This window comes from Sipha flava, unplaced genomic scaffold, assembly GCF_003268045.1.
Source record: "Sipha flava isolate LNK unplaced genomic scaffold, YSA_version1 36_pilon_pilon, whole genome shotgun sequence".
Lineage (NCBI taxonomy): Eukaryota > Metazoa > Arthropoda > Insecta > Hemiptera > Aphididae > Sipha > Sipha flava.
The window spans coordinates 3863853-3970934 of NW_020273076.1; the positions used below are offsets into that span (position 1 = coordinate 3863853).

At 31.1% G+C, this 107082-nt stretch overlaps 1 protein-coding gene across 2 annotated transcripts; it reads left to right on the top strand.

Annotated features, from left to right (window-relative positions):
- Positions 1-3131: 3131 nt before the first annotated feature.
- On the top strand, positions 3132-100553 carry LOC112687878. Of its 2 annotated transcripts, XM_025560844.1 has the most exons (8): positions 3132-3599; positions 44950-45087; positions 49464-50311; positions 54568-54709; positions 94543-94655; positions 97777-97990; positions 98583-98790; positions 100109-100553. In XM_025560844.1, the coding sequence occupies exons 1-8, from the start codon at positions 3336-3338 to the stop codon at positions 100249-100251; spliced, it is 2070 nt and encodes a 689-aa protein (XP_025416629.1). In that variant the 5' UTR covers positions 3132-3335; the 3' UTR covers positions 100252-100553. The 2 variants fall into 2 exon arrangements, with proteins under 2 accessions (XP_025416629.1, XP_025416630.1); XM_025560845.1 differs by lacking the exon at positions 3132-3599 and having other exon boundaries at positions 44956-45087; positions 49471-50311.
- Positions 100554-107082: the final 6529 nt, after the last annotated feature.

Here is a 107082-nt window from a genome sequence, read left to right on the forward strand (position 1 = left end):
CCTTAGACATTAGGTAGAACCATATCGGACGTAGGTACTTAAAATATTTAAATAATTAGACGTAAGAAAGACTTCGTAAAAATCGACATGCGCAACGAATTATGGCAGGAACTCACTTTACTAGCCCTCCCTTTTTTCATTCCTAGATCCGCTCTTGGTTAGAATCCCTACGGACCATACCCTAAATGGCCACCTTGTAATACGGTGTCCATTTGCCCAAGTTTTCAGGATACACTTACTCCGCTTATTGACTCGACGTTCATTATTTGGTCGTGAAGCCCGCGCGCCTCACATCGCCACCATCTCTGAGAGTCAATTTTTACTACTCTCGGACAGAGCTTGTATACTCATATGTCTCAAATGTCTCATTACTGTTTTACATCTATTTTACGTGCATTTACTATGTATTTTTATTCAATATTTTATGTATAGGCTTAACGATAAACCACAGATATTTTATTTTTTATTTAAGCACCTTTCTAACTAACAAACTATATCAAACACAGGTACATCACCGACCTTAACAGTAAAAGTATTTATTGTTCTACGGTATGTTTCGGTCGACTACATTGATTATCACGCAGTATAATTGTATTGTGCTGCTATGGTATGTTTTTGACTACCCAAGAATAATGTTTTCAATTTTCAAAATCGTTTGTTGTGAAATATATTTGTATTTTTATTCGTATCGTTTATCGTATTGTTTGGTCATATTATAGAAAAATAATAAAAATAATGTTTATTATTTATTATACACAAACATTAATATACAGATTTTGTGTTTTATATCATTAGGATATGTATTTATATGTTTCCCCAAAACTTTTAAAATATTTCATTTATTAATTTACAGGATTTATGGTCTATTATTATTATTTATTTTTGTGTATACAATTTATGTCATAGGTACAGGAAAAAAAAATTAAATTCAAATCAAACACGTTTTTCAACATAAATAAAATGGATTTAAATTTGAAACTAACGTAATATTTATGTTACCATTACTATTTATTAAATATTAACCATTATAATATAAAATTGTAAAAAGTTTACAATTATTGTACAAAAACTAAATGTTTTTAAGAATTATATATGTGTAATTACATAAATAATTCATTTTATTTTTGTAAATATTGTTAACATAATTTTTAATTTGTATATATTACTAAAACACAGTAATTATTTTAGATTGTTAAAACCATGCATAATATTTTGTGTATTCCTTCATGAAAATAAAAATATGCCCTTTTTGCATTTATTTGTTTAGAAGTATGCTGTAGTAATATTCTGAACGTTTAGCCAAGAGTGACTGATTATAATTCGATTATACATCGTAATTCGTTGTAAGTAGAAATATTTATTTTTATGTTATTCCAAGTTTTTCAGGGCTGTTGACATAGGTGTTGTTTGTCGAATTTACGCGCTACAATGAAATTAAATAATAAAGAAAATTAACCTTTAATACTTATGTAAATATTTTATATATAATATAAATATATATTTTTAAATATCACATTTAATAACCACGCAGAAATATTTAAAATAACATTTAGATTTATAAGTTAAAAAACAATTATAAAATAGCTATGAGTAATAAGTAGAATATTTTTTTTTCGTCTATATTTAGTAATCATATTATTCATAAGATACATTTTACACTGAAAACTGATATGAATTTGATAGAAAAAACAAGTTATTTCTAATTTCAATTAAATTTTTTTTATTGTTACATTTTGTGTCAGAAACGTGAAATAATTAATTTCGCTACGGAAATTTTAAGTTGAATTCGTTGTACAAATACTATTTTGAAATCTGCCAACACGGACAGCAATATTGTTAATAAAAATAAATTATTTATAAGTTTTATCGGTGAAATTTCAAAACGATACCACCGTTAATCACTTCGGTGGTCATGACGAATAAACATTAGACAGAATTCATGGTTTTTTCTTTCTGTTAGGTGATTATTTTTGCCAGTATCATAGTGTTCCGTGTTCAGTGTTATGTCGAAAGTTTTACTCGGGTATAAACTTCATGATGTTCGTAGTACCTAGACAACGAGACACAATTTTTAAAAGTCGAATTTTGTTGTATATTGATTTTATAATCGATTGTAGACAGTGGTAAGATTATATTTTTTGGTGAAAATTGAAGATTAATGGAAATTTAGACACATCATGAAGTAGTATCTATTAAACGGCAGTTCAATACGATACATAATATTTATTTATTTGGATAAACGGCTGGTAGGATCAAATACAGATTTATAACATAGTTAACAGAATTTCGTAAAACAAAAATAGTTCGGGAGTGCGATACAATCGTATAGGTGTGGTTATTATAATACGTTTTAAAAACATTCGCATCACTAACTCGCCCGGACCGCGGTCGTTTTTTATTGAAAACGTCATATTTTGATTATTCGTACATGCACGATCTATGAACGATGTACGAAAACGAAAACAGTTTTTAAGTGTGTTGTTGACAATGAAATTCGTGCGGGCAAAATGGCGTAGGACATTGGGCACCGGAAAAACGGAACGTTCGTGATTTATTGACGGTAAAACCAAGTGCTATCCTGATGCACTTGAATCGACGTAAATCTTGCGGTATCGTGGGCGTATGCGATTTTATTATTTCTTCGAACGCCATAAAACGTTTGTAGCCGGCGGTGCGTGCGCACACGAATAAACAAATATCGCGCAGGAAAATCACCGACTGCAGTTTCGAGAAGTAGCGTTTCGTCGTCGGCACAACTATTTTTAACCATTTCCGAGGACGTCTGGGGAACCGCCGAACAACGTTTCATTCGGAACTCGGTCGATTCACGGTGGTGTTGGACGATAAATAATATACTTTACTCGTACGACGATACGGTGCACAATACGCGTTGCGTTAAATTACACGAGTAATAATAATAATAATAATAATAATAATGATCGACCCGCCATCGACGACCCTAATAATGGGGGGGAAAGGAAAAACAAGAAATGGAGTTCCTACGGCGACGGCACAGCGTGCACCCTTAATCTTGGCCCGCCAGTGATTTGAATAAAACATTGTTGTCGGCGACGGATTGCGCGGGAAACGGGTCCGTGGCGGCGGTGCCGTGGCAAAGAACGTCTAGTGCTGGTCGGGTGCGCGCGGGGCTCGCGTTCCGATCGGCGGTAGCGGCGCAGGCCGCCAACCTAACCGTCGACTAGTCGATTCGCTCGCGGTCGGCAACCGTCGTAGTTGCTGCCGCCGCCGCCGCCGCTGCCGCCGCCGCCGTCGTCATCGACACTGTCAGTGATAACGGCCGAACGCGATAACGGTCGCTCGTCTCATTTGAGGTTATGTTATGTTTTGGGAGAAAGATTTTCGCGACTTCCAAACGCAATCTCGACGTTTTGGTTTCCGGCGCCGCCGCGGCCCGAAATCCGGTCATCGCACCGTGGTGCCGTTTCGCGTTGTGCGCCGTCCGCCGCCGACAAATGGATACGCTGCAAGACCGACCGCTGTTCGCCGTGATTGGGTGCACGGGCACGGGCAAGACGAAGCTCGGCGTGAGGCTGGCCAAGGAGTTGGACGGCGAAGTCGTGTCGGCCGATTCCATTCAGGTGAGGAGCACCCGACACATCTAACGCTTTGCTGCCACCGTGGCGGATGGTCCGAGGATCAGACGTCGTGGTCTCACTTCGGATCCCGGACCGATCGACGTCGGTTCCGGTGCTGGGACAACGGGAGACACGAGGTCGCGGTTTAGAAATGTTTTCCCATTTCCCTCCCCCGTCGGAACACCGGCAAACATTTTAGTCGCGAAAACACTACCGCCGCCGCCGCCGCCGCCCGCGCGCGCACAGAAATTTTGCTCGCGTCGCGCCACCTTTTGCAGTGAACGCCGCCGGACGCACTACGTATAATCGATAACCGTTGCACACGCAAATAACTGATAAATTCGCTGTGGCGATAACCGAGTTTAACGACGTTTGACGAGTTGGAACCGCAGCGAGTAGCGGCCCACACGACGAGTCGGGTTTTCATCCGATTTTGACGGGATCCCGGACGAATTACGACTTTGAGCTAGTGGGGTACCGCGTGTGAACCCCCTGTTTATCGCCGAATCGCGTGTCTCCGGTATTTGAGAGAAGTGTCCCGACCGAAAACGCAGATCCGAAATTTTGCACACTCCGAAACGCTTATCACAAATGCATCGTTTCCTTTTTTTCCTCCGACCTTTACCAAAGCACCTGTTGCGTATTATACACATAATTTTGCATGAAATAAAAATTGAATGTTTCGTCACTACTCGTAAGTGAGGTAGGGATTTTAATGCAAATGCATTTTTTTTCTCGATGTTCCAACACATAGGTCCGTAAGCGAAAATGCGTTTCGAGTGGTATTGATTAATTTAATGTAATTTTTGTATTTTGTTCTCTTTTATTAACTTAAAATGCATTTTTGGTGTATATTTTGCCGTTTTTGGGTGATTGATCTTGCGTTTTGTTGTCTGTCCGCTCAAAACTTGCATGTTAAGTCACTTAAGTATTACGTGTTGAATGTAATCTACTAAATTGATAAACCAACACGAGCATATCACCCAGTGTACCTACTTTATCAAAAGTATAACAAAATTAAAATGGTCAAAAGAAATCGTTCTAATTACGAAAGTCTAAAAACATTTTTAACAGTAATTTATGAAGTAAATTATATTAAAATTAAATAAAATAAAAATATTAAACAAATAGGTACTTATTTATTAATATTATGTTAAATAAATACAATTAAATATGTTCGGTAACATGATTTTTATAATATCGTTTCTACACTATAATAAATACATTTTTTAACACATCTTGAAAGTGCATTTTTTATGATTTTTGCTATTTTTGCTATTTTTTAGAGTATATAATCTCAGCCTTACTCATTCGTTTCACAACTTGTATTAAAGATTCAATATCAGTGCTGTTCACATGTTGTATAAAATAATTCAAATACTTGAAAAAATGTTTATGAAATGTATTGCAATGGAAAATCATCGTTTAAACGTTATTGAACTAAAACATACGATAAGTATCTAGCATACAGAGTGATCCAAAAATCTTTGCTCACAGACTTAACTTGCATCTTTACACATCAGTTATTGTTTTTACAAATAAACAATTATGATTTTTTTTTAATGCTTGGAAATAAAAAAAAAAAAGCAGTGATCAGACTTGGGTTGCGAGCAGACTTTCGAGCCACTCTGTATAATCGCAAAAATACCCATAAAAAATACCATCATAAAAATTGATGATAACTGATACACAGTTATATGCCAAACATAATATTATATACGTTTACGCCCATATCATATACGTATCTTAATTAAACGTAATCAAAGATTACATTGACATTTTATCATAAATCAAATTATTAGCCGGACCCAACTTACCTTTTTTTTCCCCCGGGACTCAAATTTCCGCTTTCAAAAAGTACCCAACTCATCGCGGACCCCAATTACCTAGCTCCTAATTTATGATTACCAATTAATTTTTCTATTAAGTCGTAACTTAAAACATTTTATAAGTTAATTCATAGTTAATATTGAAACGAATAATAGTTAGCAGTTAACAATTCGTATATATTTTGCATTTAATAATGAAAATACGGTGTTGATACGATTTGCTGATATGAAGTTGAAATTCATTGGAAAGTGTAACGTGTTACGTCACAGACATTCTTTCTATAACAAGCGAACAGTTAATAAAATATTTTATTTTTGAACTATTCGATAACGAATCAAATTATGCACAGTAAAATGCAGACAATAATTTCATCACTGATGGTTTCAAGTTTATAAGATCATAACTTCAACCTTAATCCTGGTTTGAATGTGCCAAAATATGTTGTCTCAGCAGTTTATTATATCAGTCTCTTTGTGGTAGAAATATTAATCTTTTAGAATAATTTCATATTCCAATGGACTTGTTAGGTTTTAATCATAACAAGAGTGGTAAACATTATTTGGTCTTATTCCTGGCCAGGTCTATATATTGTTAATATTGTTTTTAGTTTTGCCTTATCTCGTATAAATCCTTCACAGTTTTGTTACAAAACAATTGTATTTTTCATTTGATTTTAAAGAGGATAATCTAAGCGTTATTATATGTAGTTTACTATAATTACTGTTAATAATAACTAGTTTACTGAACAGTTTCTTTGGTTTATATGCATTTTAGATATTTAATTTATTGTTTCTCTGTAGGAAAAGTCACTTGATTTGTCAATGATAACAATTATTGTAGTAAACTGTACTTTTTAGTTGAGCTTTACCAAGGTTGTACAGACGTTTTTAAATGTTGGTGCGGGTGTCTCGAAAATCTTAATCAGGACTTCGATCTGTCTCGGAATTATTGGTAATTACCTTCGTTTCCTCTTTATTTCTTTTTTGTTTTATATAAATAGATTTATATTAATTAGGTAATATGGTTATTATTATTATTCTCATTTATATTATTTATCGGTTTTTTTTCATGCTACTGACCTATTTGTAAATTATATCCAATCGTATTTTCTTAAATTAATACAATGATAATGTATTTATATTTTGCACATAAAACTGTAAGTCCAAATTTATTTTTAAAAGAATAATAATTAGTCTCGGTTTTTTTAATTGGTTTGTTTACTTTAGCTTTACCTGTATATACAATATTCAGAACAGATTTGTTAATAATACCCATATCAAGATTCTATTTTTATATGAATTTATTTTTAAATATTTGTTTATCTATTTGTATTAATAAAAACTAATGTGTTTCCCGTCAATTGTTATTGGACCATTCGACCATTTAAGTTTTCAGAATATTATTGAATTGTTACTCCAATTCACATATACCAGTCACATCATAATTATAAGTTATAATTATATCTTAAATTAGTAAATAACACTAAGTTAATTATATCTTAAAGTTATTTACTAATTTAAGGGATTAAAATGATAAAAATATTTATAAAATCTTAAAAATATGCCCGAGAAAATAACTACATCTTCAGCTGTTTACCGCATACTAATGAAATTGTAGCTGAATTGTAGCATGATATTTAATGTTTTAAAATCATTTTACCAAAGATAAAAATGATTATGTAATGCCACGTTAGTAGAATATTGGATTTAATGGGCGGAAATAACTATTATTTTAGAATTAGTTATCTACTATTTTATATTGACATTCCGAAGTAATTAAAGTATAATATGAATATAAATTCTAATATCCTTAAACCATTTGTAATATATTTCTTTAAATTATTAATAGTTAAACATCATCTTACCATTGATTGTAAATACTAATTGCTAATAAAACAGTATTTATAACCAATAGTACAACCAAAGAATGATAAATTAAAATAATATAGTGTTACTATTTACTTCTCAGTTGTTTGAATAAATTAACTTAAAGATCTAAACCTATTCTATGATTTTTTATGACTTTAAAAAATAGTTTACGAATTATATTAGTTATAATTAAAGAATAAATATTCTATGCCATTATTTTACCTATCTAATAATACAAAACAAATCATTATAAGTAACTTTATTCATTAAAAAAAAAAAAACCTATATTGAAAATAAATAAAAGCTTTTTAAATTTGTTTGGGTGGGTATATTTTGTAATAAAGAGATAACATATGATCTTGACTGAAACATTGTTCAAAGTTTTACTTTTTATCTTTTATATTTACTGCTACAAATTATACAATGTAACATCTGATATATGTGGTATGCACACATGAATACTCCATAGTGTATGAATTATCTAATTATAATTATTTATTAAATATTTATGTTAGCCTTGAAAGATAGATAATTTTTTTTCATCTCGAAAGCCGAATGTTCATTTGAATGTGTCGTACGTTCATGATTCACCTAACGTTCATATCTGGTTTGTAAATCATATATCTTATTTTACACTTATACTTCTTGTTTTTTCAGCCATAAATATTGTAATAGGTTTGGCATTTTTTTAAAATTTAGTGATTATTTTTGATTGAATATGATTAACGGTGATTATTTTTCAACAGTTAAAAATAAAATGCAAATCCGATTAATGTTCATTAAAATTTCTGCGCATACTTATAATTTTTTATTTCATTATATATATTTTTCGAGCTGGACAATTTTTACAACCAAAATTATTATAGAAGGCATGGTGCCAATGGTAAAGCAGTGTGGTTTTTTTTTTAATTTTAACTATAATTCAGCAGTGGGTACCAACCACGTCTGTAGTCGATTATTCGGGAGGGGAACGGCTTGTTCGTTTGAATGTATCCATATGCGCAATATTTGTTCTTTGTGATTGCGGTGACCATATGACAAAGTGTAACACCGTACATACACACACACACACACACACACACAATGACACATCACATGTTTGGCAGTTAAAACGTATACGTTATTTATTCATAATTAGCAGTTTGTAAATCACTATATGTACTACATGTATGTGCACGAAAAGAGTCCACACGTTGGGCGTTTGCGAGTGGAGGCAAAAATAGAGCTCTACTAAACCCGTCGAGAGATCTTGGAAACTTTTGGACTTCCGACTAAAAAAGGAAATTTGTGTCATTATTTAATTTTTGTTTGAGTGTAATCGTTCTCGGGAATTGAACAGACGACCGTTCCAGTTCATCAGATATGATAGAAAAACCGAAAAAAACCTACTCTTTATCAATTTATTTACTTTGCAAATACTTCTACCGTACGGGACGTAGTTTTTGGTAATTATGCACTTCGAAACCGACTAAGCGATGATTTACCACGTGTGATATATAACATCATGCGTTATACATTGAATTGTACAGATTTACAGACATAACAGTAATAATGAACACGACCTTCTTGCCACATTTTGAATGAAATTGCTCAATGACGTGAAAACGAGAAATTCTTGTTTTCTTTTATTCTACAATATTGCTACGTACTCCAAGCAACCAAAGAGATGCCGGTATACTTACGATTCATTAACCTTATGACAGCATACGGTATAAACTTTCAACGATTTACATAATTGTTTAACTATATATCAATATTTTATTAATCACACCTATGTTGTTTGTACTATACTGCTTTTGTTAGGAAATCGTTCCATCTTCACGTTGTATAAAGAATTGTATAATGTTATATAGGTGTATTATTGTTGATATTCTAAAAAAGGTGGTTCAATCTAGTGTGGTTCGTTCGATTTTGTAAGGTTGACGCTTATTGTTGAAGCGATTTTACAACATTACGTTTTATAACCCGGTTAGTTATTTATTTTCCATTAGAGGGGAGGGGGTGGATCTAATCTATTTTACTCTTGTATTGCAACGTTGGTGTCATTTAAACTACCAACATGATGATGACGTCATGTTTTTATGAACTCTTTTCGTTCTCATTCATATCTCAATTGTTCTGCTGATGTTGATACTTATTTCATATTTTTATGTATTAAATGTTAATTGAATTGTATTTTATTACATTAAATGGAGTGAGTTAAAGGTAAAAACTAATGAAATGTTATTTTAATTTTTCGAATTCTCTTACTATAAAATTATAATATTACGCTTAATATGCTTAGTTTTGTAAATTTAATTTAAATGTATAAACGAGTCTTATATTCCTAAAATTATCTTTTATTTTGTAATAGCAAATATTAACTTACAGTGTGATTCATAAAATTAATAACAGAATGAAGTATTTTATATCCAAACATTTATTTATTGTTTTCTATAAAACTAAATTAATATATGATAATCAAATAATAAAATAAAATGTTCCGAGTTTGTTTATACTATTATCAATTCATTTATGAAAACTGAATATTAAACTAATTTTACAGATATTTGTAAGTATCGATTAAGAAATATAATTAATTTTTAAATAAAAGCATCGATTATAAAATGTTCTATTATCAATGCTAAAAGTTATAAATGCAAATTATTTGTGTACTGTCTAGTGATTTGTTAATTAAATAAAAACAATTATTATTAAATATATTAAGCTTAATAATGTATTGGGTGTGTTGAGAATAACGATTAAATAATATCAAAAATGTCTTCACAATGTATAAAAATAACTATTACCAAAAATTAATACTTAAATCGCCAATGCAATGCGGTATGCCATGAATATTATTAACACTCGTTTAATACGTTTAACAGTGCGACATGCAACTGTCTAAAAAAATTTACCTACGTACACTTTAACGGTACACTCGACTAGTCGACCCTTCACATTCCATTATGATTTCGTGGTTTTCGCATAATCATAAGGTTGTTAAAATTTTTACCACTTACTATAATATTGCGTATAGCTGTTAAACAAACGAACTGGATTAATTACAATCATCGATTCGGTTCGAGTGGCGCCACAGAAAAGATTACTGTTTCGACTTATTTACATAATATGTTATAAATGTTTTTTATTCGCGAAACCCAATTATTTTTTATTTATTAGCAATACAACAATCGCGGCGTTCCCCACGAAAAATCTGCGTTCCTATTCTTCCACGAAATTTACCACGCTCCGTACGATCCCTCGTGATTTATTTGTTGAAAAAATAATAGTCCTTACGCGTGTAGAAAAAAAAAATACCTACAAACCCGAGAAATATCGCCTGCCGGTTTTCGGTGTTTCTATTGAGAGTCTGAACACTGGGAAACCGGTTTTTTCGCCCGTTGTTATAACGAGGGCTCCATTTCTTTATTGTGTATAATATATATTTTAAAGATAAGCCCCGAGTACAAAACATTGTGTTGGATGCTGCTGTACGTTTATTAATAATGTTTCCAGAACTTTTCTCGTTCTTTTTAAATTTTTATTTCCATCTGTACGTCTTGTGCTATAGCAATACAATCGTGTCCTGCGCGTACAATATATCGCACTATTGGTGCAAGAGGGCCGTATATCAAAAATATTAAATTGTTCAGGAGAGTATTTCTAATGTTTGATAATTTATAGTAGTTTGTAATTTTCTGCTAAATATCAATACGACTAACTGGACCAATAATGTTCTTATAATATTGTTATCAACAAGTATAATTAAAAGGCCCCATTTCGTATTACGGTTTTATTGTTTTCAGCTACATCTCGATCTGTCTCAGTGCATTAAGTTTATTTGTATAACTGACGATTTAAAAATATAATTAGTGTTTATAAATGCTATTATCTGTTCAACGGAGTACAATAATCATTCGTTTGAGTTTTTTTGGAGACTAGTAAATAAAATTCTATTGCATTTTGAGCGTCGATCAAATTTTATCACGAATAAGTCATCGTTAATTTAAGATTTTGATTAATTTTAACGATCCTTATTTTTTTCGTTTTCCGTTATAGAACTGTTATCTTTCCGTTAAACTCTGCCTGAAAAATAAATAATTGTAAGTTTTATTTTAAACGCGCTTTTTATTATTACTTAAACTGTTCGTTGACAATTTTACGTGTGGGTAATTATATTAAAATTAAAATTATCAATTTTTGTAACCGTTAATCATAATTATTTTTACCTATATAGAATATATTACATAAAGGTTCTTATGATTACGATATTGAATTTGATGTTGAAGGTCAATTTAATATAGATGTTAATTAAAAATGTATATTAGATAATAATAACGTATACTTTTTTTAATTTTAATTTGGTGGTATATTTTATAACATTTAATTCCATTGTTGGTAACTGGAAAGGGAGAGTTGAATAAGATATTGTAATTCGGTCATAAATATAGTAATACGAATTGATAGAATCTAATTTGAACAAAGTAAACGGGTCAATGATTATTGTTATCGGCCATCAATAATACCTTATAGTTTAGGATTTATAGTTCTCATTCATTTGTAAATTTATATAACCTAGTGCAGGGATAAACATTATTTTATTATAGTGGGCTAAATCTAAGATACACTTAGGGCCGTTACACACGTGCGATATTTCGGGTGGCACGTAATTCCGCATAAAAGTTGTTGCGGCTTTGTCAGTTTTGAGGAGAAATAATTATAGTAATAATATTAAACAAAACAAATTGTTAAAAATAAATTGTACAGAAAAATGTATTTTTTCAATTTTGTCGTAAATAATATTGTAGTTGTTACGCATAAATATTAAATATATAGATATGCATTATTGTTGGCATAAAATAAAATAATTTAAAAATAGTCAAATTGGTCGAAATTAATAATTAAAATAAGTAGTAAATTAAAAATCACAATAATAATGCGATTGCGACACGTAAGTACAGAACAGGTATTGAACAGGAAACCGATAAGTACATTGATTTAACATATGTACTCTGTAGCTAACTCGGATAAGCTAAAGTTTGGGGAAAAACCAAAATAATAATGTTATAATATGACTTACTCGTATACGTAATATTAATGTCAACCATTTTTACGTTTAAAATAATTTTTACAATACAATCGGTAACAACAAAAATCAGTTTTGTGCGGAATCGTTAATCGCCGGATATTTCATCGAACGATTTGTTCGTACGAAAATATCATCGTCGGATAATCGAAATTACACGTTTATAAATAGAGCTGATCAGATGATCACGATAAGATAATCGTTCGACGCCTCCGTCGGATGCACTTTAACTGATAAGAATATCGTACGACTAAAATATTTCAATCAAATCGCATAAAAATAAACTGATTAGAACACATGAACGATAATTATTATCGTTCGATAAACCGAAAAAATACAAATTCAGTACCATGCATAATCCTATGAACGTAACCGCTCTGGCGGATCGAATTCACCATCGCCAAAAATTTGTGACGATTAATTAAACATATAGATGGACTTATAGGTGAAGTCTAATCAAGAGTCCTTCTTTGGGATATATGTTTGGATCATTATTCAGATAGAAATTTGAAGAGAGCAGCTGCTTGGTGCTTAGGAATAATTGTAGAATATTTTTAGAGATATATATTTATTTTTTAAAAAAATTAAAAAAGATTATCATTATCACAGTATTTGTAGACGGATGTCTTTTCCATAGTAGAATTATAAATATCTAAATCGTTCAGTATCGTACAATAAATAAATCCTACGATAAATTATCGCTAGTGTGTGTACGGCTCATAGGGATCGCAGGTTATAATTATTTAGAGGAATAGAGGGTAATGCCATTGAAGAGTATATAAGATTTTATAAACATGTAAACAATGTGTAAACAATAACTGAGAACACTCAATATCTTTGTGTAGACACCTGAAATTTGAATTTTGATTTTTTGTTGGTTTTTATGACATAAAAATGTGTATTTTTACAAGTTTTTAATTTTTTTAATTAAGACACGCGCATGCGCAGTATTACTTTTTTTCTTAAAGGCAACCATCTATTTAACCACTAATTATTTTTCGCCTATTTTTTTAATGAATTTTGGTAGTTAAACAAACTTTTCAATTCCAAAATTAACCAAGTTACAGCAATTTAACCAAAAAACTGTAAAATGCGCCCGATTTTAAATTTTTTTAATTGTAACTCTGAAAATAATATAATAATCAATAAATAAATAAACTTGTAACTTGAATAAAAATTAAACATATTATTAATTATTGATAAATTCCAATTAAATTTCATTAGATCCATTAAATGTCAAGAAATAAACAACATGCCCGCTTATTTACGTTTTTTCTATTATAAGTTATAATACATACTTAAATTAAAGTGAAAATTATGCAGTAGATAAAATTATAATAAACGTGTAAATATCACTTTAATAAATAAGAGTGAAAATATCAAGCCTTCACAATTCTAAAATAATTATTTTCAGAGTGACAATGAAAAAAATTTAAAATCGTGCGCATTTTACAGTATTTTGGTTAAATTACTTGGTCAATTTTGGAATTAGAAAGTTGGTTTAACTACCAAAATTCATTACAAAAATAGGCGAAAAATAATTAGTGGTTAAAATAGGTGGTTGCCGTATAAGAAAAAAAGTTAAACTGCGCATGCGCGTGTCTGTCTATTTAAGTTAAAAAATTTAAAAACTCGTAAAAATAAACATTTTTATGTCGTATAAACCAAAAAAAAAAATCTAAATTCAAATTTCAGGTCTCTACGCAAAGATATTGAGTGTTCTCAGTTAGCGTTTACACACTGTACTTATTTTTTATTTTTATAATTCAAAATTTGTTTTATTGTGATACGAGTAATGATAAGTTTGGAATCGATTGTATTTTTAAAATTTTTAAATTTGCTTCAAACTTTGTTGTTCCAATCAACAGTTTCCCTTGTAAATTTTCGTCACTTTAGTTTGTTCTGTACTTAGTTTTGACGTATTTCGTTTTTGAAAACTTCTGTTCACATAAATAAGTGGAGCTAAATATGAAAATAATTTTACGTGCACATTATTTTAGATTTGGAATTACTAATATTGACAAATTATTTGTTAACTTGGTGGCCCAGTTTTTTAAAAGCTCGGCAGGTCGGAAGTCACCCGCGGGCTGTAGGTTGGAGACTTAGAGTATAAAATGTGTAAGATACTTTTTAATTATATATTTTCATATATATCATATTAGTGATTTCGGATTCAGTTGTGCCTATGGATAGAATCTTGTGTTCTGGCATTGACTAATAATGTGCTACTATGGTAAGACCTTGGTTTTAAGACTTGACTAATAACATAACTCGGTCTTAGTCATTAAAGTTATATTTATAATGCACTCTTTTAAGATGATTAGAGATTATTTGTGTATAAACCGCGATTGTTTATAGTAATTCAGATAGTACGGTTTAAATCGATGTATATATGTATAATACACACAATCATAACACGTCTATAATAACTAGTCGATATTTTGTTAAATAGTGTTAAATCCAATTAAAATATCAGTTGATTTTAGTTACGAAAAAAGTATAACCGACCATTAGTTAAGTTACAGTTTTGATAATAATTTTATAAAGTTGAATAGATTTTCTTATATTATACCTATATATGGTTTAATATATTTGTATTTTTATATATTTTCAAGATTAAGTATTTAATTTAATTGTACCTTTTGTTATGTTTTTGGAAAATAAATGTTTTGAAAGTAGCATTATTAATGTTATTATTTTTGATGGATCTTAAAACTATTTCAAAAGAGTATCATAAAAATGTATAACCACTTAAAAAACTGTAGCTTTTAGTAAGAAAAGTCGGACAGGTTAATATATAATCCTGTTCGAACATTTTTTGGGGCTATTTCAAAATATTTTGAATTCCAACTTTTAAGGTAATTTCGATTTACAAGTTCATAATTTATGTACCTAGTGTAATTATTTAAAATATTTTACTTTGCGTTTCCTTTTGTGTTTCTCTCTTTTATCTTATGTGTTATTAATAATATGATTATTTAGTAAGTACTTACATTTTTATTTCACATTAAATTTTCGTTCAGTTTCATATTTTGTATAAATCATATACATTGGTACTCAAAATTGAGTATAAGTAATTTTTAAATAACACAGAAAACAATATTTATGTATGTACGAGTATATCCATATATATATACAAATCAATCAAATATAATAGTTTCTGTTCCTATTAAAATTATTTAAATTGTATGTATAATTTAAATGTAGCATTTCTTATAGTTGGTAAGATTTTTTCTAGAAATTTTACCGAAAATTGTTGAAAGAAAAATTAATTAGACAAAAAAATGTTGAAGATTTTCTTTTAATTGCTATTTAATCCAGATAGATTATTTAAAAATATATTATTTTTTTTTCTTTTTGAACTGATGACTACTCAATTAATGGACTATTTATGTGCCATGTATATATGAAAAAAATGTTAATTAAAAATGTTGTTAATAGTTTCAAGGAAGATTGATATTAATGAAATGACTTATTTTAACTGTTTAAATGGAATTTATTTAATCCTTGTTGATATGCTATTGATACTTTAGTATTTATTTACAAATATATTATAAACAAAAATCAAATCCCATTTTAAGTTTAGGAACTGCAATATTTCTTATTGTACTTTTAGATATACACTTTATTTTTATAGTGACATATATACGCTTAATTTATTTTCAAAAGTTTTCACTTATTATAGAATATCTGGTCAATACTTAGTCTGCCAACATTATTGTTTAAAGAATACCTGAAAGTTTGGCCCGAACCCGTTATAAGTTTAGATCAAAAAAGAAAAATTAATTTATATTTAATATAGAATCTATGATATGTATTTCATTTGCAAAAGCCATATTTCAGATTATCTTTCATTATAATTAAATGTTTACGTTTAAATTATTTTCACTTGTGATTTTTATTTTATTATAATTAAAATAAAAGTTTATTCTAAAGTTAGAACTTCTGGATGTCTTCTTATGTTGTATTTCCACTTGCATTCACTCTTAGTTTCATATCATTACATAATATAGGTACCACACTTCGGAAATTTACTTTTGAATTATTCTGTAAAGGTGTTCGAACAGTGTTGTGGTCTTATTCCATAAACTGTCCACCTTATAACTTAGGAGTGTGAAAAAAGAATTCCGATCGATGTCATCGGGTCTTTCTTTTTCAAATAATGTATACAGTAAATTATTATTTTCATGTTTATTGTATTTCGGTAAGTGAAAGTTGTGTGCAAAAAATTGTAAATATAATTTATGATGAATGTGTGGTTTTGGTAGCAGACTAAATAATTATTATTATTTCGGATATTCGCGATCGATATATGATGGTTGTGAACTATAGGTACTCGAAATACACATCCGAATTGTGTAGGTATGTTGATCTGTTAAACGCATTTTTTTTTTTTGTTGCGAATCCAAGTGTTTTTTTTTTTTGTCTATTATCTAAGTCTCGGCGATTAGAGTATGGCGCCAGTTAAAATATAAAGGAGTGTCCTTCGAAAAATGTTCGTACGTATAACGTATATCTTACGGCCCGCGATATATGTAAAAATAACGGTGAACTCGAAAAGTGAATAAAACGATACTGTTGTTCTGTTATTATTATTATTATTTTCCCTGTCGTGTGTGTTATCCGCTGGTAGTATACATTTTTCCACTTATTCGCGTGTCTTATAAACTCGAACCGTGATCTTGGTTGTTGTACATCGAAAACGGCCACCTGCAAGTGAAAACGTATTTATTATTCTCTACGGAACCGGCCCCCGGTACGTATTGTACATCGTAGACCTTGGCCCTACGCGCACAGACGCGTTTCTCCTCTCCCACTTATGTTCGCCTTTTTGATTTTTCAGTTTTCGCCCTTTTCGTTGTGTTTTCAATTCATATACAGGTCGTCTCGTAAACGTCAAGGCCAACAACAACGTGCGCATTTACGACCGTTCTTAAAGAGAAGAAGAATTGTAGCCGTCAGCCGCGAACTGTGAATCTCTTTTTTCCTGTAATACGCTGCATATAATTTGTGATTATACGTCAAACCAACATGTTTTCATTAAAGATTGTTTACCACAATTGTATTCGTTTTTTAACAAATCAATTGTAATAAGCTCTCTAGAAATTAGATATTTCATCGATGACGAAAAATATTCGATTTCTTTTTTTAATATTTCGCTGTTATTCATTAAATTTAATTGTTTATTGTTATAGTTGTTTTTATTTGGAAAATTACATTTCTACTAAGAATTCAAATTTGGCCTTTTTTCTTGTTCTTCAAACCAATAGAATATAATTATTTTTAATTTTTGAGTAAATTAAAAAAGTTAGCATACTAAGTTTTTGTGTCGAGTTCTATCAACTTATTTCTGTAAATTTTGGTTACAACGAAATAATTATGAGAAATACCATCGGTAACAAAATATTATTTCATGTGGTAACCTTCTGTTTTTAGTTGATTTACAATTTTAATTAAAGTATATTGTAATGTTTAACTCATAGGTAATAACGAGGGTAATACTGTAAACTAGAAACTTATAAATATATTTATTAAAAAAAATTACTTATCTATCAGTTCTTCTTCTTTTAGTTTAATCTACTGTACATGTTATTTCCGTTATCACAATTATACAACATAACTACAAGCTAATTCTTCCAATCATGAATTTATTTCACCAATCATTCATTCCTATCCTTTTTATATCTTCTTCGATCATATATATCCACCTTCTCCTTGGACGTCCTCGTGGCCTCATCACTGTCGGTTTCCAAGACATTACTGCTTTGTTATATCTTGTCAGATACGAGGTTGAATTTAGTGAAATCGTTTTGGATTTTGTTCTTATTGAGAAATGAGGTATTATATAATGGAAAATACATAAATTACTTTTGTACATTTTGTAATAAATTATTTATTAAGTAAAAAAAAAAAAACATTTGCCTATAATTTTATAGACTTTTTCTTTTTTTTGTAGAATTTTGTAGACAAAATCTTATTCATATTAATAATGTAAAAAAAATACTTGGTAATGATAAAATTAATAGTGTGACATAATGATTAGTACATTATTAGAACAGTAGTGCTTAAATAGTATTTTTTTGTAAATTATAATGTTCTCATCAGTACTTGTTACTTCGCATATAAAATGTCGACTATTCGACCATTATAAAAAACAGTATTTTGAATTTTAACTGTAATAATTCGTGTAAATATATTATAATTATGAATTACATATCCTTTTTATAAATACACAAATATTGGATTTAATAAACTATTATTTAAGTTGTTAAAATAATATATACAATCATTAATTGTGTACATTTTAATGTCAGAAAACTGAAGTTTGAATAATGTAGTATGTATTTTATATTGTTTTATTTTTATTTTTACATTACCTAGTCTAGCCATAATAATAATTTAAAACAAAACTTGCTTATATATACTTCCTTTATTTTATATATTTTTTTAGTAAGTGTAAATATTTAAATATCTTATTCGTTGGACATTGTTAGGTATAATATTCCATTATATTCAACTTTAATATGCATTTGTCTAATAGTCAAATGTTATTTCATATTTATTTTATCTAATCAAGTATCCGAAGTTAAAATTCTTCAAATGTACTATACTTATATTTATTATATATTATAAATTATATTTATAATATATAATATATTTAATATAATATATTTATAAATTATATTTATTTATTATATACCTGCTATTTTAGTATTTTGTTTCATACAAACAATTTATTTACCTTCACTTATTTAAAATTGTATCAAAACAAATGCTTAGAAATTATTTTTCAATTTTTATTTGTATAATTCGAAGAAAGGTACATTCTGAATAATTCAGATTTATGTTTTAATTTTAAAGAGTTTTATTGTTTTCATAATTTTTATATTTATTTTGTTTATGCGTTGGTTACGTACGTCAGTGGAGTAGCCCTTAGAAGGGTTGTTTTTTTTTCAAAAGAGCCATGGACGTTTGACTGTTGGTTTAATACTATTTAGTTTTGTGCATTTATTATATGGTTTTCGGGAATATTTTGGTTGGAAAATTTGAAAACAGACTGGGAATACAATACTCACAGGGGAGATCTCGAGAAGGCACTCATCATCTTCCTCAAATCTAGGCTTAAGTTCAGATTTTCCATATGGTACGCAAAATCTAAAAAAGAATTTGTAGAACACCTATGGATGAACGCTAGAAATAGATAGAAATCCGAAGTAAGCATCTGATCAAGGAACCATATATAATAATCCCTGGTTGGGATTGTACAGGGGCTAAAAGGTTAACGCTCAATCTAATAAGAACGGGACAAGAACGATAAAACTATTATCATCAAAAATAGGGCATGGCGGACTCCTCACTTTATGAATGTGGAGAAATTAAAACAATTAAACACAGTTGAAAAGTGTATCAGTACGAAGTTTAAAGAAGGATTTGCAAAATTACACTAGAGTGGACTAGCAGCAATAAAATGGCTTGAAGAACTTGCTATACGTTTGTGATTTCGTATATTATTATAACTAATATTACCTATTTACCTATATTTTATTTTATTTTATTACTTGTTAATCAGTTGTCTATTTATATTATTTATTTATTTGTTTGATTTTACCAATTTTATTAATATTTTCTCATGTTAACTAGTCGAATATGTCATATGCATAAAAAAAAAATTATATAATATATATTAAGTAGCTGGAAACTCAAAAATCATTAAAAAATTAAAAAAATAGTTGTACCAATTATTTGTTCAACTCTCTTGATCATTACGTTTATTTAAAAATTTTGGAATAGGATAAACAATGTATTAATTTGTCAGGCACTACTTTTTAAGGTAATAAATCTATTTTTACATTTATTTTAATTAACTAAATGTTTGTGCATTCATATACATTTTATAACTTTTTTAGGTAACGTTTTTAAAATAACATCTAGTACAAACATTTTTTTAAAAATTCTTTTTAGTCCTAACGTTTTTTAATAATTTTGCTGTCAATTTATCTACGTTTACTTGCTTAGATATGAATCGTAAATGAAACTCCATGATAGATTTTTTTTAAAAATTCGTGACTTACGTTCTTTAAATTGTAAGTTTGGAAACATTTTTTTATAAATGTTCAAATTATTTTTTTTTTAATTAAATTTTGTTTGGGAGTAGGTACCTACTTTTATTATTTCATCGCTATTAACATAATTTAACAGAAATTCAATACGAATATATAAAAATGTTATTGAAAAATCCTATGACTAACACTTGAATTAAATCGACTAAGGAAAAGAAAATCTCTTATTATGTACCTATTTTAGGATAAACACACACACACACATATAATATACATGTGTAGTTAATATGTACTTATTTGTATCTTTTAAATATATGATGTTTGTGTTTGTGTGCTCGTTGTGTGTTAGCATGCGTGCGTATTAAACTGCTAATAAACTGTTTCACTTTTCTTCAAGTTCAATAATAACTCTTATATGCATGTATTAAATGGTTCCCAAAACGTATAGAAATATGTCATTGAGAACAATTATTCAAGAATTGTCCGTTACCCTTCAACTAGGCATTATTAAATGTCTTTTGTTAGCCGGAAGTTAGTCGAAATTTAATATTGAGGGGATATACACTTAAACAACTGTAATGCTGATTTAAATTATGATATTGTTTTCTGTTTAAAACCAGTTAGTATAATACGAAATATATATACAGTCAGTGACCGATATTAGCCTTGTATAGTTTAGCGTAAAAGGTTACACACGATTATACCTGTATACGCGGGGCTGCTGTATGTAAATTGGAATTTTTCCTATTTGCCTACACAACGTTTGTACGTTTGACTTCGAAAATCATTTTCTATCGAATCGCGTTCAAACATAGCTCCGAAAAACAATTTCAGCCTTGTACTCCATTGGTTTATTTTGATTTTTTAGAATAAATTTTTTTTTCACAAACTCAAACGTACGTGGTGACATGTGTGGAACATTCCATTATTTCATACCAAATTTGGTCGAATATCTAATTTAGAAACCCCGCGTGGACTACTTTTCACCCGCGAGCACCAGTAATGCATTACCTTTTCCATGTAATAACGGTGACGGTGCAGCGCTTAACTAAATTATTGCAGTCACAGTGTGGCGGCGGACCTGCCAGTAAAAATATTTCATATCATCGTAACACATATTTTCGTTAATCACTGACTGATTAAAAAAAATAATATATTTAAGTGAACGTGTGTATATTATGAGCATGTGTGTGAAAGTGACTGTTGCCTAAATTATTTGACGGGTACAATGTATTTAACTTCATAATACTGTATAATGTTTGTTAAACACACACATATATTTATTCAAGAGTTTTTTAACATTTTTTACGCGGGTAAAACGACGTAAATGTTTGTTGATTTTTGTTTAAATATTATTTTTGTTTTGATGGGAGTTTTTAAAAATGTTTTCCATTCAAATAATGAATTATTTTATGCCTCGGATAAAACAATAGATTTTTTTAAATTTCTTCTTAATTAATTTGTCAAATTTAATGTTAATCATATTTTACAACTAATCGAACTGTATTTTTTTCCCAAAAAAAAAAAAAAAAAAATCATAATAATTCAACGTAGTACTTATTTGTATATTAAAAGTAGATGTATTGAATAAGATAAGTATAAATAAAAAAAAAAAAACCTTCCGATTATGTGTTGTTGAATATAAAATAATAAACATTCAAGTCAGATGAGATAATAAAATAAGTTTTTAAGTTAATTATTCAGTTAACCATTGACGAACAAAAAGACGAAATTGAATGCATTTTTTAAATCATTAAAAATGTTTCTACCAAAACGAATCACACGAAAAGACAAAAACCGAAAACAGTAATTAATTCAAATGTTTTAAACATTTTTTATTAAGATCGTTAACGGAGAGATATGAGACCAGCTGTACCAACACTGTAGCAATGTGTGTCGGTAAAACTTATTATCTGTTCTATACAGAAGTAAGGATCAATGTGGTACTAATTATGTAAAACCAAGATCGTTTGCCAATGGTTGTTTCGTTCGAGTAAGATTCGGTTAATACGGTTTGAAAAAAATGTCATTAAAATATATGTACCGTCTCGCGTACACATATAACAGAGAGGGGAATAACGACTTGGAAATAATTTCCATAGTGCGGCAGCGGAGCAGGTGAATAACCTCGTGGGGCCAAAAAATATATATCACACGTTATATGCACTACTAATGTGCGTTGTATACTCGCATGCGGGGTTCTCTTTGCTTTACCAGTGTCTCCGAAACGTTTGAGATTTAATTTTCGATGGTTTTTTCGTCCTATTCGATATGACGGTAATACAGCAAAAAAAAAAAAAAAATCATTTGGCCCGATACCGACGCCGAATATTTTTGAAATCGGTAACGACGGTAATGGTTCGTAAGTAGATATGCGCGCGCGAAACACGGGCCAACCGTTGACCGTGATCTTTGGAACGAGCGCTCGGGTCCTTTACCGCCGAACGACGATTGTATAGTTGCGATTTGCATACGCACGCTCGCTGTGTGGGGGATAAGTTTACACATTATACTTTCATAATGTACGATACCAAAAAACATAGATACGATAATAAAATAAGAAATCTACTTTTTTTATTTTCTTCTTTTATTCCACCGACCCAAAACGATACCACTTCAATGGACCGCGGTCGAAACACAAGAAAAAAAAAATTAATAATAATAAAAAAATCGTTTACCCACCAAACCGTATACGAAACGTGTGTAAGCGAGTGTATTTGATTTTTCCATTTTTTGTCCCTCCTCGTTTGCTCGTTACGTTTTTAAACCGTCCGGACTGGCCTGAACGCCGCTTTCTTCATAAAATGCATAAAATGTAATCCTTCGTAATCCTTCGTGCCACGCGTACTGCGCACTTACGGGGGTGTTAAATTTATTGGATTCGCATGGACACGTTTTAAGTGTACGTCTCTTGCGTTGCGCGTTGACCTTGAGCATCGTGTACGAAAGTATATAATAGTCCACTACTAGCGTATTTTTACAAATTTGTGCGAATAAATTCCATGTTTCGTATATACACATCTTCCTTTCCTCGATTTATTTTTTATTTTTACACATTACGCGTGACCCGTTATTCGGACTTCGTTCAACGTATAAATAAACGTTCGATTGCCACTGACTGAAGTTAGTTTTTATTACAAAAATTATCATTTTGGCTAAACGGATTGTATTTTGTCGAGTGGTTTCATGCGAGTAACACTTCGTATGTTGTCCGTGAAAATTACGATTATTTGCTTTGCGTTTGAATTTATATTTACATTATAGTTTTTCGAGATTTCATCGAGAAATGTTGCATACAAATGCTGTCATTATATTTATACGAATGTTATTACATTTTTCTAATATTTGTACCTATAAAGTTATTACGTTGTAGGATTAGAATATTTTTAAAACGTATCTTTTGAACGTCTTGAACAATTAATTTTTTAATTAAATAAAAATTATCATATAACAGCATTTCAATTGTTATTTAATTTTATTGTTTTATAATTAGATAAAATTATTCTTGACTTATAAAAAATACAATTTCAGTTATTTTTAGTATTACGTGTTGTTTAAGACTAAAGTTTACAAATATTATGTAAAGAATAAATTATATTTACATTTATTTAATTTATACATTATTCCATGAATCCAATGGTTACCAAAATCAAATAATGAAAAAAAAATTTTTAGCCTACATTTCCTAAAATATTTGCCATTAATCCAATTATACATTCCATTATTATTTTAAGTGATTGTAGTATTTCATAAAACAGTAGTAGGAACTATTATAATATTTGATTGAATGCTTTGAAATTTCTATTAATTAATTCTATTCAAGTTAATATTTTATATATAAAAAAAAAATAGTCATTTTTTCGGTTCATTATTAATAAATGTATTTCAATTTTGTATTTAAAATTTTTGATTGATCTAAAATATGTAACAAATATTTTCCTTCAGAGGAAACCGAATTGAACACAATATATTCGTTTGAACATGCTCTTTTTGTATGCTTTATTGTTCTCTTTATCACATATTGTTTTGATGCTTACCATACTGTTTTATTTTTGTCAATTTGAATTTGCATTTAATTAGTCAATATTAATTATTAGTTATGTATATTTGTATACTCATAATTCATAAACTATATACATAGAAACGAGGAAGCATGTTTGCAGTGTTTTTTTTTACTAATTTATCTAACTTGTACTAGGTTATCTTATGATAATATTTATGAATATGAAAAACAATCGAATTTAATGTTAAGTTATACATTTTTATTCTCAGTTTGAATTTTCTTAACGTAACATTAATTGATTGTCTACCAGTCAGTATTATTCAAAATATATTGAAAAAATCATTTACCTTTATACTGTCGAATAAGTCACCAATAAATTAAACGCACTGCATACAAAAACTTGCTCAGCCTATAAATTATGTTTCATGTTTGTATCTTTACTTTTTCGTTCTCGGCCTTGTATTTTAGTTTTAAACGCGTATGGTTGTAAAACATTTTCTTATGACGTGGAAAAATTTCAAAAATTCTCAGAAAAATCTTTTTACAAATACTACATCAGTGGCTATTGATTTTAAAGTTGACCAAGCTAGACATTTTTTTATTACATGCGCACGAATTTGATCCAATCGATCAACGAATTCTCTGTAAAACTTTAACAATACCTAAATCAATAAAATAATATGTTAATTAGACTTTAGTAATTAGTTTATATAACATTATCTATGTTACTTAATAATTATAGATATTTAATAAAAGGAAAAAAACTGTTATGGAAGTTAATCCTTAAAGAAGATTTATAAATTATATTTTAGTAAATAACGGCCAAAAAAAGTTAATTACTACTTTATAAGAATAATATTTTTTAAAAATTACTTTTATTACCCAAGTGACTAATAAAATCAAATTATTGATTTCACTAGTGTTAAATATTTTAATTTATTTTAATTTTATTTTTGGTTAAGACAAAACGCCGACTTGTGTCACATAATTTAGGTTTATAATGATTATTGTTCTGGTTTGATTCTTCCGGTATCAGTATACATAATTTTGAAATAATATTTATTTTACGTCATAAATATGAGGGTATTAACAAGTTCGCGTCACTGTGGTGTGCGGTCGTAAAAAACCAATTTTACGACTTTCAAGTTGATTTGAAACAATCGAGTTCTGTCTTTGCCGTCTTATCCTAATTGCTTACAATGGTGTAAATGTTTTCATTCACACGCAGAGTAGTTTTCATTAATATTCGATTTATTTTTTATGTTACACGTATTTAAAGTTTCAATAAACCATATTTATATTTACTGTTGTTCCACAGAATCTTATTATATTTATAGAGATATTTTGATTTTAATGATATGGTTTAATTTTTAAATATATATACAATAATTTATTTTTATTTATTGTTCAAATTACAAACTATTAATTACTATTATTGGTATTTTTTAACACATTTGTAATGAAAAATCTGGTGCTCGATTTAATTATAACAATATTAATATAATATTTATATGAATGGATATAAATAACTGATAAATAACTTATTAATTGTTAGAGTTAAACCCTAAATTAAAATAAATAAAAAAGTTTATTTAAGTGTATTAAAATAATAAGTGCAGCATAAATGATATATTTAAAACGGGTTTCTAAATCGAAATCTATACTCCTATAGTTGTTGGAAAGGAAGAACCAAATGGTTGGATTATAGATAAGATTTAAACGAAATGCTGCCCGTGCCATTATTGTTCTATGAGTGTTAAAAATATGTTTGAAATACAGACTTAATCTAATCTTTGTACTAATGTAAAGGATTTTTAAACTATTATTTAATACACTTAATTATAGATCAAAATGTTACGTGATATCGTGACTGCTTATATAATTATAATTTTAATGAATAATAATATTATCTCGTTTGTATTTTATGATCGTTAATTATAATTTCAAATTATGTCCTGGACTTAAAACGGATGGTTAAATATTTTAAGAGAACAAGTCCTATCATTATGTTATGTTTTGTCTTACCATGTATACATAAGCATAACATACTAAGATGTACTTTTCGTAGAATCAATTTATTTAGACTCAATGGTTAATATTGAAAGTCATTTGACTATTTTTAAATTGTATGGTCAAAATGCGTTGTATTTTTAATTTTAATTTCTAGATGAAGTAGAAATAATTAAAATGATAAACCCTTCAAAGTGCAACGTTTTATCACAGAAAGTATTTTTTGTATGTATAGTTGTATCAATCAGATAATAGGTAATTTCATTCAATTTTTGTCTTAAAAGTTATAACCGAATATTCTTTTAAGAATTAAAAATTAAATTGGTTAAGAAATTATAATAATTATAATACATGTGTTGTTCTCTCAAGGAATTGATGTAGGCAATTCGTATGCAGTCCTGCGTGGAAGTCGAAATGCTAATGAATTACGACGCATATCAACGTATTAAAGTATCTTTTGGCTGTTTTAATAACAGGCATAATTTTAATAATAATTTTTATCATTTTTAATATTGTTACTAATAATTATGTTCATAAATTAAATTATTTACTTTTTTTGTATTTAAGTCTTTGAACTTGGTTTATTTTAGGATATAAATTAATTTTAAGAATTTAATACAATTTTAAAGTTTTTTTGTTCGAATTTATTTCATATTTCAACTTGTAAAACTAAAAAATTTCGAGGGTATCTTATGTCAGATTAAATTTTTTTTATCCTTTCTTGTGTTGTTATAATTTATTAATTTTACATATATATATATATTACAGTCTTTGTTTGAGAATTATATTTTGATGATTTTAAGGTAGGCGTATTTTGAGTGTTTCCGACGATTTATTTAAAAGGTTTTGCTACTTTTAGTGTGAAATAATTGTGTTTTTTGGTTGTACTCCAATTGGCTAAGAATGATTCATATCTTTTACAACCGTCAGTTTTTTCCTGTAGATTATCTGATATTTTTCGGATTTTCGTCGGTATAATGACCATTAAGTAATTTCTGGTTTTGTGAGCAATTTATTTTGAAAAGTATGAGGAAGTCATAAAAAGTTTCTAGTCAAATATATGACCTTTCGGCATGGCCCCTAGAGGAAACCATATCGACAGCGGGCGCCGGTTTATGATGTGAATCAATGGACCTCTTCCGGTCTAATCGGTGTACAATGTGTCAAACCGTCGTGACTCATGAATTGTGAATATGTATGAGAACCGTTGGTATCTCTTGATTTTGTAATAAACAATTTATTTTTTATCTTATCGCAACCAATGAGCATATTCTGTTTTAGATACCCCCGATTAGTCGGTCCAGTTGTAAAGAAATAATTCCAATAAATCAAGACAATCTTATTTTAACAGAGAAGATTTTATTTGCCGATAGCGGTTTTTCGTCACATGTGTTTTCATCAATTCTTATATTATTGATGACTACCCCGTAACTGGTTTTATCCCATTACCGCAGTTCAGTTCACCCATCCAATTATACAAATACGTATGAATAATATTTTAAAATTATTATAATGATGGTAATTAAGTGTACACATTCGCGAACAAAACGTCTGGACCCTACTACTTATCTTTAGAGCAATGACGTGTAAAGTAGGATGTTGATGGTTGTGGTTAAAGGACTGTTATCCATTAAAATAGTTCAGTTTTACAGTCATATGTATGTGCCCATTCATGATAGATTTATTGGCGGGAATTCGGTGCCAGAAAATGGCTTAAATCCAATGCGATATGTGTGACCGAGAATTAATTTAGGCGTTTCCCACTGGGGACCTAAGAGTTTATTTTGGATTGAGATAACACTACGGACAAATTATTGTTAGATGCGTTTCAGATGTTACATTAAAATAAATGTACACAGCTATTCTATTACTTAATTTTAAGTGGTGAGCCACCATACATTCGATTACATCAACATTAAAATAATTTATTCCAACAATATACTCAATGTACGTTAATTAATTAAACATTATGCAAATCTACTTATTAATAAACTGCAGTTTAGTAATAATTCCGGTGTACCTGTATAATCATAGTTCTTATTCGTAGATAATTAATAAAAAATGGTGGTAACTTAATAAAAAATATACAATTATAAAAATCACCTTTACTTATTCTTTGTTTGCCATCAATTGATTTATTATTTCTATATCTTTGAAAAATTACTAATTAATAAATAATTATATGGTTCTATTGATCACGTTTATTTTTTGGAAGTTATATGTTAGTTTAATCGAACAATAAAATAATTGTACATCAAAGAGTGATCAATTTTTTTCAATATAGGTACCTATTCCTTCATCTATTTTTTCCTATTAGGTTGCAATGTTTTTTGATTTTGTGAATTATCTTATGATGATTTTTTAATTCGAAATTATTCACAATACACAAATTATAATACCCTATACCATACATTTATTCCTTTACGAGTATTAACCATTTACAAAGGTTTAATTTTATTATTTTATTAAATATTTCATACCGTTCAGTTTTGCACATAATATGGATTATTTGGGTTAAAATTTAAACCACTCGGCTAATTTAATATTAAGAGAACCTCAAAATATAGTAAAATGTAGTACAATGGGTTCCAATTATGAGTACTTGTAAGCCAGAAAACCCAGTGACATTGAACTAATATGAGATTGTTAGAACATAAGATGTCCCCGTACTTGTGGTGAGTTTTAACCACTACCGGATTCTGGATTCGAGCTACATAATAAAAAAACCCATGCTTTATTCAGTTGGGGCAAATTTTGAAATATTCAATGCTTTTTGACAATAAACGAACACCTGGACTATATCTGGATCATCCACGAGTAATTATTTGAAAGGAGTTCCCCGAGGTATTATCAATAGCTTTTGTAAAACGACAGAAAAATGTCCATTGATCAAAAAAGAACCTTATTTCGTTCGATTTAACATTTTGAGATCATGGATCTAAACGATTCGTACATAATCCATTTCCTTGTTATTGGAATTCAGTTCAATTTTACTTAATATAAACGTTAGTTAAAAGAACATTCAGTTGATCGTTAAAATTTGTGTTCTGTTATGACTGAAATCGAAATGTATCATATAATGTATGTATATGTGTTTTTATTTACGCGTTTCTCAGTGCGGAATCATTATAATTAATTTTTTTTATAACTATTGGATCTTGATAACATTTATATTTCGACTAGATTTCCCTAAAAATAATAATCGAATAGATGTATAATATTTTCTTTGCATTCTTTATATTTTCGGTTGCCTTATAAATGCGTATGGTTCCGCGATAGTGTGTACGTCTTAAACGCGTAGTGTGTTAAATAGCTTTTCGATCAAACGATTTATATATTATTATTATCTACGTAAGTATATGAATTAAAAAGCTTAACTGATATTTCACAAATAGTTTTCAATGCATATATTTTTAAACACCTTACAAAATTTATGGCCATAAAAAAATATTATTTAACATATATGCCGAGTTATAAGCTTAAAATTTTTGTTTTCGTTTAAGTTTATTTGCCTAGATAAGTAACTCAAGTTATGGCTAATTTAAAAACTACTGAACAAAGAAATCCATCAAATCGCGTTTATTTATTTAAATATTTACGTTGCTTATTTACTTTGCTTTTACGAATAAACAAATTACATGTTATGAATGTTAAACTTTTAACGGGACACATATTTTAGAATGATCAAAATTTAAATTTAAATGGAATAGAATTCTTATAACGGAAAAAAATATATATGGCATGCCGACGTCTGAAGTTCTCGGTGGTTTGTTTTTCTGATTAGTAGATGGTTTATTTGTTGTATGCGTTGTATATATGTAACTCTATCGGCTTTCTTCTTGATTGATTTTTAATTTATGCGTTTGTGTATAAAAATATAATCTATTGTACAAAGGTTTAAATACCAAGTAGAAAATCCCTACTAGAAAATAATAATATTTGAAGTCATAGTTTCTCAGATTTTGGTTAAATAAAATTCGTATTGTTGATAGTAATTGCATTAGTGAAATCCGGTAGGGAAATAACATCGTTTGTGACTACAATAATTTAAGTTTATTCGTTTCTATGTATGTTCAAAACTTTTTGAAAAGTGTTCCTTCATTTTTATTTAAAATATGATACATTTGAATCGATAATCTTAATTCTTATTAAACCGATTAGTTTCGTATAGCATACATTTTTCTTATACCGATATAATAAGAAAAAATCGTTACATTTATTATTGCTTTTCGGCGAGAATAGAGTTATTTTTAATTGGAGATCATCAGGATTCAAAGTTGATTTCCGGTATCTTTCACAAGGATCATCGCACCAAAATTTGGGAACATTATTTCGGTCAAAAGCTCTCGTAGCGATTCGCTCGTGGGGCTGCGAACTTTGTGTTTTCCTGGTCATATCGATTTTGTTATTGGTTCGTTGCCGGCGCGTCGATCATACGTTTGTGGAATTCTGAGATGCGCAGTAACGCGTTGTGCCGCTAAATGAGAATGTACTAAAGTAGACATTACTATGTACGTACCGTGCGCCGCGTACACGGTGGCCACGAAAAGGGCTTCGACCGCTTATGGGTACACGTAATAACACGTCCGGTTAATGACCTTGGTCAACAGTGCGCGAGATATGTTTCAAGGACACGCTTTTTGGTTACCCCTGCGAGCGGTGGTCATTTGAATAAAAATAAAAATCGATGATAACAAAACAAGAATGGAGTGGCGATAAAAATAAACTGGGCCGCGGCGACCGGTCACCGCCGCCCGCGCGAAATGACGTCAAGAGGTGCGCGCGCGCCCGTTCGCCGTCGGTGCAGGAGAAGGATCGACGAGGACGAGGATCATCGTGAGGAGGAAGGAGGGGAGTGATATTCGTGCGCGCAAAAATTGAATGGAACTACAATGTACGCTTCGGCGGGCGCGAGTCCGGCGTGTACCGATGCTGGTCCGCAAGCCGGGACCGGTTGTGGCTGGGCTGCCGGCTGCGGCGTGACCCGTCGTGTCCGACGACATTGCCAAAAAAAAAAAAAAACCGCCGATAGCGGTGCGGCGTGCGGTGGGCGGGCGTCCGTACGGACTCGTCGCATTCCTGAACGGCCGATCCAGTTATCGCAGCAGCCGCCGCCGTCCGGGACCCCCTCCCCCGCGCCGTTCCGTTTCGCTACTCTCGGCCACCGCTCGCGTTCGAAATCGAACGGGAGGAAACAAAAAACAAATTCGTCTATAAATCATGCCGCCGCCGTCTTGGTGCGCGCGAACAATGGAAGTCACGAGAAATTTGCGTTCGGACGAGACGACAATTTACTTTGCGGTCGTCGACTGCGGCGCGCGCGTTTTATTATGCCGATGAGCCGTTATGGTATTTATTTATTTTTTTTGTTTTTCGCCAACCGATGCACGTACGCATGCGATGTGTGTATACGTTGTGCTTTAAGAACCGTAGTGAACGCCTGTTCCGGGCGAACGTCGCGGTCGGATGGATTCCACTATCGGTTTTTCAGAAAAAATTCCGTTTGCGCGAGAGCTGTTCACGTCGTACACGAGACGACCGCGTTTTGCCGTCGAAGACATTGGAAACTGTGCCGAATGCGTTTAACGATTCGACGACGATTCTGTGCAATGCGATAAATTACAGTTCAAACGTCGCTACAGTGGATGCGATATTGTGTAATAAATTAATTTTCTGAGAACGGTTATCTCGTCATCGGTTACCACGTTAACAACTTGGTAACGATATTTTTTGTTTTTATCGTGACGACAGTTCGGACCGCGTTACAGTTTGATCCAATCTGATGTTGCTAATTTTTTTTTTTTTCACGTTTTATGAATTATTGTGGTCAAAAATATTTTATATGAGCAGGGCCGGTCCAAGCAAAAATAGTGCTCTATAGGCAAAATCAGATTTTGCCGCCTCTAAAAAAATATTGAGCTCTTATTTTAACTTAGCCCCTCCTCCTAATTCTTATGTGACATATCTACATAAAAAAAAGTTTAATTTTTTTTATTTTGTGTATAAATTTATGTGTAAAAAGACTTATTTTTAATTTATTTCTACAACTATTACTAATCCATCACTATCGCGAATATCGGAAATCGCGGAAGTGATTGTGTGGTTATTTATATTTTTCGAATAATTGAAACGCCCAGCGTAGATCGTAATATAAAGTTAGTACCGTAGCAACCAAACATTATACCCGGGGTGAAACTTCAAATTGCGCTCTTATGTATTTTTTATTTAAAAATATTATGCTTATTAGATATTATTTTCAATGATTGCTTTAATTAATATGAAGGATGTTAAAGATTTTATAAACAAAATATACGACATTGACCATTGTAATTTTTAATATTAAATGCAAGATTTTAATTTTGCGCTCTCACAGGAATTGCGCCAGAAGCGTAGGGATCTTTCGTCACCCTTCTGCTACGGCCAGTTCGCGGGTTTCAATCGGTTTCGTATAAAGTAATATAATAACTTTAGACAATATTATTTTATTATATAGGTAAGTGGTTTTCATTAATGAATCAATTTAAATATTTTTCTTATAAAACACCGATAGAACTAAAAAAAAATTACGATTCAATTTTGAAAATGCTGCCCCTACTAAAGTGCCGCTCTAGGCAGGTGTCTAGCTCGCCTATATCTTGAGCCGGCCCTGTAGATGTGTAGTTCAACATATTTAAATGTATAGAAAATATAATCTTTTGTCAATAAAAAATAACGATGTATTCAAAAAGTCAATTTTTTTCGAATTCACTTGAATATCATTACGTTATTAGTATATTGTCTACCAACAGTATCAACTAGATATTCAACAAGAAAACCCCGTATTTTTATAATTCGAAGACACGTTCAACTACGGGAGCTAAGTATATCATTTCGACTTCGTTCAGAATAGTTCATCGTATGTTATAGTCAATAATGATGTTTGATGAAGTTTGGGGTTAGCACTAGTCATTTCACTAACCATATAGTAAATAAAGTAGAACAATTAATTCATACCAAGTGCAGAGCATAAATATTTCTAAGTAATAGTAATAATTGTATAATACAAAACTTTCGAGTTAAGATAATGTTTGGTGACTATTACTGTTTATATTGTGCACAATATGTATTTTGGAATAATACTATTTTGTACTGAGATGAGTACCTCAGAATTTAACTCTTTATATAATTTTTCTGTCCACTTTATTTCTTAGATCTGTGTTAATTGTTCAATGAAGAACAGGTCAAAAATAGCGATGTCAAGGTAATATTTCATTATTTACCGATAATATACAACTATAGTGTACTAGTATTACTATTTTAATCATTGTTGATCAATTTTTTTTTAACTGTTATTAATGGTAATACCTAATATTTTAGTATTTAATTAACTATGGAATAAAAAAAAATTTGATATTATTTTAGTATTTTGTTATTTTGGTTTAAACACGAATGAAAATGAATGATTTCATTGCATTTGTTTGTTGTTTTGTCGATAAAATAATAAATCTTATTATTTATCGATGATTTTTAAGTTTTTTTTTTTAAATAATATAATTCAATTTTATAGCGTATATAGCGTATCATATGCTATTACAAGTTTTAACAGTTTTACAAATCTTACAATATATAATGTTGTGTTAGTTTTGCCGAATTGTAATTGGTTAGATACGAGTATATATAGATAATATAATGAGAAAACAATAAAGGATATCGGATATAATAACAAATAAAATTGCTATAGATTACACACTATCGGACTATACGAATTTTTAAAGTTTATAAACCAAATTATTCGAAAGCGCTGAAAAGACAATGAAACAAATTGCTCGGAAATATTGAACCGTTCAACTGATTGCAACCATACCCGTGTGAATTATTGTTCTATTGAATGCCGTTGTAGACAAATCGTGACTGTGTGCAGCGAAACGTGTTGCAACATTTTCAGCTGAATAAGTTGTTAATAAAACGTAGTGTACACATAAACATTAATACTACTTATGTAATGTTTGATAAGTGTGGGAGATACATATTTTGCGTCGCCACGGTGGACAAAAATTAATTTCTATTATTTTCATTTTTCCTTGTATACTTAACAATTATTAGGTACATATTTATCGTAAATTTTTTTTTTCATGTAATTATTTTTATCGTACCAAATGTAGTGGAAATTATAATTTATTGTAATTAGCTAATTAGTGTAGTGTGTATGTTTAAAAAAAAGTTCAGTTGTATTTAGCAATTTTTAATGAACCATTATGATTTAATTATTTTTAAAACAGAATTTAAGCTTTTTTTATATATATTTATTTATAATAAAATAATGTGACGTTTATTATACTGAATGTGAGTTGTTTAATATATTTTTTTTCTTCTGTAAATCCCTGTTAGTTTTTTAAGTTTGTATGGTATATTTCTATTTCCAAAAATGTATTTTATTAAAACTTATTAGATCCTCTATGTTGTGACATCGTCCAACGAAATTGTTTCCCACATTATTATGCTGAGGCTAATATTCAGATGTTACTATTATAACGATTATTATATCGTTATAATGTTGGACTGTTGTTTTTTATTTTTATTTTTAAAAATTCTCGTGAAAAAACTGATTGAAGTCCACCTTTATTGAATCAACATTTTTGTACTTAGTCTCCTTATTATGGGTGTTCTCATCATATATTAGTAGTGAATGTAAAATTGGTTAATTTCATTTTTTTTGTATAATTTAAAAAAATGTCATATTCACTCAATAAAATATCATATATAGTAAATATACACGTAGTAATTAGAGTTTGTGTCATTTTAATGTAATAATGCTGTTAGAACTGTCTATAACTTTTTTTTATAACTATTCATATTTTTCAGTATACGTGGATACTAGACAGTTTAACAATTTACTTTTGCATGAGAAAATAGTGTAGTGGACTTCGAAAATTGTGTTCATTCGTTGGCGACTGCGACACACTGTCTCAAAACCCAACAATTTGATTTCGGCTGATGGTAAAAAGATATTATTTTCTATAAATTATTAGACTGTGCAGCTAATTGTAAAAGTCAAAAAAAATACTTCTACGCAAATAGTCTTTTGTCAATATGTATGTGTATGTAAAATAAAAACGTAAGTGACAATCGCCAATCGTCTTCGTATAACTGTTAAAATTTCTTTTTGGATAATTGAGTCATTATATAATAGTTATAATAATAATAATATTGCGAGATACTTATAATTATATATTATATATACTGTATAGTTTGCATTTTTATGATTGCTCGGTAGTGGGATATATTTAAACTTTAAGTTCATAATAATATATTATAACAAATATTTAAATTTTTAGCACAAAAAAAAAAATGGCATTACCAAACCTTTCATGTTCTACCAGGGGAATGCGGTGCGGGATATGGCGCATTTATATAGGTATCCTCTAAACCGATGTGTGTGTGTGTTACTTTTATAGTTATATGTATGTGCGTATAAATATTTAGAGCCATATTATACGTAATATGTATGGTGAATACGTAGTCTGCCATACTAGATCACTAGACTAGAAATAATACGCGTACGAGAAGTGAGAAGTATGAAAACTTGGCACGGGCTAATATAAATTTTGTTTTAATGTTATGGTCGTGCGCGTTCACACTAAGTATAATATCGCAACAGTAGTGTATACTTGCTATATATATTTGTATACACAAATCAAGTGGTATTTTGGTCACCAGCGTCAGTTGCAGTTTGCGTTTTACCTGTTTACTAGTGCTCTGCACAGTCCGTTATTTTAAAGACCAAACCGGACTTCAAATTTTACCAGAGGACCGAAGTCCGACCAGATCACACTTAAACGTTAATCAAAGACCGAAATTGGATCGACGGCTTCATATTTTTTTTAGACCGGATCGGACCAGTAATTAAATAACATTTAATTAAGTAGACCGTGGGCCGGACTGTCGGTCTGATGTTAAAACATTTTGGACTGTTTACGGACCGGTCGGAAGGTTCAGTCTGTATTAGCCCAGACCGTACCACATGATGCGTTTAATATTACACTGAACCGGACTACCCGACTTTATAAGTAATCTAAATTTGTAGGTTTTTTTCGTTTTATTTGTTTACATAACAATATCTGTATTTAGATTTTAAGTTCCATGAATGGGATCGGATTGATTTTCATTTTTTTTTTTTTTTTTAAACCGGACCGGACTGAACATAATGCATTTGATCTGAGGACTGGACTGACGATTCAATAGCTTTTGTATGTTAGGACCGTACTAGACTGGATCTTGCAGAGCACTACTGTTTACCCACAGTTTTAGTTTAGAATATACCACGATCCACCCTGACGCGGACCGCGCGCGACCGTTATCATGACGGCCGTCGGCGACCATTTTTCCAATCAACCACTGGACAGCGGTCGGTACCGTCATCGCGACACCCGATTTCCGATCCATCGTACGAGGGGAATTTAGAACGGTGGGACATGCACCGCCATTGAGTCTGTGTATATGTCATGGACCAAGGCTGTATCTGGTGGAGGGTCCTGGGTGTCTGGACCCCCCCCCCCCGAAATTTTTTCAATATTTTACGAATGTTTAAAATACTTTTTTATTTTTAATACCAACATAAATATTTTCAGTCAAAAATGACTTAAGCTCCAATTAATCATTGACTGCTTTTAATTTTATATCATATCATATGAAAATATGATATTAATTTTAATAAAAAAAGATTAAATCTCTTTCTGTTTATCTTTGACCAAATATCAAAAGTTAAAATCTAAATTTAATAAAATTACAATATACATGTTTTGGACTCCTCCCTAAAAAAATTTCTAGATACGGCTTTGTCACGGACCGTCCACCAGAAACCATTATTTCTGTCTATTACGTTTTGATTGTATTAATTCGCGTGACTCGCGCAAGTACCCATATTTATAACCATAGTAAATACACCGTTATAGCCTCAGAAATCATGGATATTTGATTCATTCATCGTACTACGTTGGATCGTGCGTTCCCCATCAGACGCGCCCCCTGACACCCCATGTACGATTTTCGCGTTGGGCACGCCTTACGCATCGTATATAAATAAATGTACAATGTCATAACATATTATGCCTGATGTTTTTACATACATGAGAGTGTTTCAGTAAAATGAAAAAATTTGAAATAACTCTCAAGGCGGTAAAAAAAAAATAAAAATATTTATATAATATTTTCATTCAAAACGGAACCCACATTATATGTCATTAAGAGTCTAAGAGCTAAAAAAAAATGTCATGTCTCATAATTAATGTCCTCAAAATGTTATTTATTTGTGTGGATACATTTCAAAAATGGAAGCGTGCCCCAACCGATACAAGTTTTTGACAAATTCGGGATCGTCAGTTTTCTTTCCCGCTATTTTTAGTAAACTATAGCCGCAATTGGTCTTATGGTTTAAGCTCATGCAGCACAATTTGAATTTTGAAGATGTTGCATTGAAGAGCCATGCATTGTAGCCTTCGATTTCGGGAATGTGAATGTACTAATGAACATTATCTTACGGATATTAATTTTTAGATATGATATATTTTTAATCTTCCTACTCTAAATGGCATTCTCAATAGTAAAATCCTTTAACTATAATTATTTTTTATAGCCTTTTGAGAGTTATTTCAAATTTTCTTATTCTTTTGGAATAGTATATAAGTTGAGTGTCTAGTGTATATTAATTAAGTCTTCTGATTTAGTATCGATATCTTATATGACTGTGTGTACATATTTTTGTGTTCTTTTATTTTCATCTTTGTAAGTTGTAGTAGTTACGAAACAAAGGGTTTCCATGGGTTTTGAAACGCAGTGCACAGCGCTTAATTAATTACAAGAGCGATGACGAGCAGCGGTGTTAGATGCGTGTGCGTTTTATTACTTGTGGTGGCATATTTTATGTATATTTTAAATACATTAATTAGTATTTGGACGGGTTACTCTCTACACGTATTGCGGTGGCATTCGTTAAAATGTCTGGTCATTTGTACTTGTCGTTTAAAATCTATATTGCACGAACGGGATTAGTTTTAATCTTAACGGACGCGAAACGTTTATCTTTGTTATATTACATCAAGTTTGATATTTCAGTAAAGCAATAAAAAAAATAAAAATAAAAAAAAAAACTTAAATCCCAGTAATTGGTTGCCAATTTTTTTCCTTCAAATCCTCAAAATATATGTGCTTTTTTACTATAATAGTTTAATTTCAAATATTTATTTAGATTTATGATATAATATATGGTATGTACACGAAAATATGTCATTAATCTATCATTAATAAATAGTTATAGCGAATGCGAATAGTGATGTGCTATTTATACTGAACGGGGTTAACACACATTTTACCAAGTGATCCGTTTTTAATTAGGTTATTAATGTGGTATCGTGTCAAAATATATTTTCTTTCTTTTTTTCTTTTTATAAACGTTTTCATATGTACTGCACGGTTATAATTGATTAGTAGTTAAAAGCCTTTTAATGGAGTATACGATTAATTTATATGTTAATTATAATTGTATTATTATATTATAGCTGAAACCACCCAATGAAGCCTTTGTAATTGAATTTAATCTTTTAGACACGGGTATAACAGCATGTAGCGTTGTATAAAATTTAATTGAAAATCCGTCACACTGGTATTTTTATACTGTACACTGGTAAAGCGTAATAACTGATGTTGAAGTTCATATTTTTAAATTCTGATTTTATATTAAAATATTTTTCCATGAACATAAATGTTATTGTATAAAAAAAAAATCTTGGATTTAAAAATATTTATTTTAGCCCTAGAATTATTTAAATGTTCACCAGTATAAATTGATTTATCAATTAAAAATCATGACTGGCGTACAATGGTTAATTAGAAATATGTTCTGACTTTCCATTGTAAAATCCTGTGTAAATATCCATGTATTCTTTTTTTAGATTTGGAATTAAAGAAATATTGGTAAAACATTGATAAAATTGTTTTGTGGGTTAGCATTTTTTAACGTGGTAAAATTTCTATAAAAATCAAAAACCTATTCAATTTTGTGGTATATATAAAATATATGTATATGCATGTATAGAAGATTGTAATTCAAATTAATTTTATCATTCCTATTGTGTATTCATTCCTTATGTATGTGTATAAATTTACATAAAAAATACATTTAAAACATACTTAACGATTGTTCATGTTATTATGTCAACTTAGGCTTCTCAGAATGTATCCAATATGGAGAAAAGCCCGACTTTCCACCATTTAATACAAAAACCGATACATATCTAAAATGTCTGACCTAATTTGTTTTCATTTTGTTTAGATATTGACGTGTTGTATTATCGGTACATGGCATTTGATCACACGCCTTAGAAATAATTTTACAGAAAATAATTAAAATGTTGTCTTGTTCGAATATTCTGTGTGGTGCTATCAATTATTGATTAACTTGCTGTTCAGAAAATAGTCTTCTATACATGTGTTCCGTTTAAATATAACTTACATGGGGAAAACACTAATATTTAACTCCGTATCTGCTAGTATACACTATTAGATTAATTTCGCAAAATCGAGTACGTTCAAACTTTGCGGCTAAAGAACTAGGCAGCATACTTGCATTCGTATACTTATCAATTACGTTATTACAAGCCGTATATATTTTTATTTTCGTATAAAAATTGTTTGGATCGTTAGTCTTAAAATTGACGCCATTTTTTCAGGTGCGAGTTAACGATATTTTTTGAGATATTTTATAACTAGAGCTGATTAGCGAATTTTTTTATTACTATCCTAATAATCGCTATTGTATTGTAATACATGAGTCCAAGGGTCCAATAAAAATTACTCGTTGAAGACGATTTGTCAGTAAAAATAAAATGTACCCACAACTGGCAATACATATATTCTGCCGTCGATGAGTTGTGTCTGTTGCTAGTGACCGTACTAATTACTTACGGTGACCTTAACCCTCATCGTCATGTACAACGACGAATCTGCTATAGTCGCTGTAAGAAAAAATCAATGCCGCCGCCGTCTCCGACCGATAGTTCTTTTATTTGTTTCTTTTCTTCCTTCATTTTTTTTTTTACCGGTTGTAAATAATAAAAAATACAAACAGATGGTGGCGTTTCGTGGCATTCCCCTTCCACCAATCCTTATCCTCCTGGCAATAACGAGACCGACCTAGATCAAGGCGAAACGTATGGCGTTCCTTCGAATTTATTTCATAGACTCCCGCGCGCCACAGCATCAACACTCGTTAACGTCTCGCGCACCGTAATACTCCAGTATGCGACTGGTAAAATTACATTATTACAAGCGCGTTCTTATCTTTTCCTGCGAGACTTGTTTTTTACACTTTGTTGCTGTGTGAAATGCATTTTCTAGAGCACGTTCCGTTTTTAAATATAATATACGGCAACTGTTTAACCAATAAAAAACCGTGTTACCGAAGTGTTGCATACACTCGACTTTCAAAGAGTTAATATTTAAAATAAATTTAGCTGCATGTTTAATATTATTTTGTCCTGATATTTGTGTGTATGTGCGCGCGCGTATTTAAATCGTTCCGAGTATAATTTGTTTTCAATTTACGACTTACTGCAGTTAGTTTCGTTTAATATAATATGTTGTAAACGTTGAACGTGTGCACTATTCGACTCCGTATGTCGATGTGTACTGCTTGATAATACGCGTTTCCATTTCTGTAAACTGTAAAAGTTGAATGTATCGCGAAACGCAGAAACATTTATTAAATTATGCGTGCGTAACAGAATCATATACGGTGATGATTACGCGAGGGTTCCTTGTTATTATAACTAATTAATGATAAAACATTTAATCAGTTGCGCTATGTAAATGTGTTGCGTTTCACAAACTCACGTTCATAAATTAGTCGCTTAAAATATTTATTTGACTTATAGGTTGAATAAATTATATTTATGTTTCGAAACCGCACAAGTCGTATCACAACTTAAGTACTGAGTATTAAGTACGTATGTATATAGTCATACATCATACGTACATACAGTCGTAACGGACACTATCTCAGTACTTGATACATTTTCATTAGTCTTAATTTTCCCCGAATATTTCATATACTTATGCACTTGGTACAAAAATTGAAAATTAATTTCTTTTATTATAATCTTGAAAGACATTGTTCTTTTTTTAATTTTATATTGTTAATCCTATATGCTTGAATAATAATAAGGCCTAAAATAATCTCACGCAGTCGATTATTGGATTTTTTCAACCTTTTCAGAGCTTTTTTAAGTATCATTGTACATTAACATCTTGTATACAATCGTACACAGCAATATATATTATTCTTTGATTTGATAAACGTCTCGCGTAAATCATCTGCATTACTGATAGTAATTTAATAAACAGTCTTATAATAATTTAGATCGTATAAAGATATGGATTCCCTTTAGGAATTTCCAAGTATAACAGTCCAATACTACGATGTACAACAAACTATATTCTACATGGTTATCCAGTGTGTACTCGTAATATTATATTTTTTATAGCTTGCGTGCCAACCTATTATTGTCCCATTATTTTTTTTAACGTACTGCTATGTACTGTACAAAAAGATTTTATTAAATGTATTTAATATGTTGTTTTTAATTCGTGTTCAATAATTAAAATAGAATGTATGACATATTTTTATATTTTTATTATTACTTGAATAATATTTTTTATTTTTGTAGTCTATAAAAATTTATTGGTACATCACAAGTATGTGTTGTTAATAACCATCGGTATTTCAATTGATACTGATATCTCTTTAATCGGTAGAAATTGATATATTCTATGTTAAAAAAAAATCACACTAAATCATGAACCGTTTTTCACGATCTGAAAATAATTAAAAATAAGATTTTGAAAATTATAAATACAACTTCAAACATAACCGATTTAGTAACTGATCTTTCTGATGTTTTTAAGTACAGATAATATTATTTGTAACCCTATATTCTCTACATCAATCTATATTTTCAACGTTTATGTAGTGTTAATATATGTTCTAAATATTATCCTGTCTATCAATTCAAACTATTTATACACATCGTGGGAAACTATTTTAAATAAGTAAAATATTTTACGTATTTCATGTGGGCGTCAGCGGAAAAATTGTGCTTCCTAACCATTAGAAACCGTCGGCTTGATGAAATTCGATTTTATACACATACAACGCGTATTATATTCTGATATATAAACGTATATACATGTTTTTATGTATTTAAAAGTAGAAAATGCTATTAAACACGATTTTATAAAACTTTATTTTACATTTTTTTAAATTTTTTTTTTAAATTTTATTAAATTTTTATTTATTTAATATACTTATAATAGATATTAATGTAATATAATATAACAATATGCGCTTAATTAGGCTCAATATTTATTGTGTTTAAATTTAAATACAAGTTAATTAAGATAGTAATTTGTTACTAATATACAATTAAAGTAAATAACTATGCAATACAATATGATATAATTCAATGATTAATTATACAATACAATAAATTACTGTATTTAATAGTAATTTTAACATAGCTAAATAGTCATAAAAAATAAACAAAATTATCTATTAAATTACTTAAATTATCATTATATTTTGTGGAGCAAATTTACTGTGGTTTCGGCGATAGGTATGATATATAAAATTAATGTATTGCACATGTATTAATTGAGAGAACATTTTGGAGTATTCGACTTAGTATTTTAGGACAATCACTTTGTCAATTTAATAATTTATGTAACCAAGATTAAATTCAATTATTAGATTACATTAAATCTTTTGCTTTTAAGTTTCAATATCAAAATGAACTAATTGATCAAGAGAAAAATGTATTTTAACTTGAATGTAAGTACTGAAGAAACCGGTTTTGAAGTTGTTCTATTTTGTTAATCAAACCTATTTGATGATTTTAAATAACTGAACCAAATTCAAGATTAGAGCGAACAAGGGAAAATATTATATTTTAAAAAAGATATATTTTTAAATGAATTACAATTTTGTCTTATAAATCCAAGTATATAAGTAGCTTTGTTACAGGTTGTAGTTATGATTTGGTTAAAAGATAAATCATTTGATAACCATATACCTAAATCTTTTAGTATACCTTTGATTCTAAATTATTTTATATTGATATTTTAATTTTGAATAACTTCGAGAAAAGGAAATTTGTTAGCATTTCTCAGTATTTATAACTAAACTATTATTTGAACACCATAAACTAAATGTGTTTAAATCTATTAGTAATTTAATACAATTTTCAACTGAATAAATAGGCATATATAATTTTACATCATCAGCAAACATTAATAATTTACAATACCTAAAAATATTTTCAACATAATTTATAAACAACTGAAACCAGTACAGGAATAGACTCTTTGTCTAATTTTTACAACTATGAAATGACAATTTGAATGGATAGAGTGTATGTATTACTTTGTAGCTAAAATCTATTGAATTTAGAACGAAAATACTTATGAAATCGAAGTGAGAAGTTATTGTTTGATTTATATTTTTACAGCCTTAAGTATTATACATTTATTCGTTTATTTTATCAGTCGAGTAAATAGTTTTTTACAAACCTGTGGAAATGTTATGTGTGGCATTGATGATTATTCTAAGCGTATTTTTATTTCTCACGTATATATATATATATAAACACATGCATTAATAATGAATGACCCGTTAGTGTATAGAAGTTTAGTCGACGTTAAAAAAATGTTTACTTGATGAACACGACGGAAGGAGTAAATAATAATAGTTGCCGTGTGCGGTTTAAACAAATACCGAAGATTTACTTACCATGGGGTAAACAAAACAAAACGGCAATATGGGTGGTACGGATGGGGATGTTTAAAATTTTTGTCACCTCCTAACCTACCTCACAGTTGGATGAACGGAGATAGGTAGCAGAGTGCAGTCGGTAAATATCACGGCGTAACTCAAGCAATGGCCAACTGTAACGCAACAAGTCTGCGGTGGCGGTGGCCGCCGTCTATACGCCGACAGCCAGACACCGCACACAAACGCACGTTTACGCGCACGCACATAATGTCTTCCCCAGACGGATCAATATAGTATTATGCGCATATCACCCTCCTTCCATCAGCCCGTTTTCATTGCTGCATTGTATTTTTCTGCATTGCTACAACCTAACTCAAACCTTCCCTGTATCGTCTGTCCATCTTTTTTTTTTTTTGTTTTTTAACGCTTGGGGTGTTTTTATTTCTTACGACCATTGTTACTACTGTTGAGTTTTTACGCGCGTGCGTATTCGTACATAAGACCTTGTTTTCGCACGACTTACTACTGGACGTACTTTGTCCGTACGCAATATAGTATAGCCGCATAGACGCGTTTATTTTCAGGAAATTTAATATATATATATATATATATACTATATATAATGTACCGATGTTGCGACGGAAGGGTGAAAAAATAAACGAATCGCGGTAGAAACGTTATTGCGTATTGCTGATAGGTTGACGTGTTTGCTTGCAGGTATATAAAGGCTTGGACGTGGCCACCAACAAGGCGACAGAGGAAGAGACCGATGGAGTTCCGCACCACATGATGGGTACCGTGGACTTAGGCGTCGAATGCAACGTACACGGGTACAGAGACGAAGCTTTAAAAATCGTATCCTTTTCGTATGCATGATTCTTGTTCGTAACTGGTGGAACCGAAAAAAAAAGACGTCTGGGTCTTTGGCCCCCCCCACTGATTAAGAACCTCTTGTTCTTGGTCAAAAATCAGTTTTCTAATGAAGTTCTTTTGTTAGACACGCTTTACGGTGATAATAATTGTATACTGTTTTTTTTTCACATTTTTCACCAACGTAAGTATAACATGCTACTAACATTATTATGTGTTTCATTAGAAACGTTTTTGTTCTTTCTAATTGAGTAACGCAGCGGCTTTAGATAGGGGGTTCCGAAGTAGCATATGTAACAGTTGAAGTTCTGAACAGTGAAATAATGGAAGTGCTACTGACGCAGTGCGGTGGTAGTATTTCCTGAGGCGACATTAAGTGGCGGCGAAAAGAATGAAAGTGGGTTCAAGTCTTACCATGAAAAGGTAGAATAAATTTGTTAAAACGGTTGAATCAGTATTTAAACTTTTAATGGCCCCTTTAATTTTCAACATCAAGTGTAAATAATATTTCTTTTCCTATGTAATTATTTTAAATCGATTGTTGTAATTACATTTTGTCACGTATATATTTTGTTTTTTTCCCCCATAATATTTACGTGTTGTATTTCATGGTACTGACTTACTAATTAAGTATGGATGTATTTGAAAAATGTTATTCTTGGAACTCCATAACGTAGAAATGTATCTGAATATCGTTTTGTGTACTTATTGTTAACTGTTTTGTATATTGTAAATTACTTATTTCTAAACCTATACACGATGTATGATTTATTTCATTAAATATGAACATCGTATAATGATTATAATTTATCATAAACATTTTTTTTTTATAAATAAGAATTTATAATGTTTTTGTTACGTTATATTCTTGTTGTGTTTAAATTCGATGAATTTAAATTTACTGTTTTTACTGAATTTTTTTAAATTTACTGTAAAGTAAAATAGACAAAAAGTTTGTCGAATAATTTATTTAATTCAATGGTTATAATTAATGTGTAACTTCAATCGCTATTAGAATAAACATAATCTGATGTGAAATTGACAATGTTCATCACTTTTTATATTTTACGACAGGATGGTCCAACTCGCGGGCCACGGGCCGCATGCGGCCCTCGATGCCTTTTTTTTTGGCCTCCCAAAGTTAAATTAATTTTTTATTTTATTAATTAATAATTAAAGTCACAATAATATTTTAACAAAATCCGTGATATGATCGTATAAATTTTACATTTTATATTTATAGTTTATGGCAATGCTATAAAACGTAAGAATATGACGGGAGTTCCCGTCATAAGATTTTAATATACATGAAAAATTACTTCAAATAAAATCATTAATTACTGGAAAAAGGGTATAGATATATTTGATTAATTGAAAAATGATTTTAGACTTTGGTTCGTTTAACAAATGCACTGGTATAATTACTGATGGTACGCCAGCTATGATTGGCATGCAACTGGTATAGTAGGAAATTTAAAGCAAATAGGGCTAAAATGTTTCTTTATTCATTGGATTATTCACCAAGAAGCGCTTTGTGGCAAGTTTGTTAAAATTAATAAAACTATGAAAAAAGTAATAAGCATTGTTAATTATATTCGTGGTGGTAATAAAGCTCAAAGACATTTATTAGATTTTTAGAAGAAATGGAGAGTGAGTATGGTGATTATTCCGTTACACTGTGAAGTAAGATGGCTGAGTGCAGGAAATTGTTTGACATTTTTTTTTGCATTGATAAGTGAAATTTTTGAATTTCTTAAATCTAAAAATATTGGACAATAGTTTTTTGAAGACTTACAAAGTATTTAATTCGTGAAGTCTCTTGCTTTTTTTACTGATATGACATCTCATTTAAATATTTTAAATTTAAAACTGCAAGGAAGAGGACAAAATATATGTCAACTGTATAGTAATATTGAATGTTTTCGGAAAAAATTAGAAATATTTAAAAACGCATTAGAAAACAATGACATTACATATTTTCCGTCATGTCAAGAAATTAAAAAAATTGAAAATCAATCGATTTGCTTTATTGAATTTAAAAAAAATGATCAAAGAACTACCTAATAATATAATTTAATTCACGATTTAAAGATTTTAATGTATTGAAACCTAAATTTGAATTATTTAACAACCCAATGACAGTTGATATCTTGAAACAACCTTCCGATTTTCAAATGGAGATATGTGATTTACAAGCAGACTGTTTTCTTCAATCAAAATTAAATTTGCCTCCTGAAGAGTTTTGGAAACGGTGTTCGGAAGAAAAATTCCCAGCATTACGAAATTTTTCTCTTGAAATTTTGTCATTATTTGGAAGTACGTATATTGGTGAATCGGCCTTTTCTATGATGAATTTAATAAAGTCCAAATCAAGAAATCGTTTCCTAAATTCTCTTTAGAATCGTGCATTAAGTTAGCCACCACAGTGTGTTCAATTGATTTCGAAAACTTGGCTAATGAAAAACAATGTCAATCATCACATTAATTAATTAACTAATTCTAAATTCTAATTAATTTTAATTGTAAATAACTTACACTATAATGTAATTGTGTGCGCATAATACAAAATTATAAAATAAAATATAAATAGACAAAATATAATTTTTTTTTTCTGGCGGCCCCCGGTGTGTTTAAGAAAGTGTAAATTGGCCCGCGAACCACAAAAGGTTGGACCACCTTGTTTTACGAAATACCGTGATTTGAACTAAACTTTGACTACAAAAAAGACCTTTTTTTCTTTTTTACATTTTTATTCTAAACATTGAATTGGATAGTGAGGGATTTTAAAATATTAATTGATAAAATTATCATTTATCGAATGATAATTAACGAGCGAAAGAAAACATAAAAATTACTTTTTTTATTATTTTTTTATTTGCTGTGAGACTAGAAAAAGAAAATACCGAGTGATTTCATAAAGATGTTTTTTTTTTTTTAAATTCCTAAGGTTATTGTAGTGTATAATATAAATCTTTCGATTGTTGCAAGTCCAAAAGTATTATACAAGTATCGTACTTAAGATGACTCGAACGTTCTTCCGGTGGTCGTTTCGTTTCCGGCAACCATAACATACAACTCATGTACATTCATGTCCAAGTTGCCTTCACACATCATTAAATGAACCATATGGGGTTTGGTTCTTTGCTCTAAGGGTTTCTAAAATATTTTACCGTAAACAAAGTCAACGTTGAGTCAAAGCTAATGTTGACGTGCATTTAGATAAACTTTTTTTATTATAATTTTTAATAATAAAGTATAAATTATCCGGAAAAAAATTTCCTATGTAGAATAACTATGTACTACAATATAATAAAAATTATATTATAATTTTTGTAATTAACTTAATTTATGCACATAATTTTCATTTAATTTTGTTTAAAATGTATTAACTTACGCAATAGCCCATGTGTAGCAATCACTGTTTTATTTAATTGCGATTAAAGTTTCATTATTGTCATAAGCAATTGAATTTCATAATATATTATTATAATAGATGACATGTTTCATGTTATAAGTTACTCTTGTGTTTTATTAATTTATCAATTTATTTTCGCTTATAATTTGGTATGAAGTCTATTTAATGGAATATTATTATTATTTTTTGATAAACTAATTTAATATCCTAAAACTTTTTAATTAGTCAAAAATAATTATCATATAGGTACCTACAAAATAATAATAATGTATTCAGCAATTAAATGTTTCATTCATTATGTTATTATAACTATTTTTACTAATTAAATTAATAGTGTAAACTATAATTTGTTTTATAAATAACTGCATAAAATATAAATTAAAACCTTTCGTGGGTTAATTTTCGTTTAATTTTTGCGTACAAAAAATGAATACTGTTCAGCTTGCTAACATTCTTTAACGCATTTATTCCATTGGTTTCCAAGCGTTTATGATGTTTTTATTTCTATAACTCAGCCATTTAATCGAAATAACCATTTGATAAATAAACGTAAAACCGCTTGTGAATGAATTGGGCTCGTGAACTATTGACCGCTGTTGTATAGGAGAACAATTCTCAAATTGTTTTCCGCGAAACCTTAGAGTTCCGCAAACACGTTTAAATTAATTCAAATCTAGTTGATATTACTCTTGACATTGTTGAATAACTTATAGTATTAATAATGTTAATATAAACAAGTAAACATTGCAAAAAGCAGATCATTAGTACATTATTTTTATGAATTGTGGTTTAAGATTGGAATTCCTGGCTTCTTGGACTCCGTGGATTTTTAATAGGATCTTATGGGCGCTGCGAGGATAATTTTTTTTTTAAGAAACTTTGTTACAGGGGAAATGGTTTCTGCGCATGAACTCAAAACACTACGAAATGTCCTTAACTCTCTCAGATACAAGACATTTACTCGAGGGGCAAAATACCGGTTCTGGTGGGCGGCACGTCGTATTACATCGAGTCGATCATCTACAACTACCTGGTACGGAAAACGACTGAAGACGTGGAAGACGACGACGATGATGACTGTGGCGGCGGCGTGGGACCGGAAGCGCCGGACAACGATGACCTAACCGTCGACTTGTCCGCGAAGGCTTTTCAAGAGTACGCCATGTTCCGGAACGTCAACGACGTGCCGACGGCGGACACTGTGGACGGGGCCGGTCGCATGTACGCGGACACGTTGGCCGAAGCGGTCCGGTTCGTGCGGACAATGGCGGCTGTCGGACGGTTGCCGTTCAAACGGTATCGGAACACGTTCGTCGCCGCGGACGACGAACGCCGAGCCGAGTGGCCATCCACGGTGGTCGACTGCGAGACGGCCGCGGTGTTCGCGCACGGCGTCCGCGTGTTGGACGCCGTGGCCGGGGCGTTGCGACGCGAGCCGCGGACGCCGTCGGTGGACGAGTATTGCGGCGACGGCGGCTACGAGGTGTCGGTCGCGGACGTGGTGACCGGCCACCGCGAGCGGTACGCACGCGCCCACGTCATGTCCAGGCTGGACGCTGTGTTGGCGGCTGCTGGACGCGCGCCAGCCGTAGAACCGGCCGTCACGGAAGCTTTGTGCCGGACGTGCGCTGAGCTGGAGAAACGGACGCAGCGGTTGGCTCTGGCCCTGTTGGTGGACAACGAGCGGACGGCCTGTAGCCTGCTGTCTCCCAACGCGCTCAAGGTGCACGCCTCGTACTTCGACCCGTTGGCGGCCAAGGAGCTTCACCCACACAACGTCCGTAAGGTTTTTAGGTTCGTATGCACGCGCGTCTGTTTTTTGTGCACTATGTCCGAAGTACTCTGGCGTAGGAAAATCCTGCCTTGCCGTGTAACCGTGACCTGGTTTCCTATCCGTTGTCAAATAGTATTCTCTCAGTAAAATATCTTTTCTATATAGATTTAAAACTTCAAGTTTTTTCGCCACCAACCATCAGGTTCAGAACATTTTTCATCCGACAATAATTTAAGTTTGTAAATAATGGCATTGCCAGTTGAGTGTTACTTGAATGTTATAATGTTCGATTATTGCACTTTTATCAAATTTACATTTGTATACAAATCAAATGCTTCGTGGGTTATTTGATGTTTTCCTTTGTCACAAATTGTTATGGGTTTGAGAAAAGTTACTTCCTAATCACCGGTAATAATTATAATTTTGGATGTTATCACGTTCATCACCTGTTGGAAATCAGCTCTTTAGGACCGTACTGACTATTTTTTTGGTTTTCATTTAATTGATCATTTAAAAAGTTAAAAGTTGTATAGTTAAATCGTGTAATGGTAAATCTTTAAATAAATCAAAGTTTGTTGAATTGAAAAAAGTCTCAAGACGAGTTATAGATATCCAAATTTATCATTTGTGTTTTAAAATAACAAGTTTTTAGTACATTTGTAATTAGGGGATCTTTTTATGTGAAAAAATTAACTACCCATGTCCTGTTATTTATACATCCCAAGCGTACGAATTCGTTTGTATTAAATGTGCATTTGGTTATAAATCATTTAGTAGAAACTGTGTGTTCATTTATTTACTTGTACAATATCCAGCTATGTTATTTAATATTTATCTCCCCTTGCTTGGTATTTCGACACTACACTTTTTAAATTAACAATATAAGATATTTTATCAGTACGAGTATTATACCCTCGAGAAATATCGTTGAGTTTTTACCTATGCGTTTTTGAAATTGTAGAAGTGTTCTTTATTAATATTAAAAAAAAAAAAAAAACAAGTTATAAGAACTTTTTTTTAACTATTCAAAAAAGGGTTGATTCAAGAAGATTTATACAGGTTTTAAATGCTCTTTTTTCTACCCCATATAAAACAATACGGGCTTTCGATATTTTCAAAAATATGTAATAACTATTTGTTTATATTTATTTGTTTTAAATTGAATTTTTCGAGCAAAGATTCGTCGCTGGTTTTTAAAGGGAAAAATGCAGTCGTAGAACATGTGTGATACGATCGACAAACCGAAAGTTAGAATTGTATTATTCAGATTCATAACTCTCGCAGTAGACCATCACGGTCTAACGTTCTTCTGAGAACAAAACCGTATAGTTAAGAAATATTTTTACGATTGTGCAAAATGGATGAGACGTGAAACATCGTCTGCACTTATCCATATACGCAGCTGCGTCTGTGTATACGTTTACACTTACGCACAAACGTAGCGTAACTCATAAAATATATATTATATATGTGTACGCATTATATGTATTATGAATTTATCGTATAATACGTCGTAAAATCTTAACAGTGTTTATGTTGTACAACGTCCCGACAACGGATGGAAAAAGGAATTTACTATACCGAGTGATAAAAAAAAAAAAATCATTGCGAAATTTTATCATCGACCCGAAAATCGTTTGAAAGTACTCGCCGATAATATGTAACGTTTAAACTGCGCTAATTGAGTAAAAAACATTGGAGAAAGCGTCTGTCCTTTTAATGTCACAGAGGATAACAACTGTAAAATGTAAATTGTAAAATAACAAGTTTTTGTTTGTTTTGCATTTTGATTCGCGATTGTTTTTTTAAATTATACTTACCTATAACTATGAAAAAACATTCGTATCTATTACTTTTACTGTGATTTCGGTATTCCAATGAAAATTTGTTAGTATAATGAAATAATATATAAAATTTATATAAACAATAATCGATCCTGATAAATTTATAAATTATTATAATTTAATAATATTGTAGAACAGGGTGATGTTCATTCGAAATTGAGATATTACATTTTTAGTATAATTACTTGTCATTTTATCGTGTTATTTTTCCATTGTTTGAGTTTATTTATTCGTTAAACACTGCTTATAACCTATCATTCGTTTTGATAGAACAATAGCTACGGAGTTCGATATTTTCGTTGAAGGAAATAACGTCCTATGATGTTTATTCTCGAAAGATAAATATTCGACGACTACGAGTCGGTCTTATTACAAATTTTGAACGAGGGTATGCAATGAATTCGACGAATAACATGGCCAACGTCAGTTCTTCATCCATCAGCCATTACGGAATTGTAGTAATATATGAATCCGCGTCCTTACCTCTCAATTACGTGTAGAACGGTCGTAAAACAATATTTCTGTTGTATTCTGTTTAGCCTCCTCGTCGTCGTCGTCGTCGTGCCGGCAGCCATGTCGTAATTTTTCCGTTGCGCTCTAACGATGCCGACAAAGTGTTTGGTTCCCCTAAATTATCGTTTATTTTGCTTGAAAAAAGTTTACACTGCTTTTTGTGTACCCCTCTGGTTCTCCTCCGTCCCTCGTCGTTGTATTGTTAACGGTTCGCAGTGTGCCGTCGCAATGTTGTCGACCGCAACGATTGTTTCAAACTTTGCATGCAACTTGAAAACGAAACGACACAAGTTCACAAATATCACCACCCCCGGTTAAACGAAGTACGAAGGGTATGTGGTGATCAGTAATAGTTTTCAAATATTCAACGTGAAACTGTTACGTTGTTAGGTTGTTTTACTCGTATGTTTTTACCCGTATACGAGTACGTTTATGTTCGAAACGACTGTATCAACTCACTCGACTGTGTATTATTTTCGGTTCCTTAACCTTAAACGGAAAACAGTAACCCGGTGCTGTATGATTTATGGTTCGTAAAACAAAAACCGATGTTCAAATAAAAGCAATTATAATTATAAAACTGTTAAAAATTATAATGCAACAATAGGTGCAATAAAAAATCGTATTTATTGAATGTTTTAGGTTTACAGGTGTGTGGATAACCTTTCATAAAAATCACCTGTTTACACAGTTAACAATTTTCCCATCGGAATATTTATCTTTTTTTTTTTTTTTCGTGCACTCGTTATTTGTTTTATATTTTGTAAGCCAACAACCTAAAAAAAAAACCTGTTTACTTGTATTATATTCTACTGGAGATCGTACCGAATTTCGTGGGATACGTAATACTCAATTTGTAACTAAAATATGTCTAATTGATCGATTGAAAAAAAGTAACATAATCGTAATAATAATTATTTGTTTGACGAGTAGTTCTGTCTATTCGACGTGTATTTGAATGTAACACTATTTTCCTGCTATCTTGTCGTTTGGTTAGTAATTAGTAAGATGATTAGGTGTGATCACATATAAATTCTTTCATGGTAAACAATCGAACAATCGACAGAGATAGTGAGTTTTTGTGTCTTGCCTTAAATATTTATCATGTGAGTTTTAAAATGTTTTATATCGATTGGTCGAATTTTTGGATTCATATTTTTTACTGTAGAAGAAAATTCTTGTACATCTCATATAAAACACACTACATAATTACTATACATTATTATACTTATCAAGTTGGGTAACATCTAATTATTTTTTGAAAATGTATTTCGAGTAATTTAATATTACTATTAATTTATTAATATTACGGAGCTGAAAGACGTGCTATATTATTCTTATAAGTATACGTTATTATACACGTTATTCATAAGCATTGTTTATTATCCTAACTTAACCTGACTTCTAAATTGATATGCACAGCTGTTTGAGTTTCTATTTTATATCTTAGAATTTGGGTAAAATAAAAAAGTTATTCAGAATACTACACAAATAATCATAAATTACCTGCACAATTTATGTGAATACTGTAAATACTCTGTAAAGCCAATGACCACAGCCGCCGAGGCATTTATTTTCAATAAAAAAAAAAATTGTGTATATATTAGTGTATGAATCATTTTCATAGTTACAAATGTAGGTATGTTAAAATGTTTAATGTTGCTTTTTCTATAAACATTTTTTTAGTAAGCTTGAATGTAAATAAAGTATTAACTAATTGTATACTTTAGGATAATATTGTTCTGTACTTCAGAAATCTAAAATTCCTTAAATATTCCTATTTTGTTTTTCGTCTTTTTAGTTGGAATGGAAATGAGAAAATAATTGAAATCAACTAATTCAACTAATTGCATTCACTTTTGATTGATCATAATTGTTTTCGAAATTGCCTCCTGATTTTTACTTTTATGTTATTATAGGACCATACAGATCTACCTGATGCGAGGCAAACAGAAAAGTAAATTTTTCCAAGAACAAAGAATTCAAGTGAATGGGTCTGATGTACCTGTGGTGACTCTGCGGTTTAAAGAAGTACATATGATGTGGCTTACCTGTGATGTGGTAAGTCGAATAATTTAAATAAAGTAATATAATTAGAATCCTTTTCAACAAAATTTAAATTATGTAAGATCACCAACCATTAACTCTATGCTTTTTTGGGATTCATAATTTTTCAATGAAATTTTGTCCTTTTCATTTGAATTACTGCCTAACATATATTTTATCATGTAAATCTAAATATAGTGTTAAATTAAATATTCTTAAACTGAATAATTTTAAGTAATTTTGAAACCGAAAAGATCTGCTATCAGGGAATTCATATTTAGTTCCCATCCACAAATTATATATTTATCAAATAAAACGGGATTTAATGTTATGTTTATAATATTAATCATGATTAAGGATAGGGTCTACATTCTACTCACTAAACACAATTTCATAATTAATTTATTACAACATGAAAGTCAATCTGAATGAAAATATGATAATGCACAACACTTTATCGTCAAAATTGACTTTAATGTTTACCACCTAGCAGGATCATCTGCATATCCGTTTTTAGTCTAATCGAAAACTATTAGTGAATTATAAAACGTTTATTTTCCATTCAAAAAGTTTAACATTAATCAAAATGTTATAGAAACTAAAATCGTAGATATTTACTAACCTAATTAATATTAAATATTTTTACAATGATATCGAAATATTCATTTCGTATTTATTATTTAATGGAGAGATCAATTTTGACATTTAGTATTACGTATTAGGAAAATAGTGTATGCACCTGAATTCGGTAGGGAATATATGTTTATATTTCTTGTTTCTTTGTATTTTTTTAAACTGTATATATATGTATGAATATAAATTACGTCGGTCGATATGGTGATCATGGTGCAAAAAAGAACAAATATTGATGGTGATAATTTAAATATGTAAATAAATGATGTAAACCAAAAAAAGAAAAATTATTAAAACGAAAAATGTACTTATTACAAAAATTAAATGTATTATAGCGCGTGCGTATATGTTATATATGTATATTAAATTATGCGTGCGACAAGTGATGCCGTTTTAACCGCGTAGAATGTATTTTTAATATAGGATTTGGGAATTATTACACGTAACCTAGACACAGAATAGTCAATAGAAAATCAGCCCGTATCTTTTAAACGAAGTGATGTATTTACATTTCGGGTTGGGTCATCCTCTGCTGTGTATTATATTATAATATAGTTTCCGTTTGTCCTTGTGGAATGTGTGACGCGTTCGAGATGTCTATTAAGATAAAAATTCATAATATTATTGAAATTATATTATTTGTCGTCTTGCATGCAATTTGTTAAGTTTGAACTCTCATTTATTGTTGTGGTTGGTGTGTACACGAAGGAGGGGGAAATAAAAAACATTTCTTCATTGTTGGATCGAAAGTAAAAGTTTTCGAAAAATAATTGAAAGACGTTATTTATTATGTTAGTATATGCAGAATGTGTGGTTGATCCGATAGTAATCCGAAGAATGTTGTGATTTTCAACAGTTTTACCAAAGTTTCAACAACGTTACAACGTGGACGGATGCCTCTAATCCAGCTCCTCTCCGCCGCGGCCTTTTACTCTCGAGTTTTGTGGAAACACTCGTTTTTCTACGGCGGCAATCATTCATTTTCTTCTTCCGTAAACAACTTCGTAAAAGTCGCATAACACCTTGGGCGAAGAAATATAAATTGGATAAAACTAAAACATTTTCTTCTACCCACGATCATTATTTGGGTAATACTCGTTCCGGAGGAATAAAAGCGTCGTTAGAAGTTAGAAAATCGCGTGCGTTTTCTTTTTTCGCCTCCTCGTGTTTCCCGCCAACCGTTGTTATGACGTTGCGTTTTTATTCACGTTCTTCTTCTGTACACATCGGTGTAGTGCGCGTTGTTTTGATTATTATTTTTGTTGTTTTCTCTCTCTCTCTCTCTCTCTCTCTCTCTTATTCTTTGTTATTCCATATCGGCAACGAATTTTCTGCAACAAAGGAACGGAAACGTTGTGGCGACGGACGAGTGTGTGTCATAACGGTCGGTGGGGCGCGCGCGATTCGGTAGATATGATGACCGGCCTTGACGCTGGCCGAAATATATAAAATCGCCGAACCGACGCCCTTGTATTGGCGCGCGTCCGTGCGCGCGCGCAACGACCAGGAGAACGGATCAAGGACACGACATTGGTTTTTGGTCTTTGGTCCTTAACACACTTCTCCAGCGTTCGTTAGTTGTTGTTCTTTATTTATTTATTGTTGTTTCGTCCGTTGTCTTCTCGTCTCAATCGCCTTGGACAGTTTTCCCGCCGAAAACGACCAGAACTTATCTCGTTGCGATGATCGTCTCATGCTCGGCGCCGACGCCGGAACAAAACGGTCGTTTCCCTTTCTTTTACCACTTTCGTTTTCGATCGTCGTCGGGGCCCCCACGCGGCATACATGTGTGTGTGCGGGTATTTTCATGTAATACAACGCGACCCATCATGTGCGTTATTTTTTTACGGCCGCCGTCTGCAGTGTGTGTTGGACTATGTTAATTTATGCACACATCATTATTGTCGCGTTACTTTGTACGACGACGATTATCATGAACTGATGTCGCACGCAGAATTTATTTTTATGTTATTAAATATCGCTCGCGAAAACCGTGTCGTCCTTATACTACGACCGTTCTCTTCGGTGTCGTTCGCGAAACGATCGCGCTAAGCCCGTCCGATGATGATTTCAATGACACAATTATTGACCGCAGCCGTTGTATGCTCTTATCGTTCCGGTTTTTTCCCCCGTTCTGCGTTTGTATTGTGCCGTAGGTACGCATAAACCGAACAACAATAAATAACTGTAATGCTCGCGAAAAGAAAATTAACTTTTGTTTTAATTATCGTTTGACTAAAACTAACTGGTTGTTATATCAATATTTTATAATTAAACTCGTGCGCATATTTTATCTATTAACATTTCCTCGTAATAACAATAGCGATTCATTTCTTGACACTTGAATGAAATCAATCTTACACGCAAATTGGTTTTCTTAAGTAATTCCTTGTTAAAAATTTAATTTTCTTAAATATCATCTTTATAATATCGATATAGTTCATTTCTTTTACTACATAAAATTCTAATCTGTGTTCATTCTATTTTCCGCTCGCGCGTATATATTTCATTTGTAGTTTTCTACTTCATTCATAAAACAAACTGGTAGTATACGAGACATACATTTAATAGTTTATAACAATAAGCCCAGTGGGATGTTAGACGATTTTAATTGGCATGGTGTTGCAATAACTACTAACCGGAAATAACAATGAAATTATAAAAACTATTTTTTTTTCTACACGATTAATATGAGTGTATATGTATTATTTTATATATTTTTATACAAAAGAGTTGAACAATTGCAGGTTAATAAACTGTATTTACGTATTTTTTTTTTAATTAAATGCTACTGTTTTACAATACATAATGGATTTTATAAAAATTAATCAATTAATTACTTAAATCGAAACGTAGTTTTTAATATCAAAGAATTATCGAACTTGTATACCTCTATTCGTTCATTAAACAAGTTAATACTAATTTTGTAATAAAACATTAATTATACGCTACGTCACAGTGCATAATACCGCGACCATTATTAGTTTCAGAATACCATACACAAATCGTGTAGAATATTTGGCGGCAATTTTCTTTTGTTTAGCTGAAACCGGTTTTTTACATCAATTTGATTAAATATAGTTAAGAGCGCGTAACACTCGCGTATTTTCCGTTAAAATACATGTTCCAGTAGAATAGCTCTCATTTGGGTTACAGTAGTCGTACAATTATCAAATTTTGCAAACATAAGTATGACAATATTATTCGTGTTTTTACGTTGGTTTTTTTCGATAGCTATAATACATTCATTTTTATTACCTGTGTAAGAAGTTAGGTTTTTGCAATATTTTTTGCATCATATAAACTGACTGAGTTGACTTATCGGTTATATCCAACATACTAACACAGATAATATTGTCATCTTTATTTAGGTAAAGTTTAGTTTCTTTACGTTCATTGTAAATTAAATGAGAGCTGTTCTCCTAATACATGTTTTTGATTCATATTTACAATCGTCTAGTGCTGCTCTCGTGGTTGCAGCGGCAGCATTCTAAAACCGTACATACTCCCCACGCCGCGCACAGTACCGCACCGATTGTCGAAACCGGTTATTAATTATCCCAGTCATTTAGGCAAACGATTTATAAATACCCAAATTATATTATTAAATTTTAGAAACTTGTAGAATATGACTGTACCTACTTTTAAGGTCCCCACATACTGCCGCGGTGGCGGTGGCGTTAAATTTGTACACACGTATTGTAATGGAGTCCGCACATGCTGGCGGTAATTCGGCCGCGGTAAAATATCGCCGCTGCGATATTTATAAAAACCGCAGCATGCTTGATTTTACCGCCACCGTTCAGCGGTATTTTCAATTGACTTATCAAATATACGCTAATAGTATCTATACTATTTAATATATATGGTGTATATTAGCAGGCCTGGCTCTAAGGGTAGGTGACATAGGCCCACGCCTAGGGCGGCATTTTTCCTGGACAATTTTTATGTATGAAAAAAAAATATTTGATAAAATATTTACACGTAAGGGGCGGCAAAAACTAAATTTCGCCTATGTTTGGTTAAACACTTGAGCCGGGCTTGTATATTAGTCTAAACTTGGATTATTTTCTAGAAACTATTCAAGTTATAGTAGTATAGTATAGTTTAATATATTATTTAACTTAATTAAAAATAATTCATATAAAAATAATCAATACAATAATATATATATATATTGAATATGATATGTAAAATAGTAGAAGTATTTATATAGTACTTACTGACGTACTATATAAATAAATCTTCAATTTATCAATGACATAGGAATTTAATTTAATTAACTAACTATACAGTTATTGTATGTAATATATAAATATATTATGTTTATACTGGATAAAAATCGCTACCGCCACCGCGTGTGGGGACCTTTATGTGGAAACGCATAATATTTTTAGATTATTGACAATACGTTACTATGAAATACTAAACAAATATAATAATTGAAAAATCTATTTTAAAATAATATTAATAATTGTTATGGTATACATATAATTTATAATATAATATTCCTGCAATTCATATACAATTTGTAACCATATAATCTCTTTATACCATGGTAAATATCATGTTTCATTTGCCATTTGCATTCAACTAGTTGTACTACACTGTTGAATACTGTTCATAAGTGTTTTCCGCAATAATTTTTAAAAGAATATTGTACTATTTCTTTTCTCTGTGCGGTTTTAATTACCATTTACAATGTTTCCGTTTAAAAAAGTTCGTAGTGTTTTAAAATGTAAACGGGAACGTAAGCATATTATAAGAACAAAAAAATTAAATGCGTTTTTACAAAAGGCTGATTTTTACATGATAAAATTTTTTAGGTTATTAGTCTATAAATGCAAATCAAGCTATAGGTTAGGTTATTGGATATAGGTATTGTATAAAATGTGTTATGCCTATGTATATTTAAGTATAAAATATTGTATTCATAATAAACAATTAAAAAAATATTAATTACTATTTACTATAAATAGAAATACCTATTATACCTATATTATAATATATTATTATCAATTATAATTTATCACATTAATTTAGTTAAGTAAAGTTGATCGTAAATTATCGATATTAATCGTTTATTTAATTGTGATATATTTATTTTTATAGGTATTATATTTGAATAAGTATTAATTAGCTCTACTAATAGTAGCTCTACTGTGAGCTTCCCTTTTTACCGTCCCATCACTGTCATTCCTCCAACAAATTTACTCATTGTAAATATAATAGTATGGATTGTAAATATTCAATAAACGATATTTTATTAAAAAAAAAAAAATGTATTAATTCAATAAATACAAATCAAGCTATGTTATAATACAGTTTCTATGTTCAATATATTGGTACATAATATGTACCTAAATATATTATACTTAGGTAAGCAGTGGCTAACATTATAACCGTTAGGTCATAGGTACGCGCGGGTATTAAAAATATGACGGCCGCATTTACACGTATAAATTTTATAATGACGCGAAACGTTTAAGACGAAAGTTCATTAAATAGTGTACGGCCGCACGGCGCTCTCGGTTTTCCGAACGAGCACGCATCGCACCGGCTGCGAGTAGTGGGCGTGACTTAAACGCCGCGCGCTTGCGGATCGCTAAAACACTTAACAGTGCATTCTCTTAGCCGTTGTATACGTTTCACTTTTGGTATCACGTCCTCTTAAGTTGTTGAGATTTTTTTCTGCGATCACCAATCACACAAGTGTCTATTATCCGCTGCTAATAGTTTATTGATAACGTCTTAATTTGTATTGCACGTCCATTTTCGGTAGTAAATTGTTTTTTTCTAATACAGAACTATGCTAATTATTTATCCTTAAATTAATTTATATTACGAATGCAACAGCAATACGTACGCGCACTCGGTGCTAAATGTTATCATATGAACGAGCATAATGTTGAATTTAACATTGTCGGGGTAAATGATTGCGCGGCTTACATTAAAAACCTTCTGAGATCTATTTTTATAATTTAACATGAATAGTTTGATGGTTGTTAGATCCTCGCACGCGTTATTATTTTAATTGTGAAAAACAATTCTGAAACCACCTTACAGTTTGAATTAATAAATAATAATAAATCTTTAATATCCTTTTATGGAAAGTGCATTTTTTTGTTTTTTTATATCATTATTTATTGTAGGTTATTTTTTTTTTTTGTTTATTTCCGTCCAAAGGACTATTTTTGTGAGCTTGTTTTATTGATGTTCTTTATACTCGCATTACCTTGTTATAAAAACTGGTTAAATAGTTTCGTAGTAATTTCGTAGATAAACTAAAATTTAACTGGTTATATAGGCGACGATATCATAATAATAAAATAAATAGATAAATGTTAACAAAACGAGTTGGGCCTTAAAACACAAAAACTACTTGTCTTTTTATTCTGACAACTGTATTTCATAAAGCTTTTATATAATTCGGTAAATAAAGTTTTATAAAGTTTTTTAGATAAACAAAACTAGTAACACGTAGTCCCTGGTCGATGTTAATGTGTTGAAAGCTAAACGCAATATTTTGGTTTGAAAAAAGGACTCTTTATCAAAAGTTTATATATGCATAAAATATAAACTTTTGATAAAGAGTTCTTTCAAAATAAATATTGTTAAATTATAAACGATGTATCAAAACTAAATCCTACGTATAATTATTTAATTAAAACTATTATTTTTTTTTATAGGTTTGTCTAGAAAAAAATAATTTGGGATTTCATGTTTTGTAATTATGTGTTTTAATCTCGGGTACACAATTACACTATAGCTTTTTTTTCATTAATGGATGCTATTCGTTTATCACATCCTTCACCTTACTCGTTAATCTCTACGATATGTAATCTGTAATATTACTATATTCTTGTCTAGAGGTTTCTCTCTGTCAATTTTTCTATTTGCCCCACGCACATTTCAAACAACAATATGTATAAGATATTATATATGTTATTCGTTCCATAGGTATTTCTTTCATATCTAAACCGTCATTTTCTTAATTTATTTATGCTGGAGTAACTCCCACTTGTATTCTATACTCTGTTCCTATAATTCATTTTTCACTTTATCCTGTATTATCTTCTTGCTCTTTATGGTCTCTTTGTTAAGTATTATGATAATGCTATTATTCCTCATCTATTTTTTTTTTTTATACTTATTAAAGAAGTTACATGTTAATTATTGTGTAACAAATATAACGCGTATCTTTATATTATACATATATATATGTTTTATTTTTAAAGGTTAAAATCCTCTTCGTATGCATTAATTTTAATGTTTTTTTAATTTTGTACTTCAGAAAATGAATTTGTGAAGAAGTTTTTTTTTTTTTTTTTTTGATAAAATATTAAAATGTATGAAAACCATTGACAACGTATTATTATATAGAAACAAGTAAACATGTAAAAATCAAATAAATTAAATATATATTTACGACTACAATTTATACATTTAAAGTCCTGGTGGTTATGCACTTACTCGTTAGTCAACACTCATCGAATGTTTTATTTCCTAATTTCGTAATCGTTTTAAAATTTAATTAGACATTGAACTTCTTCGGGATTATATTCATAATCAGTGAGCCACATGTTAATAACGTTGGTTCGGATTTCAAAAAAAATCCACACTGACGGCCGAGTACCATCACAGTAGGCTAATAAAAATGTAAATTTCCAGTCAACTATGCGCGGGAAATGATTGCGTGGTACACGACGGGCCCGTCGATGAAACGAACTATACTAGTGTTTACCATTTGACATTTTGAACGGCGTGTGAAAGTTCTCTTTCCTTCGTCAAGCAATATAATGCATTACACACTTCCACGTGTATTTAAGCTTAAGTATATTTATACGCATATTGTCGTTGTTGTAATTTGATACTTGTTAGGTGGGTGAGTTGGACACATGGTGTCACAGTATGTAATGAGTGGTATATGGATTCAATTGATGTCCCATAGTTGTATTCCTGTATTTTTATGATTATAATACATGTCACACACTATTGCGTTTTTATCATTGCGTACAGTATATATTGTTTGTATTGTGTGCAGAAGACGTCCGTTTTGTTAAAATTGTAGCTCACGCGTATTAGTGAATAGTTTCTGATATTTACTTCATAGAAAATCACCGATGGACTTTGTACATTTAGTATCGGGAGGACATCGAGTTCCTGGTCAAACGTGTCCGCAGTAAAGACAGTTAAAATCTTAAGATTTCGTACGAAATTTAACTTAATTTTCTAACCACTATTTAGAACAAACCTACAGTGTTTTAATTTTTTGTTTTAATCACGGGGAAAAACTATTCATGATTTATATTTTTACTAGCTATTATAATCATCATAAGTTACTAAAGATAATGCCTTGTCACTGAAGCCACTCCTCTTTGTTTGAACTGTACATTATACATTGAAGCAAAATACGCACAGTTAACGCATGAGTTCTTGGTTAAATTCAAGATATTGTTTCCTCTTGGTTTTTTTCCAGCTATTTCTCCTTCTACGATATTGGTTATAAAGTTAATTGTGTTGGATGGTGTGTCCGATTAACATTATTTTCCTCGATTCAATCATCATCACCAGCTTTCTTTTTTTTCGATGTCTATAACTCTAATGCTTCCAGTTTGCTTCTGTCTTTCATGTCAATTGTCCATGTTACCATATGTCAGCACATTCCAGACAAATGTCTTAACGAATAATATATTTTTAATATATTCACCACCACTATTTCACATGCATTTACGTCATAATATAATAATAGATTGATCGACAATAATTTACTGTATAAATAACCTTGATAAATGTTTATAATATAAAACTTAAATTGTATAAAAATATTAAGCATTATTTTTTTTTCTAAATTTGTTAAAAATTTTCGGGGTGGGAGTTGAACACACCCCAAAGACACGCTGCTGCTAAGGTATTTGCGAGTTTTTGAATGCTCATTACACCAATGGGATTTACAATAATCACCGATAACACTCGCACGACGTTTCTAGAACGCGCGTACACCGTGTATACCTATTTCTAGACGTTGTTAAAAGTATGTCTACAAGACAAGTGGTTAACATCGAACGGGATGGGGAGGAGGTGGTTATTAAAGTCTGTTTCAAAAGCTCGACTAATAACGTCAATAATAATAAACGGAGTCGTGACAAGGACGCCGCGCGCACGTTACCGTTTTGTCAAGGTCCGTCTGTCGACAAGGCAGAGGCCGAGGAGGGTGCCGTCTCGGAAATGGGTTTCGCGCACTCCGGCGGGGACAAGAGGAAGGGCGCGCATAACGCAGCGTCGTAGACCAGACGGAATATTTATTTGTGTTTTTTACGTTTTTAATAATAACACGAAACGTTGGTGGGCAGCGGTAGCAGCAGTGGCAGCAGCAGCAGCGCAGTGTCACGTACGGAGGGGTCGAGGGGTACTACGACGACGTCCACGTGCTGAGCCCACGCTTTTGGCGACCGTCCCGCGGTAATGCGGATCGCGGCCACGGCGGTTGCGGTTCCGGGCTGGCCGGCGGAGAGGCGAAGGGCAGACGAAACCCGCCGTCGCCACTTCGCCACGGCTCACGTCTTGATGTTAATAATCGTCCCTGCCGCCGCTGAAGCCGTGTCGCGCATTCCACCACGGGTACCCGGAAATAGTTTACGCCTGCCCGACCCCCCCCCCCCCCCCCCCCGGTTGTCCCGCCTGTACGGATATTTTAATACCGCACGTATTTTACCGCTCGGCGTCTCCGCATGGCACGTTTAGGGATCGTAACTCGTACTTCGTCGTACGCGAAAATCGACACGACTATCATCCACGTACCGTACGATGTATCAAGAATATATTCGTAGACAATTTCACGATATCGATATCGGCGCAGAGTCCCTGTATCGATAAGTGGGCAGCGAAATCATCGGTTATCCTGTCGGACTCCGATGAAGTTGTCGTTTTGCGGCGCGTATGGTGTACAATTATTTCAGGACACTGACCGCGAGATGTGTGCGACCCAGCGACAGTTACGTTTACGTTGAGCCGTGATTCCTGTTTGTGGATATTTAGGGTGTTTTTGTGCGAAATGCCCCTCCCCCTCCCCCGATTCATATCGAATTATTTCGTTTATTTGAATTGTGATTTATGCAACGTTATTATTTTCATTTTTATAAAAATATTCACTTTTCAAATTCTGTTATTATACTAGTAATTAATTAGGAATCATTTTTAAAGTTCTTAATAGAGCAGATAGATCGATTTGTGTTGGGTATTTGGTAAAATGTTCTGGAACGTTATCTTTTCGTGCATTACGAAGTGTAAAATTTCACTTTATAGTACTATGTACAATTGAGCTGTTTATATAAGTGTATTACAGAATGTAGTATACGCAATAATCTAAAATGTATTTTAATAACTTATTAATTATTATGTAAGCTAACTTTATAGTTGGTTAGTAAAATGTTAAAATGTTATGAAAATTATTGTATTGAAATCAATAATGATTGTAATATATTCAACTGTTCGTGTATATAACTATTAGGTTACTCTAAAAAATGCTTTACTTTAAAATTATACTTATATTACAACAATAATGATTCATATACTGAGTCTAAAATCGAAATGAAAGATGTGAAAAAACTTCAATTCCCCATCTCCGAGGAATGTAGGTTTATAAGTGTATGCAACACAGAGATTCCAAAAATATGAATTTCTGAAATTGTGTGATCAGATGTCTTTTAAATAGTATACTCGAATCCTTACATCGATATTGTTACTGCGTGGTATAAATTGACATTTGACCGGAACACATAAAATTCGATTGTGAAATCTAACAATTTATTTAATTCGATACTGTCTCATATCAATTGGTTCATTTTTTTAATAACTCTAAACTATTTCTCTTTATCTATGGATTCTATTCTAATTTCAATTAACACGTCTTTTCATTAAATCAGAGTCCATTAAAACGCATTTATATTAAAAATAATTCAATAGAGATAATAACAACGTAAATTTTTCTCATGATTTTGAAATATTTAGCACATGCAATATTATATGTTATAATTGTGGTGATTAAGATTGAATCTGGCAACCTGTGATCATTTAATCGAAACGGTTCGATTACTTCAATAATTTAAGAATGATATTTATTCAGATTACCGAGTCTTTTAAACATAAACTATACCGTAGGTACAAAAATATTAATAGAACAGTTGAGTTATAGAAAACACTTGATAATTTTAATAATATTGGCCGCCTAATTTTAAAGTACTCGTCTTCTTTATCACCGTTATTTGCATATAGTTAATCATTAACACATATAATTTTACAGATTGAACAAACCTTGAGAGTCATTATTTTCAAAGAATAATACTATAAATTTTTTTTATATTTTAAATCTGGTTGATCCTGTGAGTATTATATTTTCAGACGCGAGTTTTTTTTTTTTTTTTCGTAAATAAAATCTTTCTTCGAAATCAATTTCAATTAGTTTTTATAAATCAATATGTTTATATAGTGATATAAATAACTATGAGAAATATTGTGCATTTGATGATATTTTAAATAGTACCGAATGATGAGTCATAGTAAATATTGTTTGTCTATGTTCTCGCGTATTTCTGCATTCCAAGAATATGTTTTCAAACGTATATTCATTCTATTGAATAATCAAAAACTTTTGTTTTGCTTGTTTATAGTTTAGAAACAAACTGTCCTGGGACTCAATCATATTCGTTCAACATTACTCTATTTATTCGTATATTCGAAACAGAACATTCGTTACGGGAAATAATGTTTCTTTGAAAAAATAATATGCAAGTGAAACTGCTGAAATTGTGCATATACTTCTGTTCGAAATACATTAAAACCCTATCCGGAAAGACATAAAAAAATGAAAATAGGGATGGAAATGTTATAACTTTATTTTTAAATATATGTTTTTAACGACCTCTTATACATGTAAGTAAGGATCCATATATATACATATACATATATTCATTTATAAATACTGAAGTTATACTCAGACCTTCTTGTTAAGACGTCTTTATTATTAAAAACTAGTCAAACTATATTCTCCTAAATTCATACTATTAGGCCTTGAAAGTTTTTTTCATGTTTCTTATGTAATGTTTCATTACTTATTTCTCATATTATGTAATTGATTTTTATATTATTATTATTGCGTTTTAATTCTAATCAATGTTTTTAAGCACATTATTACGTAAAACTGTATTTTTTATTGGTTAGTAATGTCAATTGTCAATGTATAAAAATCCTATTTAATAATTTTATATATATATATTAATCATCAAAGACATGGTACATTTTTTTGTACACGCTGTTTTGAATTTCAAAAAAAAAAAAATATATATAATGTTTTATAGTATTAGAATGTGGTATTGGAAAATGTATATATTACAATGTACTCGTATTTCGTACTTTTATATTAGTATACTCAAATTAAATGTATTATTAACTATCAACATTTTTACACGAATGAACATGTATTACTTTTTGAATTTAAAAAATTAAATATTGCCCGTTTAGATACTATTTTACACTAATTATCTAAATTTTTCATCACTAATAATATATTGAAAGGTATTTTTCGGTATTTGATCGTCACTAACGACTACGTAGTAAGTACAACTGTACAATTGTTATTTCAGCATTGGCTATTTATTCGAGTACTTAGGAAATTACAACTATCGTAATTATTGCGAAAATCATGTTCGATAAACTAATATAAAATAATTACTGTGTTGCACTATAGACAATTTGTGTATAAAACAACATGAAAAAAATTGTAACTATTATTTTGATTACATTAAACGTAAAAAAAAAAATTAACAATTATACATTGAACGGGACTGAATGTGATATGCAAACGTTTTTTTTTTTTTAATTTTTATAATTGTTATTAACACATTGTGTCAAACATTTTGTTGAGTGTGACCAATAAACATATAAAAATAAATATATATGTATATCAAGTACTGTGTACCTCCCAGTTTTATCTTTTTCATTGTTTAATTACTAAGTTTGTATTATAATATTTTATTAATATTATATATTGATTATAGTTAAAACCTATCATAAGTTGTACTTACAATCTTGATTTAATTGCATATTCGAACCCATTGAGTTTAAACTACATTGTCGGTTTTAAATCTTTTAACGGTATATATCTTTCTAACGTTTTTGGATGAGCTGTTGTCTATGAACCATGTATTTATTGTGTACGTAAGCATTAATGATAAAATATAAACCTAATTAAAAAGGTGGCCATAGTCCAAGATCTACTTCCGTTTTAGTTATTAATTTTTATTATATTTACTGTTCATAATATAACTTGTGCAAGTTAATTAACGTGCCAAAGACAATATGATTAATTAAGATTGTAATAAAAGCATGCACCTTATTTATCTTGAAGTTTCTGTCGGATCTTTCCTTAAAACTTGACCAATCCGCTTAATTTTCCGAATTCCAAAATTATGCTATATATGATAAGATACATCCTACGATCAATATATAATCTTTATTTTCGTGTTGTGCAGCTTTGTACACATTTTTATTGATTTTTTTGTAAAAGTCATTTGGATCAAAATTGGACGTTTACTATATTTTTATTTTACCAATGACCAGAATACGATTCACATCGAGAAAATGTAAAATTTTTAAAAATTATATGTTCGTTATTATTATGATCGAATTACTTTAATTATTATTATTATTATTACTTTTTTTTTTTATAATTTTATCAGTTTGAATTTTTTCTTATTAAATTTTGACGTATTGTAAATCAATTATTTTTGTGGCTTTAACATCCATATTAATTATTAAATAATAGTTTTTTTTTCACCATCAACCAATTAAAATAAAGACTGAATTATTATCGATTAGCAATGATGTTATAAGTTAAATACTGTTTTAATATAAAAAGTGCCAATTAATTATCATGACTAGGTACAACATTATGCTTATTACTGGTACATAAAAAAATCAGCTGGATCGATAAAAGTGAATTATTTTCAGAATCCTTCTTTCGAAGTGTTTGTATTTTGTACAACTGTAGACGATCACGTCACTAGGATTTAACATATTTAATGTTAATATTAAAAAATACGTGTATTTTTTTTACGTATTACCTTCGTAATAATTTATGAGTATTTCTGTCGGTATTATAGGTACTTCAATATTAATTTTTTACCCGCTTAACAAATATACGTGATGATACAGCGCATACATTAAGTTATGCTATTTGATAGTCGATATTTTTCGAATTAACAGTGATGGTAGAATAAAAATAATCATGTAGAATGTGCGCATACGAATAGGTAAATAAAGACTACGTAAAAACATTTTAAAATGTCGTAAATTCATCATCTTCATACGTAAAATGTGTGTGACCTATACCAGTGGTTTTCAACCTTATTCGGATCGCGACGCCCCATTTTTTATTTATTTTTTTTGTAATACGACCCCTTCAAAAAAAAAAAAAAAAAGTTGTTTTATTTATCAAAATTTGATTTGATTACCGATAAAATATTTACATGATAAACAATTTTGATATATTTACTCTTAAAAATTTTACAAAATAAATAATTTACTTTGTTTTTTTTCTAAATAACACGGAAAAATCATGTCGTCCATTATGTTTGATGACCCCAAACCTATGATTCGCTATCCCCAGGTTGAAAACCACTGGCCTACACAACGGAGTTTTACGTAGTAGTGTTTATCGCAAGGCTCGAATCGTGGTGGTAAACTTTGTGCGCGCGCGAAACGGCGAAGCTGAGCGTTCCGTTACGGTTCAATTTAGATCGACATTCCAGATAGTGAAGCCAATATCAGCCGTGTGTGTAAAGTTATTCGAAACGAAAATACTCTGTAAGTATATCGCACACAAATGTATACGTATACACTTCCCCTACAACTTTCAAACCTGTTCTCGGCACCGTTGTCAACCGGTTTCTCCTGTGAACCCCATCGGCACGCGGCGGTATACACACGCGTACGCGCATTAATGTATATTATTCATTATTATGTGAATCTTACGTATACTATTCATCGTACGGTTTTGATTTCTCGGCTTCATAAACGGTCGATAATTGTCATCGTTCGCCTCGAGAAGTACGAAAAATCTTAGGTGGTAAATCGTGCGCGCTAGTGCATTTCCTCGGCGAGCCCAATCCGAACGGTAAGACGCGTTTTCCCGTTTATTTTGTGTTAGAAGGAAATTAAAAAATAAAATTATATCTCATTTTTTATTCGTACGATTTGCGTGCGCTTGATTTGGATATATTTTCGTACGATAGGAGTACAGGGTGTTACACTAACGTTTACCGTTTTTCAGCGGTAATGAATAACGATATGACCCCCCTCCACTTTTCAAAACAGCTACGTTTCGTCGAACATTCTGTATATTATCAGACGTAATGACGTGCATTATATACGTATCGGTTTATAAACGTATATCGATGTGGATTCAAGAGCTTTATGAATATTGTTATCCACGGTGTACAATATCCAATAGAAGAAAGCGTTGCTGCTGTGCATTATCATCCTTAGTCATTGTCACGCATTGTCGACCTGTGTGTGTGTGAGCGCTTGCCAATTTAAATTGAAGTTTTTGAATTCGATTAAAAATATCGACCTTCAGGATGTAAAAATAAGTGTCATTTGCTCAGTGCTACAGTTAATATCTCGGTTGTTAAATCGCCGCGATTTTCCGTGAAAAAATATGTATGTGCCAACTAACCAAATTTCTGAACATCTAAATGATTTTTAATTAGTTGTTGCAAAAAAAAAAAAACCAGTCTTAAAACGTATTTCGCGTAATAATATACTTAACCTTACAAACATTTAAAATGCAAAACGTCCTCACTGTCGTTGTGTACTAATAATAATTTGGAAACAAATTTTTTTTAAACTTTTAAGAATTTATCAAATGAATATGAGTGCACATTACGATTTATATATATGAAATGTCTATAATTTATGTGTATATGTTCATTTAAAATTATTTGATTCATTTTGATGCTTAAATTATTACTATTATTAAACGAATATTCAGCAATCCATTAAATAACTTGTAGATATTTATGTTGATGAGTCGCGTTGAAATAATTTTTAATGATAAAATGATGAATAATTTTATTTGGCGTAGCAAAAAAACTTCATTCCTGTGGTTTAAGGTCAATGTTACTTTTGAGTATTAATTTTCATGGTTAGATTTCGTTGGGATCAAGGAAAGCAGTTTTGTGAGATTTAAATTTGTATAAATTAATAACTTACCTACTTAGAAACATGGGAAATACAAATTAATGGTTTGAAATTTATATCAAATATAAATTCGTATATTTTGAATATGAATACGTTTTGTAAACTACGATTTCTTTTGTACTGGATTATACGATTTACGAGGATTACTATGTATTTTCCATAGAATTAATTACGTAACAAATTTCGAATTTTTAACGCATTATGATTATACTATTATTGCTCGTAGCAATTGTAGTTTTTAAAGCAATGAAAATATTCCGCTAGGGTGTTTTGTTTTGTTATTCTGATGTATTTTTATAGTATTTATATTGACATGAACTGACCGGCACAACTCCATATAGAATGTCTTAAACTAACGGACAATTGCCCGTGTCAAATATTAAAGGGGTGATGGGTACCCCCTATGATATTGAACTAATCTGTCGTGTATTTTAATTTTTATAACGTTCAGTAACAAATTTAAGATGTATTAATAATAAATTTCTAATTTAAATATAAGTTGTAGTGTATCGTAGTGATTATATTGGGGCGGTCGCCCCTAGTAAAACATTTAGTTAGTTAATGGAAAGTTGATACCGGCCTATAAATAACAATTTCTTATGCTATAAATTGTTATTAGGTTTAGTAAACTAGAGCAGATACTATTTGTCCAGTTATTAGTCACGTGTAGAAATAAAAGCGTTCTATTAAATACAAATAGAGAGACATTATCAATTTTTTAAGGGTAGGTGGGTAACAAAAATGCATATTCGTCTCCTTGCAAATAATCCTGCTGCCACGCCACTCAAAAAATTTTTTTTTTGATGTGACATCATAGTGTGTCATGTGCACTTAGTTTTATATTGTTCCGCAAGACACGTTGTATTCCTATTACAAAACGCATCATTCTATGGCTTTGAACTGTGACGTGGCAGTTGTAAGCGTCCGTTCGGGGGCGGAAGGGATCTCTAAAGCAGTCAAATAATGCAGGATGTATATATATATATATATGTATAACAACAATGTAAACGATGTGCAGATATAGTTAACGGAGGGCTTATATTAAGGTTTTGAGTTTAAACTCCTCGCACTAACGCTTTGTAATGTATGATGTGTGTGCGTTTTCTAACCGAATAAAAAACATAAGCATGTTTTCATGGGTACGTACGTAAGTCAACATTAAAACGTGTAAACAGTAGTCTGAGAAATAGTCTTTCCACATGCTAGTATGTATATTGCAAGTATAACATTCTTATTTTTTTTTCATAAATTTTCGCGGAGGGGTGAGGTGACGATGTACGCTTTGCATATTCCACGTTTGGCATAGTCCGAGCGGTTCATATAAAATCCTATGCGCGTTTTCGTCTCCCTCTGCAAATACGTAGGAAATACGAAATAGAACAATAATTATTATAGTATACCCGCATGTATATTAGTGACAATCATATTTAAAAATAATGCGATTGTTTCTCATTCATGTATCTAATTTTGACAGCAATGAGAAATTAATCTCTGCGTGTTTCACCAGCCAGTTACCACCGTCGCCCAGTTTTATCAGTCGAATCGTTAACGATTTTGTTAGATTATGTGCGATTTTTAATGGGGGAAGTGGGGGCGTTTTATTAGGTTACTCGGTTATATGCAGTTCGCGCGCGACCACGCTATCTAGTCCAGCCGAAGGCCAAAGGTCATTAATGGTTAGTCAACGGCTGTCGGGTGGCGAGTCGCGCCTTGTATACCTATATACAGATTTGCGAACGTGCGTTTTAAAATATGAAAAAAAAATGAAACCAAATGTATGTTGAAAAGCTGCTCGCTACTACCGTAGCGAATATTATTACACTCTGTACAATTTACAGGTGCAATGGCGGTAGTAGCGGCACACATTAAGACGAACATGTTTCTTTATTTGAAATTGATTTCCATGCACAGCCGATTGAAAACAAACATAATTCAATAGCAGAGCAACGGCGGTGGCTTATACGTGAGATTAAGTACGATTTGGCACCGTGCGCGTTTTTTTGTTAACGATGTAACGTGACAACTCGGTGTGCGCGGACTCGAGTGCCACATGGTCTGGTGAAAGAGTAAAAATAACAACACGGTCGTGTACAACAACATAATATTATCCGCAACGGTTCCACGAACTTTGTACGCAGGAAATTAACGACGTCTCATAGAACGTGTCCAAGGGAAATTTGAAAAACATTAAACTACCATCTCTCTCTCTCTTTCACTCGCTCGAGTTTACTCACGTTTCGAAATCATCTATTTATAAAATTCCTGTAAAACGGTCTGTTGTTGCATCAACGATTTCGGAAAGGTTACGATTCATGTGGGAATAAGCGTTCAAGATCATGTATATGTATATATATCAAATCTTTTTTCCATATTGGCACCGGTCGTCAGGTACAGAAGAGTTAATTAAAGCCGGTTAAAGGGTTCCTCATTCCCTTGGTAGTAATAATTATATTCAGCACTGTAGAGCTATGCCGGCGTCCTATCCTAAGTGTTATCTTCCAAGTGTTTAGCTAAGAAATGCTTAAGAATTTCTGTTTGCTCTGTGCATGTGACGAAATGCAATCGAATAGATCAATGCTCGAAAAAAATTATACACATAAATTGGACTCACTTATATAATAGGTAAAATATGTTCTAGTCGGTGTTAATGTGTTTTATTTTTCTTATAACTTAATGAGTTGGATGCATATAAAGAAACTAGGATCTAGAAATTAAACACAGTTAACTTGCGATGTAACGAAAATCTCGATATAACGGATGAAATTGTCGTTCCCTAGAAAATTTCATAATATAACGATTTGTAATTCGCAATGTAACGAATTTTTACAATTTTGGAGCTTAATATTAATCTTTGGATGCCTCCGTCTTCATGTTAATTACAATCAGCAGAGACATGATATCGACTACAGTGCATTTTTTGACATTTTAAATTTGGACAAGTAATTGCTAGGACTATTTACCAGATTACTGTTATTTAAAAAAAAAAAATATATATACGTAATTAAATAATGATTCATGAATGTATGTATTAATTTTTACTAACTACGTATAACTATGCATTTATATACCTATTTATTTTCTGATATATATTTACACGTATAAAATATAATAAATATATGAAAATATGTATTATTGAATGAAAATTAATATGTATTTGTAGTGTGTTGATTTAAATTTCGTTAAAACAAATTTTGTTTAATAACATGATACTACGAATTTTCGGTATACCGAACTTTTTCCTCGGTCCCTTGAAGTTCGTTATGTCGGAAGTTGACTATATACTGAGATAAAAGTGAAACTATTTTTAATCCTTATGAAAATATTTTTCAAAAAGCCATTCAACATACTGAAATTCAAATGTTCCATAAGTTTCATTTAGTCAATGTTTATCAATGTAAAATCTAGTTATTGTTCAATAATGTCAAATTTCTGAACAACTGAAATTATAACTTCTGCAGATTTTTTGTTCGGTTTTCACAATTATTATTGTCTTATTTAGACTTATAACTAGAGACCGGATTTATATACGCTTTAAACCTTAGAAATAAGATGTTTCTATGCTCTATAATTTCATCAAAATATTCCTTTATATGCAGAAATATTCTTTTATGAAAAAAAATATTCTTTTTCATAAAAATGTTTTAAATACTGAAAAAACAAATAATAATAGTAGTTTATAAAATGTAGGAAATTTTCGGCTTTTTAATTTACCAAGGCATACACTAAAACCTGATACTTAATACACTATTATTTAGTAGTAATAGTACACTTAAGACTTAACAATAATTAGAATGTTTAATGAATTTGTAAAGATTATTTGATATCTGTATTCTGTAACCCGTGATATCAGTATATCACAGATAGAGACGTTAGCGTAGTCTACGTATATGCGCAGAAGCATAGGACAATGAAGTGTGTGGATCACGATAAGTGCTACGTAGAACGCGGGAACTATTACCATGGTTCGTCTATAAAAATAAGATAAGAGAATATATATAGAGAATAATAATTTTTAATTGACTTTTTTATCAATGTTAAGTTCTTATCAATATTCCTTTTGTGAAGATAAATAATATATTATAATAAAAAAAAATTTGGGATTTTTTTTATAAACCATTAGATTTTTATAAAATATTCAAATTAAACCCCAATATACCAATATATTCTTAAAACATGTTTTTTACAGAAAATATTCTTTAACCTCAAAATATTCTTTTTTATGCTCTAAAAACTTTTGTATATCAGTTCATAGGTAAATGAATCGTACAGAAAACTTATCCAAATAGAGCTGCATACTCTCAATAAAAATATGTAAAAACATAAAAATCCGGTCTATACTTATAACAAATTTGAAAACATTTTTGACCCATTTTTAACATAAATTTATCATTTTCTCATTTATTGAGAATTATTGTCAATTCGTACCTCGTGGCAGGGAAAAATTATTTATCAACGATTCTTAGGAATCAGCCGTTATTGACAGTCGCTTTTTTCCAATAATTTGTAACAATGTTATATTTATTTTTGGAATACATGATTTTAGAGTATTCCTATTATTTTTTTTCCAACCAAAAGTAAACTAAAAATGACTAAACGTGTTGTAAACATGTGCAATAGTCGTTTCATAGTATAATGGTACGTAAAGAATAATTATTCTCAACATTTGGTATTAAATACAAATTAAGTGCACTAATATGTTTTGCATTTATAGTTTAATTTTCTCATTAACGGGTTTTATATATAATATGTTAGTTAATTGCTTTGAAATCAAAATCTTGTGTTCAACTAACCACCACCGTCGACACCGATGTTTGTGGTGCGTCCGTTTCATTTTCAATTTAAAACCAATTATCAACGATATAAAACTTGTACTGTAATATATAGATACAGCAGTGGATATAATTTATACTGTATCTGCGGATTTTCTCGTTAATAACGTGATTTGACTTGTTTATTTCGTAATTTTGATCGATAAATAGAACATTTCATATATATATATTATATTCGCTATAATATGATAAAGAAATTCCTAGGTTTAAACAGGTAAGAGGCTAAATGTATGTATAAAATTGTCTCCAAAAGTTCTAATACCAGACGACGACGTGTTGTCGTTGACTTATCGAGTGAGGTCATACACGTCCTTAGACTCTCCTTCGGGATTTCGATGCGGTTACCGGATAAATGAAGGACTCTTTTTTGATGACTGTGATCAGTACCATATTTATTCACTATGCACATTAAAAGAAACATGACTTGCTCATTATTTCCTAAACCGTTCGATATCCTGTGAATGTGATTTGCCATATAGACGAGACTATAACGCGTACTTTAATTGAAAATCACGAAATGGTTACAATAAGTCTCGATAAAAATGAGATATGGATGGATATTTATTTTTTTTTTTTTTTTGATCACCAAATATTTTGCAACGACAACGTAATAAAACAAATACTTATGGCCATCACTCCTGTCTCTTGACGCTTCGCGCGAATTCATCGGAAGTAATCGCGCAGTGTTTAATAATGGCAAAATAATTAGACGATGGCGGTTGTGCGAGGACAGTGTTAATCGCGTTACTCGAAAACCGAATTATCGTCATCAAAGGCGCCATCTTTCGCAACACTGACATCATCATTATCGTTGTTAGTTTTTTATACTTATATTATGCACTTGTTCACTCACTTCACTGCCGTTCAGAGAGTAGGTACGAATAATAATAATAATAATATTAGTCATAACTTTTAAAAAAATTAAATAAAAAATTCGTTCTGCGATTTATTTCCAAGGAACGACGTATGTGTAATATTTTATATGCTTATATTATTTGTACGTATGTACTTACTGTTAAAACATGACCGACCCATGTGCGCACACGTACGAATATAAAGTTTACATGTTATAATTACTTTCTTAATCATCACTAAACGAGTCTGATGTACTCAAAAAACGTACGTGTAGCGTATACACATTATAATATAATACATATTATGTGTTTTTTTATTTTTATTTTTTATTTTTTCCTGACAAAATTATCGGGGTTCTTAACACTTTTTAGGTATGTAGATTTGAATTTTGAACGTTTGTATATCAGTTATCATTGATCACAGAGCCGTAACCCGTGGGGGGGGGGACAAGTCCTGGTCTAGTAAAATGTAAAGGGAGTCTCTTTAAAGTTCAGTTTTGAAATATGAATAAATTTAAGTAAACAAAATTAACTTGAATTTATATTTAAACGATATTATACAGGATTCATTTTCAGTTATTCTATTTTCTAAATAGTTATAACTGTAATTTATTATGGTTATTTTCGGAGTGCGAGAATGACAATGATTTTATACAAATTTACGTAGAAATTCACCATCGCAAGTATCGACGCGACAACATACAAGTTCTTACTTTCTATGGCTGTTTATAAATTACCTAGGAATAAATAAATACAATTTAATTTAATAGTTAATTAAATAAATTACATTTTAATTAAACGTGGTCTCCTTTATTACATTATTGAGAACTTAATTATTATTTTATTTAACTTATTAAAAATGTAATTCATTGTATCGATGTATTTAAATTACTATGATTGATAAATGTTTAGAAAACTATATTTACCAACATTTTGAAATTTAGTGTGTATTTATTTATCATAATCGTATGTTACTGTAATGATTGAAGGACCCCTGAATTAATTTGTCCCAGATCCTAAGAATCCTTCGAACAGCTTTGATTGGTCAATTAGTAAAATTATCAGGCTTAATTTATTATGTTGTATATATTTACAACAGATAATATATAGTATATAGGGATACCTATCAATAACTCTTGATCTTCGATAAATAATTTAATACATGTAGATGAACGTAGTAAAACTGGAAACGGAGTTTATTCGTTTGGTACGTTTTTCTTAACAATGTTTATGTTTGTAGTGTAGTTGTTAATTATATAAAATATATTATTATCACTGGACGTCTACGGTTATTATTAATTGATTATTAAATTATACATTATAAGACATTTCTTGTCTGCACGGTATTTTCCGCAATTATTCGTTTCTTACACTTTATACGAGTTCGAAAAAAGAAAAAATTACGTTCAAGAGACACGGGCATTCGTAGAGTTTACGATTTATTCGTTACATTTCCTCTAGGACTTACAGATGGCGAATTTTTTAACTCGGCACTGTGCATTTTCGCAAACTGTTCAGTTTCGAATTAGATCCCTTAGGAGAATTGTCATTGTCTAAACGTTTTCACGACGGAAGAAATCATATTCTAAATCAAAGTGACATTGGAATTATTTGTCGAAAATAAAATATACATCGTGTGACGACGTCGCAGAGAATCGCGTCCGGCAACAAAAACGTGTTCAACAGTATCGAAATTGAGAAGAACTTTGCAGTGACCGATATGGTAATAAATGCTGGTGAATTATATTATTATTCGAGCAATTAAATTTCGTTATATTTTCACCGGTCTGACGAACCGCTCACGTAGCTTAACACTATACAAGAGTTAGTGCCGGCCCTAGAAGGCGATCGCACCGGGTTCCGCGCTTGTATGGGGCCCTACAAATGATGTATTACGAATATCACTTTATCTATAAATAGTCCCAGTACGCGAATCGCAATCTTTATAGTCGCGTGTGGTTTTCTCAGGAAACGAGTTGTTATTGACTAAAATTAAGACGGTACCAATTACTTGAAGTGTTGTGCGAGCATAAAATTGTTTATTGTTGACGACCGTTTAAAATATAGTTCTAGTATATATTTAGTTATATAATAACATGAACATAGATTTCTACAAACAATTAATAAATTAGTATATTTCCCTGCTAAATTCTGCTCCGGGCCCCGAAAATCGTCTAACCAACATTGACAAGACTTGAACAGTATATATACTCACGTTGATATTTTTCGTTTTTAATCTATTGAATTCATATAAGTCAGTATTAAATCGGTATATTATATTTAAAATGTAAAAAAAAAAAATAAAAAAAAAAATAAATAAATATTAATTAAGCAAATATTAACAAGCCAAAAAAGTGTCATTATTGTACCATTTGCTATCTATAACTTTCTCTAGTTTTTGCTCTATTCTATCACATTTAGTTTTGTTGATATTAGGAATGTGCCATATGTTTTCATAAAATAATATATAATAATTTATTATAGCCTTGTGCAGAGTTATTATGTTTAACACATGTTTTTTGTGTTGATAATAATTTTTAAATAATTTAGGGTTATTGTTAAAACTATGGGATATGTATTATACATCTAAGAACTTAGCAATCAGGATATAGTAAATGTTAAAAAAATATTAAACTATTTTAAAAATGTTAAGCTACGATGAGGGGTGTAGCTTGGTAAGGAAAACGGGGATGCACGGAGGCGTACATTTTTAGAGGATGTAACTTTTGTAGTATATGTTAACATCTATTATATACTACTAGTTCAATATTTTTAATTTTTGTAATTATAATGTATTTAAATCTCAATAAGTATGATTGTATGCTAATTATAAGAAAAAATTGTAGGGAAGAGTATTTATTTAATTCTTTGTTTATGATAGGGCGTAATTTTAACATTTCTCCGGTTGTAAAAATTCCTAGTTTTGCCTCTGGTTAAGAGTTATTACTAAGTAATTATACACAACACATGAAACACGAGTGACAAACTGTTAATATTTATACAATAATCACAATAACTGATTAAGTGATAGACGAAGACGATCGTTTTGACCGTGTAGCCACGATACCGTATAAGAATACCATAAGCTATATTGATATACTTTAGTATACCGTATTACCACAGAATAGATAGAATATTAGGTAATTGAAATTATGTTATTAGCAATCGTGCATTGTACAATATTATTGATATGGAATTTATCGGACATCGCTAGTTAGTATGTACGCTGTGCTTCGGTGCTTCATAAGATTACTGCTTGATAATCATAGATTGGGAATTACTCGTTTTTAAACTTTTTTAAAACGCGCTCAAAAAAATTTAATAAAAACATGATAATTTTAAAAGAAATAACCGACAAAAACCGTTTTAACAAAATAAAACATAACAACTGTCGCCTTGTGTTTTATATTTTTGTCAAATAAATGTGGGTGGTTTTGATTGATAAGTTCTATAGAATATTGATGATAAGGCGAGCAGAATATTTGTATCGAAAACAGTTGAGTGAAAATAAAATAATAACCGGCGTAGTGTGAAGGCGTCACAGTGACCTAAAACTCATTTGTTCAGTACGTTTTTATTAGTACGTATTTGAACATTTTTTAATTTTTTTTTTTTTTTTTTATAACGTCACCTTTTGTTTACTTTGGGGTATAAACTATTGCTTAAGTATTTCAAACTCAGCGATAAGCCTACCCTCCGGCGTCTCAAGCGCGGCCGTCCACATGATGCCCTTTCTCAACACCAATAAAACATAAAAAAAAAAAAAAAACACCTTGTTCAACTATTTATTATTATGTCATATTTGTAACTTGTTTATTTATCTATGTAAATTACTGTATTTTTTGTATTTATAATTTGCTTATAACAATTATTGCATGTTAAAAATGTCTTTATATCAATAAATTAGATGACCTTGATGTCAGTAACACTTTATTAATAATAATAAAAAAAAAAAAAAAAGTATAAACCGGGTATCGTCGAGATATTGTCTTTGTTTAACCGTGTTAAACTTGCGTACGGGCGTCGTATACCTGTGCAGTACCTGCGCATTGTGTTACACAGCTTTCATTCATCTCCGTCCGCTTTGCAGGCGGGGAGTAACTCCACTGCGATCACAAACTACGTATACTATGCACGCTTGCTTGCAAACGCGCACAATGTATATTCCTTACATGGTTTGGTTCCATTATCAGACGCGTTACACAGCCTACGCCCGGTGCAGCAACACAACGGTACACCGCTGTCGCCGTGTTTCGACCATACAAGTCTAACAACTCGTTCACGATTGCTGCCGCCTCCGCACCCCTTCGCGATCGATGGCGCCGAGAACTGCAGTATTCTGCTCATCTTGCGGTTTTGTTCGCTACGTAACGTTCTCGCTCGATCCGTTACGTATGCGCATGGACACGTGCTGTTGCGCTACCGGTCGTACAGAAATTGTCACGCGTGCGCGTGTCTTCTTAATCCGCAGTCTCTATAATTTAACGATTGGTTTGCGACCATTTCCTCGATTCTCTTTCGTCGATCTTTAATCCTTGGTGGTACGAATTAGATTCTTAGTCTTCCATAACTTGGCTATGTTTTAAATCATCGTAATAATTTCATAACAAGCACTTATTACTAATGATGTTATACGTACGGTTTGTGCACTAAATGTTGCTTATTCTCCTCGTACCCAATGCCACAACGACGGTGTCGGTCGTAGTTGTAAAAACGTAAGGGTCTACTATAGACTCTATAGTAACGGAGCGTCGGCGAGTCGCATGAATAACGCATGCATTGTTGTGCAGCGTGTACTCTCTGCTGGCCATCATATGTGGATTTATATGGGGGAGACTAAGGGGTTTTAGCCTCTTTTTACTTTGAACGTGTTATACATTACGTAAATATGTAATAAATACTTGTTAATAATGTTTAGTCGTGATATAGAAAATCGGTACATTTATAATTAAATGGTAAAACTAAAACATTTTATGCCAAGTAATTGTAGGGCAGTGGTTAAGGAATCGTTAGGAGATTGTCCCTTGATTGATGCGAAGAAAAGGAAGACGCGTTAATGGAAAATCTCGGGCTGTTACTTATCCGACTACATCGTCATCAACGTGCTTGGCGCAAATATTCAATTCGTCCAGCGTATGAGTGTGTACTTGAAATCTAGTTTGACAACAGGTGATTCGCGGGGGCGATTTCCGGTGCTCCGGACGATGACGGCGGCGGAGAAGAACTTATAATATTCTATATATAGTGTATTGTACATACACTCACACATATATTAAAACCATGTGTATACTGGTTATTGTGGTACAGGAGAATGGCGACGGTAGGCCCCCACGCGACCGGAAACTCGCGAAGGCGCCGTTGCACTTTCGATACATTACTATCATCATCTCCTTGCGCCTGACCGTAAATATGTGTACGCGCGGGCATGCCGGTGTTACCGCGCCGTGACCACGGTTATTAACCCGTTCGGAAAGCATCGTCGCCGCATTTAATATGTATATTGTAAATCGTATTTTCCATTCATCATTGTATAACAATATAGAATACGCGGAAGACGTTCTTCCTGCGCGCACTTCCCACGCAAAAAAAAAAATCATGTATAATATTATAATATAGGCCATCTGATCGTCGTTGCCCACCGTCGCACTGCGATAAGTTCCCATGCACTACGGCGGAGACGATTGATCGTTGTTGTGTTATGTCGCTCATCACATCAGGTCGTTTTCATTTACATGTTAATGTACGATGACCACTCGTCCGCGCGTTTCTCCTTTTCACGACACCGTGATTGCATGTGTTATACGCAGGGACGGTGCTAAGGTAGGACAAGTGGAACATTTGTCCAGGGCCTCGCGCATTGAGAATATTATCCAGGCCTCGCGTTGCTCATACACGAGAGGATTTTATCACAGATTTGGTCTGCGGCGGACTAAATCCTCTAAAACGTTCTACCGTATGTGGTGATCAGCGGATCTGTTGCAAATGCAAATTTACTGTTTGTGTTTTCTCCGTAACCGATAAGAAAAACTTACATCGAATAACTGTTCGCCGTCGCCTGCCGCAGCTCCCGTTGTTTATACAAAATAATTATAAATAGAATTCTTGTATGTATGAATTTTGTTATTATTTTATCTAATTTTTTTTTTCACTTGGCAAATAAACGATCAGAAACTAGCAAATCATTTTTCACTGAATAACAACCGGCAACAGCAGTTAGGCACTCAGGCGTTAGCAACAATTTTTATCATTATTTGAAATACAAATTTTAATTATTTTATCTTGTTTATCTAGGAGTTAGTCTATCGCACACCAAAAGGGCAAAATTATGTTAGTCAACTAAAAACGATTTGTTTTATATATACGCATATCAGTTAGTCAAGTCAAAACAAGAAAATTAAAACTTTAAACATTAGGGTGGTCCTTATGAATTAAAGTTGACATTTTTGTCGGGATGACCCTGAATATTTTTAAGAATATTGTATTATAAACTTATGCAAGAAAAATACAAACATCGCGGACTTCAATATTTTTGTAGGTTATTAAATAAAATTCTTCTTTATACAAAATATTTTTAAGCTTTACATTGCTTTCACCATCCATTGTGCATTATGAAAGACACCTAGAATTCGAATAGAATTACCATAATAAGATTTACCACCCAGAAATGTAATTGATAAATTTAATAATTCGTTGTAATCTTCTCTTGGTTTATTTTCGGTTATTCTTGCATTATAATATTTAATAATATCTTCTGTTACATAATTTAATTTTAACGTTACATATTTATCCTCAATATCGGGTTTTATATTCTGAAGCTTAGTCTGAGATAAATTTTGCTGACATTTTTTTTTAAATTAAGTTATGCGTATTAGGGCCAGTAGATTGATTTTTATAAAATATACTTCTAAAAATTATTTCAAATATATGATGTCTACAAGGCAAATAGAGAAGTTCCTTTTCAAACTTTTGTTTTAAAAGAACACACGCTCCTTGCAATCTTCTCATATTTCAAGATGTCGTATCACAACAAATATCTCTACAATTTTCAATATGACTGCACTCTATTAATGTATTATAAACAGCTACAGTTTGGTCTTTACCCATTCCTGATTTTATAAAAGACATAACAACTGTTCACTTCTATCGAAACTGATTACTATAGGAAGTTTGACGACATTTTCCATCGAAGTGAATCATAACTTTACCAATGTCTTTTTTTCGGAAATTTTTAGGTAGTTTTTTTTTACGTTTTCTGCCCTTAAATATTTACAACAACGATAAATTGATGACCCATTTATTACTCAATATCAGTAATATCAACTTGTGCCGAAAGAAGTTTTTCTAAACTTACCTCAAAACGTACTTGTGAAATAAATTAAGCCAAGAGTAACTTTCAGATTGCACTTATATTTACTCAACAAGAAATATCTAACAACATTGACTATCAAAATCTTTTGGAAACTTTCGGTTTAAAAAAATTAAGAACATTTTTTTCATAATTACTCCTATGATAAAGATTGAAATAATTTTGATTTAGGACCTCGTAATAGTGTATTGTCCTGGATCTCGCAGACCCTGGAGTCGTCCCTGGTTATACGGTATGTTGTGAAGTTTTTGTTCCCTCCAAAAGCTCTTACCGTTGCATTTCAACAAAAATAAGTCTCTAAAAAAGAAAAAAATATATATATTTCCTTTTCTGCTCTATTAAATACCAACATGATTTTCGTGTTTTCGAAAACGGTGCATGTGTGTCACAAAAATAATCATATAGTGATATTCATACGGAAAACAAAGTTCATGAAATATAATAAAAATTCTCAACAATACAATTTGAGCTTTCATCGTGCGTTCTAAGTGCTAATAAATTGATTATAATAATACTTATTGTTTTTGATATTTATAATAGTTGTATATAACTGATAATGTATATTTTATAGAATATCCGACTTGTTTGTACAGTGTGTTTCAAACTGATTCATCTGATTTCATAAAATTATATTTCTTGCAAAATTTAAATAATCAGGTTAGAACAAGTTTTACTAATTAGTCAATTACATTAAGTTTTATGTATAATATTTACAAATGATCGATGTATCGATTATATTAAGTTTAAGGTATAATATTTAAAATGAAAATGATACGATAGGAAAACTGTTCTACTTCTTCACCCTTCACAAAAAACAGATGTGCAAAACTCAAGCCTTCTTTCCATCACGCTGTCATGGAGAGCCTGCAACAACTGCATTTTATGCGGTTTATATCTCAGGCGTCTCCGCAAAACACACCAAACTGGAACTTGTCTGAGGAATAGCAAATTGTGTGTGTATTTTTTTTTCTTTTGTGTGCGCGTGGGCGTTTTCTTTAAAGTCACACAATTTACTTAATTGGAATGGACTGTAATTTAAAATTTCAATTACCTACGTTTTAACACACTTATCATTTATATATTTATACAAATGGTTTATTACTCAATCGTTTATTATTATAATTATACCAATACAAAACTGTTAAACCGGTTGCTACTTTCGCCACTTGACAGTTCTTCCTTGTAAATGATTTTCTTCTTCTTAATTTCTAATTTAGAAAATAAGTATAATAAAATAATAAATAATTATGATTTAATTTTCATCCGCCTGTAATAATATTAACCATCATTAACTAATTACTCGACATTACGATGTCCACTGCTGCAGTAATAATGTATACAACATTATCAATGCGGTAATCTCCTTTTTTTCCGTTCATAGTTTGGATTATAGGTAAATATAACAAATTGAATACACTACATTTGATTAGAGTTAATTTAATTCGTATAATGTTAATAAAAACGAATTCGATGTTTCTCACCCGAAGCCCAGAGGATAATTAATAATATGACGACACTGAATGCTCTAAATTTATGTTACAATTTTAAGTATCTTTTTATCACAATTTGTTTAGCTTATTAACTTAAGCCTTATCAGCCGAGGAATTCGGAAATTTAAAATATCGTGTAGTTGTGTAGATTTATCGTGATGAAATAAGATGTTTAAGATGTACAAGATTATATTATTATTCTGATAAGTTATAAATGAGTATTGAATTCCTAGTGTCATCATGACTGCGTATATAACCCCAAAAAATTGATGTTGCATTCACTCGATGCCAATTATACGCAGCGAGTGGTTAACTGCCTGAAATTATATTTATACTATTTCTCGCACAATATACATAACGTGTGTCCAGTAGTGAAATTAATTCATTTGATCTACAATCTGTGTTAATTCTGGTAAATTTTTATGGTAAAATAATATGCTTAGTCGTTAAATAAAATAATTAGCTTATTCCGTATTTGACACAGGTATTAAATGTCGATGTTTTGTGTAGGTACTCATAATATCGGAAGTCGTTTCAAATTGTATACTAGTATGTTTAAGAACAAGACGTAGTTGAATCGTTTAATTTTTCCAACTCGCAGAATAATCACCAGACACAGTTATCTTTTAATTATTATTATTATTATAATATTTTGTTATCGACATTATAGTGCTTTGTGCAAGGAGTGAAAAAAAATCACTAAATTACGTTCTCTTTAAATAGTACTGGGCTATAATTCATTCACAGTACCATTACTATTATCGTATTTTCATTTTTTCTTATCCATGTACAATTCGTTGTAAATAAAGGTATACATTTTTCTGCACGTAGTCCTTCTTAACCTTTGACTCGCCGAGCAGATTTGTATTAATCAATTAAAATATTTATTTTTTTTAAATATTGGATCATCGATCAAGAGCATATATTCTGTTTATTGTGAAAAAAAATCATAACCCAATTATTTTATCTATTTTTTTTTTTTTGCGAAGTGCGATAGTTTTGTATTCGGAGGACATATGAATACCAGAACACGCAGAATGTACAGCGTATGGCTTTTACAATCTCCAATCATATCTTAATATCATATTATTATAACTGTTTTGTGTTCCGTATAATAATTGTTTGAGATTTAAACTAGTATTAAAGTTTTACTAATATATATATATATTAATAGTAATATAGTACTCGAACACACTTTCTTTTCATTTTACTTATAAACTATTGTACACGTATGAAGGACAATAAAAGTTGTAATTTAACTTCTTACTATTAATCATTTTATTCATTCGGTATTTTTAAAAATCAATACCACAGTAACGTAGTAATTGATTCTTCTTTAGCAGGATTCGCTCAATAAAATTCGTGCACAATAATTGCAACAATCGATATAATTAATGTATAGACGGAAAAACAGTATTATTTATATAAAAAATAAATGATATATTCTATGTTGGATTATTTGTTGAGATAATTATAGTAAAAATATTTCTGTGACCGGGATTTATTGTTATATGTATTGCTTAATGCTACATAATAAAAAACAACTTATTCGGTGTACATAAGTAGAAATCAAATCAAAAGACATATGAATAAAAAATAAATAAAAAAGCGTATTATAAATAGATAGTTCAGTTCAGTTGCAGATTATTTAACTATAGATAGGTAACGCTGTTTAATTAATTATGTTGTTTCGAAAACTTTTCCTTGTTAGAGTATATATAATTGCGTTCGAATTCGCGGTATATACCGTCAGTGGTCGATTTTTACTTATATATTATATATATATATATATGTGTGTGTGTGTAATCTCGTAACACGAATATAATATACACTAGCCAGTCCCTACGGGCGTTGCATCACTCCTGACGCTGTTAATTTGTTTTAAAACCTAACCATGGTCGTACGTATGTATGTACGTATATGTTGTGAGTGCGCGTGTGTGTGTACCGTGTGTACAAATAACATGGGAAGAAGTTATTTAAACGATTCATAAAAACAAAATAAAATTATTATGACTGTTTTGACATGGCTTGAAATGTGAATGAAATCCGAGAAGAGGGTCCACGTACCACTCACATACATCCACACCACAATATACATACGCACAATCATACATATGCATATAAAATGTTATCCAGCCACGACAGACATCGAACATCAAAGTGGACGGTCGGCGTGTTGTAGGGTTTAAACTTTCCGACGTTTCGAGTCGATCGCTTGGCTAGGACGGTGGTTAGTGGTATTTTTGTTGCCCCACGAAAGACCCAACGTATACATACGTATACGTATGAATATAATATTTATGAAACTGCCCGTGACGAATCTCGAATGACTACCACCCCGAGAGCAACGTCCGAGAGTTATATTATAATATTATTATATAAAGTACATGTGTGCGCGTATGTATATATATATATACATACGTATATGTCTATTTTTGTGTTCGTATGTATAGTTACAGTAGGTGCGCTTTTGGCTCTCGGAACGACCGTGACAGCAGCAGCAGCTTACGTTGATAAAACACCTCGTATCCTAGTCACGAAACGATCGGCGGAAAACGTGACGGAACGCTCAACCCGAACTCTTCCCTTCTTTGTCTAAGCCGTTCACCGATGTCTGTTTCATTCTATGTTGCCATAGCAAGACATGTTTCCACCGGCACAAATCGCCATTTTATTAAAATAATGCCTCCAAATTTCTTCAGGTCGAATATTTACTTAACAAATTACCGTCTCCGTTGATGATTTAGTTGGGTGTTTTTTTTTTTTGTGTATAAGATCATTCGAATATATTAATATATGTATATATTATTTGCAAGTCGCGAAGGAAACTTTGAAATAACTATTAACTTTGTTAATATTTTTATATATTTTTTCTGATATTTCGTGAGGGGAAAGGGTTGAATATTATAGTGTTGTAGAGTAAAATTAAAGCAATATCTATAACTTATTTTTAAAATTAAATTTACAAAATATATTCAAAATAGGTACATGATAAAATATAATAGTATTATTATTTTTAAAGTGACATATAATTTTTAATAAAAAAATTATAATTTTATACAAAATATTACGTATATATATTTATAAATTTCTTTTTTGAAACACTTTATTGGTAGTATAATTAAGTATGGCACACATTGTACTCACAATTGCTGCACAGTAGGTTAAAATTTGTTCTCTCGAATTTTATGTCATAACTCATGAACTACCATAGATAAAATGATTTAACTTGAACCAAATGAAACTATGCGATATTATCTATCCATATGTTATGATATAGTCCATACATATATAAATTATATACGGAAATAAAAGCAATACAAAATCATTAGTCACTAATTAAAATAATTTTAAGTTACGAGAAAAAAATATTTTAGGTTATTTCTCGTACCACTATGCTGAAAATGTGATGCTTGAGGCGCGGGACAAACGGTATCTCATCATACTTGAAAGAGTAATATTGTTTGAAATAAATATTTTCATTTAGAAAACATTATTCACGTTATCTTTGGCAATACACGAAAGCTAGACGTCTAATATTAGTCGTTCTTTTTGGATTAATTTTTTCGGACTTTGAATCGCTATTATTTTTTTTTTTTTTACGTATATTGAATGCGTACACACCTAGTGCTTATTAATGTATACGTATATACGTTACCATATATATATATATATAATACTGGTCGAATATCGACCAGTAATTTTTTGTTCGTTACTATAAATTGATTATTCAATTCGGTTGGAATTTGTTTTTTTCACGAAACAATATGCTCGCAACTGACATTTTGACCTAACGTGTGTTGTTCAGATTACAATAATTAAAAAAATAAAAATAAAATGACGTATACCTTACGTACCGCGATAAAGTTTAAAACGTGGTGCCACGGACTTATCTTTCGTGTACGTACAGCATGTGCTATCAACTTTCAGTTAGGTTACAAAACAATAAGTGTGCGGTCATATTATAGTATTATATTCGATTCCGATAAGAAAAATCCGAAAAGTTGTTCGGTAAATCGCGCGCTTAACCAGTAATAATCAACTCTCTCGGTCAGAGTAAAACGAAACCCGGTCGGAAAACAGTTACGGTTATCTAGAATTGTTCACATTTTTCCGCTGTCCGGCCCAAAAAACGTGTCACCACCCTATACAATGTGTTCATTTGAGACGTAGATTTCGATTATACGAAACGAGCGTGTATCGTGTAACTACAATGTTAATACGTGAGATAGAATCGTTTCCCGTAAAGTTTTTCGTGCGCACGCACAATATATTCCACGATAGAATTCAAGTAGGGAAACGAGTTATTTCAACGACATTTAAAAAAAAAAATAATAATAATAATGCGTCCCAATACGCCGAATACGTCGCAGGAACGCGTAATTAATATCAAAATATGGTTATAAATGGAATCGTGCGAAAATCTCGTGGCGCGCGCAGAATATTTTAATGACTAGTGCACGCTGTAATTTTATCGTCAACAACGTCATCGTCCGACAATAAAACCGACCGAAATTCCATTGGATGCGCTCCTCTATCGCCTCTGACGCCGCCACTCTTTTAGAACTCCCCGACGTTTGGGTGGTTGCCATTAGAAATGGATTTCCAGCGCGAAGCACTCTAAAGCGTTTTTCAATTAACAAATGATAACATTTCCTTTGAGATGCGAATGTCCGAATCGTCCAGAAATTATGCTGTACAAAACAACCACGGGATAGGGCAATTTTCGTTTTATTTCATAAACAAGAGCTAAACAGTTTTTTAACGTGAAATGTTTGATAAAATTATTATAACATGTATTATGATGATGACTACAATCAGTAAAACAACAATATACCGTTACGATCGGACCGCTGTTTACGATGTAGTGAAAAAGTGTGCAATGTGTTGGTTTACGTCCCGTACAATTTATTTAATCGATCAAAAATAGTTTGTTTATTAGTAACTGAGCGTACCACCATATGGCCAGTAGGTTTTTGTTTTTTATACGAAAAAATGTGAAACGGATACATATGTCGCTGAATCACGCTTGTGGGTTTTACAGTTGTTCGTCGTGATGGCTAAAATGCTAAAATTGTTATTGAAAGTACTCGAAATGCACCGAAGAAGAATTATTCAGAAGAATAAGCTGTTTTGCGAGCATTATCTTTCCATGAGGATCTCGGCGGACTGCTTCTGCGCAAACGTATGACGCCAGTAGGACGATTCGCAACGCATCTAAATGTTATGTCACCGTCGTTGGGGGGTTGGGCGACTTTTGTATACGCGGTATGACGCGGAGACATGTTTTTACGTGAAAAAAATTAAAACTTTGATTTGTTGCGAAAAAAACTAATCATAATCGTCTGCCGTAGGAAAGGATATGTAGTGTAAATCTGCACAAGTGCACGTAGGACGTGTTTCCACGGAACGAGATTTCGAATCCCTCCGATTTTACCGTTGCACCACGGAGAACTTGAAATATTCAAACGATACAGGGGCGTATTTAGACACACTTCTAGGGAGGGGCGATTCGAATTTTTTTTTTAATTCAGACTCGACATTTACAAGTAAAATATTTGGTAATATTTAAATCATGCGAATCCATAATATTTGTGGTTTTTGTTTTTTTAATCTAACGCTGGATCCACTTAGAATCGACTTTTGTGTAGTTCTTTTTTAACACCTGTCTGTTACGCTTGTGTTTTATTTGATTTTTTACCAAGTGTGGACCCGACAAAAAGCCCAATTTAATATTCATAGCCACGCGTGATTTCATTTCGTTGTAAAACGATGCACATTGAAAACACATTGAAATGTGTGTCTTACATATAGTCAATTCCTTGAATACGGATTCGGAGGGGGGGGGGGGCTCGCCCCTTGCCCCCCCCCCCCTAATAAAATACGCCCATGAAACGATGAAAATGTAAAAAGGGATGACGAGCGCCACATACATCGTCGTGTTCGTTTCGTCGGTCGTTAAGTTGTCCGTCGGCTGCGACTGAAACGCTTGGCGACAACGTTCTGTGTGTCGGTGCGCGGTGAAAGTATGCGACGGCGGCGACGTGCTTCGCTCGATATGGACAGACGGGGTCCGCTGCCGCCGCACCGATGAGTCATGCACGCGCGCACGCACGTCGCCTACGCGCCCCACGACCCCGCGGGAAAAAAGCGCGCACGCACCACCAACCGTTTGCACCCGGTGTTCCGCAGGATATCAACCTAGTGGAATTTATCGTTCTCCCTTCGTTTACGTTTACGACCCGAGTATACGGTTCTCGGAAGGTTTCCAATGTTTAGTAACTCTTTAACAGGACTTTGTGCGCGCGAAAACGACCACGGCGGCGGTCGATGTGTGTGTGATTCGTGTTTTTTTTCTACTCCTTCTAGATTTAACGCGTGTTTTTGTCGTATTTTCCGTTCGAATGTTGTCGTGACGCTCTTTCCGCCACGTTCATCGTTTTCGATGCTGAAGGGTTTTCGAACTTTCCGGTCGCGTACGACTCTGTTACGGCCCGTGTTGGTTATATTTTCATCTAGTATAGCATATTTCACATTCGTTTGTAGAATATCGATATAATTCTCATCAGCTATATGCGTTGCACTCGTTTATACTTTGGTATATGAACCGACCCTCTGGTCGGTCTTGTCTATCGTATCTGCCAACGAACCGGTAGTTGAAGATATCGGAGATGATATTTCGATTTCAGGTATTAAACATAATTAAAATTTCGTTAAAACCAGTTTAATCAAGTTTTTCAATAATTCAGAAAATTGTTTAAAAAAATAATCTACTCGAAAAAAATGGTTATTGCCATTAAAAAAAAAAAAAAGAAAGTAAATCATATTACGCATGCGCTTACCGTCCTGGTAAAAAATTCTGGAACTGTGTATGTTGATACTACCTTAGATTTCTCGAAAATCCCATTTCAGTATAAGGTCCTCTAACTAAAATATTTATCTCTTACCGTAAAGACACTTTTTTTATTTTTAATAAAATTTCCGGTCATTTGTATTTGTGATTGCAGGCACTCATTCATTTAACCGAGAGTAAATAGGTAAAAGACGAAAAACATAACGTCCGTGTTCAATACGAATGAAAATGCTTTCCGTAGCACCCATTCGACTAGCCCGCTATTAATTAATGAACCTAATGATGTTCGGTTACAATTGTATTACACATATAATAGAAAACCCGTTTTGAGATGACGAATCGTTATGACTTAAGTATACATATTATTATTCCGCGGTATATATTTAGTCAACACCGGTAAAAGCTAAACGACGACGACGCAAAGCGACGAAAGTAAATTTGCACGTACACGAATAAAATTAGTTGTTAAAAAAAAAAAAATCGTATTCGCGCCCATAGACATACTGTCCGATGTCAATTAAGTCGTATAACGTGCGAACAATTGATGTGATATACACGCACCATGAGTGTTTGCGATCCGTCGTTTTGGCCTCGTCAGAGCGTGTTATTCTTCTCGGAAAATAATAGTGATGTGAACAATATACACGTTCGATTTTGATTTTAAAATAAATGTTTGTTCGACACCGGGTTCGTTTGTTTATTCGCATTGAAAACGTGTTGACTCGACGGGGGCTTATTGTCCAAACGTTAAACTATAATTGATGTTGGATCATAATTTTTTCCTCTATGTACAACACGCATACCGTGTATGTACGTACATTTGTATTGGTTACAGATATAAAAAAATTATTTCTTTACAATATGTTTTGCCCGATCCCGGTTTCTGAGACGATACAGACAATTAAAAAACATCTACCGACATTTCAGGATGATAGGTAATTCGTAATTCGTTATACGTGTACATCAAATATCGTTTGTTTCTTCCTCGTCCGACGTGGCGGAAATCAAACTTATCCGAGGAAATTTCCTTTGGACAAAATGTGTTCGTGGTCGGACTTTAAGTCCTCGTACGGTTATTACACGCGTGTAGACATGCTGTATAATGTATAAAGTAATAAAACATCTCGTACCTACCTCTACGGAATATCGCGTTCGCCGCCGTGCACTTTATATATACTTGTTTACAGTGAAAGCACGCCGTCCGTTTCCGTATATAATAAGTAGATAACGAGCGGATTAACCGTGAAAGTATGTGCTCCAAATGAATAATGCAAACGCCGGGCTTTAGTTGCCGGGGCAGTTAATCATTTACGGTGGTGGTGGTGGTGGTGGTGGGTGTATGTGTGTATGTTTTTGTATAGGAAATAATATAATAACTGGTTCAATGACTCCGGAGGTCGGTGATAATAATGATTGTGTCTGCGCGAAGAGAGAAAAGTCTCGCGTACAAAAATCTCGTATTTTTTTTCTTCTGTGACCTCCCCCCTCCCCCGATACTCGTGATCCTTGTCGAATAACCTATTTGTGCATTATGTATTTATAGTAGAACACATTTTTTTTCCAGGACGTTTTAAACAATCGTTTGGAAAAACGCACGGACGAAATGGTTAAGAGAGGACTGGTCGGCGAACTTTGTGAGTTCAAAAACCAACTGGTTAAATCAACTGGTACGAAACAGTAAGTCGATCCGTCGTACGTAGTGAACAACTATTGAATGTGTTCGTAAGATGTGTACACGATATAGTTGCACAACATGCATAAGTCTTTTGTGTCCGACAACTCGAAACTTACAGTTTACCGCCGAATATATTAACGCTCTTCGTTGGGTTAGATTTACGATTATACGGCGTTATTGTTGTGTTTCGCCGCAAATATACAACAGGAAAAACTTCCATTAAAACCAATCATGAATGTCGTATTATATATTTTCTCAGGGTAATAAATAAACTCATAAGTTCGATAGTAAAAACGAATATTTCTTGTTGAAGAATAATCAAGAAAATGCATTCTTAAATGACCTTGTGAATAACGCCAAGACTCAAACATGATATAGAAATTTGGGTGGCAAGTTATTTTACCACTGAAACGACGTGTTTTCTACGTGCCACCAAATATTAATAACGATAATAATAACCAGTGACAAATTTTCATGGGCAGGGAAAGTTCCTGGATTTCGATTCTGCCCCCCTCCAGAAGAAAAAAGGTACAAAATCATAAATGACTTGCTATGAAGTTTCAGAGAAAGAGAACATTAATTTATATAATGTGGTTGTTAATAATAATTAAGACTAAATTAGTCTTATTTTAATTTAACCCTCACTCTCCCATAAAACATTTGAAAATACGCCATTGACTAGTTTTAAAATTCACTTAAATTAAAATAAAAACCGTGAATCGATAATTTGCCATGCAAAAATATTGTTTCGTACCAAGCTAACATATTAAATACGAAATTTCACGCTTGTCGTGCTTCAACAACGCCTAAATCGTACGTGTATTTAAAACTTTTGTATGTGCGCGCGTGTGTGTGCGTGTGGTCAAAATTGAAAACCCTTTAATCAATTGCGTGAAACTGGATGCTTATGCCCGAGAAGATTTATTATTTTATCATACTTTATCTTACTTTATTATCTTACTTACATTGAATCTTTTACTCTTACATTAACGATATGGACAAACACGATGTTATGTCTACGCGATCGTTATTTTAAGACTCCTTTTATACTCGTATTTGCTTATACACGTGTCCGACCATGTAAACACTGTTCACCGGGGCATGGGGTACGTACCAAAAACTGTATAGTAACGGCTTCGATCGCTCGAACGCGCGAGGTGATTTTTATCGTTCTTATGTTACAAATTCCCATAACAATTTTTCCATTTATGGTTGGACTTTGATTTCAAATCGTTTCCAGCTGATTTGCGGGGAAACAGGAAACAGTGACTGTTGAACCACAGAATAAAACAGAATGAACACTGATAACAAATTACATGAGCAGCATAGGACAATAATGAAATCAGTCAGCCATTTTATTTGAGATACAGTAGGAAGTTAGTAACATTTTATTCCATCATGAAACGGTAGTAATATTCTTTATAAGCTACTGCGCATTTTCAAATGTTACTAATAGTAGTATTATTTTTCAAGGTATAAGGTGCAATAAGAGTTTGAGATTTGGGGGGCTTATAAGTCTTATACTATGGTATGACCATGGGTTAACCCCCAACCTCCCATCATTACCAAAAAAATATAAATTGTGTTTTTGTAAATGTATTAAAATTGTATTTGTAAATTTACTACAACAATTATTTGCATTTTATAGTATTATATCGATATTAACGTTTTTAATATGCTTAAAAAATTTATATAAATACCTGTATAATACTATTTAATCATCGATGAATCTATTTTATACATTTTTTTTTTTAAACGCTTCCCATTCTGAAATCCTGCACATGGACCTGTATTATAGTAGGCATACTATCTAAAAAACGATCTACAAGTAAAAACTTATTGGTACCCAGTACTGATTATAATTTGATAACAAAAGTACCTCAATTAAAATGGCCGCTGATTTCGTTGCCGCCGTGTTGTGTCCATCCCTTGGTTGAACTGAGAACCGTGGGGTCGTGCACTAACCGTGTAATTTGAAACAGCGAAGTCAGTTATTCTGTTTGTGAGTTCAGTTAAGAAAACTAGAACATCTGTACAAAAGGTTGTCCAATTAATTTCTCCAGCTTCAAGTAATTTCTCGTGACTAGAATTTGGTTAGATAAAAATACAAGGGCGCAACCTATGAGCGGAATCGAAAAATTAGTGAATGATTATAGGTAAAGGTTGTTGAGGTTATCAGTACTAGTGGTTACTAATTTTAATGATTTTCTGATGACTTCAGATATTCTAGGGGAAAAAATCCCATTTCTTATGACTTATTGTATGAATAATTTTATGAACAAATATTTGTGGTCCTCCCTTACAGTTAAATTCTTATATTTGATTAGGATATTTTTTTTTTTCATTCGATATATTTGATTTTCCATACAGATTATTTTTATCATCTGCAATTCAAAGTCCGTGCGTTTTGTTATTATTCATTTTTCAAATGAGTATAGTAATAGTACATTCTTCTGATTATGTGTAACTTATTCAGAAACGAAAACCATTCGATGCACGATTTATTATTTCCGAACACCACGACACTGTACGGATTTGACTGTAAAATTAATTATTACATTTGTGAGTTATTACGCCGTAATAGCGGTAAAACCCTTCAGGTGAAATGATGGATTTTCATGTTCTCGTCGTCAGAAATACACATACAATAAGTCAAATAAATAGTTCTACTGTCATAGCACAAAGTATAAAAAATAAATAACATAACAAATATTATATTGGTACCCGTGTATATATATATTACAATAAGTGTTTTAAAAAAGCGATTTATTGGATATATCCATTATGTATCGCGGCAAGTACGTGTGCTCATACACAGCAGTGGTGGTGGCAGCAGCTGGTGTACTTATACGTGTTGTGTACGCAGAGAAAACTTTTTTTTATTTACAGTAAATTATGTATATACGGTACATATTCGTATTCCGCTCGTGGCGCAAAACAGGTTTTTAGCAATTATTATTATTATTATCGGTTCTATTTTTCATTTTAGAAACATTATTGCACATTTTCCCGACACATTATCCATAACGTCCCGGTAATGAGTGTCGAGTACACAACGTGACCGTAGTTTTTATTCATTATTTATTTACTGTTGGTCTTATGATTTATCGTGCCTTTGTGTAGTTTTCGTTTGGACTTTACGAAAGGCGTGCTACAGTGCATCGGCGTGAAACAGTTCCAGCAGTACCTGGAGCTGTCGGAGGACAGTCGTCGCACGGAGAAGGGTCGCAAGGCCCTGGAAGACGCTCTAACCGCCATGAAGTACGTGACCAAAAAATACGCGAGGCGTCAGATGCGATGGATAAACAACCGTTTTCTCAAATCCGGTGACAAACAGGTGACAGACCAGACGCTTTCCGCATCAAACGGTTACAGATGGGGATGTGGGTTTCATAAATGTCACAAAACGTGGCTTACCAATAAATCTCCCTCTCTTCGGGGTGCATGTTTTTTTTTTTTTTTTTAAACGTGCGCAAATTGTTAGGTCAGTTATATTTTACACACGTTTATATTATATTTTTACAATCTCGATTACCGTAGAGGCTTTTAAATTAAATAAATTCAAATCGTTTGATATTGGCGTGTTTAAAGTATCTCATAGTCTTTGTATTGATTGCGATTTCGATTTCAAAATAAATCGTAATTTTTCATGTAGATCGTTAAATCGTACACGAATTGTGTTGTTTGCGCATGTGCTGAACGCAAGAATTAATTGAAAAACGAAAAAAAAATGAAAACGTTAAAGTATACACACTTGTTTGCTATTCGATCAATTTTTCTCCCGCCGACCGAATACTTATGTCGACATGTTTATGTTGATCGTATTATAAGTTTGACGTTTACTAACCGCGTCCGCGTCGCGAAATCTTCGTACGCATGTCCGGTGGAAGACATTCCGAAACCGTGTTAAACCCTTGTCGTTTCCGCAGGCTGTCTCGGTGTACCGACTGGACTGCACTGACCTCGCGGACTGGCAACGGTTGACCGACCAGGCAGTGGATCTGGCCAAAGTCGTGTTGGGCCGAAAGCCTCGCACGGAGAGCACGTTGAAGCCAATGGAAATTACCGAGCAGAAGAACGTTGCCTTGCCCGTGTATGGAGATTATTACTGCAACGATTGTTCCAGACTGTTTTCCAGTAAGTGTCCCGAACACCAGTTAGGACCGTTCGCTTATACCGATATCTACAATCTACCAAATAATTATCCTTCGGGGTCGTCACTTAATAGATATACTTGATCAAGCCCGGATTATGATAATTTGGGGTCCGGGGCCAAGTAATTTTAGAGGCCCTTAACCATAATCAAAATATTGATGACCCACACATAAATATATTTCAGAGACAAAAAAAATTATATTCTAATTTATAAATTTATTTCTTGATTTTTTAAGTACAAAAAATAAAAATGTTACTTGTATAAATACTTTTTTCTTGCTTTTTGGGAAGTAAACTATTTAATTATAACATCGGAATTAATTACCTCCAAAACATCACCCTCTGAACACAAAACCATAAAACTATTTAAATTTTTTTGAGAATCGCTCGTTCTATATATGTTTTTATGCGAGCTAAAAAAAAAGCGTTAAAAAACGATAAAAAAAAACCTATTATCCGCTAAGGGCCCACTATTGTTTGATATCCATTGTGGGCCCGGGGCTATGGTCTTCTCTGGCCGCTTCTTAATCCAGGCTTGTACTTGATAAATGATTGTGCGACTATCGGTATTGTCGATGGTCGAAAGGCAAGTCGTCGTAACCCTCGTTTTCGTCGATAACGGGATTAAAGCTAAACAAATGTGACGATGTAATAAACAACCTCGTTATAAACTTTTGATTCGTAAAATAACCGATTCACCGGGTATCGTAGAATAAATAAATACAATCGAAAACGGTTATGTAGGTAAATAACACGTTTAAAGTTTCTCTTGTGCAATTACGTTTTCGTGGGTTACAACACTTGGCCTTTTGACCATCGCATGATTCATCCATCAGTCGTCACGCTGAAACCGTTTTATCCATACTCACCGTGCACGCATAACACGGAGAACAGTCTCGATACCTAAACCCAAAACTGACTGCTAAACGTGCAATTCATATTTTCATATTTATATTTCCTTACAAATGCATTAACCGAATACGTTAAATTCTTGTCGACAGCTTTCTGTCTATTTACTTTAGCCGTAACGTTCTTGCGCTTGTGGATACAAACGTTTATTCAAGATGATTCCGAGTGGAATATTAAATCAATTTTTTTTCTCGGATATATTTACTTGTAATATTTTTCATCTTGAAATGAAGTTGATTAAAGCGTCACATATTTTTTGTCGGTCTACATTTCAAACGTTTCCGAATGAATACCGTCGTTCGAGTGATTCCGAGTCAATTGGTTTTATAAAGTTTAATTCTATAATATACACTTGATGTTTCGATTTCTATACGTTTTGATTTTCTTTCAGATGATATACAATACAACATTCACTTGACTTCAAAGAAGCATGCAAGAGTGATGAAGAAACGAAAAAGAAAACTTCAAGATATAACTTTGAATTGTGATAGCGACGACGAAGATAAATCGAAAACTCATAAGAGTAACTCATAAGTAGACTACAAACAAAAAGCTTTTGTATATTGTTAGTTCGAGTATGATAGTATTGTTATGTATTTAAACTTTATTCATTTACAAATTTAAATAACATAAATTACAGATTTAAACCTTAAAAATTATGTTATTCTTGAATATGATTACTCAACTGAGTTAAATTTTAGTCATTAAACCATTATTTTTTCAATTGCCAATATCTATTTTATAAAGAAACATACTTCAGATTCTGTTTGTACGCTTAAAATTGGATCTACTTCTTTTTTTTATTCTTCCATACTTCATAATAATATACCATGTCAATTATAATTAACAAATAAGGAACTAAATGTTTAATTTGTTTTGTATTAAAATGATTCATAATTGTTTTCAGAAAAAAATATCATTACTTTTAAAAATCTATCTTTTAAACATTTTTACTCGTGCACTGTTTAGTATTGCTAACAATATTCTACTGATACTTATAAGTACTGCATACCTTTTTTTAAATACATTTAACAGGGCTCAAGTTCTATAGAAATTTCTAATATTTAAAAAAAAAAAACTGACAAAAATAATCAAGAAACCTATAAATTTGTTTCAAGATTTTAAATCTGACATTTTATTTTTGAAATATCGTTCCTCCAGGTTTTGTGTTATTATTATTATTATTATTATTACTTTTTTTTTTTTTACTAATATACATTTAATTGTATTTACTCAGTGTTTGTCATAATTCTTATAACTAAAATTAAAATTAAAAGAAAAGGTTGTATGTCTAGCTAGTTTAAGATATTTTTATTTTTATTAATGTATGAATTCATTAATAGTTATTAATTAAGATGTATAAATATCTTTAAATTGTTCACAGAAGAAGAAAATCATTAAAATGTATAGATACGTTTTTGTTGATATTTTTCATACTTTTAGAGGTTATGTTATTGTGATTTTTTTAAGATTATTAAGGTCATAGTTCAGCACACATTTCAGTTCATTTTAATGCTATTAATTGTGAGCCCTGGTGATAAACAGTATGGAAAATAAAAATGTCTGAAACAAAATTATTTGAGGGTTATTAATATGTTAAATAAACCTTTAGAGTTAGACACAAAGTTATATATTATAACGTTCAGCTTAAATATTTGCTTTCTCATGTTAATATTATATAAGATCAAGACTGATTATAGAGTTTAATAATTAAATAAATGAATTATGTAAACAAACATGTATCTATTGTATTTTTTATTTCATATAATATTGTACTTTATTGTGTATCATTATCGTTATAACTGTTCGTAAATAATATTGTATATGTAATTCAATGTATTTAAAACTGTTAAGACTGTTAGGAGAAAAAAATATTTCTATGTAAATTATAATATTGTGATTTGTTTACCATAATTTGTTGCGAAAATTAATTAGTTATGAATATATCAAATAGCTTTAAGAGAGTGCACTTAAATAAAACACTTTAACGCATATCAAAAACATTATTGTGCATGAAAATATTTGACAAATTGTTATGATTCATTAATTTAAATATTTAAGACACTGATAATTTTCAAATAATTTTTTTTTTTTAATATGTGGCTAGTATTGTTCACTTGATTTCATATATCATAAAGATACCATTCTGATATATCTTGTTTTGTAAATTTCTTCATAACTTTGATTGTATCTTGTGAAGTTCTTTAAAATTCACCAAATAGTTTTTAGATAATATTGTGTTGTAATTCTGCTTCAATGAAAAATGGAAGAGTTCATTACACATTTATTATAATTATTTACAAATATTCTGCATACAATAGACCAATGTTCTGGTTACAAACTACTTTCCTCAACTAAATTGATTGTTGTATAATTAATATTAACCTGATTTGTTGACTTATGGTCTTTATGAAAATTCTCAAAAAATTCTCAAAAACACAAAGTTTTTTTTCTAAGTACCAATAAACTTTTAATTTCTTTAATGTGAACTTACACGTTTTATGCAATTTATAAAATGATAATGTACCTAACTTAAATTACAAGGTCTAATCAAAAAGTAACGAGACTGTTAAAAAAAAATATACAAATTTATTAGACAAAGTTGTTTAAATTTCATCTCCTTCAAAATGTGCTCCTTTTAAGTTTATAGATGTTCTCCAAAATTCCTGCCATTTTTATCACATCTCTGAAATTCATTTTTAGAAACTTCTCGTAGCTGCATGCTCTGTCACATTTTGTTTTATTCATTTACATCTTGAAAATGTTTACCCTTAAGCGCCATTTTTATCTTTGGGAATAAAAAAAAATCACATGGAGCTAGGTCTGGTGAATAGGAGGGTTGAGAAACAACTGTGATATCATATTTGGCCAAAAACTGCTGCACAGTATGGGCTGAATCGGCTGGTGCATTAATGTGATGCAAAGCAGTTTTGGAACAAATTTGGCTGCAATTCTTCTCATAGTTAAATCAGTCGTCAATATGATTTGAACTGATCCAAATGAGATTTAGAACTCATTACTAAGTTCTATGATTCACAAACGACGGTTACCTCGTATTGCTGTTCGTACTTTTTGGATCATTTTCTCATTGCGGCTTATTGACGGCTTCCTTCACGTTCACCTCTTTCAACAGTTGTTCTACCCTCTTTAAATCTTCAAAATCATTAGAAAACGCGAGCACGGGACATGATTTTATCTCCATGAGCTAACTATAACATTTGGTAGATTTCAGTAGTTGATTTTCCCAGTGTACGGTGAACTTTAATGCACACTCGTTGTTCTATATTTTCGCTAATAATGAAATCCGACAGGACGTAAAAACACATTTTACATAATCGCACCTAGAAGCTGACTGAGATAAACTATTTTCCCAACATATAAAGTTAGATTAATATAGCATTTGCAAGTTCATACTCAAACCGGTTTACGATTAATCTTATCAGTCTCGATACTTTTGATTAGATCTCGTATGTACCATTTTTAAAATTTAAGTAGAACAAAATAATTATCTACCGGTGCACACTGTTGAATAGTTGAATAAATGTATACATGTTCACTCAATTAGTGCATTGCCTACATAACAATTGTAATAGTTATGTAGGCAATATACTAAACGTATTATTATAACAGTTTTAAATGGATTACTACTCCTCTTCATATTTTATATGAACTGTGATTGGAAGTATAGAAATTAGTAAAAATAAGTGCCTATAAAGTAAATGAAATAAAATAAAAATAATTTTGATCATCTTGACAGATACAGTACATTCATAAATCAATTTTGTTGTCGCCCTTATCATTGAAACTATAACTAATTCTGATGTGCTATAACCGTCTTACAGTCTTATGATTAAAAGAACCATTATTATAGTTTGTATTTATGATTCACTTACTTTCAAATGCATGTAAATATGTTTTGTGTAATAAATTGTACATAAAGTAAATTGTGCTTTTTTTGGTACATCTGTATTGAATTATTGAATTCATAATAAATAGGATCCAGGACTTGTTGCATTTACATATTGTTTAATAATGATTTGTAGAATAGTTTAAATAATATATACATTTATTTTTAAATCATAACGGATTAAAATACAACATTTTAATTGCACGTTTTCGCATATTTCGCCAACATTATTTTTTTTTTTTTACTATCATCATGCATTGTTCAATATACCTAATCATAGAATGAGTCAGGATAGGTCAATTAGGAAAATATCTAATTGTTCCTGCGTTTTCTATCGGTTACCGTTAATCATTTAGAGAATCTAAAAGGAAAATTAGTATTCAGCTTGTATTTTTCATTGTAGGAGAAAATGAAGAAAATCAAATTGAACATACACAATAATATAATATTTATAGTCTTATTGTTGTAAAAAAATGCTGATAAAAATTTTTTTTTTAAATTTAAATGAATAAATCACATTTCTTAATTGTCATTAAAAAAGTATTCAGTTGCATGTTTTTGCACGTATTTCGGTTATTTTAAGTGTATATTTCCTATAGTTTGTGTGCAATAAGTTCTGAACCCTATTGATATATTATTGTTATCCATTAAAAAAAATATATGTTACCGTTAACATAAAACTTACACCTGTAGTCCTGTGTCAGTAGTATGCTAAACGATGTTACTTTTTTATGTAAATTGAATTATTACCAAATGTATTACATAAAAATACATAGAACTAGTTATCACAGAATGTACTAGAATAAAATTGATATATTTTGTTTGATATTTATACATAAGTGTATTTAATTTATGGAAATAAATAAATGTCCATTTCGTATGTATTGATACTAAGTTCTTAAATTTCTTAGAATAGTTATGAATAAGCTTAGGGACTTTAAACATTTGCATACTTTTTTTAATTATTGTTAAATATAGCAGAGTGCGAAATAAATTTGTTCCTCGATGCCATGATATCAGATCTAAAATTTGAGTGTGCATATTTTTGCATATTTGATAGATTTTGCAGGAGAGTGCTTATTTTAACATTATTATGTTTATTTTGCATATTTTGACAAATTTCTCAAATTTTATTATTTAAAATTAAAAACTATATATACATATTTCAACCGATCGAAAAAAAAATGTACTAAGAGGACTTAATACTTTCAGTAATATGATATCTGCAAACTGCCTCTCATATCTCGTTATAATTTTTGTGTAAATATAAATAATACTATAAATTCGTATCGACCATATAACCCGTTGGATATTGACCGGATGTTGATAAAGATAAAAGTCGATATAGAATAATAGATTATTTGTTTAGTCACAGAATATAATAATGTTTAATGTTCAGTTAAGTTGATTATTATCAGTCGTTTTTGCGTCTCGCAACCGCACAACGTCGAATCATACGTAAAACGTCATACGCAATAATTTGTAACATCGTGTTATGCCGAAAGTACAACAGTTTACGAGTAGCTGACTACAAAGTTTTGTTTCGGAGTTTAAAAATATATTTAAATCCGATGGACACGTTTTATTTTGTGTACTGTCTGATCTTTTTTTTTTTTTTTTTTAAGGCATATAAATGCATATTATAATGCATATTTTAATGATTTTAGAAGCATATTTGTGTATTTTTTAGAGCTATAACTCCCTAAACCCAGTTATGAATTATGATCTTGAGTTGTAGTTTTGTCTTCAAACAATTTGTAGAGCTTTTTAAAAATATAAATAAAAAAAAATAAAATAAATAACCACTTATATGTGTACATAATTTTCCAATCGAGCGCACATTTTTGGTTGTATTAGGATATAAGATTTGTAATTATTATTTTATTGTTGTATCGGTAAGGTAACGCAGTAAATAAATAACTGTTGATGACCGAATGGAATGGTCTGCAAAAGTAATTTACAAAAGTATCTTTAATTCACAAATATCTACAAATACATTATATAATTATAATTATTATAATTATTATACTATAGATAATGAATATACAATTAATTGCAATGCAATACATGGAACGCTTTTGTTAAAAAAAGTCTAATAAAAAGTGTTAAAAGGGACACACAAAGGTAGATTTTTCGCTGATTCTGTTCAAATTATACTTATGATTTATCAATTGAATACCAACAGTAAACTGAACCATAGGCGGTACTAGACCTTCTTGGCAGGGGGGGGGGGGCAGAAAATACTTTAAGTAAAATATTAACATTATTTCGTCTAAATCTTTAGACTAGCAATACTATAAAAAAAGTATTTTATTGATAACTATTTTAACTTATTTCAAATAAGATTATTTTATAAAATGAATAATACACTTACAGATACCTACATTTATATTATATTATATTATATACATTTATATTATTTTATCTTATACAATTTTAAAATAATAAGTTACCACAATTTACCTGTGATGGTTCTCATAAGCGGACCCAGAGTGATACATTTGAGTGTACCCTGTCATTTTTTGGTTATTCTTTCAAAATATAAAGGGGAGACTATAAGCATGTACGTGTTGACTGTGTTATGATTTAAATTCTAAAAATAAAGGCTTCGTTAATGATGAAAAATAACGATTGATAAAGTATACACGTAATTATTATTTCAGATTTATTCTGAACTCTTGCAATATTACTTACAGAAAACTAAAATTTAATTAATGTGTATGCACATATATTCTCAATTGTAATTATTCAATTTTTTTATTCGCATTATTTACATTAGGGTGTGCCAAGGCATACCCGGCACACCCCGTAGAGCCGCCTATGATGGTTCTTGTATGAAAAAGTCATATAAAATTTTTATTTTTTTACTTTGTTTGTGTTCATAATTTTTATTATAATTAGTATTATCCAAAAAACTCAAGAATACTAAATAAAATACACACTTCAAATCAAAGTATAAAATCATACAAAACGTTTGTGATACGGATAATAATTAAGTAATAATATTGATTCATGATTTTCTCAATGATAAAAATAAATTAAAATAATATTGAAAATGTCGATGCAAAAAATCTTATCAGCATATTTACATGAATGGTTCCCACGGTTGTATATAATAATATTATTACTTACAACCATGTAGACTCTAAATAAGCATGTAATATGAGGGGTTACCAACCAATATTTGAAATGAGTAGAGAGAGTAAGAACTCGCAGGGAGGGCAGCCGCCTACCTTGCCCCTCTCGTAGTACCGCCTATGAACTGAACCATATCAAGAATTTAACAAAAAATATTTCAATTCGGTACTTCATTTTTATTTAGTTTTAATCAAATGACTGTAGATCATTTTACACCCGTATACATTATTACGTATACGCAATTTTCTTCGGACTCTGATATTTTCGTCGACAGTCATCTATCGTAATCAGCGTTTATGGTATTCAATATTATAATTTCG

Coding starts and splice junctions, on each gene's coding strand:
- LOC112687878 (XM_025560844.1), top strand. CDS start 3,336: ATGTTATGTTTTGGGAGAAAGATTTTCGCGACTTCCAAACGCAATCTC. Junction 50,312..54,567: donor AACGTCCGTAAGGTTTTTAG/GTTCGTATGCAC, acceptor ATGTTATTATAG/GACCATACAGATCTACCTGA. Junction 54,710..94,542: donor TGTGGCTTACCTGTGATGTG/GTAAGTCGAATA, acceptor TTTTTTTTCCAG/GACGTTTTAAACAATCGTTT.